The sequence below is a fragment of the Panthera tigris genome, chromosome C2 (genome assembly GCF_018350195.1).
Source record: "Panthera tigris isolate Pti1 chromosome C2, P.tigris_Pti1_mat1.1, whole genome shotgun sequence".
Classification (NCBI taxonomy): Eukaryota; Metazoa; Chordata; class Mammalia; order Carnivora; family Felidae; genus Panthera; species Panthera tigris.
In genome coordinates, this window is record NC_056668.1 from 7,225,043 (window position 1) to 7,368,874 (window position 143,832).

The following is a 143,832-nucleotide window of genomic DNA, read 5'->3' on the forward strand; positions in this document are numbered from 1 at the left end:
TCTAGTCACTCATCAGTCTGGGAGGACTTTTCCTGAATGAGTCTCTAATGATACGTGCCTATGATCCTGGGGCGGCCGTGTGTCAGTGCGTCGGATTTTTGATCTGCGATAACTGACACTAGAGTGATTACATGGCCTAAGGGATTAAAACCAAAGAAAGAACCAAAGCAAAAGTAACCTACCTGCCCTTTTCCATCAGAGGCTTTATATTCCAGCCCACAGTTCCTATTCTTTTGAAGATAATTCCCACAAAGCCGAATAATTACATAACGCATATCCTCGCGCAAGGCCAGGCTGTGGTAGGACCAATGCCCCTGGGACCTTGCTTCCGTTTGGCCCTTTGTCCTTCTCAAGGGTTTCCACGTGTGCTTGATTTCTCATATCAAGGCAGGCACAGCAGATATCAATTCCCTCTCGAGCCCGAGAGGACATACGGAGGTCGGTACCATGCTCAAGGCCACGGCACCAACTCCCGGCAGAACCAGGAGGAAAGCACGGGTCTCTCAACACGCAGAGCTTTTCGCTTTTCCGGTTTTTAGGGAGAAGGAGTCGGTCACAGGGAGAATCCCCTTTTGTGTGATGGTTTACTTTTTGTGAAAATATCCCCATTCCTTTTATTGGCCAGTTAGATTACTCAGGCTTTAAACTTGTGATCATTTGCTTTCTTTTGGAGTCAGAAGAGCCCAGGTTTGGGGGCGTCCGACTTTGGCTCAGGTCATGATCTCGTGGTTCGTGAGTTCGAGCCCCACGTTGGGCTGTCTGCGGTCAGCACAGAGCCTGCTTCAGATCCTGTCTCCCTCTCTCTCTCTCTGCTCCCCGCCCCCCTCAAAAATAAATAAACATTAAAAAAAAAGAGAGTCCAGTTTTTGTCACATTTGCTCCAGTGAGCCCCAAGGGAGCCAAAAGTGTAGACACCAGCAGATGTGAGCAAACAGCTCAGTGGATGTTTATTAATATATGAATATTATAATAGTCACGATAATTATAGTAATACTAGGAATCACGATATTTTATTTTATTTATTTATTTTTTTTGCCTCTCTGGAAAGTCAGTCTCCAGTCTCAGCAGAGTGCACTCCCAATCTGCAAAAGATGTCTTGAGACTGCTCTTTTTCACTCTCTCTGTTCTTTCCTGCCAGCGGGCTTCTAATCTCTCTTGGCATTAGGGCTCAGTTTCTTGCTGTGGGACCTGCACCAGTGGACACACTCAGCCAAAGTGACCCCGGGACAGACTCAGCATAAACACAGTCCCTTGTGAGTCGAGCTTCTGGGGTAAGTGAACAGGCGCTGGGCTAAACACCCGGAACTGGGCACCGTTTAAGGATTGTCACCTGCTCCTTGGCTCTCTTTGTCCCCCGGGGGTGGCTGGCTCGCGGAGTGCATGCCCGGCCCAGAACCACACAAAAGCCAACATTTTATCGACACTCGACAGCCAAGCAAACACTTGATTCACTTACTTTTTCCTGGCTTTGCTCTACTTGATAACAGAGGAAGTGTCTGGGGGAGAGAGAGTGATGGCAGATGTCAGCAGAAGAAACTGTTCTGGGCTCGCTGGGGCAGGCGCGGTGCTCACCAGAGCTTAAGCTGGCTGCGGGGCCGTTATTCGTGGGTGGGAAAGGGCAGTTCTCATCCAAGTCACCCGTGGCCTCTTTCGCTGGGTAAATGTGCTGCATTTGAATTCACCGAGGCCGTGGAAGGGACTGTTTGATTATTCAGAAGAGGGAAAGACTGAGCAGAAGGATTGTTTCACAGTCTAAGTGACCAAGACTGTCAGATTAAAGGGGCTGATTCTTTCCTCCTCATACAATCCCCATCGTTCTTGAAAGACCTTCTGGGCGCTAGTCCACTATCATGCTATGGGGACATTTATGAGGTCAGCAGCTGTCAAGGAAATGCAAGGCCAATACTCTGGGGTTATAAATGCGATTCTAAATATCTTGATGAGAATGTAATATCTCAGCAGGTGGCCTGGTGCTTCACAGAGACCCTTTTAAACCTAAAGTCTGTTTCTATTTTCTGGTCATCCGGGGGAAGGGACGGAGTTTGAGGCGGCAAAATGAAAAAGAGTTTGAGAAGGGGGTTGCGGAGGAACTGTTCCCTCCCTACCTGCTCAGGGACTCCCGGGCTGAACCTGTCCATCCATATACTCCTGATGGCATCTGGAGGTCAACTGGGGAAGTAAGGTAATGAAAGAGATCCAACCCGTGTCGTACAGGTGGGTAAGAAAGAGTGAGGTGGTCAGTGAGTAGCAGATTGGGAGACACAACCCTGGTAATAAGGAGCTGAAGGTTTCTGCCAGGGCAGTTGTGATCTAGGCATTGGGGATAAGATAACGAAGGAGAGGGACGTCCCTGCCCTCACCGAGCTAACGCATCGTTCCGCAGATAGCAGTTAATTGAGGACATGGACGCCACAAACGATGGGGAGCACTTTTCTGAACGCTACCAAGCTTTAAACCTTTTGGTGGAGAACATGGGAGATCCGAGCGTAAGACCTCTCTCGCTTAATACTTGTACAACATCAAGGGTCAAGATGCAAGGGTCAAGACTGAACACCAGATGTGGCCGTCTAAGCCTATTGACCTCTCCAAGGCTGGGACTCTTGACCTTGCCTTATCAAGGGAGTGGGGACTCTTGGCCACTCCATGGACACCTCAGGCTCTACCGTAGGGTGTGTTTGGAGCAGCAGTGACTGTTGATGACTTCATGTCTCGGTTCTCAGCTTGGGCTTGTTGCCCTTGGCCCTTGGTCCAGGCTCTGCCCTCATGCGTCCTCTGGCTGGGTTCTGACGATCACATGAGGGAGGCACTTTTCCTCAGAAGCAAAAACAGAGTTGTTGGTTAGTTAGCTGGGTGGGCCGGTGGCCCCCTGGCAAAGATGCTGGCTGCGACTTAAAGCACCGGCAGTGGGCAAGGGAAACCCTCCTTTCCAAAAACTGACGAGGGTCCTTGGGGAGAAAGAACAGAGGTTTGTGGTGGGGAATTTGAAACTCTGGGCAAAGATAGGCCTGGAAGCGAAACACAGGCATGACTTCCAGGAACCAGGTCTGCTGGGAACTGCTGGGGAAAGGCCAGCCAGGAACACCTGGCCAGGAAGCCAAGGACGCAACAGCCTCTGTGCTTCAAGGCTCTGTAGGCTGGAAAAGAAGGTGCGTGGCTACTATAAGGACTATGTGTTCCATACCCCTTTCCCAAAGAGGACAACTTATCTCACTGCACTACACGGGCTTCTAAGGACAATAGATCAAAAGAGTAGAATTTGGGATTACTCCGAAGATCTAGAATGTATGACTGTCATGTTGTGGGGGAGGTGATATTTCTTCCCCACCCCATGTGGAGGGATATCTATTATGTGGTTTAGCCTCCTTTCTTTTCTTTTCTTTTCTTTTCTTTTCTTTTCTTTTCTTTTCTTCTTTCTTCTTTCTTTCCTCTTTCTTTCTTTCTCCTTTCTTTCTTTCTTTCTTTCTTTCTTTCTTCTTTCTTTCTTTCCTCTTTCTTTCTTTCTTCTTTCTTTCTTTCTTTCTTTCTTTCCTCTTTCTTTCTTTCTTTCTTCTTTCTTTCCTTCTTTCTTCTTTCTTTCTTTCTTTCTTCTTTCTTTCTTTCTTTCTTTCTTTCTTTCTTTCCTCTTTCTTTCTTTCTTCTTTCTTTCTTTCTTTCTTCTTTCTTCTTTCTTTCTTTCTTTCTTTCTTCTTTCTTCCTTCCTTCCTTTCTTTCTTTCTTTCTTTCTTTCCTCTTTCTTTCTTTCTTTCTCTCTTTCTTTCTTCTTTCTTTCCTTCTTTCTTCTTTCTTTCTTTCTTTCTTTCTTCTTTCTTTCTTCTTTCTTTCTTCTTTCTTTCTTTCTTTCTTTCTTTCCTCTTTCTTTCTTTCTTTCTTTCTTTCTTCTTTCTTTCCTTCTTCTTTCTTTCTTCTTTCTTTCTTTCTTCTTTCTTTCTTTCTTTCTTTCTTTCTTTCTTTCTTTCTTTCTTCTTTACCAATCACTTGAAAACATGGCAGGTATGAATGGCATTATTTTTTCCTATTTGTAGCTACGCTTCACAATGTTCACATACACCTTAAAGGAAGGATGAAAAATCTGTCCACCCTGGTGTGTATTTGTAAGTTAGCACCTAAATGTTTTCATCACAAGTTTGAGCAAGCCTAGTTCTTGGCCATAGATAAGACAAATGCACAATATTCTATAAGGTGAAGTAAGATGATGATTGATTATGATTAGAATACATGTTATGTGGCTTAATAAGTTTTAACTATTTTATTAAAGAAAGCCCACCAACTGTAACAGGAATCTCATAAAAATTTTCTCTGCACATTTTATGTAATGTAGCTTGAAGAATTTGCTCGTTCCACAAAGTGTTCTGCTTACATCTAAGAACAAGTGACGATGACCTGAACTGCTTTGGCTGTTCTGTATTCAGAATATCACAATATAAGTCAGAATATGCCATTTCTAATATCACGCTTCACCATTAACAGAAATATCAGACAGGGAAAGACAGGAAGCCCTATGGCTCAATGGTGTTCGTTTAATCATTGAAATATTCCTTTTCTATGATGCCATAGCTGTATTTCAGCTGAGGGCAATGAGCCACAGTAATATTTGAAGTGGGTGAGGGACACTAATTTTTACAGGGGGAAAGACTCTTCAAATGAAGATTCGCTCTCAGATAAATCTTAGGAGAGCGTACCATGTTAGCATACGTACTTTGGAACCGCTCAGAGAGCTGGATGGGGAAGCTGACTGGAGAGTGTTCTGGAGGAAATCTACATCTAAGGAAGTGAGGAAGACACCAGTGAGCAGAGGGAGAGGCTGATACTCAATGGCTATCATTGAACTGACACGTGTTGTCCCCTTTATCCACTGCCCGGTCTAGATTCCCTCCTCCTCGGCTACAGCTCTGCTGGTGTAGACAGATGGCCTGATAGAATGACCCAGATTCTCATCTCTGATGAATCTGAGTCCCTGTGTACCATACCCATTTAGGTCATGGTTTCTGTTCTTTTATCATTGGAACTGAGAGGACGAGCACTGAGAGATGCCCTACTTTGTTACCCAAGTGCCAAGCCTTTTTTTTCTATGCCCGCTGTGTAGCAGCAGCCTATCATTTCTTAAAGATCAGGACTTACCCTTGGCAGTATGACACCCCCTTTCTTTGCCTGCTGGTCCCTCGGCATAAGGAGCCTGACGTTACTTGATGGCAGCCGTAGCTTAAGTTTCAGCGAGGTTCTTCATATCCCCTGTGAAGCATTTCCCAACTCTGGGAACTAGGACCTCTAGACCCAGAAATCTTCAAACCATACGGACTTCAAAGTGCAAATTCTTTAAATGGCTCATCGGCAGTGATGGTGGGAGCAGGGCCATTTGACTCCCAACCCCTGGTTCCCAGACTCAGATGTTGGACCTGTTTCAGACAGAGCACCATAGGACGGTCATTAGTTGGTATACCACATCCTGCATGATGGCACCCTATCCCTGCCACGTGTCATCTGTACGTCAGCGGCTCAACTTTAGGAGACCATTCCACTGTCTTCCAGGCCAGTAGCTTCTGGGTGGGCGCTGTGTAGGATAGATAGCATGGCTTTTGTTTGCGATTCCTGATTTGTGGATCAAACATTCTAGAAGTACCCAGATAGTGGGTTTGGCTGGGATCCTGTGGACAAGAAAGGTGAGCCCATACTTGCAACATATATGTATGTCTAAAAAATAAATGATTGCTCATGTGCAAATATCTCCTGGAAATTTTCCCCTCTGGTTGGTTTCACCATATGTGCATGTTGCTTAAGTTCAGGCCCCTGGCTGCCTGTGGTTTTCCCAAGAGTGAGCCAGAGAAGGTTCTGGAATAGTCAATGAGGTTAATGTCTTAGATTAGCCTGCTTTCAAATGGGAGCATTTTTACTCCCAGGGCACAGAGCCCTCAACTGAGGCAACGCGAAACCACAGGGCACATTTTTTTTGAAGTTCTGGGCAATCTCTAATTCTATATTTAATATGAAATAGACATCAGTATATTATGGAGTGGGACACAAAACTCCCATCAATTATTAAGATAAATACAAGACTTCAAAGACATTCCATGATCATTATGGGGCTACTCCAAGCTATCCCTCCAGTCCCGGGGTGTCCTTTATAGCTGGAGGTACTCAGTAGAAAATTCTGAGAAGTGCTGCCATGTATACACCAAGGGCGTTGCAAAACTTGACCTACTGCCTGTGGTCCCTGGCTTACCCAAGTCACAGGTAGCTGGACTTATGGTGAGGCAGACATTTGGGGCACCATGGAGAGTCAGTTCAAAGTGGGGTGCAGAGTCACAGATTCTAGAACTCCTGGAGCCACCTGGGGCCCCCCGGGGGGACTTGGTCTCCAGAACCATCTGTGTTATGTAGGAGACCACTCCAGGCAAACCCCTGGTATGGACTTGCCCCTGAGGCTGAGCTGGGTGGTGGACCTAACCTCCTGTCTGCCCGGCACCTGCCTGTGGCCCCCCACACAGTGTGAGCACATGACCTGGGACTTCACTTTTGGCACTCGTTACTCTAGCTGGGTCCTGAGCTCAAGCACATTCTATGCTACACACATCATCTGAATACAGTCGCAATTAGACACCTAAACCACAGCCTTAGGACAAGAGCCTGCATGAGATTTACATACGTAAAGATCTCCAAGTATGGGAAAGTGTTCCCTGACTGACTGAGTGTTCCCTGCCAGGGCTATTTGAAAGCCAGGGCTCATGGAAGGCTGACATTGACTCATGGATCCTGCAGTGCAAACCCAAAGTTTGGCAGAGAGAAGGGAGGAGGAGACTGAGCTCAGAGATTTCAGTCGTCCACTCTCTTTGAACAAGGAACCCCCACTTTCACACCAACCTGTCTGCCAGTGAAAACGAGAAGGCAGCAAAGAATCGGGATTGGGCTGGTATTTCCTTGAGCTCTCTTTCTGGACTTCTGGCGTCACTGCTTCCTGACTGTGTGATCTTGTGCAATCTTCCCATGTTCCCATCACCCACCCCGAGACTCCACTGCTACATTTGTGAAGCGGGGAACCATGAACACAAACAGCATACACCCTATATACAAGGTATATAAGAGCTGTCATCAGAATTCATAAAACGGGTGTATGTAAATCCTTATCAGGGAGTGCAACACCTTGGAAGTGATTAATAAATCTGAGATTTCACGTTTTACTTAGTCACATCACAGCTTCCGGCTGCTGGGATCAGAAGGTTGGCGAAAGCAAAGAAACGAGTGAGAACAAGTCCCCGACACAGGTGAGTGCCTGTGCCCACTAGCCTCTGGGGCTGCGTGGGTGCCTGGGGAGGCTGTTGGACGGGGTAGGGCCCCAAAGAAGCTTGGGTGGAAGAAAGATGAATGGTAGTTCCTGCCCTCAGGATCTCAGGTCGTGGGAGGAAAGAAGCACGTTTTAAACAAGGAGCGACCGTGGCTTTGGGCATAGTGTAAGCCAGAGGCCTGTGGAAGGCACTAAGAGAGGCTGGGAGAGGAATTCACCGCACAACCTAGGAGGCAGAAGATGACTTTGAGCGCCCGGTGAGCGAAAGCTCGGGACTGGAGAGCAGGAGGGAGGAGGGGCAGGGATGTGAGGAAAGGAAGAGAGTCACAAGAGGCCCTGAAGGGTGAGGCTGGTATGTGAAGGGGGGCGGAGCTCTCAGCGGGCAGCCAGCTCCTTCTTGGGAGGGAGGGGCGGGAAGGGGGTGGCTGGCACAGGCAGGTGACAGAGGTGCAGGCAGCCTGGTGAGCTGACTGCTTAGGCTTTGAGCACGTGGCAGGGTGAGGACACAGCTAGAACAAAGGGCCCGATTGATTCCAGGCCCAGGGACTCAATAACATAACATAGATTATCCTAGGACCAAGGTCCTGCTGGGAGGCCCCCAGTGGCTTCATGAACCCCTGTACCCTACTTTGAACTAATCTCCATAGACCCCACGTTGCCTCCATCCAAATACTCTGTCTCGTAAATCAAGCTCTCCGGGACTTGACTAAAGCATGAAAGCTTGAGGGTGACGTTGTGATTGATAATGGTAATCCCCGGACCCAGGGAAGCAGAGTGCAAGTCACGAGCTTGGTGTAGGAGTTGAGGTGTGACGGCGATCCTGCTTGAGATGTCAGGACAGTCCAACTCCAGGAATGACACCTCACGAGCATATTGAAGTCTGGGCATGAGGTTAGAGCAGATCCGCGAGCTGGAAGGCTGAACAAATAGGGCACCGACCAAGAGGACCTTACAGCCTCACTGCCCAAAGATAGCCTGTGCCCCAGCAGCACATCCGTGGCTGGGGACTTTCAGAAACGCAGAGCTTCGGGCCGGGTTGCTGTGTCGCAGCTCTGAGAGTCTCCTCATGGTTGAAAGACACTTCCTCTGGCTTCGAGCATCGTGTCCTCAAGGGCTCTTATAGGAGCCAGGGGGCAGGGGTTGGGGTATAGCATCCTGCGGCTGCCATGGCAAAGTTCTGCAGACTGGGGGACGGGGCGGGGGGCGCTTAAGCAACAGAAACTTACTGTCTCACAACTCAGGGGCTGGAGGTCTGAGATCAAGAGGTCAGCAGGCAGGTTGGTTTCTGCTGAGTCTTCTCTCCTTGGCTCATCATGTTCCCTTCTCTATGTCTCATATCATCTTCTCTTTGTGTGTGTCTGCGTCCTAATCTCCTCTTGGAAGGACAGCGGTCATATTAGCCTAGGGCCACCCCAATGTCCTCATTTTAACTCGATTACCACTTTAAAGACTATACCTCCAAATGCTGTCACCTTCCATGGTAGGAGGGGGGTGGGGTGGGTGGGTAGGACTACAGCATAAGAATTTGGGGGGTGGGCACAATTCAGCCCCAGACAGGTGAGCAGGGAAGGGAAAGAGTTCTCTTTGCTTCCCTCTTTTCTTCTATCAGGGAGGAAAAGTCTCTCCCGATTCCCTTGGCAGATTCCCTCGTGATACGTCTGCGTCGAATGGTCACCCTAACCGCAAGGGACTTCGAAAAAGAGCCCAACTGACTTCTTTGACCTCTATAGCGGGAGGGCTTACAGGAGGAGGGGGTCGGTAAAGGGTCTAAGAAAGGGATTCAAGCAGGTCCTGCCCTGACTCAGTTTGCGGCCTTGAGGATACCACTCAAGCTCTGTTTCTTTAACTGGGCAACGAAGGGGCCGGATTGGATGAGATTTAAGATCCCTTTCAATGCCGAGGAATTTATTCTAGAAATCCAAGCCCCGTTGGCATGCCCAACATGCATGTGCAGAAGGGTGACTAATTCGGGGCAATCTTTGGCTTGGGACTTTGCAACACCTGGGAGCTGGTTGATCTGCTTGGACGATTTCTCTTCCCCAGGGCAGTATAATCAGAAGTGCGTCCAGAGCAGTTGGGCTTGTAGGCATGCATTTCAGGGGCCAGTGATTAAAGTACCAGGTTGCACATCTGAAGCAGGGTCTGGCTGCTAACGGTCAGTGGGGCTGTATTATTAACCCAGCTGCCTTGGGGAAGGTTGTGTGGGACTGGAAAAGTCAAATCGTGGGTGAGCCGAGGAAGAGACTGTGTTTAAATGGAGCTTTATGGCTTTTGGGGGAGGGTAGCATGTGGTGTATTTGCTTATGTTCTTTCTTTCTCTTTCTTTCTTTCTTTCTTTCTTTCTTTCTTTCTTTCTTTCTTTCTTTCTTTCTTTCTTTCTTTCTTTCTTTCTTTCTTTCTCTTTCTTTCTCGTCCCCTCTCCCAGTCCATTCCTAAGGTGGACGATTACATCTGCCCTGGAAGCAATGGTTTATGGGGTCAAGCTCCGGGATTAACAAACAGATTTGAACGCCAGCTCAGCTGCTTACCAGCTGGCTAACACTGGACGCTTTGCTAAGTTTCGGATCCACCATCTATAAAATGGTGATATTTTGTAGGAGTGTTTTGATGATGAAGCTACTTGAAGTGTGTGTGGCATAAGGCCTAAAATTAAGGCTTAATGTCTTGTGCTGCCTTAAATCTGTTCAGGGGCGCCTGGGTGGCTCAATTGGTTAAAGTGTCCAACTTTGGCTCAGGTCGTGATCTCACGGCTTGTGGATTCAAGCCTCACATCAGGCTTGATCTCATGGCTCGTGGGTTCGAGCCCCGCGTCGGGCTCTGTGCTGACAGCTCGGAGCCTGGAGCCTGCTTCGGATTCTGTGTCTCCTTCTCTCTCTGCCCCTCCCCTGCTCACGGTCTGTCTCTGTCTTTCTCTCAAAAATAAAATAAACATTTAAAAAATCAGTTCACATCAGGAGAGCCCCAAATGCCCAATGCCTCATCATTCCCCCATTCTGTTCCTGCCGATAGGGTCCTCCTAAGTAGGTAATATTTCTTATCAAGTGGACCAGACGCAGTTCTTACTTATCCGCGAGTAGTAGGTTTCATTCAGTCGTCCGCCAGCCCACAGAATTATTCAAGGAAGCCAATCACATCCTGGAGCCTTATCCACTGATGAAGGTGGGGTATGCAAGTCCCCGCTATTGTCAATTTCTTCCTTTAGGTCTGTTAATAGTTGCTTCCACGTAAGCCTCATGGTAACCACAAAGCCAAAATCTATAGTAAATATACAGAATGTAGAGAGAAAGGAATATAAGAATCCCATTAAAGAAAGTCATCAAACCACAAAGGAAGAGAGCAAGAAAAAAAGGAACGGGGAGAAACTATTAAACACACACCAACACCCACCCACCCACCCCCACACACACACATATACACAAACACTCTTCTCTCTTGTCTTTTTAGTCTCTATTTCATTTTCTTCTGCTCTTATCGTCGTTATTTACTTCCTTCTACTAACTTTGGGCTTCATTTATTCTTCTTTTTCTAGTTCCTTGAGGTGTAAAATTAGGTTGCTTATTTGAGACTTTTCTTGTTTCTATGAGCTTCCCTCTCAGAACTGCATCTAACACATTCTAGTATGTTATGTTTCCATTTTCACTTGCGTCGAGGTATTTTTCGATTTCCTTTTTGAATTCTTCTTTGATCCTTTGTTGTTGGGTAGCATGGGGTTTCATCTCTACCTATTTGTGATTTTTCAAGTTTTCTTTGTGTAATTAATTTCTGGTTTCATATCGTTGTTGGCAGAAAAGATGTTTGATGTGATTTCAGTCCTCTTAAATTTATTAAGACTTATCTTGTGGCCCAACATCTGATCTATCCTGGAGTATGTCCTGTGTGCACTTGAGAAGGATATGTATTCTGTTGCTTTGGGGTGGAACGTTCTGTATATATCTGTTAAGTCCATCTGGTCTAGTGTGCATTTAAGGCCATGTTTCCTTGTTGCTTTTCTGTTTGGATGATGTCTACATTGATGTAAGTGGGGTATTAAAGTCCCCGATTATTATTGTATTGCTGTCAGTTTCCTTCTTTAGGTCTGTTATAATATTCGTTTTATATATTTAAGTGATCCTATGTTGAGTGCATAAATATTTATAAATGTTACACACCGGTGTTCGATTGACCCCTTTATCACTGTGTAACACCTAACCTTTGTCTCTTATTACAAGCTTTATTTTAAAATCTATGTAGTCTATTCAGCCTTCTTTTGGTTTCCATTTGCATGGAAAATCTTTTCCCATTCTTTCACTTTCAGACTGTGTGTCCTTTGGAGGAACATTAAGGACATTACATTAACTGAAATAAGTTAGAGAGGGAAACACAAATACTTTACGATATCTCTCAGATGTAGAACTTTTCAAAACAAACCAAATCAAAACAAAGAACAAACTCATAGATATAGAGAACAGACTGGTGGTTTCCAGAGGCAGAAACAGAGTATAGAGTGTGAGAAACAGGTGAAGAAATTCAAAAAGTATAAAACAAAACAAAACTCAGTTGATTGAAAACAGACATAGACATTTTAAATCATATTCAAAATACTGGCTTTACACACATACACATTTACATAAGGAAAAAAGGAAAAGAAATTATAAGTAAGCAAACAAACAAATAAAACAAAATCTTCCCTCAACAATCTGTCCAATTCTCACCTGTTCAGCTTTCTCTGGTCTTCTTTATAGCCTTAACTTCTTGAAAGTATCTACGCTCATTGGTTTCATTTCCTAATCTTAACTTTCTATTCAACCCACCCCACCCATTATTTACTTTATCAAAACCGTTCTCTGGGGATCGTCAGTGAGTTCCAAGAGAGTGAAGTCAATGGAAACTGTTTGACCCTCATTTTCTTGGCTTTTCAGTGGCATTTGAGATGGTTGACAGTGACCTTGGCTTCTGTGACATCACACTCTGTTTTTTTCTCCTCTTGATATTCAAACAAACAAACAAACAAACAAACAAACAGTGTCTTTTTCAAGCTAAAATAAAACTGTAACTCTAATTGGGATGTCTTACTTCATCAGTTTGGTGTCTCACACTCTAGCCACGAGGGCTACCTGTGCCCAGATGAGAGAGAAATTCATTTTTCCCTGGCTCTTTATCTGTCTGTTTCTAGAAGGAGGGCACCAAACTCCACTCTTGTCCCTTGAGGCTGAAGGACTTCACAACCTCACTAATGGCAGCTCAGAAGGAGTGCTGAAATGGTCCCAGAGCCTGACGTTAGTGCCTAATCTGGCGGGGGGCGGGGGGGATCTAAAGAGATAGCCCCTTCTTGTGGCTGCCAGTAGCTCCCAGGGCCTGGCAGACTAATGGAGCATAGCCAGCTTGACCACACTCACCAGCTGTCTCCAGTGGCTGCTTTCTATGGCTACCGAAGCAGAGTATGGTATCTGGCTGCTGAAATGCCATCAGCCTGAGAAGGTGTGGCTTGACTGTGCCTTCATCTCTGGCCTTTGCCCCAACTTTGGGTGCAGATCCCACAGTGGGCTCAGCCAAGGACGGGCCACAACAGAAGTGGATTAAATCCCAATGCGATCCCTATGTAGGCACTCACCACCCTTTCCCCAGCGTGCAAGCCTGCAACCAGTTTGCCCAGGATGATGAAGTGTCTGACACCAGCAACCTAACAGACGTAGAACATTCTCTTCCAGGATGAGTGCTGTGCCATTCAATGAACAAAAGAATATTCAACAAAGTGCTCATTACGTAAGGCATACTTCCATAGACCCTGTGGATATAGGAGGAAAGGTGGAAGACGGAGCTAGTATTTCCAGTGTTGGTGCTATTTCCTGCCATTTGGCTTAAGCCAAGGCCAGCTTCACCTGCCCGCCATGTTTTGTGCAGAAGGAAGCCTTTCCTCCTATTCTATCTATCCTATTCTCTTCCTCCCACGCGGACTCCCAGAGTTTGGACCAGCAAGCGGCAGGCTGTACCCCCACCAGGCAAACCGGGAAGGTTGGCGGAGGTAGTTATGTCAGAGGGATGCTGCCCCTCTACCTGCCTACACGGCCAGGGCCCCTGCTTCGTGAGAATCATGCCAAAGGCAGCTTGTAATTCACAGGAGCCAATGACCAGCAAGGCCTCTATGCTCACCTTGGCGTCTCAGTAGGCAGCTTCAAGTGAGGGCCCGGTCTACTTAGTTTGACTAGAATGGCTTCAGCTCCCCTGCTTTGCTCACGAGACCAGGAAATACAGCAAGGAAGAAGTCGTCACACCATTATGTGCCATGAGCCTGATCTGTGATGGCTCATTGAAGCCCTTCCCCTGCAACCTTATGTAAAACCCATGGCTCCATCCCCGTTGGCTTTGTTCGCAAGTGACGGGGTGTGTGTGGTCTAAAATACGTTCGCCAGTTCTTTGACATTCTCCTGAAAATGCCACGCTTATTCCCCTCCTCTTGAGTGTGGCCTGGACTTAGTGACTCACTGCTTGTGAGCAGGGAAACGAAGCACAAGTGACAGAGGGCCACATCAGAGGCAGAGCAAGTGAAGGCATCGTGGCTTCTTGCTTGCTTTCCCTCTTGGATCACTCTCCCTGGAAGACGCCGGCCTCCGCGCCATGCGGGTCACTCTGCAGAGGCCCGCGTGGTGAGCGAGTGAGAATTGCAGCCAATAACCGGTGAAAACTGGAGTGCTCCCATCAACGGCATCTTCTCCAGGCCCAAATGAGCCTTCGTGTGATTGCCGTTTCTGTCACTACCTTGGCCCCGACTGCATGAGACCCTTGGAGTCAGAACCATGGAACTAAGCCACTCCCGCATTCCTGACCGTCAAACACGTTGAGGTCATAAACTCTTGTTGCTATAAACCTCCCCCTCTCAAGGTGATTTGCTATGCGCCAAGAGATAACTAATAGAAGGCACCAGTGCATTTTCGAAAACTTCTGAGACTCTGGCGTGACATCACCAGTTTTATTAACATCAGGGCATCGTAATGACGCATCTTAAGTCAGAAACTCAAAAGTTACAGCTTGTGTCAGGGTAGTTATCACCAGCCACCATAACAAACAAGCTTCTCCCACCCACAAATCCCAGTGACTTCTCGGAATCAAGGCTTAGCCCTCCTTTGCAAGAAGTCCAGTGTGCCTAAGCCATCTGCGGTCCTAGATCCCTGAGCAAAGAGAAGGAAGGGACAGACGAATTAACGACCTTGGTCAGAAAAGGAGATACATCATTCATAATGGTACTCTGTTGGCCAGAACCAGTCACGTGTCCTCAACTCTGCTATAAAGGAGACTGAGAAATGTTGGGGAGTCCAAGGACGTTGACGACTGCTATTGTCACCGCCACGCGGCCCTGTTGGGGTCTTCTAATTTCAAAGCCGGAACAAATACAGTTTTAAAGAGGTATGTGATCTGTTTTTGGTCTTCAGACCGCAGCTTGGATATCGAAATGGGGACGTGGTAACCAGAAGAAACCTTATTCCCTGATTCTCTGGATTTTGTCAGTGACTTTTATTGTTTCCTGTATAAAGTCCCCACCACAAATTGGTATTCCCCCAGGCACCTGAGACAAACTTTATCAGGTACCCAAGGAATCTGCTATTTCCTTCCTTTCTTTTGCTGGGCCCCGTGCCACTATAAACAGAGGTGGGTCCATTAGGGTTTGGTGAGTACTGTGCTTCCAACAGAAGGCAGACAGACTGTTCCATAAGAAGGGAGACAATTGCCTCTCTCCCCTTTGTGTCTTACTCGGTCTCCTGGAACCTCAAGCTGAGCTCCGGGCGAAAAGAGCTCCCTAGGACTCGCCTGCGAGTCTTTGGTTGGTGCCACATCTCTGAAAAAAAGTTGGCGCTGCATTCCTCCTTCTCTACGCCTACCTCCTGAGACACATTTCTCTCACCATCTCTGGTCACCCATCCGCCCCAAAGCAGCCCATAAGCAGCCCCTTTATCCCATGTCATATAAAACTAAGAGCTTCCTGGAGAATGGTGGAGATCCATGCGGATGGGTGACGTTAGGATGCCATAGTTCTGCTCCGGTCTATTATGGCTGCGAGGGATATGCAGCCTGACAGCTGAAATCCAACACCACACTTTCCGGCCTCCCCAGAGCTTATCCTTATTGAACTTACCCACCTTCCCCTGCACTTTCCAAGGCAGTTTGGACACACCCCTTTAGCACGTTATGACCGTGTACCGAATAGGCGTGTGATTCTGGGTCCTAGAACGGCCCAAAAGTGTGAACTTCAACCCGAACCCACATTTCCTGGCATGGCGTTTTCCCTAACTTCTCCGCTGTTTCCTTTTCCTACAGAAGGTGTTTGAACATAAAAGCTACAACGTATTTCTCAGGCTTCCAAGAAATCTTATTGAACATCTTGATGAGTGCGGTGTGAAGACGTTGAAACATACAGATCAGATCCTCTTTAAAATACGAGAAGGCTCACTCAGATGAGGAGAAACAGGCTGTGCAGAACCACGGGTTTGGTTTTTCTGAACCCAAAGCACTTGAGCAAAATAGTTTGAGACATTCAGTAATTCCAAACTGTGGCTGGCTCACCCATCCCTAATTTCAAGGGAAATTAAATCCGTGTGTTTCTCATTCATTTACACTCAGCTCACCAAAATAACTCTTCTGCAAGAGCGACGAGACTACCAGGAAGCTGCCCAGGCTGTTTTTAAGCCGCGTCCTCAGCTGGGAGGTGGGCCTGGCCAACGTCCCCTTGGATCAGCTTCTCTGGCGGCTGATGTTCCGCTCTGTGGAACCCACAAAATCCTGACACACTCGAAACTCTCTGAGGCAGACTTCTAGATCCCTGAGGGCTTGGAGAGGTCAGTAGTCCGGGTCCCTTCCTCAGGGAAGATCTACAGTTTGGAGTAACTTGTTGATCCGTTCTTATCATCAACAGCCTCACCCTTCAGGAAACTCCTCCTTCCGGCTGCCCTGAAAGGCTCCCGCGCTGACCTAGACACGGTCAATGCATCACACAGATGTCCTTGGACACCGTGCTCAGCTCCCAACTTCCGCAAGCTTTGCTGCTAGATGAGCTGGAGGCTCACCCCGGAACCTGGAACCCTCTTACCCTCAGTCCAGGAGAGAAAACCACGTATTGTATGGAATAGTTAACGTTACTTAAGACAGGTTTCTTTGGCGATGGATCTGGGTGGACACAGAATAACACAACAGAGAGGCATATGAAAGTAAACGGGATTGATTATACTTGCAGGTCCTGGAGGAGGGAGGCCTGGCGTGGCTCAGCACGCAGCAGCCCCATGGGCGGAACACCCAGGGGGTGGGCTCCACCAGGCGGGCAGGGAGCCAAGAGGGGGTGACACCACAGGCAAGTGCCTTTAGTGAAGTCGGGCGGAGTAAACCAGCAAAAAGCATTTTACTGGTGCCTTTGAATGTCACTAGGTCATGGTCCAAGAGGGCAAGGAGGGGAACTTGTGGCAGGGGCCAGCCTTATCACCCCGCTGCACCTGGTTGTTGGAGTGGGGTGCTTGCAGCCTACTTGTGGGGATATTGAGACAACAGGAAAAGAGGAGGTTTTCAACATTTACAATCATGAGACTTCTCGGAGGATGGGTAATGAGCCCAGGGTGTCAGCTCCTGCCCTAGAAACTGACTGGATGTAACTGAGGGGTCACTAGGAAGAAATTCCAGAGGTTTCCCTGCCTTCTATCTCACTTAGGAGCTCCATTACAGCAGGGAGATCTGATCAACACTCCATTCCCTTGATAGCAGGGATCAAAAGGGTAGCCCAAGTCCCCAGAGGCTCATATCATGGCCCTCCCACAGGCTGGGCTCTGTTACGAGGAGACACTAGGGAAAAGGGTGGCACAAATTCTGCTCTGACACAACACCAAAACCAGGAGAACGGAAGGAGGGTAAGGAATGCGGTTGGCATCCTCAGCAAACTGCTCAACAAGCAGACTGCCAATGGATGCCATAACTCCCGGAGAATGTGGCAAGATTGCCGCCATCTTGTGGATAAAGCCTGACACACGGCAAGTGCTCAATAAATATTTGATGTTGAAACAATAACGCTCTCCGTAAAGAATGACAAAGTGGGAAGGTTCTTCACACAGGTCAGCAGCTCTGACTTTCTTTCAGGCCAGAACCTGTCACACTTGGGAGATGATCATTCTTCTGAGACGACGCAGAGCACAATGTCACGGGGGCAATGACTAGGGCTGGGTCTGCCTCTTCTGGGCATCAGCTAATGATCCCGGGCAAGTCCTTTAGACTCTCTGTGCTTTGGTTTTGACGTTTCCTGTTATAGGATAATAATAGTACCTGCCTTGGCATTGAGGATTAAACAGGTAAATTCCTGTACAGCTGTGAGAACAGTATCCAACACTTAGGATGTGCTTCGTAAATGCCAGATGGGATTGTTATTGCCATTAGAGTCACACAGGTTGATAAGACTGTATAGGAGAAGTTGTGGGACATACCACAGCTCTCTAAGAATGGGAGAGGTGATGTTAATCACACACGCCAGGAGACTATAAAATTCTCCTCTGCTACATCTTCTCTAGATTAAGTCCTGTGGTCCCAGGCTCCCTAAGTGTGGAACTTGGACTGGCAGCTTGGGCATCTGCCGGGAGCTTGTGACAAACGCAGAATCTTGGGACCCATCCCAAGCCTAGAGAACCAGAACTTTCATTTTAACTAGCTCCCTAGTGGTTAGCATAAACACCAATTCTTTAATCTGATTTATTGTGGTAAATTACAATACGGTAACTGCATTCATTTAAATTGTCCTGGGTGTGTGTGTGTGTGTGCGTGCACGCGCGCGTTTAGCTTGTTGAGGTATAAATGACGTACAAAAACAGAACCTATTACATGCATACATCTTTGTGAGTTTGGACATGTGCACATACCCATGATTCCATCACCACAACCAAAGTTCTAAACATATGCATTATTTCAAAAAGTTTCCCGATGTTCTATTTCATGGAGTTTTCTTTCTTTGTAAGATCACTTAACATGAGATCTAAACTCTTAACGTATTGTAGATGTTAAATGTTATGATGGTGTACTGTTAGTTACATATACTAGGTCATACGGCGGATCTCTAGGACTTAGTTTTGAGGTAGATAGACTATGCACCGTCACCAAAACAAAAATTCTGAACATGTCCATCACCCCCAAGAATTTCTTCATGCCCTTTCTGTTTCTCTATCCTTGACCAGGCTGGTTAGCATCGGATTAGTTTTCTGTTAATATAGATTATTTGGAATGTTTTAGAATTTGATAGGGAATAAATCAGTATGTATTCTCTTTATGTGGTTTCGTGTGCTCATTATAACATGACTTTGAGATCCAACGATATTGTCTTCATCAGTAGATCATTGATTTCTCTTGTATGCCATTATATAGGTAGATCACATTTTGTTACCCACTCACCCATTGATGAACATTTAGGCTGTTCATGGATTTTCTGGCTATTTCAAATAAAGCTGCTATTAGCAATGATGTGTGTGTCTTTGGATATACATTTTCATTTTATTTGGGTAATGACTAAAAATGCAATGACTGGGTCTCTGCTTGCTGGTACATTAGGCATTTCACATTATCCCACAGTTCCCTGGGCTATGTTAACTTTTTTCTCTCTGTTCTTTAGTTTAGATAATTCTACTGATTTATATTCAAGTTGACCCATCCTTTCCCTTTTCACTTCCATTCCGCTATTGAACCCATTAGCAAATTTGTTATTTCAGATATTTTATTTTTTCAGTTCCAAAATTTCAGATTGGCTTGTATACAATTATGTATTCTATATCACTAGTGAGATTTCTTTATTTTTTCATTCATCACCATTGTATTCTCTCTACCTCATCGAGCAGTTTTAACGACTGTCATCTCAGGGTCAGCCTCTGTTAATTGTCTTTTCTCTTGAGTCTAGGTCACGTTTTTCTGATTCTTCATATGTTGTTTAATTTTGGACTGTATCCTGAATATTGTCAAGGGCATATAGTAGAGACTCTGAATTCTATGTTCTTCTTATGAAGTGTGCTTATGTTTTTTCTTTTAACGGGCAATAACTTGGTTAGGGTTAAACTTCCAACTTGATCTCACCTGTGTGTATGCAGTGCCCGTAATTCTCAGTTTGGACTTTGCAGTCTGTCCTGTGTGTGAACGGTTCAGTGGTCACCCACAGATTTTTCTAGAGTTTATGCACAGAATTAGGGATTCCCACTCCATGTTCCCTCCTTTCTTAGATTTTTGCCACCCTCCAGTAACCCTGGTTGCCCCGGGCACCTTCCCTTTTCTCCAGAGCCAGAATAATGGTGACTTTTCATTGGAGTTTTAGTTGACTTATGACACCACGACTGCAATTGCCTTAGGGCAAAGCTACAGAGAAGGGAGCTTCCCCCATGCTTGCTGCTTCCTGTGAGTTTCAATGCTTCTTAAGAGCTTACTTGCTTCTTTTCACTCTGTAGAATCCTTGGGAAGTTGATTTTATGCATTTTTCGCAGAAGCTATATAGCTTCTATCTGTAGGAGCTTAAAATTGTTACCTCAAACAGAACTATTGTTTGTGTATTTTTTTATTTCATTGATTTCTATCTTGTTTTTGATATTTCCTTCCTTCCATTTATTCTTTGTCTCACTTCTTGAGGCTGGAGCTTAAATCACTGATTTTAGGCTTTTCTTCTCTAAAATAAAGACCTGAAGTTATAGATTTTCCTTTGAGCATTCTTATTGATCCTATATCTTTATTTAAATTTTTGATAGTTTGTCCATCATGGATTTCTTGCATTGATTTCAATTTTAAAAAACACTGCTTCAAAATATTTGTCTTGATTACTTGGCTTTTTAGCACTCCTTACATTTAGTACCCAAGGCAAATGCCTCACTATCTTACCTCACACCCCACCTAGTTTTATCAGAAGAACCAGTGTTGAGTCAGTTACAGAAGTGAACCAAGGATGGGAACTGCTCATTTACAAGGCCTGGCTCTGGAGATACAGCTGGGAAGGTGTGGACTGTTATCTAGAGGCGTTGTAAAGCTCAGTCATGCATCAGGGAAGCCTCTGAGAGGTGAGAACTATGCCTTATGGGAAGTCAATAGCGTGGTCAGGAGCCCTCATCTGAGATATCATAGATATTTTCAAGAAAGCCATTTGTACAAAGCTGTCAGCAGACCTAGCAGGACTTGGCCAGGGAAATCCCAGACAGAGGGGGAAGCATAACCCAAAGCCTAGAGGCTGGAGAAGCATTCAGGGGTTTGCAAATGTTTCAGGATGTTTGAAGATAGAACCCAAAGCACAGGGATGACGAGGGAGAAGGTTATCAGGAGCCAGATCTCAGAAAGCCATCAATGCCATGTTAGGACACTTGGCCTTTTTGAAGAGTCAGGTTTGGTGTGAGGGCATAATCCCACCAGATCTTAATGTCATCAGTTCTAGACAACCACTCTGGGCACACCATGAGGGGTGGATTGGAAGGGAAGAAGACTAGAGACAGTACAGTCAGTGTGAAACTTTTCAGAAAAACCAGATAAGGGACAATGGCGGCCCAAGTGAAGGGCAGAGCAACAGAATGGGAGCCCCGTCAGGGGTCCTGTGGGCAGGGACTGGCAATGGATTAGATGCTGGTGGAGGGAAGGTGGGAGAAGCAAGGTTGGGTCTCAGGTTTCCAGTGCTGGGGGAGAGACGACTTGGGGATGAAAACAATATACAAGAGCCTCATTCTCATAAACATGTGATGCCACCAGATTCAGCAAAATGATGCAAGTGTGGGAACCCAGCAGGCGTCCCTCAGCATCTAAAGGGCAGTCCTTGCAGAACCTCCTCCATGAAGCATGCCTTGATTAAAAGAAGAGTTTTTCCTAACCTTTGTAGTAGGAGACACAAAACGCCAAAAATGACAGACACAGAATTATGAAATGCACCTACATGTCAAGTACTTCCAAGTCTTGGGAAATCAGCAAGCTCTTTGTGATAGCAGTTGGGATGATGGGGAGCCCAGTATATGATTAACTTGTAGAGACTACAGCTAGCCTCTGACCATTTGAAAACCAGTGTCAAAAAAGCCTTCCTTTGTATGAAGCAATGGAGAGAATTCCCAGGAAGAAGACTCTTGGTTCTCTGCACTGAGAACCAGAAACCCTCTCAGAAGGAGCGTCTAAGAGTGTCCCCTGCCATAGATTCCCAAATCACAAGGGAACATCTGATAGAGGTCTGCTTTGTCTGTCCATTCTGCAGGACTGGGAAATTCAGGACAGTCACTATTACTGAGGGGAGCCTTTACCTCTTCCAAGAAGAAGGACAGGAGGAGGGTTGAGTGTGCACAAGCTGGCAATGAAGAAGGTAGGAAAGAATAGTTGTAGGGTGAATTGTCCTGTCAAAAAGCTACGTGGAGGTCCTAACTCTTGGAAGCTCAGAATGTGACCTTATTTGAAAATAAGGTCTTTACCAAAGTAATCAAATCAAGATGAGCTCATGAAGTGGTCCCTAATTCAACACGACGTGTGTGCTTAAAAGGGAAAGACACACACTAACGTGGCAATCACAGAACTCCAGAGGATGTGGCTTGGTAATCACGTGTTTATTAAAGTGTCTGGCTTGGCTGAGTAAATATTAAGCGAAGCGAGGAACCACGTTTTCTTTCAATAAACGACACACCATGTCTAGAAGGGTGTGCTTGCTTCCTGGCCTCCTAAGCTTTGCTTAGGGAGCCCTGAGGCAGGAGCTCTGATTTCCACCTCTGACTCCTACTCAGGGAAAGGAAAGAGGCAACGGGCCATTGGGTCCTCACCAAGTCCACCTCGACTTAGGTCCTGCTCACTGCGAACCCTTCTTCCCAGGGAGGAAGCCACGATATTTTGCCCGGTTCCATTCCTACCTTGGCCAGCCTCTTTGTGGTGGAGTTCCAACCTCAGGATGGGTTTTTTTTTTTTTCCTCCAGAAATAAGATTTGCCTTGCTTTTGTTCTTCACTGACTCCCTCCTAGGGACAGGGCTCTGCTTCTGATTTGGACTCCCTAGGACTGGAGGCCTACTCCCGAAACTTCACCTCTTTGATCTCATCCTCTCTTGTGGATTCATACTGCCCTTGCCTCCCATATGCCCATGAAATGGTGTCGGGACCCATCCATCAGAACCGCCTTCCACAGTCAGCTTCCAGAGATTCCCTTGTGACCTTTGTCCGTGTTTCTAGCTTTTCTTGGTGGCTGGGTCTTGATCACTTCCACTCCGTCCCTGGTCACTATCACAGCAGGGTGCAGGGGCCACTCGCTTGTCCTCAGTAGGCCCCATAAACTTAGTATCCGGTTCCAGAGAGTTCTGCTGATTCTGTGGTGTTTGCTTCTCTCTATAAAACTCTCTTTGCCTTTTGCATGACTGGCCAAGACCTTGAAGTGATCGCCTACCTGAGAGTTTCACTGAAGTTCCCAGTATCAATCCTTACGACTCATGTCTTCAGAGCCCAGACAATCAGTAGGAAATGTACCGCCCCATCCCCAGCGGGCAACACTCAGGCAAAATCCATATTTGTGCTGCTGTGGCTCAGCATTAATTTTGCACTCATGGGCCAGGTCTGTGGTGACACAGCAACTCAACCATGCTTGTGTTTTCACTTGGCAAAAACACTTGAGGGCCAAGCAAATGCAGCTTTGTTTGCTCCGAGAACATCAACCACTAAATCCCTTACGCTCCTTTGGACGCCCACCCGGGATGCAGGCTAGAGCCCGGGGAAGAAAACAGACTTTCACTTGGGTCCATCCTGGGTTTTACCCCTGGCTCTGTCACTTACTGGCTGTGTAACTTTGGACAAGTTCCTTAATTTCTCTGAGCCTCGGTTTTGTCTTCTGTAAAATGGGGAATCCTAACAATGTTTACCTGTGTTAAGGAAATACGATGCAGTCATAATGAATGTAAGGAACTTTGAACCAAACAAGGTAGATTTGCTGGGTCACCACGACCTTCCTCCAGGATTTCTTGATCCTGGCCGCCCCCCACATCTCTTCTTCGGTTGACTGCTGGTCCCTACTTAGATGAGCAACAGCGGTGTGGATTCTGCTTCCGTCTTGGTGAGTGGCATTTGTACCGCTCTGCTCTTTCCTTCCAGGATGATTGCTGAATGTCATTTCTGCCTTCTAGATCCTTATCCCGTGTGCTCAGCTCCTGAATCATAGGCCCCTTGCAACATGTTAGGGCCGTCATGGAATTCACCCAGACTCCCAGCCTCATGCTCGCCCTGGATGGTCCCATGTTGACCTAGGTCACATAGAAATCAGCTCCATAATGACATTCCATGCTGTAAATTTAGGAGCAAAAAGGAAAAGTGTAGGTTACTGTGCTGGCCTGAGAGGTCACACAGGGTGAGACACTGAACCTCAGTGAACCGTCGAGTCTTCTGGAAAGTACAAGTAACCAGACACGTGCTACCTCCTTCCCCAGGTCTGCAGCACGCTATTAAATGTTCAAAGTTGTTAAAGTATTCAGAGCCCTACAAGTGTAGGATGGTTTCTTCTCTGCAAATTCAAGGTGTGGCCAGAAGTCCTGAGGCATGTATATGTGTGGTTGTACGAGCAGAAGAAGCATGCGGGCAGCATAGTAGGTCAGCCATATTCATGGTGGGGGGGGGGTAAAGAAAAACATGCATTATTCTGTGTTGCTGTAAAACTGTGAGGCCGTAGTTGCAGCAGACATGTGGAAGATCCTTTTAAAAATTTTTTAATGTTTATTTATTTTTGAAGGAAAGAGAGACAGAGCATGAATGGGGGAGGGTCAGAGAGAGAGGGAGACAAAGAATCCGAAGCAGGCTCCAGGCTCTGAGCTGTCAGCACAGAGCCCGATGCGGGGCTCGAACTCGTGAACCGCGAGATCACCACCTGAGCTGAAGCTGGACGCTTAACAGAATGAGCCACCCAGGCGCCCCTGTGGTAGATCTTTAAATCACACATAAACAGAGTTTATAGGAAGGTGTACCTGCCAAGGGCAAGACTTTCTGACAGACTCAGTAGAGGCAAACCAAGAAATACAGACGGTGGCCCCTGAGACTGATGAAAAGACCTTGGGACACTCAAATATACTACGCGCTGAGTCCTGCGATGGATATGTTAAATCCAAGCAAAGATATAGAAAATTTGGGGAAAAAATTTCAAATGAATACAAATCTCCTGAGAAGAATGTGGACTTTTGCACGGAAAATTAAACCATTAAACTTGTTGGCCTGACAGTTTTGAAGGCAGGTTACCAAAAGCAAGGATTTTTGAGAAGAGAGATCACAGCTGCCAGGAGGCCTTGTTTTCAGCCCAGGAGCAAGGCTTCCCGTGCTGCTGTGACAAATGTCTATCTTCACTGCCCCAGGGACGTGGTGTGGTGAAGGCAAAACTATCTTATGGCTTGGACACGGATAGCTCAGTTCTTGGCCAAGGTGACCCCGCAAAGACAAGGAGATTCTTGAGACAAAGGGTTAGGGAAAAAAATACGTATCAGCGCAAATTAAAATTAATAAAATATTTCCTTCTCCTGAGCCTCATTACTGGGTTCCAAAATACTGTGTGCTTTCTGGAAAACATTTTGTTTTCTTTCCCAAACAGCCTTCTCAAAGTTGACTTCTTACTATATGCGCTAGTCTTTTTTTAATTTCTAAGTCACATTCTCACGCAACGAACAGTCTTGCCACCACCGAGAAGGTGGCAGTGAAGGAGCCAAAACTCCACAAGGGAAGGTTCCAAAAGAGACACCTGCGGCAGGCTTAGGACCGCACCTGTTCCTTCGTTGTACGTGTGCGTGGTTTCCCCAGCAAGGCGCTTCCAGGAAGATAGCTTCCGTGCACGTCTCTGCCGTGTGGACTTTAAATCGTTGTGCCTTTAAGGGTTATGTGACTACGTGCTTTCTTTCTTTTAATCCATCAAAGCAGAAGAGCAAAGAAACATAAGGGACTTTGGTAAGGGTTGAGGTGCAGAAAGGATGTTGTTAAATAGTTACTTGATCTTTAATCATTGATGAAAACGAAATGATCACTAGAGCATCAAGGCAAAAGAAAGAGATGAGACAGACACTTCATCTTCTTTTCTTCGAGTAAAAGGGAAGAAAAATACATTCTTTCAGGCCCTGGCAGATAACAACATCTTAACAAGGTCTTAGGACCCACTCACTCCCAAATTATTGTAGTTACTATCATCGGTAGCAGCCGCTGAGCTCTCCTAGGGAATACTAGGTCCCTCTCCATCAGAGCACCCCTGTAACGCTGTTTCCATTCCAACGAAATAAAAATAATTTTTTAAAAAGCTCAAGACTACAAAATTAGTCTTATTGGATTTGCTATTGTCTCACAGACGGGAGGGATTCCACACGTAAACAGGAAGAGGAGGAGATACTTACGAAAGCAAGAAATGGCTCGACACATAGGTATGTGGCTTTTTAGAACATAAAGGGACGTATGCCAAGAACAATTACTGATCGGTCAGAGGTTGATTGGGCTTGGTGGTCACATAGTATACCTATATTAACACCCACCAGTAGCAGCTCGATCTTGGGATCGATTGGGATCTTGGGAGTCACGATGCTGCTTAGGCAAATCCAAGCACAAGAGCGGCTCCAAAGTCACTGACAAGCAAGGACAGGCGTCCTGCGGCACGGTGCAGCAGTCAGACGTAACGCTGCATGTAGCAGGACACTGAGGCCTGATCGAAATTTTGCTTTGCACACACGGCCAGGGTTTATGAGTCGTGGGACTGTTTGCTTGTAAAATCCGCAGGTCATTGGGGATTTTTGCTCTCCATAACATTCTCGTGAATTTGATTAAGCGGTGTCTTGGAATGGGTCCTTTTGGAATGGAGCTGTCTGTTTACCAGAGTGAAACACACTTTTTGTAACTTATAATTCCATGACACCCTACCGAAATAACTCTTCCAAAATAGATCCAAGTTGGCTGTTATCCTGTCTTCCTGTCCCAACTGCTATTTAATACTCTGTGTCCGCACACAAACACAGCTTCCTCTTGCGATCTGGAAGTTTGTTTTTGTAAAAAGTCCCTGATACAGTCATACTTCCTGTAGTGATTTGATTTCATACAACATCCTTAATATTAAGATTTGATTAAAGATGAAAGAATAAAGTTAAATTACAGTGAATTTTTAAAAAATCCCTCCTTTGAACTTCCCTATCACCTTCTTGGAAGCCTTTTACTTTTTCCATTATATTAAGGTCGTTTGCAATATCACAATAATAGTACTTACAAGCTAAGGGGTCACATTTCTTAGTTCAGAGTCAACAACTTCTGATTTTTTTTAGGCGATAAGTACCCTTTAATCAATTGTGGTAGCTTCCTTCGAGTCTAATATTTTAAAAATTTTTTAACGTTTTATTTATTTTTGAAAGACATAGAGCGAATAGGGGAGCGGCAGAGAGAGAGGGATACACAGAGTCTGAAGCCGGCTCCAGGCTCCGAGCTGTCAGCACAGAGCCCGAGGCGGGGCTCGAGCTCATGAACCATGAGATCATGATTTGAGCCGAGGTCAGATGCTTAACCAACTGAGCCACCCAGGCGCCCCCTTTGAGTCTAACTCCGGGCGGGTTCTACCTTTACTTGAATATTTTTGAGGGATGAAATTGGGTGTCCTCAGGGTGTGGGTGTGCCTGGTGCTTGGCCTTGAATGAAGGGGAGACCATGGTGAGTGAAGACCATCATCAGGTGGGCCTGCTGAGAAAAAGCTTGGAGATGGCCTTTGATGCCGACTTCCATGTCTTTGGCTTTGCCTCCCCTCCTCTGTACCCTGCCCTCCCCCCAGTGCTTGTGGAGAATCCACCCTAACCATAGGCCTGATTCTCTGGCACGGGCTTGGGAACTAGGATTCCTGTCCACCATGTGGCAGAGGACTTTGAAGCCATCATCCTAGGCCCTTCCTTGATAGCCTCGAAGACCATGCTGTTCTGCGCCACACGGAATGTATTGCTGACCCTTTGTGTTTTGCTGAAATGTACTCTTACTAAGGGGGCAAGCCAGGAAAATATCCTTCTGGAACACTCCCTTTCTTTACCGCCCGCTGTATGAAAACCGTAGCTTCTAAGTGAAGGGCTCTTCTAGAGATGGGCATAGTTTGGGATTATGTGAATACTCTCTGCAGGACTGTCAAATTTAGCAAATAAATATGCAAGACATCCAGTTGAGTTTGAAATGTTTTTCTAATTGGTTGTGTGATTTTGTAAGTTTTTTGGAAAAAAGTGAATACAGGACTCTTAGAGCATCGTTTTTAAAAGTTATTATTTATTTATTTGTTTATTTTGAGAGAAAGAGAGAGAGAGCATGAGTGAGGGAGGGCAGACAGAGAGGGATGGAGAGAATCCCAAGCGGGCTCTGGGCTGTCAGCACAGAGCCGCATTTGGGGCTTGAACGCATGTACTTTGAGATCATGACCTGAATGGAAATCAAGAGTCAGATGCTTAAGTGACTGAGCTACCCAGGTGCCCCTGGACACTTCGAGCATCTTAATAAAGTCCATGCAGGATGTAGGACAAAAAGAAATCATTGAATACAAGACATGTTCTGTAGACACAGCATGCCTAGCATTCCTCACTCTGGTATGATTATTACTACTCAGAGTTCTATGGCATTTACCTATCCATACGATACCTTTGGCTTTTGTACTCCTATATCAATTATGTCCATTGACTTCCACAATCAATTATTGTAATTTAATTAGGAATTAACTATCAACTGCAATTATCAGCTATTCCTTGGTCTTCTATTTTTTTTTTTAAGTTTTATTTATGTATTTTGAGACAGAAAGAGACAGCATGAGTGGGGGAGGGGTAAAGGGCGAGGGAGAGAGAGAGTCCCAAGCAGTCTCCACACTGTCAGCACAGAGCGCGACGTGGGGCTTGAACTCATAAAACCGTGAGATCATGACCTAAGCTGAAACCGAGGGTCAGACGCTTAACTGAGTCCCCCGGGCATCCCAGTCTTCTACTTTTTATACACCAGCAAATGCCAACAGAAAAATAAAAATTCCCGTTCCCAAATTTTGGCCGTCGAAATGTTCACAAATTACTAATTTGAATCAATTATTAAAAAATAATTTTTTTTAATGTTTATTTTTGAGAGAGAGAAACAGAGACAGAGCGTGAGCAGGGGAGGGGGCAGAGAGAGAGGAGACAGAGAACCTGAAACAGGCTTCAGGCTTCAAGATGTCAGCACGGAGCCGTATGCAGGGTTTGAACTCACGAACTGTGAGATCATGACCTGAGCTGAAGTCAGATGCTCAACTGACTGAGCCACCCAGGTGCCTCCCGAATCAATTCTTTTTAACCCACAGAATAAGTGGACTTGATAGAGTAGATAGCAAAGATGAAAAACAGCCAGTGAAGCACAAATTAAGTGGAAAGCAAACTGAGCTCAGCAGAACTGACAGAGGAGGAAGATGAAGTCAAGTGGCTAACACCTCATTTCCGCCTTCCGTTTCTTCTTCAGTAAGTATTTAGTGGAAAGCTTCAGGAAAGAGTTGGACTTCATTCATCAGTGTCTCTTAAAGGCTAGGAAAATCACTGCCCGCAGGCCCAAGTTGGGGTGGGCAACGCATTCTGATTCAAGATAAACTGAAGTTCACAGAGGGTTAAATGCAAATAATCAAGGAGGAGTGTGAGATGTCAAACTTTAGTCTTTCAAGTGTGTCTTCCAGGAGGAAGAAAATGAAGTGCATCTTGACTGTATCCAGAGTCAAATGCTGCAATTCAAGTGCGCACCACAGAACGTGGAAATCAAGACTCGAAATGCTAACATTTCATTTTAAAAAACACCATCCCAGAAAACTTTGAGAAAATAACCTGCATCCAGAATACATGTTTCAAATATGTAACAGGCAAAGAAAAATTCTGACAAGAGTGAAAACCAAGACTGTCGACCACACGGTCAAATGTCAACACTTTGACCACAGTGACAAACCCAAGCCTGAGGATGATGACCTTTGACTGAGCTACCAAAGCAAAGACCTACGGTCTTCTATGTTTTTTGTCTCTCTTTCCTTCTTTCTCCAGATGACATAAGTTCAAAGGATCCAGGCAAGGACAAAAGAATAATACAGGAGTAGAAGTGTCACTTTTTTAATATTTCTTAATTTGCATTTAATGGCATCAAAATCGCCATCAATTGAAATTGAAAATTTAATTAATTAATTAATTTATTTATTTATTTTATTTTTGGGACAGAGAGAGACAGACAGAGCATGAACGGGGGAGGGGCAGAGAGAGGGAGACACAGAATCGGAAACAGGCTCCAGGCTCCGAGCCATCAGCCCAGAGCCTGACGCGGGGCTCGAACTCACGGACCGCGAGATCGTGACCTGGCTGAAGTCGGACGCTTAACTGCGCCACCCAGGCGCCCCGAAAATTTGATTTAAAGAAAAAGCAAATGAATCATCGTTTAATTTCATCTCAATACCTGATCCCCTTATTCATGGCATTTTTCACTTTTAGCCAGTTATTTTAGATTTCTGAAGTCTCATCTGGTGCTGTGATTTCCCCCTGAATGGGAAAGCAAACCAATGTGTGTCTCTACCCCGTCTCCAAAAGTGGCTTCGGAGGAGGGTCAGTGAGTGAATCTCGTCTCTGCTGTCTGGGACCATTGGCTACCAGGTACCAAGCAAGTACACTATATTTTCTTACTGAAATAAATCAGATTACACTGATTTGCCACTAATGACTTTGTGGTTTTTCAAAGGGAACGTGACAGTTTGGAATGGTCTCACTGAGAAGGCCTGATGCATTGGACATGTTCCAGAACGCAGAAGGCTTTTTGGGTCAAAAACGTTGCATTAGCTCGATTTCTTCTCAGTTGGGTGTTGAGCATGAATCTGTTTCAGTCAAAAGACCGTCCAGATATAATCAAATAAGTTTGCCACCTACATCTTTGGTTAGTTTGTTAACACCAGAGTGCTGTGCACCAAGTGATAATAAGTAAGTATGCTTGGGAAATGCTAAGTTTCAACCAGATATAAGTATAGAACTATTTACAAAATATCGTATGACTATATGATTTATCGACTTGAACAAGTATTGGCTTTTGGGATGCTGCTTCGGGTAGTGCAAAAGATCAGATGACCAAGTCTTCCAGATTTGGCTGAAATAGATAAGCTCAATGGACACACAAAAGATTTCTCCATCTCATGCTCCATCAATATACGAAATACTATGCAAGTATGCAGGATTCCTCATCTTAATCACATTTAAATTAGCACTGATGTAAATACCATGAAGAGAATTTAATAGTGCAGTAGAAAACCTGTAAACATGCCCGTGGCATTATTTTCCTGTCGATTACACCGCAATATACAATAAAAAAAACCCATAAAATAACTAAAAGGGCTCATGTCTGTATATGCAATTTCGTTAAGAGAATAAAGATCTAAAACAATCTGCCATTAAATTATCAACAGAAAGAGAAAAAACAATTCCTGAATAATAAAAGAAAAGCCTCTTGTACATTGAGATTGTTCTTTAAACCCCCTCTATCACTAACTTTACCCCCATTATTCTTACATATGCATTAAGTGTTCAGCCCCCAGTCAGATGTGTGAGCCACATCTTCTCTTACGTGGAAGGACATTTGAAAATGTGGTAGCCTGAAGATAGGGCCGGATTTGCTGTAATCCGTGTCGTCATTTCCCCGATAACCCGAATCCAGATTGCTTTCCCTTTTTCTTCTGAGCCCCAGTGTCCCCATCTTTATAGAATAAAACATCTATGAGCATATTTGTTGAGGACTGGCTCTCTTCATTGCAAACATCTTTCATTGATCGTTTCCACAATTATGCTTGAAAAGCCAGGATGTGCGTGCGTGCGTGCGTGTGTGTGTGCCCGTGTGTGTACATATATGTGGGCTCGTGTGTATGTCTACACAGTGCCTCCCCACTTACAGTCACATTCTTCTTGAGTGAATACACAAATTGACCCCAGTTTGAATGAAATGAGAATTCACCTGTGGCACATTTAGCTAGTCCCGGCCCCACGTATATTCTTTGCCCCAAAGAAATGTGGTTCCTGGCCCCTAGATTCTCCCAAGAGCAAAATGTTACCCCTGTAAGACTCAGTTGTATGAGATTTATTTAAATGCTGGGGGCATTCTTTACACGTTATAAGATTACCAAAGTTCATGCCCCAAGGAGTCATCTGTATACAAATTCATTATCCTCACCCCTTGTGTTCTTCATGGCCCCATCCAACCCCGTGGACTTCAACATCTGACCAAGTTTCCGATTGTAATGTGGCTTCATTTTCTTTTGTGCTAACTAGGGTCAACAAGCATGTGCTTTAGCATGACAGCCGTTCCTCTCAAGTAACTTTTTCAATCTTGGAATATCAGTGGCACTTCCTTTGCAGATGAGGAAGGAGATGGCTGACAAAAATATTGGCCCATGATAACAAGCTGAAGAAAGAAGGATGGGTCCGGGGGCCAAATGGGTTTGGGACCCATGGGGTCCTGTGGCTTCAGAAAGTTCCCTTGAAAACTTTCAGAGTGGACATTTTTCAGACTTTCATTTGTATACAAATCACTTGGAGGTCTTGTTAAGGGACAGCCTCTGATTCTCTAAGTCCGGATGGGGTCTGAGAGTCTATATTGCTAATAAGCTCCCAGATGGTGCTGATGCTGCTGGTGTTGAATAGAAAATAGCAGTACATTCCGACCAAAAAATTAATAGCATCAAGTCCATTTGTGTATGTTTTCTCAACTGTTTACCCCTGGTTTGATCAATTTCACTCCTACAATTCAATCCAACGAAGAAAGGCAAAAACGGAACTATGATTTTTGTGAGCACAGAGTCCCTTGCCCCTTTTTATGTATTACCAGTAGCTTCCATTGTATATATAGCATTTTCTCTCCTTGAAAAGAAGAGGGTGCTTTAAAGCAATGGTATAAAGGAATACCGAACCACATTTCAACTCTCGGCCATAACGTCTTTGATAATTGTTTTGAATAAATACCTTATATGATGGCTGATATCCTGTATAGAAATGCACTTCCTTTCAATACCAGCATTGCTAACTGTCTGTCCACCCGGCAGGACATTATTTCAATTGCCCTACATCAAGTTTGTGGAAATGTAGCCCCATTTTAGGAAATACGAATTTTGAGAGTTCGCGGCAGACAAAGCTTTGGAAAAGGAACTCCTCAAACGTGGCGATGCTTGCTTAGGCACTAGATCCAAGGGGCGGGGGGTGATTTTGTATGTGTGTGCAGCTTTTTAGGGTGAATCCACACCTTCACGTTTTCACGGTGACCTCTGCATTCTAAGGGAGCTCGGACGCGGAAAGGGCTCCCAGGGTTCAACCCGGGGCGTTCACTGACATCAGACGTTGCTCTGTTGTAACAAAAGAGTTCTCAGCTCCCTTTCCCTCTGCTCCTCCTGCCTGTACTTCTCCTCAAGTTTCTGCTTCTCAGAATCCGCACAGTAAAAGGTGCAGTCTGGGCTCTTTCGGATCTGTTCGAACTGACTGAAATCAGCCACGTACTTTCCGTTCTTGGAGAGAGAAACTACAGGCACAAATTCAAAGCCCCAGTAGATCTCCTCTGGGATATAAGACGTGCGGCTCTGGCAGACCGCGCTGGTGGATTCCACGGTGGCATTGAGGAGGACGACGAGCTCAAACTCCTTTTCCTTCAGGTTTTGGGGCGTGAGGTCTCTCAGGGGGCTCGTCTCATCCAGCACGTGGTAGAATGTCATGGGCAAAATGAGGAAGGGACTCTCCGAAGAGGAGTCCACGTGGAATTTGACGGTGGCTTGGTTGAGCAGGATCCGCTCCCCCTCCTTGGTGACGTGGGTCTGCAGGAGCTTGCCAGAGAGCTGGCATTGGATCAGGAGGCTCTTCCTCATGTTGGCCACCTGGATCACCAAACACAGCTTCCCGTTCTGCTTGGTGATGACCGCGCAGTGGCTGAACTTGATGGTCTCCGCCCGCTTTTTGGGTCTGGCAATCTTGGCCAGGAAGGTGCCTGTGATGAAGATCTCAATCAAGGTTGTGATGACCAGCTGAGCGACCAACAGGAAAATGGCATGAGGGCATTCCTCCGTGATGGAACGGACTCCGTAGCCAATGGTCGTCTGGGACTCCAGGGAAAAGAGAAACGCCCCAGTGAGAGAGTCCACCTTCATGATGCAGGGGGTGTGATTCGAAACGTCCTCGCTCGGCTCTAAGTCCCCATGAATGAACGCGATGGCGTAGTAGATCACTCCAAAAAGGAACCACGTCATCACGAACGTGGCGGCAAACAGGGTGAGCTTGTATCTCCACTTCATGTCGATGACGGTGGTCCACAAGTCTTGAAGGTAGAGTAAGTATATGCCATCCACTTTGTCAATTCGCACATTGCTGTGCCCGCTCTTGGACATGACTCGGGGCCTGTTGGTCTTGAGTCCAGCTCCTGAAGGTTGCCTCACGAGGGGAGCGCTGGACATGCTGAGGTGAACGGCGTCCATTGTCAGGCTCTTGGGACCACCTAAGGAGATGACGAAGAAAGATGTTCCATTACTGTCACGGATGGTAGGACACCCAGAAAACAGACACAGGATAATCAGGTGAAATATGTAGGAATATATACGGACGTATATAAGAAAGGAGAATTTGGAAGGCAAGACTCGTCTGCTAGTTCTGGAGGAAGGCAGTAGGGTGGAGTGAGGGGCATGGAATCTGGAGATAAGCAAACCTGGGCTGAATGCTGACTCTCCAATTTATTTGCTGTGTGACCTGGGACAAGCTATGCAGTCTCTCTGGATCTCAGCTCCCTAATCTGTAAGATGGGAATACAACCTACTCCTCAGAGTTTGTGTGATGGTTAAATGAGATAATGACCAGAAAGTTTGCCAAAACGAAGCCTCACCCTCAAAAACGACGCTGAGCTTCTCGTTGTGAAATGACACACACATGTGTCTACCCCACAGAGTATGACGAATGTTTGTGTATACTCAGCTACCACAGATTTCCGATTCTGAAAAATTTAAAAATAAGTTGACCGAGCATAGGGTCAGTACTGATATAACTAAAACATACCATCTATAAGATAGTGTTGATGCAGCAATAGAGAATATTACTCCATATTTTTAAAACTTGGGTAATATCAATAAACTTTTTAAAAACTTACCCTTTCGTGTGGCATTCTCTGCAACAGAAATTCACTCCCCCCCCCCCCAGTGAATAATCTATCATCTATCACCTCTCCTACTTCTTGATTACATGGGAAAGCATTAAATTATCAAACAACCAACACCAACCACATAGTGAATAATTACACTTTCTTAATAGCTCGGTTGATACGCTGGTTATTCTTGGGAAAATGCTGTAAAATCCCACGTTAGACATGACATTTAGGTATGGCCCCAAATTTCTGCATTACTCCTTTAGAACCAACTAGAACCATCACAGGAACCTCTTTTCAAAAATTAAACAACAAGTAAGCAAGGGCAGGCATCCGACGCCGTGGCAGAACAGTCCCACCTAGAAGACACGTCAGGCTCCCGCGCTAAGTCCCAGGGAACACTCCCCTCTGCATCAACAGACAGGAACAGACTGGGTGTGAGGCCAGTCTACCTGCCTCGTGACGGGAATAAATCACCCCTACCTTCCTTGAAAAAGATGTGAGGGAGTACGGGAGAACACCACCTGGTCGGCATGGGTTTTTCCCACCTCACTGGTATTTGGAGGATAAAGGAACCCTCCCCCTGTCTAAAAAGGAACTGAATACAGTGGTCTGTGATTCATGCAGGAATCTTTGCCGTTAGAGCAGCACTGTCTCCATAGAAGTTTTGGAAGCAATCTTCTGGGCAAACCCCTTCAAGGAAAGTGAAACCATCCATTAACAGCTAACACTTGTTGGGGATTCAGTAAGTGGTTGCACTTTTTAATTTTCCTGTTTCATGAAGAGCGTGTCATTTCCAGAGCTGCCCTCGAAATGCTTTTTTTCTCCCCCCTTGGGAAGGAAAGCTACCTTTTCATTTTCACTGCAGAGAAGGGCCCTACGCTATTCAGAATGTCTTGTTCTTGCTGCAGCCTCTTCCTCGTATTTGGAGGTCGATTTAGAAGGAAAACACAGGATGAGCTTCGGCTTTATCAGCCCCTCAGCGGCATTTCTCAGTCAACTAAGAGGAAAGTGACCCCAACGAAAGTTTGGAAACAAAACGCCATGCTGCCATGCCGGGAGGCATAGCCACGCTCAAAACATGAGCACCAGTAAGACAAATGCAGCTTATGTGGAAGTAGACACATGCACCCCATGCGAGAGAGAGAGAGAGAGAGAGAGAGAGAGAGAGAGAGAGACTGCCAGGGGAAAGTGCATGCCATTCCATCCACTGGAATAAAAACAGAGGCTTAAGTTTTCAAGAGTGAGTGACACCCGAGTGTCCTGCGGGCATGAGCGGCGCTCCAAGCTCAAGCTCAGCTGTCTGCCAGATTCTGGAGAAGTTGGCCCTGTGTACGTGAAGGCAGTGCCATGAAGCTTCTGTTTTAACCTCCCTTTAAAAGGGGCAACGGGCCAGGCTTGGGATGAGCTGGATCTTTTCCCTCTTTCTGCTGAGAGCTCTTTTCTGTTGCACTGCTGCCCATCTAGTGTTGGAGGTGACGACACCAAGAGCCATCGGAGATCGGTGGTCTTAAAAGGGAGAACGTGACCGACGGCCTCTGGGGGAGGGGTGGGGGTCTTGGGTTCAGCACCTCTCTGTGGGAAAGAGCCGCTGGGGGGGCCACACTCACGGGGTAAACGCGTTTTCCCTCCCTCTCAATCTGCTCTCAGACTGTTTACTACCTGGTCACTCCCTCAGCAGGTCAGAAGGCGTCTTCTTCGAGGCAGGTGGAACGTGCTCGCTCCCCTTCGCCCACCTGGCTACCAGGGGATGCTGGTTCTGCCTGAAAGAGAGAGGGACGCGTGGCGTTCACAGGTGTTTACAAAGAGACTGACCCGGTGAGACTGACCCTTAACCATCCCCCCCCCCCCGCCCCAGGGCTAGGGCCCTAGCGTTCACCTTCCAATCCCTGGTATTCTGGCAAGGTGCCCAGAGTAGACCAAAGGCTGAAGGAGTGGTTTAAGAATTAAACCGAAGGCCCAACCACAGCCCTTCCTACAGAATTCCCACCCTGTGGAGGGAGCTCAATAGTAAAACACCCTGGAAAGAGTGGGTTAACTCACCCCCATTGAGGCCCACTCTCAACTGACCAGCAAACAGGGAGGCAGGAAGGGGAAGTGCAGAGGAAGTAAACACCGAGCACTGGAAGGGAAGAGTCTAGAATATTTTTACCGCCTGTGGAAATGCATTATTACTGTTGAGTCACAGAACATCAGAGCTGAAAAGATTGTCAAACCCAAGGCGTCTGACACACATTTTTCAAACGAGGAGACCGACCCGGGAGGTCAGAGCGACCGGTCTTCATCACACAGCTGGCTCACGGCGGAGAAAGAACAAAGCCCAAAGCCTTTAAAAACTAGACCGGAGCCCTTGTCCATACACCACACGTGCCCCTTCGACCTCCAAAGTGTAACGTAATCTGTTCGCACTTCGAAAGGCTCTTTTGCATCCTTCTCTTCTGGATTGCTTCTTCCGAAGGTAGCTATCTGCAGACCTCCCCACCTTTCTGTCCGTCTTACACGCAGGGGCACCCGTATGCCTCCCACTTCCTCTCTGGGCCGCCGGGTACTGTGAACAGTTACCAGACGTACCCTGTCCTCACGTCAGTGGCCCCGGTTATCGACCCGTACGGCCCTTTGCACACTCGATTCTCGCTGTGTGTCCGCGGGGCTCGGCAAACGCTCTCTTCATCACTGCCCCTATTGTCACCCGTAACCATCATTTGTGAAGATCCTGCGTCTCCTCCTTTGCACCCACCCATCTGACCCGTATGCTTCACCATTCGCGTGTCGTCACGCGCGCCCAACTGACAGCATTGCATTCTGCAGCAGATGTCGTCCTCGAAACTGACTCCGGGGTCCATACACACACTCGTTCCACATAATTTTATGTCACGGACTTAGGTATTCTTCCCCTAGTGGTTCTGCAATCTACCCGGCTTCACTTCTGACGCGTTAAGAAACAACAGCGGTTTCCAAAAGCTAAGGATGGAAAGAGCGATACAAGATACGCTCCCCTAACGTCCCCTCTTCTCATCCCACAAACAGGCAATATTCCATACAAACCATTAGAGTCTTCTTTAGTCTCTGGAAATCGTATATATTTCTCCGGTTTTCATTATCTTGTTCCGACATGTGGGCTGGGAATGTAATCTTAGCAGGGTGATATCTTTATAAAGTGTAGTCCTTGAAACTACTGAACGGAGAGGTCAACCTCCCTCTCTACTTCAAGCCAATAACGCACACATGGAATGAAGTCATTTATTGCTTACGGTGTGTAGCGTTTGTTTTCTGGAGATAAAGGAAAGAAAAACATATTTTTGAGACAGAACTAGACAGCGGGCACATTGAAAAAGGTATGTAGTGATATGACGAACTACACTTCCAGTCTTGAGGACGAAACAGTGAGAATGGAAAAAACTGAAGGGAGTTCCCATCACCTCCTCAGAGAGGAGAAAGTGCCAGCAGAGAAAGAGGGTCTTATAAGAATGGGTGATCAGGGGCGCCTGGGTGGCTCGGTCGGTTAAGCGTCCGACTTCGGCTCAGGCCATGATCTCACGGTCTGTGGGTTCGAGCCCCGCGTCGGGCTCTGTGCTGACAGCTCAGAGCCTGGAGCCTGCTTCGGATTCTGTGTCTTCCTCTCTCTCTGACCCTCCCCTGTTCATGCTCTGTCTCTCTCTGTCTCAAAAATAAATAAACGTTAAAAAAAAATTAAAAAAAAAAAGAATGGGTGATCAAAGAAATCAACCACAGTGAGCTGGAACACTCTGTCCTATCAGAGAGAAGTCAGTCTATAAATGACCAGAAAGCCACCGACCAAGTAGAAGACATAGGTATGCATGTAATAAGCACGAAGAGAGTCCGAATAGAGTTAGAAGTGGTCCAACGTGGGAAAGATCCAGATGAATAATAACAAGGGCAATAATAAAACAAAGTTGCAGATAAATTATAGACATCGTCATCAACATAGATAACAGTACGGAGCCATGTGCCAGCCATCGTTCTCAGTGTTTTCCACGCGTGTACTCAACCGTCACACCAAGCCCACGAGGCAGGCACCGTCATTAGTCCCACGAGGAGGAAACGGAGGCACAAAGAGGTTGAGCGACTCGCCCAAGTTCCCAACAGCTGACATGAGGCAGTAGTGGCCCTGTGAAGCTCCCGTGCCTGCCCTCTCTGCCACCTTGACGAAAGTGCTCCAGCTTTAGCTGCATCAGAATCACCTGGAGGGGTCAGAGTTTCCGGTTTCAGTAGCTTTGGGATGGAGCCCGAGAATCTGCATCCAACAATCTCCCAGGTGACGCTGCTGTTCCAGGAGTGCACGGTTGAAAACGACCACACTGCGATAGGCGGGTGGAATGAAAGCGATGGCTTCTCCCTCTTGATGAAGACCCTTATCCCCTCACTCTCCCTGAACGTTCTGAAATAACACTTGCACACAGGCGCGGAGAACATCAGGTTGTTAGTTTCCAGAGATGTCCAGTCTCCACCGTGCTCGTAGATGAATGCCATCCACCTCGTGGGCCGGCGATAAGTACGGATTTTTTAAAGCATGAAAGAATGATTTTCCCCCTCCTACGTAGCACGCCACTGATTCCTTCTAAAAACTTAGCACTCCGTTGAGTCCAGCTTTGAGAGTTTTCAATTTGTCCGTCCTGATACTTCATTCTGTATTCCCTGGTGGGCAGAAAAAGAACTGATTTTCAGCCACAGAAAAGCAGCTGATAACAAAACAAGGAGGCAGCAGGGATCCCTCAACCAAAACTCAAGTGATGTCGCATACCTTCAAGGGGAATGGGCCCCAAATCAAACCATGACTTCGGATTTCCAGACGAAAACTGCAATTGGAGGGGATCTGACCTTAAGTTCTATCAAAACAGGTTCCTGTTTATAGGAAAAGTTGCTTTGAAAGCTTTCTTGGATATCAAATATTTCCAACAAAACATTTCTTGGACGATCTGTCTCCTCGCTATGAATCCAAAATACCTGGATTAAATTTCACTTTCAGGAACCACGGTTTTAACTAGTAACTAGAAAAAGACATGCTCGACAAGAATGTGCTTGGGGTTCACTGAACTCAAAAGGTTTAAAAATAATTGAAAATAAAATCAGTGAGGCTTGGCTATCCTCTCTTTGGATCCTGTGACTGTGGCCACTCACATTCATGTGCTGGGACCTTTGGCTTTGGCCTCATGCCATATTCTTCCCCGCTCTCCAAAGCAGCCTAGGACTCGCAATTCTCAACTCCATCCGTGTCAGCTGAGGACACACATGGCTTTTCCCAGGTGGTCTCAGCAATGGACATGTCTACCGAGAAAGAAGAAGGTGGACAAAGTTGACTCCCAGCAGATCCCAACGGGTGGCTCTTTGGTTCTTATCTGCCGGGGAAATGACTCTTCATTCTGAAAGCCCATTTTTCCCCTCAGGCCCTTGAGAACTGAGCTTGATTAGGAAGAATGATTGGTCTTTCTCCTCCATAAAAATCTGAAGGATCCGAAGGGCAGTGACGGTTGAGACTATGGGAAATTTTCACCGAGTTTCCTCTGTCTTGATCTATATTTTGAGCATAAGAACTTGGATCCTAATCGACAAAGCTGTGGTTGACTACTGGTTGTTGTAGCTGATTGTGGCTTCCAGTTATGTGCTGTCCCTTTTGGCTGGGTCCGTCGAGAACGAATCTTTCCCTGGGTCTGTCCCTGGGAGTAGGAAATGGAGACTCCGTTTCCATCCTTTTGTGTCAGATGCGGTCATGTGACTGCATCAGCCAATGGAGTGTGAGCCTCAGTGACTGCTGCCCGAACAGAGGCAGCCGGCGGACTCCTGGCAGGGTCTCGGGTGGGTCTCGGATGGGGCAGCTCCTTCTTCTGGAGAATGGGAGAAGGGAGACACCAGTGGCTCAGCTACAGCTACAGCTGAGCCGAGGCTAACTTGCAACAAGGGTGAGAAAAAAAAAAAACTCTTGTAGCCTAAGTCACTGGATTCTTGGAACTGATTGGTACTGAAGCAAAGTCTAGTGAAAGCCTGACCACAGGGACACAGCTAGTGTAAGTTTTTGTCTTAGTATGACAGGAGGAGACAGGATTCAGTAGGCCGAGAGGGAAAGACTAGGACCTGAGGTCCCCGGGTGGGCAAAAACACCTGTTTTGGAACCATGCTGGGAGTGTCTGATCACAGCAAGCCCCCTCAGGAGTAAGGTTCCTCTTAAGAATGGAACAGACCCCACCTACTCCCCCTCAGGTTTCCCTCAGGGATTTGACCAAAGACCTAAGTATGGCCATAGACCACCCCTCGTACAATGAGAGCCAATCAGGAACGGACACCCCAGCACCTAGAGCTATCAGGCCAATGAGGGAAGAATCTGAGAAGGAACCAGGGGGAAGAACGGGGGGAGGGCTGACCAGAACCTTACAAAACAAGGACCCTGGCCTCTAGTCCTCACACACTTTCGAATGTCGCCTCTCTGTAAAGACAGCTTTCCTACTATTCTTCTTTCTGATCTTACATTCTAATAAACTTTTGTCCGCTGCTCATTTTGTGGCCGCCTCTTTGTTCTTCAAAGCCTCATGAGGCTTTGAATAATCTGTGATGAGAGACACACGTTATCATTACAGACAGCTTTCATTTGGGAAAGGGACTACTTAAAAGGAACCAGGAACCTTCCAAAGTAATGACAGACAGTATTGTATGCAATCCTTCCCTTTCCCTCATGAAGAAAGTATTTTCTTGATTTTCTAAAGGAGGAAACGAAGCTTAGTTGAAGTAATTGACACGTGTTCACAGAGTTCATTCATGGCGGACCTTGTTGGCAAACTAGACCTGTCTCCAGAGCTAAGTTCCCACGTGGCCACTGTGGCCCTCGGTCATCAAATTCAACTCACAAAGAGCATCTCTACTCATGATGAACATTCATGGAGCATAATGGAAGTTCCTGCTCACTACATGTGAGCATCCATCACAGAATACGTAGCTATGGTTGATTTATTGCTGATACCCTGTCAGACCGTATAGAGGTGTCACATATTAATTTGAATTCTGTCATTGATTCTGAAAGAGGGACTGCTATTATTTGAGGGTGCCAGGTTAGGAGACTGGGATACGGCACGTGGTTTGCTTGAGCCTGTGCTCCAAGCCTCTTGTCTCTACGCCATGACGTCTCTAGCTCCCGTGGGCCTCAGATCACCCAGAGGTCTGGGAACATGGCTGCGTCCCACCCCAAACTCCTGATTCAGCGCATCTAGAGTGGAACCTGAGAATCTGCATTTCTAATAAGTTGCCAGGTGATGCTGGCCCCGCTCCTCTTGAGAATACGCTTTGAGAGCGTGACCTACACTGTGCACGACCTAATGAATTGCATAAAATACGTAGGAAATTCCCGAGCACATAAATTGGGTTGTCTCAAACGTTCGTCGCTTTCAAACAAAGGAATGGGCCCTTTGGTGTAAGAACGAAGAGAAAGTTAGTGGGGTTAAATATACAATTATGGTAGCTGCCCAGTAGAGTTTTCAGTCACCAGGAGAAGGGCCCCAGGGGATGGAAGTTCAGGTACATTGTCTTGGGGGAGGGGTGGGAATGAGAATCTGGGGGGAAAGGAAAGCAACTGATTGAAAGTTTCCCCGAAGTCTCCTCCCCGAATGGTGGGTGTCATTCTGTTCGTTGGCCAAGAATGTCGTGGGCCTAAGGAGGGAACCTAGACTCTATGGTCGAAAGAGTTGGAGCTGAAAGTTCTTAACAGTCTTTTGTTAAGCCTTCCCCCAAGCGTGTGGTGCAGGCGTGCCACAAATAAAGGGGTTTGTGCTCAGATAACGAGGGGGAAGTTTTGCCTACCAAGCAGCCAAACAGCTCACAATCTCTACCCACTGGAGACCGACCCCTCCTGTTTGTGTGTTACAGGGTCTGAGAAGTCCTGCTGAGCTATGCCCGGCATTTCTAGCACAGTCCGAGGAGTGCGGACTCAGTTTAAACTCTGCACTTTGTATCTGGGGGGAAACAGGATGGAAGCAAGCAAGGCTTTGTGCCTGTCCATCCATCTTACGGGCAGGCGTCTGTCTGTGTTGCCATGAGATCTCTTGCGATGCGCTGTTCACCTCAATGGACACTGAAGACCGGTACCGTAGAAGGGGGTGAATCCGCACCACCCCCCACAAAAGCTGCAGCATCAGTATCGCTTCGAAGTTCATTTGAAATATCAATTAAGCGACGAATGGATAAAGAAATTGTGGCTCATATACACAATGGAATACTACTTGGCAACGAGAAAGAATGAAATCCGGCCATTTGTAGCAACGCGGGATGGAACCGGAGGGTGTTATGCTAAGTGAAATCAGTCAGGCCGGGAAAAACAGATACCATATGTTTTCACTCTTATGTGGATCCTGAGAAACTTAACAGAGAACCATGGGGGAAGGGAAGAGGGGGGAAAAAGTTATAAACAGAGAGGGAGGGAAGCAAACCGTAAGAGACTTAAATACTGAGAACAAACTAAGGGTTGTTGGGGGTGGGGGAGAGGGGAAAGTGGGGGATGGGCATTGAGGAGGGCACCTCTTGGGATGAGCACTGGGTGTTGTATGGAAACCGATCTGACAATAAATTATATTTAATAAAAAAATAAAAAATAAATGAAATGTCAATTAAGTTTCACACTTCAGCTGCTGAATCACAATCTCTCAGGCGCTGCCCCCAAAACCTGGGTCTTAAGAAGAATCCAACTTCCCAAAGGATTATATGGCCAGAGCTTGTCAGCAATGGCTTGGTGGGTTGACGAGGTCTTTCTTGTGCCCTATTATCCATTGGAAAAGCAACAAGTACTCCTTCAAAGACAAATCCTGCGTTTTGCATTGCATGTGAGTGTCTAATGATCCAATTTGCCGCTGTGGTCAAATACTTAGACTTTTCCCTATGTTTCCATTCCATTATTATTGTTTCAAATTCCATAAGTACTAAAAAAAATCCTTTTCCATCCCTAAATGTGGTTTGCATAGTTATACACTTTACCCCTCAATGCAGATTCTTTTTTTAATTTTTTTCATTCCATAGAACATCAACCTTTCTCTGCTCGGCAAAAACAAGTTTAAACAGACACAGGGTTCAACAGGAGACTCATTTTCCATTTTCCATGGCAAAGAATCTGAGCACTGGAATAAGGCAGAGGTATCATTTGCAGAATATTTTTGCAAAGACAGTTTAATTTCCAGCCCTTTATTTGTGAAAGAGCTGGCTAACCTAAATAAAACATTATACATCTGTCTGTTGTTACAAGTGACCAACTTAGCTGAACGTTATTACTTAATAACAGCTAACTTTCCTATAGAGTAAGAGAGTGCAACAGCTAAAAAGCAAATGGAAATTTCCTTTGGTTTACCACCGTTCGTCTCTCCGTGCTCCGACATGTGAAGAACTTGGGTAATAGGCATACGCTCCCCTCTAATCACAGCATGGCTTGGATGTGCATTGTTGTGGAATGACTGGTAAAACAGGAAAATTTATGTCTGGGGGGAAAAAAAAAACAACCAACCAAGACGAATTGTATTGCGTTAGCCTCCCTAACGCACTGCCCCCGGTTTTCTCTTCGGGGAAGAGATTTCTTTAACTCGTGGATTCTCACTCTTCTTGTCTGGATGAGCTCAAATGTAACACAGAGAAGGCGGCTCAACAGGGTCCCATTCAGATTTTAGCCAAAGAGAATAGAATGCCGAGCGTTTGGGTTTGTCTGACCGTAACCTGGAACACATTAGAATGAACGCGTCTGCTTTTGCCGACAGTACTCGTAGAGAAACAAATCTTTTATTTGGTGTATTCTGTTTAATAAAACTCAAGCTGAGCATGGCTGGAGCATTAAAAGTGGAAGGAAAAAAAATGGGAAGCCAGCCAGGACGGTTCGTTTTCCGTAACCTTCATCTCAGCACTGTTCGCAGAGCACCTCGGTGTTGTTACAATGCATCATTACATAGTTGGCAAAATTTCACGTTGATTTGCCCCTTAATGAGTCTCTCACTCCCTCAGACTCTGAATTCACCACCTTTAACCCCTCCCATTTTCCTTGCCTCACACACATAATATTTTTACTATAATAAAGGCATAGAGATATAAAAAAGCGTATCACGTTATAAATCTACATACCGATTTCAGGCTGCCTTGTTTTTCTGGCTGCACGCGGACTACTTTTTCTTCTGTTTAGAATAAATTTGGAATTGTTGGTCTCTATCAATTGATGATTAATGGCCTCGGGGGTGATTCACCTGGACACAAGAGTGGAATTCTTCTCCTTGTTGTTTTCCACGCACACCATTATCATAATTGGAATCTCGTCCCAGACAAAGGAAATTAGGGCTTTTGCTTGATTTGGAACCTAGTTACTTAACAATGGGATCAGTGTCAAAAGATTTTGAAATTCAGTCTCACTGTCGGCTTAAACTTTGACCACGTTTCTCTGATAGAGAAACTGGATATCACAGGATCTCAGGGGAACACAGTTTATACCCAAATTCTTGGATTGTGGTCAAATGACTTGAAGGAATGGTCATATTTCTGAGCTGTCTGCCTGTTGCAAAGTTGAAAACATAGGAGCTTATGGTGACTGAGTGATCATAAGAAAATCTCAAACTTCAAAATCCCTTTCCATCCAAAGTCTGAGACCCTTGGCAGTTACTAATCTCCATCAGTAAACAGTATAAGAAGACACTTTCTAACCATCTATAGTTAATTAGCTGGAGGACTATCAGCCCAATTTTGGTGATTTTAGGGGTTGCCAGGTAGAATAGGAGATTCCCGGTCAGAAATGAATTTCAGGCAAACCACCAATGATTTTCTACTATAACCATGTCCCATGCAATATTTGATATATACTTACACTAAAATTATTTGTTGTGTATCTGAAATCCATAAATATGTACTATATAGATATAGTACAAAGGAGACCTATATTTTTTTTAAAAAAATTAATGTTTATTTTTGAGAGAGAGAGAGACAGAGCACGAGCCGGGGAGGGGCAGAGAGAGAAAGACACAGAATCGGAAGCAGGCTCCAGGCTCCGAGCTGCCAGCACAGAGCCTGACACGGTGCTCGAACTCACAGACCGTGAGATCATGATCAGAGCTGAAGTCAGATACTCAACCGACTGAGCCACCCAGGCGCCCCAAGAGACCTATATTTTTATTTTCTGAATCTGGCATCTCTAGGGAAGAACAAATGTATGCTCGTGGGTAGCTCAGAAGGTCAAAAAATGTAAAGACAAGTTTACTGCACAGACGACATTCTTAGAAGAGCAGCCGGTACTGGGAACCCTGCTGACTAATGTGACCATTGTAGGATGACAGAGAGTGGGGTCATTTCATGCCTGGTTCACCAGAAAGTATCAGAAAGTCTAGCTAGCCGGTCTCAGTTTTCATCTTTTAGCTCGGGGGTCCTTAACCACTTCTGCGTTAGGATCCTGGTGGTCAAACTGCCTTCCCAGAATGGGTTTACGCAGATGAAAATGATAGAAATATGATTACAGGGGCGCCTGGATGGCTCAGTCAGTTAAACGCCTGACTCTTGGTTTCGGCTCAGGTCATGATCTCACAGTTCATCAACTTGAGCCTCATGTCGGGCTTGACTCTGACAGCACAGAGCCTGCTTGGGATTTTCTCTCTCTCTCTCTCTCTCTCTCTGCCCCTCCCAAGCTTGTTCCCTCTCTCACTCTCAAAAAAGAAATAAACATTAAGAAAAAAAAGAAATATGATTACAAATGACACCGGTGACAGTAAAAGGCACTCATTAAAGCATTTACAAAAACAAAATTGGGCTTCTTTTTCAAGCATTATTTAATAAGCGCTAATGTTTTGAAAGTGCAGTGAGCAGAAATGGCGTTTCGAATCTTGGAAACAACTGTACATAAAGCGGAAATACTACGATTCCCCCTGTGAACGAATCCCAGTTGGGGGTAGAAGGGTTGCAAAAAAAGTATACATTTTGCTTACAGGTGATTGAGGGTGAACCGTCCAACCCCCGCCCCAGCCTAGGCCACGGACACTCTACCCCTAGCCTCCCCAGACTCCATGGACCTGGGTTTAAACCCTGCTGTGCATGAGGCCCCACGTGCTGGTCCTGTCGCAGAAATTAAGCCAATGTATTAAATCCTCCCCGACTGATTTCCCCAGGGACGCCCCTGACCCTTGTAACTGGATTTGCCTCTTCTAGAAGAGTAGCTGGGATACCGAACAACCAGAAGCACAGTCCATTCCTTATCCGGCGGGACATCACCGCACGGCCCGGGGTTGGCAGCGACCGGAACGATTCGTGTGACGGTCCCCGTGGGGAGACACCCCCTCACCCCTTACTAGGAAGCCACCCTACGGTATCTTCTGACGAGGAAACAAAGGGGGAAACGACAGCTCAGAAACACACAGGAGCTGCTGTCTTCAGAGCCTGACACATTGCATTTCCCAGAATTGTGAAGCTGGATTTTTACAGTAAATGTACTATTCGGGCACATGCAACTTTATGTTACCATGATTTCATCATAACTCTTGCCAGGAAGAAAGAAAGCTTACTCATGCACAGAGTAGCTGTTCTGACAACACTCCTCTTTATAAATCCTCCCTACGGCTGCCAGGATAAGCCTTGCTCACCTTTGCAAAGCTAAAGTCTCCAGCTCTGCTCCCGCTTTACCTTTCTTCCCTTCAGGATGTAGCCTGGGTGCATCGTGGCCTCTTCCCCCCGAGTTCAGTGCCCTCGGGGCTCCTGTCTCCCGCCTGCCACTCCTTCCTGAAGGTTCTCATTCTCCCCTTCTCGGGTTAATTTCCGCCTGTTCTTTAAAAGTCAGGTTGAACATTACCTCCTCTGGGCTTAAAAAAAAAAAAAAGCCTTTCTTCATAAACAGCATAAAGGTTAAGAGTACAGGGTCCTGCTTCTGTTAATAGTAGCTGTGTGACTTTCGACAGCTTACTTAACCCCTCTGGGCTCAGTTTCTCATGTGCGGAATAGTGACACTGAAAATTCTTACACATGATGGGGCCGTGTGAGGTTATAGTACATAAAGCACCATAGCGTGCTGCCTGCACACACTAATTAATTATATAAGAGCTATTATCATTAGGTGCTTACGATAAACAAAATGTACGGAATACGACGTACCAAAAGGAAATTCTGGTTCACACAGACGACAGCGGAGGGTTCTTACTTTGATTATAGCAAGTTCTTGTCAGCGAATAAAAAACCATTGCTCCCCCCCGCCCCAAACAGCAACCTTTATAGACATACACTTCAAAAACATTTAAAAGGTGGAAAGTCTGAAGGTATTTCATTACTCGTTCCTTCATCTGAACGCCAAGAGATCACTGAGCACCTGTTATGTGCTAGGCTCGGCACCGGGTGCCGGAGCTCCAGCAGGGAATCAGAGACCAGCGTGGTTCTTGCTTTCAGGCAGCTGATGATAGAGCAGGGAAGGGAGGGATTAGATAAACCAGGAGAGGAATGTTTAAAGGTATTTGTGGGAAGCCTTCGGGAGAAATTCAGGACCGGATGGGAGAATCGAACCCGGGCTGTGTCATACATCCTAGTCTGGGGTCCCGGGAAGGCTTCCCTGGCGTTAAGGGGGAGACGTAAAGACTGAGGAGCACTCGGCAGGTAGGTAAGCGGGCTTGGAGTGAGAGGAGCGTTCCGGCCAGAGGGACACACGGTGTCTGCAAAGGCCCCGGGTGGCTCGGAGCTTGCACCTTCCAGGGAGTAGGGGACCGGAGCAGAGTCAGGCAGGAGCTCGGGGCAGAGCCACGCCTCGCAGGACCTGGGGGCTCCTTGAGGACATCGCCTTCATCCTAGGGGAACGAGAAGCATCTCAGGGTTTCAGTCAAGGAAGAGAGGACCACCCTGGCTTTTAAAGTCACCGTGTTTGACACAACATGCAGAATCAGTTGGGAGAGGCTAGCATAGATGCTGGAAGGCTGGAGAGCTGGTGCTTTCGGTAATCCAAGCTATAAATACCGGTGCGTGGACAAGGACAGCGTCAGCTGACTGAGAGGAGCGGGGGGCTCTGAGTTACCTCTTCCAGACAGGGTCAATAGGCACTTGTAACAGGTGGGGGGCAGGGAGCAGGTGAGGTCTCCAAAATGACTCCTGACCTCCGGGCATGAAGATAAGGGGGATGGGATGTGGGGGGGAGGGGTGTTAAAATGAACATACTCATTCAGAGGAGACGGGATCTTCCACCAGAATTTAAAAATCATTCATAGATTCTCAGACACCCGTGCTGTTCAAACACTTGGATGGTATATGTGTGCGGAGCTCACCCCTGGTGACCCAGCCCCTGCAGGGGTGAGGTCTGGGGGAGCGCTCCGGGGTATGGGCAGGACAGACCTAAGCAGAGGTAAGACCTGGGGTCTGGGCTGATGTTCACAAGAGAGGGCTGGGCAGGAGGGATGCTTTTAATGTTTCATCCTGCAAATAGAATTTGAAACGTGTAAGTGGATGAGATTCTCCCGGACACGGAGTGTGGGAGAAGCAGTCCCCGTCTGAGCCTTGGGCAGCCCTGGGGACTGGCAGAGTTGGAGGCACTGGCAAATGAGACCTAGAAGCCACTGGTCCAAGAAAAGTCATCACAGATTTTTAGAGACATGTCAGCCCATCTTGTCGCCCATGCAGAGATGAACGGCTTCATAGACGACTTCAGACAGGTCACTCGCCGTGGCTTTTTCTGGTGGAAACTGACAAAGTTACACCCAAAGTTTAAAATCTTTACTTAGGGGCACCTGGGTGGCTCAGTCGGTTAAGCCTCCGACTTTGGCTCAGGTCATGATCTCACGGCTTGTGAGTTCGAGCCCCTCGTCGGGCTCTGGGCTGATGGCTCAGAGCCAGGAGCCCGCTTCGGATTCTGTGTCTCCCTCACTCTCTGCCCCTCCCCTGCTCGTGCTCTGTCTCTCACTCCTTCCAAAATAAATAAACATTAAATTTGTTTTTTAAACTCTTTATTTCTACCCTTTGACCCAGTGACTTTCTGTCTAAGAATTAATAAGAAGTGCGAATTGGGATTAGGTACAAGAATGTCTTCTGCATTAGTCACAATATTGAAACATTCAGATCGAGCCGCATCACCAAAAAGAAAGAAACGATTTTACATGTGTAAAATATGTATAAGCTAAAACAGTGTGCAGTCTTTAAAAACCATGGCAAAACACTAAACGTCTCCCGTTGAAAACAGGAAGCTGATAAAGCTGGACGGACAGTGTGTTTGCTCCGTGTCTCCCTCTCTAGGTAAGATTAAAATGGAAATGCAGCTAACGTGTTAATAGCAGTTATCTCTTCAAAGGAGAACAAAATTAGGAGGGTTTGTCAACCAGACTTTCCATTTTATGGAGTTAATCTGAAAATTCAATTTCCCTAGTACAGACCATTCCCAAACATTCCAGGTTTTACTGTAAATGAGAAGTACTCACTGTGCCCTACCGAGAAACTTTCCACATGCTGTGGTGGCCAAACCATACGAAATAATTTACTTTCAGAGACGTTTAGATTGTACCACCCCAAGGACCCAGTGTTCAGCAAGTGTCCAGGCTTATTATTCCACATCAGCTTCGGGCCTCATTTAATCGACTGGGTGGGAAGAGTTTGCATTCCACCCAACAGGTTTCCTGCCCCACGCCTTTGCCCCGAATTCCTTTCCTGTGCCCTATGTCTGGCAAACTCCTATTCATCCCTCAAAGCCCCGCTCAAACGCCACCTCCTTCAGCTTCCAGGGAGAGTTCCCCTTGTTCCTTTCTGCTGCCTTTTGTAAGTCATTCACACCTCACAGTAACACTTAAGTGTGGCTGTACAGTTGTGTTTGGGACCCCTCTTTCTCCTTAAACCAGGCTCGGCGAGGGGGTGTTGCATTTAACTTTTTTTTTAATTTGATGTTTATGTATATTTTGAGAGCGAGACAGAGAGACAGAGAGACAGAGCATGAGCGGGGAAGGGGCAGAGAGAGAGGGAGACACAGAATCAGAATCAGGCTCCGGGCTGTGAGCCATCAGCACAGAGCCCGATGCGGGGCTCGAACTCATGAACCGTGAGATCGTGATCTGAGCCGAGGTCGGACGCTCAACCGACTGAGCCACCTAGGCACCCCATGGGTATTTCATTTTACTTTTAACCCCAAGGCCAACACAAGGACTGCCACATGGCAGGGACGTAATGTTGGAGGAAGAGTGGGGTGGCCGAAGATATCATGCAAGTGAACTCCCGGCCGTCCAGACTTAGTATCTGCTGAAGCTCATTTAAAGATATGCTGTCTGATATTGTGGGTCAGAGGGGAGGCCAGTCCAAGGCCTGGCATGTCAGAGAGAAGAGGGTACAAATATGCCAGTGACCTTGAATCACTGAACTACCAGTGAAGATTTAGACTTGAGTCATAGCTCAAAGAATAGCCTACAAGATCGATCCTGCCTTAAAGAGAAAATGGGTCTTAGGTTTCTCACGCTGATAAAATTGACAAGCATGAGGGCATAAATATATTCAGTTGAGCCTAACCAATTATTTCCTGTTCTGCACACTGGCCATCAGAGGTTAAATGTTTAAGACACCTTTGAGCGCTAGCCCTCTGTTTGAGTTCTCAGAGCAGGAGTCTCTGACGTTTTGTGCCTCAGGGATCCAAGAGCAAGGACAGAATTGAAGTATTCAAACTGAGTTTGTACTTTATTGTTTTCAACGTTTGTTTATATGTTGTGCATTTTAAAAAATGTGCATAATATGTTAGTACCTACTTGTATATGTGTATTAGTACATATATGTACAAAAGTGTATGTGTTGTGCCTGTAAGTCCAAAGTGTTAGTGTGTGTGTGTGTGTGTGTGTGTGTGTGTATGTAGTGGGGGTGGGGGACTGTACATTTTTGAATCCAGTGCTTTATTATTATTTTTTCCTGTTTATTCTTGAGAGAGAGACACAGAGAGACAGAGAGAGAGGGAGACAGAAGACCCAAAGTGGGTTCTGTGCTGACAGCAAAGAGCCCGATGCAGGGCTTGAACTCAGAAAGCAGGAGATCATGAGCTAAACCGAAGTTGGACGCTCAGGACCTCAAGACTGAGCCCCTCAGGCACCCAGAATCCGATGCTGTGGACGAGTGCTTATTAAACCTTCATGTGCAGACAGATGTCCTGGGGATCCTGTTAAAATGCAGATTCTGATTCAGAAGCTGTGTGCTGAGGTCTGAGAACGTGCATTTCCGCCAGGCTCCCGGTGACGAGGCCGGCCACTAGCTTTGGTTTGCAATCAGCATTTTGCAACCCGAGTTCCTCATCGAAACTACACAACACAGAACACAGAGCAATCTGAAACGGTTTCAGTGACCCTTTTCTCTCCCATGGGTGGCCGTCACTAGCTGATTTCGCTCGCAGAACTCTATGGAGAAGGAAGCTTTACCTCTGGGAGAAAGTTCAAGGTCACTAGCCTTTTTTTTAAAACCCTGCTTATAAATCACTGCGCAGCATCACACGTCAGTCCCGTGTTTAATAATTTTTTTCCAATGTTGGTTCTCCTTTACGAGAAGCAGAGCTAGAAACCAACGTTTTGACCACTCCTGATCATCCAGGCTCCCGTGGTACTGGTGTTAAGCAGAAGAAAGCTCAGTGGGAAGTTTCTGACTAGGAAGGGCTACCTCCGTGCACCCTCACCCTGATGGGAGGCTGGTGTTGAAAGTCAGTGGGTTGCAAACGTTCTTTGTCCGAAGGAAGAGGAGAAAAAGAACCCACCCACATCTGTAGCGCTCAGTGAAGATTTGTGAGTGAAAACACACGTGCACAGATGCACACGATATTGACACAATGATTCTCTTAATTCACAGAGTCTACCCGGCCATTCACGTTCGCGTGAATTTTCAAATATCTGCGTCTTCTCGGCTGCGGGGCTGGTATCCGAGTATTTCCGTTCCCTGCGGAAAAGTGACGTGTGATTGAATTGGAACAGCGCTTCCTCCGAATCTAGGCCCACGTCCCACACAAACACAACGCAACCCACAGGATTCAGACTCAGTGCCTGAGAGCACGTGTTCAGGATTAGCGAGGACAGTGGAGTGGACGAAGGAGAAGTCCTAAAGGGCCATTCCGTTGGCCGTTTGACATGAGTTGGCCCCCAAATGACATCTGGTCGGCCAATTCTCAATGCTCTATCTTGGATCTGTCTTTAGCCCTGATTTCAGTCAAGAGATCCCGGTTTCAGAGGGTGGAATTGGGAGCCAGACCCTGGCTGCAAAAGTTGGACAATGCCCTTTTGACTTTCCTGCATGCCACCTCTTGTTCCTGTTTGGTCGTAGGTAAATAAACCTCATGGAACAAGAAAGGCCAAATGACTGTCTTCGGGTGGTAAGGACAAAAGGTTCAGCTGAGAAGAATGTCTTGCATCACACAGCCTCGAGGACCCCTGGTTTACGTCAATATCCCTTGAAGCTGCCCCTCCCCTTCTCAGCCCCACTGCCTTGGTTTAGAGGCACATACTCTCTTTCTTTGGTGACCCCAGGAGGCTCATAACCAGGTGCCTGTCCCCAGTGACCATCCGTGTGAGGCATTCCCCACGGTGCAGCCTTGCCGATCTCCCGAAATCTCTTCTCCACTGCCCAGCTCAGCGGCCCCAGTTATCTACAAACCAAGGCCTGATCCCTTGACCTTATGACCATGGCGTGTGAGTCCTTTAGGAGCCGCCCCTCCTACCCCTGCCTTGGTGCCAGCTTTTCCGCGGCCTGTGCGAGCCATGCCGAATGACTCACGGTTGCCCAAATGGGTTGGTCCTCTGTTGACTGATTCGATACCTTTAAACATGTCAGGCCATCTACTAGAAAGCTCTCTCCCTTTCTTCACTCGCTTCCTCCTGTCTACCTTTGAGACCTGGCTCATTCTGGGGATGTGCTTTCCTTGTTCTCACAGGTTAGGCGCTTTCCCTACCTGCCCCCCTGTCCCTGTGCTTCTGTCTCTCGGAATATTTATCTCAGTGTGATGGAACTGTTGGTGGACTTCTGAATATCTAATTGCAGTAACAATTATCAGATTAACAATAGCCATTAGCCGCGAGCATACACATGGCCAGAACTGTGTTGACAGCTCGTATTCCTGAACTCCAAACTTCAGAGCCACTCTGGCAAAACTCTGGTAAAAATAAGGGGCTCGGATGAGTCAGACAGTTCGCCTGAGGCCACACAACTGGCCAGTAGTGGTGACAATATTTAGATCCTGGACTGACTCAAATTCCAGCTCGTGCATCACCCTCCATTGCCTCCTGTTGGAACATAAGCTCTCATACCTTATGTTGCGTGTGCCAATGTCGAGGTTCCAACAGGCCCTTAATGTTTATGAATGAATGAATGAATGGGTTAATGAACGGAAGCAAAGGCATTTTGGAATCTTCCGGTGCTGAGAAAAGCAGCCAAGGGTCTCAAAATGAGTGCTCCCATATATTGGTGTATTGATGAGCGAAGCGGAGAAAGAGTACTTTGCCTCCCTTGGTCCGCTCACTGCTGAAAGATGCAGGGGGGACCATGCCTATGAAGCCAGCGTTCCCTGCAAGGTCACGGTGCTGCCCTGCACCTGCCTGAAGCTGCTGCTATGCCTCTCTTCTTTCTTTCTGTGAGTGACTCCGGCCACCCAACCTGATGCCCGTCCGCCTCTCTCTCCCCACTTCCTTTACAATTAAAACACATCGTCTTCGGTTCTGCCTGCAGCTAAGTCTTGTTTCCATCCCCTGCTTCTCTCCCCTTTCAAGGCTCCACTCTGCTCACTGTCCCTGACCTCCTTTCGGCCCCTCTTTACTCCGACTCCCCTTTAGAGCCACTCTCCCTTTCAAAAATGATGACGTGTCTATGTCCGTCCCCTGAGTCAGCCCTCAACCTGGTTTTCATGTCTTACGTGATATAAAGTCTAAACTTTTTACCCGATGTCTGAGTTTTCTAGGTGAGACCCCCTGGCTGCCATTCTGGGCACATCTCTGGACGTTCACTCTGTCATCCATGCTTCAGTGATGGCGAAATGCACTTCTCCGCACACTGCGTGCTGCCCCACATCTTTCTACCTGCCTTTGCTCCCAGTGTGTCCACTGCCTGAAAGGCCCATGTTTGCACAGATCCCCCAGCCGAAAGCCCGTGATTCCCTGATAACTCCTCCCACCGCAGGTTTATTTAAGACCTGCCTCTCCTTTACCGCTCTAAGGTATAGTTCACTCACTTCAGTATCATGACTTTCTCTGAATGTATCTGTCTCCCCTTCTGGAAGGTGAGTTCTCTGAGAGCAGAGATTGGGCCATGTTCATCTCTGCAGCCACAGAAACACCGTCCCTGGCATATAGTAGGTGCTCAAAAAAAAAAAAAACAACAAACTTTTGATGGCTCATACTCAGGACTCTATAAATGAGTCAATAAATAGATTAATAAGCAATCCATAAATTAAAAGATGAATGAAGGTCAAAGACATGGCCCAAAACATATGAATGGTTTCAACATACTTATCATTACATGTGAAGCTTTCTAAATTCTTCCTTTGAAGGGACTTACAGTCACATATTGTCCTATCTCTGCGTGAAGTGAGTTTCCACTGTGCTACAGTTCACCGGGTTAAGGAATGCTTCCTTTCGTCTGTCCTGACTCAGACGCTCCCGGAAGCTGGGAGCTTCCTCCGTTGATGACCCTTCCTTGGTGATTCACTGATGTCCTCAAAGAGTACATACACGGATGTTCAGATACGGCTCTTCTCCCCAAGGATGGCTTGCTTTTTTCGGGAATGATTAATCATACCTGTAGTTACTTGAAGCGTTGGAGCTTTCCACTAAAGAAGTCTAATTACGTTCGCATGTGCTTTGTTTCCTTCCTTGTTTACCCCGCTCCCCGTACACACACATACACAAAATCAGCCTGGAAACTGTGGCAGAATCCTATTCTGCCTTTATTCACTTGGTGGCCTTTTTCGCAGCTTTCTCGACAACATCTTTCAAAATCCCAAGGATTTCACTGGAAGATCATGGTTAAGGTCAGAAGGAAAGGAGGGAAGGCTCATGAATCTACACGGCGGGTAGGGGTTTCTTCCAATCTCTCCCCTCGCCCCCCAGTCCTTCCTTCCATCCATCAAACCATCGCATTTGATTCCCAGGATTTACTTACTAAATTCAAAGGGGCTAAGCCTTATTTTGAGCAGCCCATCACCGCCTTCTCAGTCGTGAGAAATGGGACCTAGTTTTTAATGCTATTTCTATTACCATTCTGTAAAATATGCAATGAATGATTGAGGAAAACTAAAACCACACATAGCCTAGGATTAAAAATGGTGCCATGGCCTTCAAACTCCAGTGGGACAACCCCTCGCTCTGGGTCATTATTTCCTAGAAGCTGTAAGTATTCCTCAGTGTCTCCTAATCACCAATATATCATTCATTCACTTACTCACTCACTCACTCACTCACTCATTCAGCAAGTATTTAACACTATTATAAGAAAAATACAGTCTTATGCCTGGTCCTGGTCCTCAAGTTTTACCATCTAATAGAGGAGATGACATATACATGAAATGTTATAACACCAGGCAGAGTAGGATCCTTTCCGGCTAACTCTTAGGGACATGTAAAAACTCCCATAATACAACTTATGATGTTTACTGGTTCCTGTGTTTCTCCCATCCCACAAGTCTGCAAGCTGCATAAATACAAGGACTGTGTCTTATTCTAAAGCTCTGTATTGTCCTGATCTAACAGTGTCTTCCCAGCTGACGTGAACGAATGTACTATATAGAAACATAGGGAAAACGCCCAAGAAAGGATCGATTCTTTCCAACTGGAAGAATCACAGAAGTCTTCGTGCATTTTCTGTAGGAAGAGGAAATAGGAGAAAGGGAATTGTCTGTGAGGGGAACTTCCCAGGCAAAAAAAAAAAGGATGATGTGGTGGCAAAATACTTTCTTGAGTAGGTTCATTTGATTGGACCATAGGTTATATCAATAATTCCAATTGTGGCTGCATATAAGAAACATCTGGAGAAGTTTTTAAATGTCTTAATCCCTTGGCTTCTCCACACATCAGCTGAATCAGAATCTCTCATCGGGGAGAGGAAAGGAGGGACATATTATCAGGAGCCTGAGTTTTGGTACTTTTTCAAAATTTGCCGTTTGCTTCTAGTGTGTCCTGATGGTTGAGAATCACTGTGGTGCCTTAAGAGATTAAATATGAGGACGGATTAAAAGCTCGCGTGGCAATAGATTTTAAAGAGCTTTAAAACAGAAGAGTTTGATCTGTCGACAGGTAAAAAGAAGCCAGGCTCATGTAGCAAGACAGATTGAGATGAAGAGAGTAGATATAGAGAGATGAGATAAGATGCCGTTAATGCAATAAAAATGAAGCAATACACGAACTCCAGGGCATCACCACCTTGGCTTACCAACAGGTAACACTCACACACCTGTTAGATGTGAGGTGATGACAGGGGAACAGGAGCTGCTTTGTCCCTGGATGAAGAAGAAGGCTTGAACGACAGAGTATTGAAGGCAACGCCATGAGATTGGCTCTCCTCAAGTTTGCTTTGAAGCGTTCTTCTCTAGGAAGTAAATTTGGGGCTGGTGATGAAGATTTGGGAATCGCCACCCGGGAGCAGACGTGAACCGCATGAGTCAATGAGATCTGTACCAAGGAAAAATACCAACGGCAGAAGGAAGCTGAGGGCTGAAGCTAGGAGACGGGCCACACTGGGGAGGACTGGAGGACTTTTCGGAAATGCGGCTGGGCAAGAGCAGCCAGACGGTTGGGCAACTGTGTAGCTCATCAGAGTGGACAACCAGGGAAATGAGATTTCAGGAAATAGGACATGATCTAGGAGTCGAAGATTTGAGGGTGGACAGGAGGCACTGCCGCTCCCAGGGGTGAGTCCTGGAAAGGAGGGGGGACCCCTGGTTCCCTAAGAAAGAAGGGAAAGAGGAAAGGTTACACCCACTGCTCGTGTACTTATTGAGCACCTACTATTTTCTGGACTCTTTCAAACACTGGGGACACCACGGTACAAGCAGATGCTTGTTCTCATGAAGGTTATGTTCCAGCTGAGGGGGAGGGGAAGGAAGGTAGGAAACGTTATGGGAAAATACTGAGCGGTAGAAGATGAACGCTGCTGAACTGTGCCCTTGGTCCAGGGAACGGACTAAGTATGGTCCTTTGGGGAAATGTGAGCAGGGCGGAAAGATGTGGAAGAAACTGGGGCTAGCTCTCGAGAAGCCAGGAGACGAGACGAGAGAGGAAGGAGTCTAAACAGCCGCAGGACCCAGTCTCTTGGCTACACCTGCTGTGACTTCGCAGATGTCGATGCTGAGTACCCGGGAGCCCCGGCCGAGTACGGAAGAGGAGAGGTGCCCGGAGCCGGGGACCGGCGAGGCCTCAGCGGTAAAAGGTGACCGGGACTTGGGATTACAATAAACATAGAAACATAAACATCGAAAACCCGCAGAATGTAAATTCTCAAGGTCACGGCGCGCTCATCGGCTCGTGGAATCCATACGGTAATTGAGCACATTAAGAAGCCTACTAACTCTGCTATTGAGTTTTAGAAGGGCTATAATTTAGTATCGCCAGCTATCAATTAGGCCTGTTTTCCTCATCTGTAAAATGAAAGGGTTGGGCGAAATGGCCTCCAAGCTCTCTCCGGTATGGGCAGCCAGTGAACATCAGAGAAAACGCGAAAATCTGAAACTCGGTTTACTTCTTTAACGTGTACATTGAATGTGTGACTCTCGTGTCAGCTGCACAGCTAACACGGCTCTGGGCTGACTAGGCCCTTGGTCTCCAGGACCATCGTGGTTTTAAAGATTAATTGCCCTGTGAACATACACAGCCTAAGTTCTGCTGGGAGAAGTCTCAGGTGTCACGGGTAATTGACAAGTTGTTGATAGGACATTGGAACAGACTGACAAGAAAATTCTTAGAGACCAAGGGGTTCTAGTTATTTGCAAGCTGGGGAAATTGATTTGTCAATATCGGGGGAAAGGGGGAGACACTGGTTAAAAGACGCCAAGGAAAGAAGGAAGGAAGGAAGGAAGAAAGGAAGGAAGGAAGGAAGGAAGGAAAGAAAAGGAAGGGATGGAAAGGAAGGGAAGGGAAGAAGCTTTGCAAATATTAGAATGAATAGCTAGGTATATGAAATAGAGTTATACACATATGAGTCATCTCTCAGAGCTAAGATGAATTTACAGCAGTCTATGTAGGATCTTTCTCACGCCCAAAAATTGTGAGTTAGAGTTAACCAGGCCTTAAGCAGATCCTAAAAGCCTAAGGTAGAATGCTGCCAATTGGACAGTCGGTAAGGAGAACTAGACTACTAGCTAGCTATCATCACTTAATATTTTAAATACCTTCCCCCTCTTCACAAGCCATGCGGTTTGTGGATAATACAATACACAACATTGGAAGAAGTAAGCCTCCGTATGTGCTTGTTCAAACAGCTGCATTTGTTAGACACCTTGTCGTTGAAATCGAGGTCTTTAAGGCTCAAACATCAGTGCTAATGCTGCAAGTTATTTATTTGTGAATTTAATCTGAATTAAGAGCTAATTGCTATTTTTAGAAGCATGCCTGTTCTTTACTAATAGTTGTATACCCAAAGCCTTCGTTCAGGAAAATAAACTGGGGCTTCAGTCTCTACAGCATAGGGTACAAGAATTCATCACTCTTTTCCCTCACGAGGTTAAATACTGTCTTTTATTTGCAGTCCCATAGCGTAGTGCCTACTCACATTTAAGCACTAGAAGTTTCAAACACGGGAGTTTTCTTCAAATCAGGAAGATACATATTAGTTGAAATGAAAAAGAGTGGAGAGTAGGGGAAAAAAAATCATGCCTGAGGTCACGATGAATCATTTTGGTTGGACCTTCCAGAAATTCCCTAGTCTTTTGAGGTTTGGATGTTTTATTTTTCCCTTCCCTCCGTGGCACCCTGGGTGGCCAGCGGGAAGCACTCTGGGGGCCTTACCTTGAGTCCAGGTGCTGGGACCCAGCTCAATCGAAGGTCCTGGAGATCTGGGGCAGTGACCAGGGGGCCCGGCTCTGCAGGAAGGACCTGGGACGGGGGGTGCAGTCCAACCTTGGGCCGCATGCTCACGGGATGGCCAAAGCTGGGTAATGGAGCCTTCCTCACCCACTGCCATGGTGGATGAACAGCAGAGCCTTGGCCCACAAGAAATTCCAGCCCGGGACTTTGGATTTTATGGGTGAACGACAGCCCCCTTGCAAAAAAAAGAAAAAAAGGTACTTGTATCTGACCTGGCTCCAGATTCTTTTATATGCTGTTTGAGGGGTGCCTGGGTGGCTCAGTCGGTTGAGCGGCCGACTTCGGCTCAGGTCATGATCTCACGGTCCGTGAGTTCGAGCCCCGCATCGGGCTCTGTGCTGACAGCTCAGAGCCTGGAGCCTGCTTCAGGTTCTGTGTCTCCCTCTCTCTGACCCTCCCCTGTTCATGCTCTGTCTCTCCCTGTCTCAAAAATAAATGTTAAAAAAAAAAAATTATATGCTGTTTGACAACAGAAACTGCCAAGCAGAACCACCGCCTGGAAGGAGGCACAGCATTTTCTCATGCTTCATGGGTCCTGGGGATGCTAGCAATTCTCCCTCTCGCCCGGATTCTCTCCCACGGGGCTCTGGAGCCTTTGGAGGTTATCTGATCAAGAATCACATTTCAATCACTCTCAAAGCTGTCGTGGGCCTCACACTCTCGGTCACGGGCCCGATCGCGGTGCTAGGTCACAGGTTGCGCGGTTGGTTTTCAAGACACCCAGCTACTGGGGCGCCTGGGGGGCTCAGTCAGTTAAGCGTCTGACTTCGGCTCAGGTCCTGATCTTGTGGTTTGTGGGTTTGAGCCCCGCCTTGGGCTCTGTGCTGACAGCTCAGAGCCTGGAGCCTGCTTCAGAGTCTGTGTCTCCCTCACTCCCTGCCCCTCCCCCAATCTCTCTCTCTCTCTCTCAAAAATAAACATTAAAACACCAAGCTACCAAGCAGCCCCTAGTGGTGGAGAATTATTGTAAACAGATGAGAACACACTAGAAATTTCCCGTGACTTTGGATGGCTCTCATGTGCCATCATTTTCGATGACCTCCATATGCATTTCTCCAGATGTTTCTTCTCTGCCAGTCTGTTCCCTGACCTCTGGACAGGATGTGGAGTACCTGCCCGGAATAATAACGACCAGGCCCGCAGCCAGGTTGTGGACAGTTGTATTGGGGAAGCATTCTAGTGCACAGGCTCACTACTTCCTGACTAGAAAATACTGACATGGTGTTCAGCTCAGTCCTCAGAACATTCTTTATAGGACCATCCCTGGGAATGACAGTGTTCAGGGAAGAACTATTAACAAATGTCAACATTTTAGGGACAGCAGGGATTGTTTTCCTGTGTTCAACCTGTCTTCTCTTTCTCTGTCTCTCTCTCTGTCTCCCCCTCCCCCGCCCCGCCCATACACACACCCTGGTCCAATTTACAGTTTTTGACAAAATCGGGTGAATTATCACATATTCAGTCAATATTATTCCATGCTTAGCTTTGTCTCGAGCATTTTGGTGATAGAGATGCAACATGAAATAGTGAAAAAATATGGGGTTGGAGCCAGACAGACTTGGGTTCAAATGTCAGGTCTTCTGATATGACAGTGTGGGGAGAGGGGAGGCCCTTAAAGTCTGGAAGCTTGTGCCAAGCTCAGGAGGGACTCATCCCGAGGACAAAGGGAGATGCCTTGTGGAAAGTACTTGGGAAAGTGACCTTGGACAAGTATTCAGTCTCCCTGATTGTCAGATTCCTCCTTTCAAAAAAGGGGCACCTGGGTGGCTCAGTCAGTCAGTAGAGTGTCAGACTCTTGATTTCGGCTCAGGTCACGGTCCCAGGGTCATGGGACCGAGCCCTGTATTTGACTCTGTGCTTAATGTAGAGCCGGCTGAAAAGTCTCTCTCTTTTCCTTTGCCCCTCTCCCCTGCTCACACTCTCTAAATAAATAAATAAATAAATAAATAAATAAATAAATAAATAAATAAACAAGGGAGATAATAAGGCTCACCTCGCATTAGGATCACAAACAGCCAGTTGAATGCACCCAACACGGTGCAAAGCAGGACCCTGAGAAGCATGGCTGGCTGTCACTCGGTCAAGGGCGAGAGGCCCCCAGCCATCAAGGGCTTGTCATCTGATTGGGGTGGGAGGCAGCACCTGTGGCCAACAAACACCCACTCGGGGACCCAACATATGAAAAGGGCTTCATTGCCCAGAGACATTCTGGGTTGGGTTCAGCCCAGAGAGAAGGAAATTCAGGGAGTCCAGAAGTGATGAGGCCCCTGTGGGAGGGACAACCGAGCCTCATGGGCCTTGAAGGGAGGGTGTTGAAGGCGGATAACAAGACCGGAAGCATAAGGAAAGAACGGCGGCCTTGGGGAAAGCGGCCACACCGGCAAAGCCAACAAGGTGAGGTTGAATGCAGAGCAACTGAACAGGGGGCCTGGGTGAGGAGGGGAGCTTGGGAAACGGAGGTCAAGTGACAGCGTTGGCGATAAGCAGGTCGGCTAACGGATGCCCTGGTCTGCGCTCGTGACCATCCGATTCCGGAAATCTGGGTAAGACGGCTGCCAACCGCACACGTCCCCAAGTCCTAGGGACACCTGGTGTTTCGGTGCCAACCTTCCTCTCTGTCTCCTTTCCCCTGATTTTAGAGAGCACTGTGGTTTCTTTCCCGACCAGCCTGTGCAGTATGTACTCAATTTATAGTTTACAGGGATTTCTCACACACCCATGTATGTTTTCCACTGAAGTCTGTACTTTTTCCTAGACCCGCCCGAATTCCAGAGCATGGCTCATTTGTACGCCAAGTTCATAGTATTTCTCTTTGTCACTCTCCTCTTCTTCTAAAACCTAGGAGAAAGTTACCTTTTTAATGTTCCTGCGTGTTTTTAACAGCAAAAAAAAAAAAAAAAAATGAAGGATGTCAAAAAAATAATTACAAGGGTAATTTCTGATTCAATCTGCCTTGAGAACAACCCCGTCAACGGGCTTCTGCCAAGTCTAAAATCTTGTTCATCAGAGTTTGAGTAGCTACAGGGGCATGATCCCGTTTATAAGTAAAAGAATAATAAAAAAAAAAAAATCTGGTTGAAGATTTTGTAAGAGTGATGACCTAGCCTCTGGAATTCTGGGCTCCTTTACAAAGTAAGGAAAACAGAACCATATAAAAAGGGAATTAGGTCCCCGGGGAGGAAAGTCAGCTCACGTGGGTCATTTTGAGAGTGGTTCTCTCTACTGATGTCTAGAAGACAGAAGAGCCTTCCCTGCCACGTTCGTCCAAAGCGTCTTCTCTGACTCCCTGGTGTCTCTATGGCAGGCATTCCTCCAAGTTCACGGATGAGAAACAGGGAAGTTGGGGACGAGGCAGAGGCTCACACAGCCCGGAGGTGGGGGCTCCAGCCCAGGATTTTCACCTCCTTTCACTACCCTTCTTCTTGCCAGCCATCCTAAGGAAGTGTGCTCACCTCGGGCTGGGCGGAAGGGGGTGCTGAAGAATCTGTTCGGGAAGTGGGGCCCTGGGGTGGAGACAGAAGGAACCAGTCTCTGTTGTTCGATGGCTTCCCGTGTGCCCCAAATATGCGAAGACACCGGGGCTCGTAACACCAGTGCACGTTACCCTGGGGCTCCGTGGCTGGGAGTTCACACACTTGGATTTCACATCCGGAATGTCTGCTTCCAGAATCCAAAGTCTCTCGTCGTGAGAGCATCCTGCCTCTTTCTTTTTGAAAAATTTGTTTTTAATGTGTATTTATTTTTGACAGAGAGACAGAGCGTGAGCGGGGGAGGGGCAGAGAGAGAGGGAGACGCAGAATCCGAAACAGGCTCCAGGCTCTGAGCTGTCAGCACAGAGCCCGATGCAGGGCTCGAACTCACAAACCTCGAGATCACGACCTGAGCCGAAGTCGGACGGTCAACCGACTGAGCCACCCAGGCGCCCCTTGCCTCTTTCTTAACAGAGTGAACTTCTTTTTGTCAAGCTTCCACCATTACCTGCCAGGGGCTTTTTCTCTCTCATCTTTTGTTTCTTTCAGGCTTCAAGAATTCTTATCACATATGTATATTCTCCTCTCCAGAAGTTTCTGAAATATTACTCATTTGACTTTTGCTGAGAAAAATTAAGGCCTCCCCTCTTTGAATCCACGTATCCATTTTTCAAAAGGGCTATAATACTGCACTTTGTGTTTTGCTGAAGTTTTGTTTAATCACAGCACGGCACCAAAAACCCAGAAGGTATTCCCCGCAAAATAAACTTCAAGCTGTAGGTTCAGTGCCAACAACAGCTAATTGTTCTGAGGGAACTGGCATTGCTTGCTCGTTCTCTCTCCCTCGTTATGACTGTCTTTGTCAGATCCTGCTTGTGTTCACGAGGTCGCTGATCTTAAGAAAGAATAAACTTGAAAAGTCTTGCTTTAATCATTGCAGTAATTAGCAAATTTGGACACTGCATTATCTTTCCCTTTTTACTGGAAACACATTCAAGCATGGGCTTGTCGCTTTTCCAGGGCGTCTCGGGAAGACTGAAGCTCATAACTTGCAAAAACCAGGTATCCGTCCAGGTACGAAGGAGCCTGAGCTGCTGGAAACTTCCTTCAGGAGCACATGTCAGTGCCCCTCCCCGCTAAACCTATACGTTTACAATCGTGATAGAGGTCGATTTATCGGATCACTTGGTTGACTTTCAGGAGGAGAAGGACCGGGCTCGCCACCCTTAGAACGCAGAATGGAAGAGAAGAGACTTTCGCCATCGACGGGCTCAGAAGGGGCCATCCTGCGCCCCTGAGGACTCCGATTTGCCAGCCGCAATAATCTCTCGGTCCTCTGAGCTTTTACCTGGAGTGTGAGTTGGGAAGAGTCTACCGAGCCCTCTCCACCCCCTTGTCTTGTTGGCATTGTCAGGCCACCTGCTGCTTCTTCCCCTCAACTTCCAGACCCGCTTCCTGCCCGCTCTGATAAATGAGTCAAGGCGGTATCGGTAAGAGCATCTCCAGAACGTTCCTACCGTCTTTTGCTACTTTGGTCTTCCGTCTGCTTCTCTGCTGAGTCCTTCTCTTTCATTCTCTTCCCGTGCAGTGGACTTTTCCTCTCGTCTGTGTCCGCCCCCGCCCCCCACTGGTCCCCAAGGTCCTACGCTCACCCTCCTGTACTGCTCTTTATAGCACGTCTCGTGTCCTCTACCTGACGCTCTTGACCACGCCTGGTCCCGTCACGTTAACTGTTGTTGACCGACAGCACCTCCTCTGAGAACAACTCTGTCTTTCCCTGGGACGCCCCTCCTAGGGAAGTGCCCAGAACTGACTTGTCCCAAACAGAAATCATATTATTTATCTTCCCCAAATGCAGTTACTCTTCCCGGTGTTTGGTTCCAACAACAGCGTCCTCGTTCTGCCACCTGTGAAATCCTTCCCTCCTGCCTAATGTAGTGCGAGCCCTTCTAATGGACCCTGCCAGTGCCTCCCTTTCCCCTTCTGTTACCGCGCCGGGCCCCAGGTCTTCAGGCTCTCTACTGGCCTCTCAACACCCCGTTCCGGCAAGTCACATGGCCTGCACGGCCGGCCTGATATCCCTAGAGTGCAGCTCAGAACCCCCAAAACCAAAGCGTTCGGTGACCCCTCACTGCTTACCAAACCGGACCCCAGACAGTCCTTGGCAACCCGCCTGCCCCTGAGTCTCATCTCCGGAGGCTCGGCCCTTAAGGCTCTGGCCACTAGAGGCCCATGACCTTGCATCAGAGTTGGCTTCACCCCTTCTGAAGCAAGCCACACACCCTCTGCACCCTGTTTTCCTCCTCTCGAAAACAAGGCTGATAGCAAAGCCCACCAGGTAGGAGAGACAGTTGTTGTGAAGATTCAGGAGGACCTAGAACCAAGTTGTCTTTAGTGAGCTCTCAGCATCGCCTTGACCGTTGCCATCACTCCCCACCCCCACCCCCCTCCTCCCTGGTGCACCTGCCATTCTGCTCGCTCTGATGGCTCCTCCCATCCTGACTTTCAAAGTCCTGTCCACTCGCCTACGCTCTCTCAGATTCCCCAAGGCCTTTTCCGACCGTCCCAAACAGATCTGGTCTTCTCTCTTGACTATCCCCGACCGCTAGCCTGGCTCCTTGTGCGATTCTGTTCTGCCTGATGCCACAGACATTCTGCTGCACGAGTGGTTTCTACTATTTCTTCTCTTCTGTTCCCACCCGCACGTCATCACAGAAGCCGACTGGGGGATCCCTGCGATCAAGGACCGCGTCTTCTCCCGCGACCACCTAGCCTCCTGCCCAGTTAGCCAGCAGCACACACACACTGGGCGAAGGGGCTTGGGGCCGGAGCCCAACTCTCCAAACTCCTAATAGGAGTTGATTAAAAACTCATTCAATATACATTCCCCCCAACTTTGGGCTAGTGCCTCATAGACCATTTCTTCAGCTATCGAAAATTAAACAAAGGGTGCTGCAAAAAAGCGAAGTTTAGAGAACATTCCCAGGAGGCTGGGCTAGACAGGCCAATATCCATCATTATAAAATTTATTTTTAAATTTTTTCATGTTTAGTTTTGAGAGACACACAGAGAGAGAGTGAGAGAGAGAGAGAGAGAGAGAGAGAGTCTGGGACGGAGGGAGAGGGGTAGAGAGAGAGGGAGACACAGAATCCAAAGCAGGCTCCAGGCTCCGAGCCGTCAGCACAGAGCCCGACGCGGGGCTCGAACTCACGGACCGCGAGATCATGACCTGAGCCGAAGCCAGATGCTTAGCCAACTGGAGCTACCCAGGTGCCCCTACAAAATTTAGTTTTTTCAATACACATACCCTCACACAGCCTCACACTCCAAAATGCCATGTACTGGCATAGGCTGCTTCCAGTCGGAGTGAGATGCATTTGATCACAATCACAGCAAAGAGGCTCTTCTAAGGTTTAGTCCCGTAATATTTCATCCTCAAAATGGAGAAATCTTAGAAAATTCTCTTCGACTTAAAATTTAAAACACACTGAGAGCCAAATACCCTGATTGCCACAGGTACACTAACACAGGCCTTAACTAAACATAGCACTTGACGGAGACTAGAAACGACGTGATGCCTGGGCCTTGCCCCCTGGATTGGCCGCACCCTGGGTCAAATCCAAACTCTGCCTCCCGGGATTGCAGCGACTTCCTCCTCCTGTTTCTTTCCCTTGTTTCCATCCCCAGGATCCAACTTTCAGTGCACGCTCCCATGCCAAAGCCATGGAGTTTTATTTCAGTGTCCTTCTTTCCAAAATACTCTGCGTGCTGCTCGCTTTCCCCGAAGGGGTTTATTCAGCTACTTTGTGGTAGGTGCGTGCTGCCCCATTTAACCACTTCTAGCAGCCGGCCTATCACGTCGAAACGTTCACCGAGGGAAAAAAATGCACCAGTTAGTAGTTTTCAGATACATGCTATTTCAAAACACTGGATAAAAAGTTCTCTGTTGGCGTAAATGCAGGCCACGGTTCGGGTGAGGATGTAATTATAGCAAAAATCCCACCTTCGTGTCAATGCCTGTTGACTCAATGAGGATCGCCCAAGGAATGATCCGGACCAAGCTCTGGGAGCGCCGAGAAAGCATCAGGTAAGTCTCCATTGTCCCAGAGCTTACAACTAGTCGGTAGGTGAGACAGACACATAGGTTGCCTTGTAACGTAGGGTTGAGTGGGGTGAGCCAGCTCGTCCGGGAGGGGGGAGGGACGTCTACAGAGGGTTCCTAGCCCAGGCGTGGCCGGTCATAGATGGCCTCCTGGCAATGGTGCCAGACCCGAGTCTAAACCGGTGGAGAACATTTATCACCTCACTTATGGACAAGCAAATTATACACATAGTGACAATTAAATTATAGACAGTGATTTTAAAAAGAAAGATCTGAAGAGCCAGAATAGACATTATCTTTCAAAAGAATCATAAAAAACGATGCCTGTAAAACTCAGCACTACAAGGGCCTGATTGATTCCCAGTTTCAAACACGAAGTGTATTTAAAACTCACATTGGGGGCGCCTGGGTGGCTCAGTCGGTTGAGCGTCCGACTTCAGCTCAGGTCATGATCTCACAGTCCGTGAGTTCAAGCCCCATGTCGGGCTCTGTGCTGCCAGCTCAGAGCCTGGAGCCTGCTTCTGATTCTGTGTCTCCCTCTCTCTCTGACCCTCCCCCACTCATGCTCTGTCTCTCTCTGCCTCAGAAATAAACATTAAAAAAAAATTAAAAAAAATAAATTAAATAAAACGCACATTTAATTCTGAGGCCCCAAACGAGATTCTGCCACTGTGGGCTTGCCTACGTTTAGTTTGCGGTTTTCAAAAAGCAGATAAAACTCGGGGCCAAATCAGGTCGATCAGGTGAGCATCTGACTCTTGGTTTCGGCTCCGGTCATGATCTCACGGTTTGTGAGTTTGGGATCCTCTGTCTTCCTCTCTCTCTGCCCGTCAAAACTCATATAAAGTGAGCAAGTGATTTACTCTAACTACCTGTTTGAGGCATACTCCTATTTTCCCTTCGCATCTACTTTTTATGTCATGTTACATTTTACGTGAGGGGCTGTGAAAGTCTTTGGAAACTCACTTAAATCCTTAGGGAATAAGATGGAGAGAGAGAGAGAGAGAGAGAGAGAGAGATAAAGAAACAAAGAGGCAAAAAGTAAACACATTCTTAGGAGCTGACTATCTGTAGCCAGTTCCCGGTCCCAAAGGCCGGCCAGTCACCTGTAGGGATAGCGCAGGTCCCGAAGGTATAACTCAGAGCCAGGAAGAACACGAACACTGTAACATGTTCTTGGAGCGAATGACACCTTGCCACCCCACGCCAACAGTAGTCTGCAGAGGTGGCCCCAGTGCGGCCAGATGACGTATTCATTGGAGGAGCGAACCATAGCTATAAGGAAGCGGGAGGTGGGAGGCAGTTCTGTCGCCCAACATGGTCGTACAACACGCGACTCCCAGTTAAAGCCTGGCTCTGCCGCAGGACTTCTCAGAGCTTTAGGATGCTGACGATGACTGTGGAGTTCCAAGAAGGGGCCTATAGACCGCGGTAGCTTCCTATCTAAGCGTAAACCTTCTTTTTGCAGGGCGAGAGTTATGTGGAACCCTCTTCAGGACTCTGCTTGCCACAGAACTTCCCAGGACGGACGATGCTTTACTGTCTAGCTTGACTGAGGTTCAGGATACGCCCTCCTGCCTTTGGGCTGGGAGAACCGCTCTTGCCCCAGAAGCCGGAGCCAGGAAGTGTAGGGCCAACGACTAGGTGGTCTCCCCCAGTTCCCAGGAGATCGAGTTATGGAGGCGCTGGAGTGGCACCCTCGCTGCCCCCCTCTTACCTCCTGCTGCAGCTCTGGCCTGCCTGGGAGAAGCCAGTTCTGCCCATAGGGGCCAGGTGGGTTGTGGTATCAGGAACTAGAACCCTGAGCATTTCTTGATCAGATCATCCCCGCATTCGTATTGATAAGAATCGAATCATGCGACCTAACACCCAACTCCTTTGTTAAAGACTGTTGTTAAGACCAACATCCCTATGATGGCACTTGTTTGGGGTTTTTTTTGACACTGTTTAGAGGGCAATTTGAGGGGATGTTTCATCTTTAATATGGACCTCGGGTGGAAATGATGGATCTGAAACTTATGAAACAAGACAAGATGTTGAAAATAAAGCCCCACTGTATGTTGTCAGCATTGGAATACTCTCTCTACACCTGCAGTTTCATTATTAATGTTTGGGCTACATACACACCCATGTGGCGTTTGTGACCTGCACTTATATGTCTGTGCATCATGTCGCTCACAGTTTGTTATATAAAGATCCCTTCCATGGACTTTTGAAGATACAAAGAAGACAGGGCAGATCCTCATTCTTTAGCATTTAAAGAATTCTAGACAAAGGAACCAGGCGCTCCAAGGCTTGTCCATTTCCTTCAGTTCCTGGCGGGTATGTGGGGAGGGCGTTTTTAGGAAGAGTACAGATGATGTCAAAGGTCGAGGTGCTTCAAAACAAAGGATAAAGTTTTCCAACGTGTTCTCCAAAGGGAGGAATAAAGGGCACCTCAGGAAGTGAGAAAGCCAGAACTGGGGAGCTGATCTTGTATTCTTTGGCACGGCGGAGTAGGATCGAGCAAGATACGGATGTGCCAACATTTGCAGGCACAAACATCGCTGAGTGGGAGCGTTATCTGCCTGGTAGGCATGGGTTTTGCAAGCATTCATACGGAGAAATGGCACTGTTCGCTTCTGGCAGAACCGGGAACAGCATTAACAGAAACCAAGGGAAGAGGCTTTCCCTTGCCGGACACGGGGACATTTCATGGCCATTTCGGGAGGGACACCCCCCAGCCTGTTTGAAGAGAAGCACCTTTTTTTTTTTTAATTTTAAGTTTATTTATTTATTTATTTATTTATTTATTTAGAGAGACAGAGAGAGAAAGGGAAAGCAAGAGCACGAATGGGGTTGCGGTAGAGAGAGAGAAGTAGAGAGAGAGCATCCCAAGCAGGCTCATGCTGTCAGGACAGAGCCCCCTGCGGGGCTTGAACTCACGAACTGTGTGATCGTGACCTGAGCCAAAATCAAGAGTCAGACGCTTAACCGACCGAGCCACCCAGGCGCCCCGACAGGCACACTCTTGATGCCTTTAACATCATGCTAGGTCCTAGGCTCACGACTAGCATGGTATTCTTTGAGTTTTGACGTGAGCCCAGCATGAATCTCAGCGCCCACACACTCTGCTGTAGGAAAAGCAGCATTTTGATAGCAGCTTGCCCTTGGGCCTAGTTATGGCCTAAAGGTTTGGCCACGGCACAAGGATCTACATTTCACGGCAACCCGCCAGTGACATGAGGAACATTCTACAGATCGCCCGGATCAATTTTCCATACATCACTGATCATTAGATATGCGTAAGCACGATGGTATTTTCGCTTATCTTTTTCCAGTTACTTAGAGGGCAGCCAGCAGTTAAAATTTCCATAAGCGAATGCAACCGATCCCTCAGAGATACTAAGTATCAGGCCTTTATTATGTATGACAGGGTGGATTTATCCTGAAGGTAATGACATTAGCTTCAAGATGCCTCACTTGTGCTGAACCTTTGTACCTAGTTTTCTAGTCACGTTTTTCCTTAAAGAGGGCCCCGACATTGAACATTCTTCAAGCTCCATATGACCTTGATGAGCCTCTCGTGCCGGTACTCGAGAAAACACACAAGAATTTCATAGTCATCAGCCCGACACTGGGAAGCAACTTCAGCTGAAAGACAATGTGGATTGAAACCCAAATCTGACTACCTGGGTCCTCCAAACAGCCTGAGAACTGGATCGCAACTCAGAAGCGTTCCCTGTGTCCCCCATCGGCCCCATGCTGATCTGTGATCTCGGGGGCATGGTCAGGTTGAGAACCCAGACCCTGGGGGTTGATGGGGGTTGGTCAGCGGCCAGGGCGGGCACACTGGCTCTTGGCCAGCGCCACAGCCCCCGCCCCCCAAGGAACTGCTTACTTCTCCTTTTACTGTGGATCAACACGTATCCAGATTGCTCTGAATTTGAGCCACCAGAGTGGTGGGAAAGAACGAAACGAAACTGTTGCTAAATCTTTGCAACATTTCCTCCTGGCCTCAGCCCCCAGGCAGCACAGACGTGCTTTTCCACTGTAATTGCCAATTGCTTCCTGCGGACATGTGTGTTTTTGTATCAAATATCAACACCTTGTCCTTCTCGTGTCCCGCCCGTCTGATGCTGTGAGCATGATCAGGCATCCCTGGTTCATGACCGTATCATGACTAAAACACCTGGCATTTTGCGCTCTAGAATTTTAGGTCTAGAACCACAGACTGTATTCTGGAATCAGGCTGTATGTGACCTTCTAGAGTCAAATTGGATGGTGCGGACTATGGGTTTATCGATCTTTCCAGCTGTTACGGCATCCTGCCCACTGAAGGGAACACAGGTACACAGACCCCTCACGAGCTCTGATGACCTTTCTTTAGGAGAAGCGTTTTGGGCTAAAATGCCCTGGGAATATGGTCAGCTTTTCCACGTGGACTCCAGCTGCACCCTGCTGAGTGGAGAAGCCCTCACCACTGTCTGCATTAAACCCACAGAACATTTTGTGACATTCGTCAGATTCCAGTTTCTTGCCTTGTTTTACGCAGGAATGTGGATTTTGCTCGTTTCCCCCCCTTTCATCTCAACAAAGTAACACTTACAAGATAAAACTTTTTTTTTCCCCCAGAACATATTTTTTAGATTATAAATTATTTCCTTCCTTCTCTGCCCTCAACCCTCCCTGTCAAGGTGGGGAAGCAGGATGTCCTCTTGTCCTTTAGTTGAGGGAAGGCTTGGCATTTCTAGAACTGCTCACTTCTGGCCACACGGTTCCCTTCACCTGCCTGTAAAAGGAGCGACGGGGGAAAGCTACCTGAACGGCAGCAGAGGGCCAGGCGTGCTGGGTCAGAGCTGTCTGCTTCCCGGGCACTGCATCCTTGAGGGGCACAGAGCAAGGCTATCCCACCACCCAGGGCTGCCGCACCCCACTCTCCAGCTGCCCCCACAGCCCCGCGGCCAAGGTGGATCCATGACACGGAGGCGAAGGGCAGAGGAAACCGAAGGATGGGTAATAACCTCAGTCTGATATGCCCCTCGCATCTGTCCATGAATACGCAACACCTTCTTCTTTGCAAGCATCCAAACTAACATTAACTCTCGCCATAGCTTCCTATTTTTGAAGTCGAGCTACTTTGACTTGAAGGGCGAATTCAAACACATTTGGAGATACCCGATTTTGTCCAGTGTGAGGTGCTTAATAAAATTTCCGCGGGCAGGGGGAGTGGGGAGGGGCGCGTGGGTGGCTCAGTCGGCTGAGCGTCCGACTTCGGCTCAGGTCATGATCTCACAGTCCGTGAGTTCGAGCCCCGCCTCGGGCTCTGTGCTGACAGCTCGGGGCCTGGAGCCTGCTTCAGAGTCTGTGTCTCCCTCTCTCTCTCTGCCCCTCTCCTGCTTGCACACTCTCTCTCTCTCTCTCTAAAGTAACATTAAAAAAATTTAAAAAAAAACTTGCGAAAAGACAGTAGCTGAATCACCTATAAAGACTGCAGGAAATGATTAGGGAGGTTTATATGCCTTGAACAGGGGATAGTCGTCTGTGCCCTCTCATGCTTACGGCTCTGTCTGTGGACTGCTTGTGTCGCTTCTAAGGTTCTGATGCGGCCAGCAGGCAAATACAGTCCACAAGCAGCTCAGGACTCTGACGTGAGGCATGCGAGAAAGTCAGCGGATGACTCCGTGCCTCTATCCGGGGAGGGGGTGCGGCAGGAAAGGCAATTTCAAGTGTCTGACGTTCACCGATTAGGTCTGAAAAGGTTTGCCTCTGTGCAGTCGCTGCCCCACATGGGTGGGTTTTCTTGTGCTGAGCGTGTTGCTGTCTTTCAGGTATATAATTACACACACATGCGCGCACACACGCACACACCGAAACAAGAAAGCGCAGCCCTTTGGAGATCTCCTGCACGCCAGGGCAGAGCCGGGGTGTGCTGAGCCCTGTGTGAAGAAACCCGCAGACCCGATTTTACTGGCTCTCACGGCCGCTGGCGTGGGAAGCCTGGGGTCTCGCTCTCCTTCCCTGCAAACACGGGCCGTCTGCACTGGCTTGAAGTGTGATGAGAGGAAATCGGGGAAACAGCACTTTCCGTAAAATGACCACAACTGCTGGTGGAGGAAGGAGTGGTAAGAGGGTGGGAGGGCTTTTTAAAAATGTGTTTTCCTTAAGCTTCCAGAATCACAACATTCAACCTAGTCTGTTCCTGCAAACCCCCAACGATTTATGCGTTTATTTAACTCGGTGAAGACCCGTCAGCTCTGTTATTGGATTGGCATTTCTGGGATACGGATGACCCCGGTCTGGTTAAAGTCTTCTAATTTGCAACCTTTAGGGGACACTTGCCATGTTACCTCTGGGTGGCTCCCCGCATGCTCATTGATTACATTTGCAGCTAGAAAAGAAGGAAAACTGCTCAAAACAAAAACAAAAACAAACCAAAAAACCCCCCAGGAAGGAAGAGCGGAGGAGGGAGCCCTGCATGAGGTAAGTGCTGACTTGCACGCCAGCGTCCTGATACTTTCCACCAGCGGCTGGTGTTTGAATTGAACACGAGTGGTGGCCGCATGTGACTCTCTCCTTTGGATCCTTAGGACAAGTTTAAATCGAGAGAATCCGTCACCTCAGGCTACGGCTGCTCGTTACACAGTTGTGTAAACATTTACAAAGACAGGACCCAATAGGGTAAGATCGGGGTTGGCAGTCGACTGTGCGTGAGTGTGAGCGGGGTTCTGAGGTTTCAAAGAAAGGACTTGACCAATCCTTTGTCAGTTTCTTTTTTTTCAAAACGCTTCCTTTAGGTAAACACACACACACACACACACACACACACACAAGAAACAAAACAAAGATTAAACTATTTTCCGCTCGGAAGAAGTAAACCCGCGCACGTGTGAACCGAGCGGGGCACACAGTTCGGGTCTTGAATTCTGTCCGGTTGAACATCGCGTTGTGGGGTCAGTTTCCCCACCCGCGACACAGAGAAGCTGGGAGGTCAAGAAACACCTCCTCGGACGGCAGGTTCTCATATCCTCCAGGCGACCCAACACGGAAGTGCAGGCAGGAGATACAACACCGGTTTCACGGGAGCCGGGTGGAAATTTCACGCCGAGTGACATTGCTCAGCTGAGAGCAGCGTGAACTCACAGGAAATCACACACGGGTTCTAAGGCAGACGCCTTCCCCCGCCGGGCTGTGAACAGGGTTCCTCATGTTTCCGAAGCCAGAATTGTTTACCTACCGTGGAAAACTTACGTAACTTTCTCCCTCTCTCTCCCTCTCTCTCTCTCTCTCTCGTGAGGATAGGTAACAGATTTTAAACCATTCCGGTGAGGTTTCGCCTTACGGCAGCCCACCCTGACTTCTCCCCGGACAAAGGAAGCTCACGGCCAGAGAGCCACCCTAGAACTATCTCATCCCCGCAAATCAGTACCAAACCCGCTCCGACAGACACCGTGAGAGAAAACACTAGCAAGGAGAAGCCGGAGTCATTCCGTCCCTCCACCTAGATCACTTACACCCACAGCAAACAAGACCACATCTGGATATGGTTTCCCAGGCAGGAATAAAGCGCTTTTTTTTTTTTTTCCTTTTTGCCCCATCATTAAGTAAAAACCCGCTTTCCACATGCAAACGGCACTTGTAAATCTCCCCCAGATAAGCTAGGAAGTTTTGAATGATTTAAGTGAGTTTTAAGAGACTCACCAACCCCCTTCATTGCCTTGGAGCAAAGTTTTCCAGAAAACCCTGCAGCCGGCTGAGGGCTCCGGCATTGACCGAGGCGCGTACCTCTTACCTGCGGGGATGCACCGGGCTCCTGGCTAGAAGGCAGGCGGTGACCTGGCAAAGAAATGGTCCTGGTGATACAGGTCGCCTTGGGAAAGATCGGTGTTTGGGTTGGTTCTCTCAGAGTGAAGAAAAGTCTCTCGCTGCTCGCTGTCAGTCAAAAACTAGTTGGTACAAGTTTCAGGAGGATTTACCTGAAGGAACTGAAGAGAGGAGGAAAGAGATTGGGAGAGATTGAACGGAGGGAGGAGGGACCTGGAGGGAGGAGGGCGGGGGGGGGGGGGTGGTGGGGGGGAGGGAGAGAGAGGGAGAGAGAGAGAGGGAGAGGGAGAGAGGGCTCCATGATGTCAGCAGTGTGCCTTAAGGAAACCTACAGACCAGCAAAACATTCTAGTGGACACCAGCCCTGAGGTCCCTGAACACCTGTAGGAGAGAAAGCTGATGTCCTTTTCAAGAAAAGGGCCATTTAGCCGTTGAGGACACTCGGGCCTCTCAAAGCCTGTTTTTAGGCCCTTTTGCCTGAATAAACCATAAATAAATAACTAGACGCTCTCTTCTAGCCAGCTCCCCTATACCTCCTGTCCCCTCCTCCTCACCCTGTCCCCACGGCAGCTGAATGTTAACAGAAACTCCTGCCTCTTGGGAAAAGCAGAGGGAACCTGTACTGATGACTCACATGGTGACTATATACATAAAAGCAAAATATCACCGAGAAAAACTGTGTGCTTTCCGCTCGATCCCCTTACAGCCATGTTGATTTTTCCTACAGCCCCTGTGTTCTCTGATCAGGAAGCATAAAGACGTTGGACGGATATGGGTAAAATCAGGTTCTTCTGGATCGCGGAAGCTGGGGTTGAGGTTCCCTGTTGGAATCTGGTTTCCAGCGTTTGTGTGCAGAGTCTGGTGCCTTTATGACTTCCGTCCTCGAAGCAGAAGGCTAAGGGGGAAGCCTCAGTCTCTGGAAATGGAGGCAGAGTTTGTTTCTGGGGCACAGTGGTAAGTCCTCCCTCTACCAAGCCATTTCTTGCGGCCATGGCCCATCCAAGGGAGGCCCGTCCAAGGCCTGTGCGGGTCTCCAGGCTCCCCGTGGCCAGAGTGCACAGGGGCCCCAGCAAACTCCGAGGCGATGACTTTCCCATAGGCGCCTGCCCCAGTGAGACCTCCTGCATGGGCCCAAAGACAAGGCCAAGGGAAGCGAAGGCCGTCTGTCACAAAGGTGACGACGGCACCCTCACACCCACCCTGTGCAGGCACCTCGGAGGGCTCAGGGCTCTGCGGCTGCTTTATGCTGAATGATTTGTTGGAAGCAAATGATACGTCCCCTCCCCTGATTTTTGGGGTCCGCGCTGCTGTGCATTATCCCCTCGGCTCCACGCTGGGCGCCGCTGTGGCTTTTCAGGCGGCCGGAACTCAATGGGGGCAGGAAGGGGTGAGGGGTTATTCTCCTTTTTAAGGGGGGATGTCTGAAAGTCCCTATTTTGTCCCACCCCCTCCCTTGACTCCAAGGACTGGCGTCAATCATTCCCTTTTTTCCGGTTCCCCAGGGGGAACAGTGCACCCTTCCCTTTTGCCCTTCTCTTTCCCGGGAAGCAAGGGCTTCCTCTTCTGCCCGCGAGAGTACGGTGGCCCCTCTGGGAAGATGCTGGGCTCCCCGGGGGGCTCAGGGCTTGAGAGGATGAAGACGACACGGAAGGTGCAGACACCTTCCAGCTGGTGATCTTACTCCAGATCGTAGAATCGGACGGACATCATAGGAGGCTCGTAAGGAAGCCCCATATAAAACAGGTAGGGGCACCTGGGTGGCTCAGTCAGTTGAACATCCGACTTCAGCTCGGGTCATGATCTCACGGTTCATGGGTTCGAGCCCCGCGTCGGGCTCTGGGCTGACAGCTCAGAGCCTGGAGCCTGCTTCCGATTCTGTGTCTCTCTCTCTCTCTGCCCCTCCCCGCTCATGCTCTCTCTCTCTCTCTCTCTCTCTCTCAAATAAACATTAAAAAATTAAAAAAGAAATAAAACAGGTAAACACAGAGGTGGAGAATAACAAGAAAGGGGAAACCCAACTTCAAGGTCTGTCTATATCCTACCTCAGGTGATTGGCACAGGCTGTCCTACCAGCCCGGAAGGTTCTCCATCAGATCTGCATTTACCCAATTGACCCCATTGAGGACTCAGCCCACTGGCACCTGCTCAGGGGGGCTGGGCCCCTCATCTCATGGGACCCCAACCCAACTGGCTTCCTAGTTCTCCCTTTTACTCTGCATGTCCCTGAGCACTGCCTGAATTGTGCTGGTTCTTTATCGTTTCTCGCTGGTTTCATTTAGACTCAACCGCACCAGCCTTGTTCGCTGGGTGCCCCTGGCACATCGGAGTCCCTAAAATAATCAATTGTCACGTAGATTTGTAAACGGACACTACAGTTTGTTACAATTGAAATTTAATTCTTATTTTCTTACTTTTGATGAATATTTCCAGTCTCCGCTTTAATTAATAAACTAACATTTGAATACTCATTCTCAACTCATTCTCAGGTTCTTTCAGGGATGTTATCAATTTGATACTCAGGCTAAAAGGGCACGATTAGCTACATTGAAGGGCGAGGGAGCCAGAGAGGTTAAGTGATTTGCTCAGAATCATAGAGCTGGAAGGGGGTCAGGGGTGAGGCTCAAAACAGTTCTCTCTCTCAGCCCATGCATTTTTCATTAGGCTACATTTTTCTCAAATTAGTCTATTGTGGGCATACATATGCATGTGTCGATTTCTTTGAATATACTACATGAATATGTAGTCATACACTACATGAATGATAATCACGGTCTAGTATTCTGGCTTTCGTTCTTGCAGGGCCATACAAAGTAGAGCCCATGTTCATTCATCACACACTCTTAAACGTGATGAAAGAAGAGAATGAGCTCAAAATAGTGTGAATACATGAAATACTTTAGAGGTTAAGACAATTAGGTGCTGAGGTTGTAGGTAAACAAAAGGTGGCGAGGCATTAAAAATGCAAGGCCAAGTGTGGAGAGGTGAGTAGGAAAGTTCTAGAAAAGTATCTATATGAGATTTCGGTCCCACGGGGACAGACTTTCCTTAGCATGTTTTAATAACCGAATGAGCTAATTATTTCGGATGCTAAGTGAGGAAACCAGGGTAAATTATTAATCTTGACTGAAAACATTTTGTGTCACCCAATCTCTCTCCTATCCAGTGAATGAAATCTGCTTTACAAGCCACTTCTAAAGAGGAGGATCTGGAATCTACGATCAGATTTCTTCAAAACACATAGCATATCATCTTGTAATTGAAGAGGGTTAATGTTATTAGTCTATTAGCTTAAATTAAAAAATAAACATGAATGAGTATTCAGTAAATCTTTCTTTCTCCCTTCTTTCCTTCCTTCCTTCCTTCCTTCCTTCCTTCCCTCCTTCCTTCCCTCCTTCCCTCCCTCCTTCCTTCCTTCCTTCCTTCCTTCCTTCCTTCCTGATTAATTGAAAGCAAGACTCTTACATGTGTCAAATTTGAATAGAGTACACATCTAAAGTCTGCATTTTTATGCAAAGTTCTAAAATGATGTCTTAAAACTGGACAGAAAAGATCACAAGACCTAGGTCTTTCAGGAGAGCCATTTCCCAAGAATAATTTCCAAAAAAAGAAAATGCTGTCATGCTTCCAATTCTCATCTTGGCTTGAATGGAGACATAAAAAAACCTTCATTCTCTCAAACACCTTAAGTGTTTTAAGAGGAAAAAAGTACATTTTTACCTTTGAGCAGATCTATTTAAGTTGCCTCAGATATGGGACTGTTGATGGAGTGTTATGTCAGTGTTATGTTAAAACTTCCTGGAAGCTGCCTATGACCCCACCGCTCCAAGTCCCTGCACAGGCTCAGCAGGTTGTGGCCGGGTGCCTCATTTGCTCCCACAGCTCCTGTCCCGGAGGCCTGTAGAACACTCCTCCTTCCCCCGAATGTAGGTGAGCCGTGGGGAATGAAGAATGTCCGTTTCAATCCTCACAAGACTCTGCAGACCAGAGCTGGGGCGCTGCTTGCCTTTGACCTGGTCAAAGCCTTCCTGAGGCTTGCCCCAGGAAGTCACAGAGCTGAACTCGTCTGGGAGTGGCTTTCTAGAAGCAGGTGTTGCGACAAGGATGCACTTGAGATTGATTCAAGTGCTCCTGGAATCGCTCTGACGGAGAGAAAGGGAGGCAGGCAGGGGAGGGATGAAGTTAAGGAAGGGACAATTTTAGGCTCAGGCCCGAATCTGGAGAGGGTTCTGGAGTGAAAGTAGCATCGTAGAGAAGGGATCTGGACTTTCCTGCTCTCGCCCCGGCCACTATTACTAAGAGAAGGGCTGATGGGACATCCAACCTCCCCGGTGCTCTGGCTTTCTGCCTCTGCCAGGAAGTGGCCAAGGGTGGCCTTAAGGAGGTGGTGGACGGGGAAGAAATATTCACACCGAGAAGCAGGGAAGGAGGTCCGAGGGGATCTGGGCAGGCCACCAGGGGCATGGGCTCATCCTGTGAATGCTGGAAGTGATCCCTTCCACTGGTACAGGCCCCCCCCTTACGGTGAACCCTCACCCCTTCAGCATCCGCCACCCCCCTCCTCTGCTACATCAATTTCCCAATCAAAATAAAATTGGGGATGTCAGCACTAAAATTTGGAACTTCCCTTCAGACGCACATGGTCAGTTCCTCAAAGTGCCAGGCAGAACCCAGCAGGGCATAGCACCAATGGAACACTTTGCTATTAAGGCCGTGTCAATTTAACTTGATTAATAACTGAACTGGGTGTCTTCTCTTTGCTGGGTGACAACGACCCCACGGTCCCAGGCCTGGAGGAAAGTGCAAGATCGGGAAATAGCTGAGTATAAACTGGGTGATAAATGCTACATGACCAAAATATTCTAGAAGCCCATAGGAAGGGCAATGGACTGTGCCCTGGGAGTTTGAAGGTAGGCTTCCAGAGGAGGGGACGATCGAGTTCAACTGGTAAGTTTTTCATAGGCAGGGATACTGAAGGGCTGTAAGCATTATAGAAAAAATAAATAGAACGAATGATGGTGAACATGGGAAGAGCCAAGCGATCTCACCTGTGGGACAACTCGCCAAGGTGGCTCTAACCTGAGCCTTACGGGATCTTGTTTCCATGGCAAGAATCACAACAACAAAAATGGATCCAGCTATAGAACCATTAAGGGTATTTCATTAAGTATGAAAGTATATAGGTCACACTGGCCTTAGCATGAACCTCAAGAGCCTGAAAGGTGCCCTTCTCTTAGTAACACCAGAAGAACATAGAGGCTGGGGCGCCTGGGTGGCTCCATTGGTTAAGCATCTGACTTCAGCTCAGGTCATGATCTCGCAATTCATGAGTTTGAGCCCCACATCGGGCTCTGTGCTGACCGCGCAGAGCCTGCTTGGGATTCTCTCCCTCTCTGTCCTTCCCCCACTTCCCCTCTCTCAAAATAAATAAACTTAAAAAAAAAAATAAAGACCACATTTTTATTTATTAATGTTTACACTTTATGAATATTAACTTTGTAACGAAGAGATCAAAGCTCATATTTGTTCTCTATCATTTCTGCCTTTCATTTAGACATTCCAGTCACCAAGCAGAAGTGAGCTTGCCCCAAACCCTCAAGAACGCCATTTTATCAGGGCATCTCGCCAGCTCTCCAAGCCATCCCGTTCATGTAAACACCTCATCTCCCACTTTTGCCATCCTGCCTCTCCCACCAGACACCTCTCCCTGGAGTGGCTCTGAGGGAGAGGGAATCACTTACTGATGGTTACGTCCCAGAAAGGAAGCAAGGAGAAGAATCAGCAAGGCTTAGTCATAGCTCGAGGGAGCCTACAGGTCATTCTGTCCAGTTTCTTGATATTTTGAGTTAGACTCCAAAGACCGGAGAGTTTCCTTCACAGCGTCCGCAGAGCTTGAAACCCAGGATCTACACCAGCATCCCATTGTAGCTTCTCATACCCTGAGCTGTACTATGTTAGTCCCTACTTTTACACGTTTGTACCCATATAATTTATTCGAATGGCAGAAACCCATGTCAAAGCTCGAATTGGTGTAAAAAGAGCTGTGGGTCTCAGTGTGAGGCTGTCAGGACACGAGGACACGCTATTGGACTCATTCTCTCCCCAGATTTGCCGGATGGGCTTGGAGCTTGAAGCTGATAAAGTGTTAATAGAACAATAAGACTAATTTCTCCAAAGGCTCAAGCCTTCGGAGGAGGCTCTCCCTCCTCCGATGGCCTCCTCCGATGGCGTCCCCAGGCATCGAACTCAATGTGGAAGCAGGCACCAGCCCACATCCCCAGAGCTCGCCCTTCGCTTTTGGAGTTTCAGTGACTGATCGTTGACAATAAGTTCAACATCTCTGTAGACCACAGGGGTCTCTCAGAACAGTATCGTGTTGCCTTTCAAGGATTGTGACCAGTTCTAGCGTTCTCTCTCTCTTTGCTCCTCCTTCCCATAACATGGCGTATGGTCCAAACAAGATCCCTGTTGCATTAACTTCTTGCCGCCAGCTTGCCTCAACCCAGAACTCACAAGCCACTCCATTTTTTTTTTTTCTTGATTGAGGTTGAGACCGATGGGGAAACAGATAAATACATGTTTGGGCCTCTTCTGTTGAAAACAATCATGACCCAACACGCCAAGTTTGAGGGCATCATTTAGGGTGAGGAGTGTGGCTGTTTTGTGTTCCATGAAGGACCTGAGAGAATTTTCGAAATTATCAACAGCAGCAAATTCTGAAAAGGAGCTAAACAAGCCAACTACTCAAGGCCTAGGGGCTACCAACTGAAAGAGTAGGTAAGGTGAAGTAACGGTATTTCTATAAACCTAATAGAAAAGCTGGCCTCGCAGGTAAGCTCGCCCAACTTTTGTCACAAGGCCAGTTACACCTGAACACTGTGAAGGATGATCTCTTGCACAGAACGGGTGAACGGCCCTCACTGAATTACTTACAAGGTCATCTGTTCTTGAACTTGATTTCATCTATTGGTTTTTAAACCATCCCGTAGGACACAGCCCCTGGACTAGTACTAAATTCTCAAAACTTAATTTGGAAATAAAAGTGTTAGCATAGGCAGGCTATCCTAATTTTTTAGCGCCAAACAGACCTTTGCTAGGGCATTTGTATGATACAATGTTGTCAAGTGGGAAAATGTAGGCTTAAAAAGTTAGACACAGGAAATGATCACCACTCTTCATGGGGGGTGGACACCTTCCTTTAAACCTCTGCTGGAGCTAGTTGTTGATTCCAGGTCCCCACCTGCAGCACGGCTCGGGTGTCGGTGACGTACGAAGCACCACTGACGTGAGCCCAATGGTGATCCAGTTTCCCCTTGCCTTTTTCAAGTCGGACTTCGTTGCTTTAGCTAGTGTTGGTGCCACCTTATATCTCATGTTAAATACGCACAATTTGTTTCCGGTTCACCTGACATCCACTCTTGCTAGGTGAATGGTGGCGAGTCCCATCAATGAAAGGTAGACGGTAGTGTCTGCTTTTCAGTGTTGACAGTGTGGGCTGGGAAGCAGGAAAGCAACATCCACAGGGTAGAGTTCCCATTTCCAGGTCATTGCAACCAGTGGGATGCCACCTTCCTTTCAGAGCCCGGCCATATTGCTGATCCGGCAACGTGTTACAGGCATCGACTCACATCTTCTGTTGCCATCTTACTGTTTAACCTTGAACCAACTGTATAGGTAATAGGCTGGGCCAGACAGTGAACTATCGGTGGCCACGGACCCTATCTCTACCAGATGGGCAAATGCAGTATTTTGCACCCAGTAGACTGAGTCTGTGTTGGAGAATCCAAGATTTACATTTAGAATATTTAAAATAGAGTCGTACAGAAAATGGTATTATCACCCTGAATAATTTCAATGATCACTTGGGGAAGACAAAAGCAGTGAATATTTTAGTGCTTGCTCCTTGGAGAGTGATAAAAAGTCACCAAGTCGGAGTGCCCGGGTGGTTCAGTCAGTGGAGCGTCCGACTCTTGATTTTGGCTCAGGTCATGATCCCAGGGTTGCGGGACTGAGTCCCACATTGGGCTCTATGCTGAGCGTTATGCCTGCTTGGGACTCTCTCTCCCTTTTTCTCCTTCCTTCTCTCTCTCTCTTCTCTCTCTCTCTCTGCCTCTGACTCTCTCCCCTCCTTGCATACTTATGCTCTACAATAAAATAAAATAAAATGAATCACCAAGTCAACGGGGCATCTTTCTTTTTAGGCTGGAAATATCAAAGGGCAAGCAAGGTGTGTGATCCCATCTGGTGACGTGGACACTATCCTTCATCAGCACATCGCATCAAACGGTCCCCTCCCTCCCTACAGGCCTCGCTTGTTCTGACACTTGTTGCCCTGAGGTTTTGGTTCCTGAACATACACAGAGCCTCTTGTCCACTTCTCCCAAGTTCAGCCCCTGGCCTCTGGCACAGCCCACTGGGTGCGCATTGCATGTTTTCCGGCTCTTTTTATTTTGATTTACCAGTTATTGAAATGATTAGGCTGTAACTCTTTCTTTTGTAGCATCCTGAATCACTTCCCTATGAGCCCATATAGCTCCTATCTCTGATAGCCACAAGGAAGAATGTCATAAAACATCCCGATTCTCCATCAGTACCCCTATTTCTACAGGACGTAAATGCACCTAGGACTCATTTCAGACATTTGCTATTAGCAAAATTGGGTAAACAACTGGGGTTTTTGCTTTCGGATCTTTCCCATTGCGGGATTGTGCCCGTGGCCAAATATTCTAGCTATGGTGGAAAAGCTGAGGGATGCAATTTGCCTTAAATTGTGCAAAGTGAAAGATCCCAGCCGAGTTGTCACAAACCCTAAAGGACTTCACACCGAAGACGGAGCAGGAGTGCCGAAAGAGGGTACCAGGCACTCTTAAAATACCAACCGTAAACCCCTTCTATTCCTTGTCAACCTAAGCAGAGGGTCCACACTGCTTAGGGAAACACTGCCTCACGCCGATCTACCCAAAGGTACACACACATGTGTTAAACGAAAAATGGGCTCAAGGGGAAGACTGTCCATGGTCACTCTTGTCCTCGCACGGCATTTCCCCTTATCAAGGGCACTTGTAGACGCTGCCGAGTCATCAGCAGGGCAAAGAGATGATAAAGAATGCCAGTAAAAGGACGCCTTTTTCTTTCTTTGTTCTCCTTGACAGTCCAGCCCGAATAAGAGGATCTGGAGAATTCCGAGGCAAGCTTGGGCTCCTGAAAGCCAGGCTGTGCCTCCTTCAACTCCCTCGGTGGCTGACAGCACGTATCCAGGCTGGAAACGGCATACTGGATTGGCTTTACTCCCCCACTAAGAAATATCCCTCGGGTTACTCCCCCTTTGTGCATTTATTTTTGGCCACGTGCTGGAGGACATTTTCTTTTTTTTTTCTTTTTTTTCTTCTTATTATTTTTAATTTCTTTCATATTTATTTTTTTTAGAGAGAGAGACAGACAGAGTGCAAGCAGGGGAGGGGCAGAGAGAGAGGGAGACACAGAATCCGAAGCAGGCTCCAGGTTCCGAGCTGTCAGCACAGAGCCTGACGCGGGGCTCGAACCCACGAGCTGTGAGATCGTGACCTGAGCCGAAGTTGGACGCTTAACCTACTGAGCCACCCAGGTGCCCCAACATTTTCTATCTCCATCATCTGTTGTGTCCCAACTGCTTTGGTTCACCACTGTGGGTCACCCCCGTCCGGAACGAGCGTTGACTGACTAACAACTTGTACGTTGTCACCCTACTCCCATTGTCGAATTTCTGCTAATCACTGAACACTTGCCTTCGCTCACTTCCCTTCTGAAATCTGTGTGTACTTACTAGGCGGCGGTGATTCCAAAGGCACGGCATTACGGTTTATCAGTCAATAAATAGCCCTTATCCCCCAGTGGAGCATGTGCACCAACAGGAACCCTCGGGTTATCGGCTTAGACTCGCAGCGATCTCTTGGGCAAACAGCGTCATGTTTTGCTTTTCAAATTGTTTAATGGTATATCTTATCTCACCCGTCAGCTCTCGCTCCGTAGTGTGGAGACCAACAGAGAAAAAAAAAAATGAACCCAAAATGTAATCCTTGCCTCGGAATGCTGAACTGTGATATGATTTCTTTCTGGCAAAACAGTATGCTGGAACGGGGGGGAACGTATAGGTTTAGTCTCAGATAGGCATGGAGTTGATTCTAGAATGTACTGACTACATGACCGGGGGGAAGTTCACTGAATCCCCTGAGCTGGTTTGTGCGCTAGTGAACTAAGGGAAGGAAATTTATCTCCCGGGTTCTCGCGCAGTTTAGACGAGGACGAGGGATGTGTCTGGTTCCATGAGCGCTGTGTCAGGGGACCCCGGCGAGCAGGGTTCTGTGGGGAAGGGGGCTGGTGCCAAGACACTCTTCCTGCCCATGGCGCTCGGCCACTGTGACGGGACACTCGCTTGTTTTGCCTGAACCCACAGCCCCCACTAATGGTCCCGTGCAAAGCCCACTAATGGTCCCGTGCAAAGCCCCGTTCTAATACCTAGATGCTCTTTTCTTCTGTGTTTGCAATGAATTGTGGGACAGCTCAATTGTGGGAGACTTGGATTCCTCCAAGATCTGCTGTTTTTACCGGTCCTCACACAGAGACCGTGAGCCGGCCTAAAATATCTCCAATGATTTCATTCCCCAGAAGTCCTGCTTCTTCTTCCAAGGACGGCAACATAGGTCTAAGGGCTTCCGAGGGTTTTCTGAGTATCGCTCTATTTTTTTCTTTATCGAAAACCACTTGGGTAGTCAGAGTTCAGATTACTTGAATAAATAGGACCTAATTAGCTCGTTCCTAGGAAACGAGTTTGATCGTGCCAGTTTTCCTGAAGTGCCTTGCATTGCAGTGATAAGCTAGAAGGTTTATACCACTGAGTTAAGCATTATTTCTTGACTTTTATGGGACATTAGCATTCCCAGAAATCAAGCTTGACAATCTATCTCCAATCTTGGTGATAGAACCTAAAACAATATTTGACGTTGCACAAACACCCCTCCGGTTTCTTGTTTGCTACTGACGTGTTGACTCTGCCTGATACTGAATCAAATACAGATACAACTAACTTGGTTATGTGTGCGAACAGAGATACGGGGTGGGAGTGCGCTGACGGTTCACGGTTCCTGGTGAGGCAACGCACTCCTACCACCGGTAGGTATACAGTGAAAACCTGAGGGTGTGGAAACCACTTGGGCAGGGTCAGCAGGGGCCAAATGTGGAAGCAGCGACGCTGGTCAGTTCACTGCATCCCAGAGATGGAATTTCAGTTAAGAGGGAAGCCTGCGTCAGCAAGGTCCCGTCTGGTTTTGTTAGGGGAGCGGCGAGGAGTGGAAAGCTTGTCTACAGTGGTACACGCAAAACTGTGTGTGTGTGTGTGTGTGTGTGTGTGTGTGTGTGTGTGTTCCTGGTGCACACGGGGAAGCCTGGGGGGAAACCGGCACGGGATGAAACACGCAGGGGAGACGCAGGGGCCGGCTTTGTTATGTGCAAACAGGGTCGTTGGACCTTGAGTTTTGAAAATTGTTTTCTGCTTTTTAGGTTTGTTTTCTGAGGACCTGTAATGAACAAATGTCAGGATGCCCAATGCCAGATAGTGATGTTATGTTTATTTTTTAAAAAGGGGCACCTCGGGGCACCTGGGTGGCTCAGTCGGTTAAGCGTCCGACTTCAGCTCAGGTCATCTCAAGGTATGTGGGTTCGAGCCCCGCGTCGGCCTCTGTGCTGACAGTTCAGAGCCTGAAGCCTGCTTCGGATTCTGTGTCTCTGCCCCTGCCTCTCTCTCTGCCCCGCCCCCACTCATGGTCTCTCTCTCTCTGTGTCTCAAAAATAAATAAAACATTTTTAAAAAGGGCAGGGGGGCACTTGGGTGGCTCAGTCGGTTGAGGGTCCGACTCTTGATTTCAGCTCAGGTCGTGATCTCACGGTCTTGGAATCAAACCCTGTGTCAGGCTCTGTACTGACAGCACAGAGCCTGCTTGGGTTTCCCTCTCTCACCCTCTCTCTCGCCCTGTCTCTCTCTGCCCCTCCCCCACTCTCTCCAAATAAATAAACATTAAAAAAACTCATTTATTAAAAAAAAAACTCTGTCACCAACCTGACAACAGTGATACCATCTTTCTGCCTGGAGGCTAAGTGTGGAGTGGCCTTGGGAGCTTTGGGGTACAGAATAACAGGCATTTCTTCTCATTCCAGGGCTTTATTAAATCTATCATCTGTCTATCTATCTACCCATCCATCCACCCACCTGTCCTTCATTTTCTGACTTTCTGGTGGAACTTTCTGTTTTTCTTTGAATTGAAGGTCAGGATAGCCTCCAATTTAAAATGTCTCCTGTCATGGGGCGCCTGGGTGGCTCAGTCGGTTGGGTGGCCGACTTCAGCTCAGGTCATGATCTCGCGGTCCGTGAGTTCGAGCCCCGCGTCGGGCTCTGTGCTGACAGCTCAGAGCCTGGAGCCTGTTTCAGATTCTGTGTCTCCCTCTCTCTGACCCTCCCCCGTTCATGCTCTGTCTCTCTCTGTCTCAAAAATAAATAAAACATTAAAAAAAATTAAAAAAAAATAAAATGTCTCCTGTCAGAAAGACGAGGTTCAAGTTTGGTTCTCAAACATGCATTTATACTATTGTGAAGAGCAAGTTCTAGAAATTTTGTGGAGTAGGACTGGTTCTACCAGTCTGATAGACAACTAGGTAAATACTTGGCCCTTACACACACACACACACACACACACACACACCATATTGGCCAGGTAGCCAATATTGTGGTCACAAGGTAGGGCGACATGAAACATAATTTACCTCCTAAAGATTATGTTGGAACTTTACTTGCTTTGTGGTATATTTCTACTTTTTTTTTTTTAACTGAAATCAAGCACTGGGGATGTTCATACTTCGCCTAAATGATTAACACTCATTTCAACCATGATTATAGAAACACTCCCTTCAGGTTACTATACGTCATCTCTTAACCTCCAGCAGATAGTAGGGAATATGGAAATATCCTCATCCCTCACATGAGTTTCTGTGCATTCAAAGAAAATCAAAGGCAGCCCTGGAATTTTTATTTTTGGCCTGTATTCTGCAGAAAGTTTCCTCCAAAAGTTTGTCCTCATTGTATGCCGACAGTAACCAATACCCTTGGATCTGATTGTACTTGGCAACATAAGAAAACTTTAGTGAGCTCACTGCTCAAGAAAAATCAAGAGTTTCTTCATGGGCTTGAGTCTTATTCTTGAACCATTATCCCTTGAGAGAAGAAATTGAGACTCTGGCCCAGACACACCATTCATTTTGGTTTTAATGATAAAAACCATCATTGGTTGAAGTCTTACCATGGAGCAGGAATTTGACTTAGGTGTATTATATCCACTGCCTTGTTTAATTATTATTACCTATCAAGTTATTTATTCTAATAGTGCACTTACTATCATATTAACAAATCAGGGGTGCCTGGGTGGCTCAGTCGGTTAAGCATCTGTCTCTTGGTTTTGGCTCAGGTCATGACCTCACAGTTTGTGAGTTCAAGCTCTGTGTCAGGTTCCGTGCTGATGGTGCAGAGCCTGCTTAGGATTCTCTCTCTCCCTCTCTCTCTGCCTCTCCCCTCTGCAAACAAATCTTTGAGATAAGGATTATTCTTTCCACTTTATAGATGAGAAAACTAGGCTTTAGGTTAAGTCATGTGCCCAAGACCAAAGAGCTAGTAATTTGAGGCACAGAGATTCAAACCCAGGTCTCACTTCAAAGCTCACACTCTGAATCACTGTATTTTACAGCCACCCATGTGGGTCACCTCAGGGTTAACTGAGCTGCAGTAACAGGTCACGCCATGAGGGAGAGAAATGGCCAAAACTGAACACGTGACATCAGACTGGAGTCCCGTTTGATTTCTAGTTGTAGACATCCTTCATCTTTTAAGTTTTATTTTATTTATTTTTTATGGTTTATTTTTGAGACAGAAACAGACAGCCAGACAGACAGAGCACCAGTGGGGACGGGGTAGAGAGAGAGGGAGATGCAGAATCCGAAGCAGGCTCCAGGCTCCGAGCCATCAGCACAGAGCCCGACGCGGGGCTCAAACCCACCGACCCCGAGATCATGACCTCAGCTGAAGTCAGATGCTTAACCTACTGAGCCACCCAGGTGCCCCTATTTACTTATTTTTTAAGTTTATTTATTTACTTTGTGAGAGAGAGAGGGAGGGAGAGAGAGAGAGAGAGAGAGAGAGAGAGAGAGAGAATCCCAAACAGGCTTTACGCTATCAGTGCCGAAACCAACGTGGGGTTCAAACTCACGAACGGTGAGATCATGACCTGAGCTGAAATCAAGAGTCAGGCTCTTAACCAACTTGAGCTACCCAGATGCCCCCTCCTTCATCTTTGGAGAAGAATATATAAGTGGAATCATTTACAAGGTGACCTCACAGCCTAGTTTCAGATGAGGAGGATCTCAAGGGAGGGACCGGTGGGGCGACTGGTAACGTTTAGTAACTTCCTTCCGATAGTGTTTTCAGCACTGTGACAGTAATGAAGTGGAATGGAGTTCCCCAACCCCAACTACACATTAGAATCACCCAGAGAAACTTTGTAAACAGCCAAGGGATTGTGATTTAGTTGGTCTGGGGTGAGGCCTGGACGTCAATATTGTGTTTCCCATCCTGAGATGATGGGTTTGAAACCAAGGCTGAGAACCCCTTCCGTGGCCACAGAGAGGGCTGGCTGTACCTTTCCCCATCCTGAAAAGAGCATCTTGGACCCACCGTGTCCATGCGGTCATCTGCCTTTGGTTGTGTCCACGGCCCCTGGTTGGCCCTTTGCTCTGTTCCCAGTCCAGCCCTCTAGTGACTTCGACGACCTCTTCTTAAGAAGAAAAGAGGCTGTTCTCAGTCTGGAGCACCTACTGGTTCCCATTAGTTCTGCAGACTAAATACTTTAAAGTTTACAAGACAAATCCCCACTGTCTCATTAGCCACCAGTGCCATTGTCCCTAGGGCCTGGGATAAGACACAACTTTTCCAGGAGTCAAAAGAAAAAGTTCACTCTCTCCCACTTCCCTAGGTCATTTTGAACTCTGGGTTGTGTGAGAATGAGGTGGAACCAGAGATAAAGATTTTTTTTTGGCTGGGCTTAGATATCTTTAGAGGGGGCACTTGGAGACCCGGGGGCCCGGGAAGTCAAAAGTTCTACAGACAATCTCCAATCTGTTCCAGATCAGACAGAGGCAAAGTGGAAGGCACAGCTATGCAGAGGGGGTTTTGGTAACCACCAGATGAAGAAAGGCAGTGGTCCACGGTCAGTTCCTAGGGCTCGGTTCCGTTTGGGTTTCTGTACCAAGCCTGGAATGTCAACACATCTCTGCTTTCCTGGCATTTTTAGGGTCGCAACTAAGGGACCAAAGCCCATCCCTTTGTCCTCCCTTGTGGAGGACATATACAATTTGTATATGGGAATTAGCTCTTGTTAGACCCAGGGAGAATGAAGGAGGTACAGTCTGGTGTATATTACATATTGATCCCTCCTCAAAACACATCTAATCTGGTACAGTCCTCTCTTTCTCTCTCCCGGAGTCTGGTGGGTGAGAAACCAGTTTGACCACAAAGAGCTTAGTGAGCCAGCGCTAGGAGCTTTGTCTCAGGTTCAGTTTGTGTCAACAGGATAGTCACAAAAATGAGGTATTATTTAAAAGAAAAAGGAAGAAAAAAAAAGAAGGCAGTGCCTCGGTACTTTTCTTAAGTGGGTCAAGTTTCATACCTTCTGAAAAGGGAATAAAGAAGGACTCAAGCTTGGGAGTCACTGAGCAAGTCTTTATTCAAGTAACAAATGAATAACACTAGAAATGCAAATGAAAATGATCTCACATAGTTTACGTCCAATTCAACACGAGAGAACCAAACAGTTCACTTTAGGAATGGTTATTTTATGGTAAGAATAGTCTAGCACAGGAGAAAGCAAACTATAGCCCAAAGGTCAAATGCGGCCCACAACCTGTTTTTATAAATAAAGATTTATTGCAACGCAGCCATGCCCATTTGTGTACGAGATTGTTTATGGCTACTTTCATGCTAAAACGGTGGTGTGACAGAATTGTGACAAGGAAGTATGGCTCGCAAAATGCGTAATGTTTACTGTCTGGTCTTTTTGAGAAAAAAAGAAATTGCCGATCCTCAATTCGACAGATCAAACAGTATGAAGTGTATCGTTCGAAACAGACTTCCTAGTCACAAGACGTACAGGAAGTCTCCAGAAATAAAGGGGTTCTTTCCAATAAGGAATTACCGAGCTCCAAGCGCAAGGTTTGTCCTGGGAATATAAGAGAATGAAAAGATGTTCACTTTATAACCCTGCCCTTCAGAAGATTACAGCCCAGTAGAAAAAGTCAGGAAGAAGATAAATACTCCCCAAACGTTGTAGCCTGAAAACCCATTCAAAATCTTAACTTCCGAAAAATCTAGCCCAAGTCTCACTGATGGCGCAGACAAGGGCGAGAGGCGTTCAGTGCTTTGGAATTAGACGTAAGCTATGTCCCATCTTTTAGCCACATTTCCATTGTTGGCCATTTGTTACTTAAATAAAGACTTGCTCGGTGACTCTCAGGCTTGGGTCCTTCTCTCTTTCTAGACCGTGCTGAGGTCACAGCGCCGGGTGGAGAGGCAGGGAGTCGAACCTCCACCATTTGTTTCCTCCTTGTACACCGCACCATTTGGCTTGACAACTTTGTTTATTTGACGTTCACCAAGTTGAACCAAGTGCGATGGGTCAGGTGCCTTCCTACCAGCTAGGAAGACAGCGGTAAACAGAGCAGACCCTCCACGCAGTCCCACTTTCTTTCCTCTTCACCATCAGCTTCTAAGTAAACATACAAAAGCCTCATTCGTCGGGAGGTGAAGAAGACAAGGAGGGCAGTCATGGGGGTCATGGGAGTCATGGGAGTCATGACGGGGGTCATGGGGGTCATGGGGGTCAGTGAGGTGGCCGGAAGGCCGGGCATGTGCCGTTGAAGAGGCTCGTCTGGCGCTGAGATGGGGGGAATCGGCCGAGCAGGTCGAGTCCTAGAGGGGAGGCCGGAGAAGGGAGGGTTTGGGGGTGTGCGGGGGAACAAGGGTGCCAGTGCGGTAGGCGAGGCGTGGGGCGGGCTGGGGAGGAAACCTTGCAGAGCTTGCGGGCATGGTAAGAATTTGAAACAAAGCTCCTTGGGCATCGATAACAAATATTGCACGGGCCTCCATCTTTAAACTCCTTGCCCTGGGTGTTTGTTCGGTTTGGCTCAAAGGGCGCATGTTCGTGTGTGTATGTGTGCGTGCGTGTGTTTGCAGGGCAGGGATCTTTTCTGCGTGGAGACCCGCATGAAACCCTGGTGCTCGGGCATCCCCAGAGCGCTGTCGGTGGGGCAGAAATAAGCAGCAGAGAAGCAGCAGAGGGAACGGCATGTATCTAGAAGCAACTTTGGGTCGATCCGGGAAGCTCATAACCACAGTAGGCCCGGCTCCCTGACTATGTTTTCTGTTTGGGTAAAGAACCAAGAAAGAGCATGAAAAATGCACCATTTGGGTCTTGCCTGAACAAAACAAGGTGACCTGGGAGCACAGCGTCGGGTAGAGATGCCCAGAGCCCAGGGAGGGAGGCAGCCACGACGGCTGGTACTTTTGCATCTGTTGAGGATAATCCCTCCCTGGACAGAAGAAAGCGGTTTTGGGGTGCCTGGGGGGCTCAGTTAAGTGTCCGACTTCGGCTCAGGTCATGATCTCACGGTCCGTGAGCTCGAGCCCCGCGTCGGGCTCTGCGCTGACAGCTCGGAGCCTGGAGTCTGCTTGGGATTCTGGGTCTCCCTCTCTCTCTGCCCCTCCCCCACTTGTTCTCTCTCTCTCTCTCTCTCTCTCTCTCTCTCTCTCATAAAGAAATAAAATTTTTTGGGGCGCCTGGGTGGCTCAGTTGGTTAGGCGTCCGACTTCGACTCAGGTCACAATCTCGCGGTCCCTGAGTTCAAGCCCCGCATCGGGCTCTGGGCTTATGGCTCGGAGCCTGGAGCCTGGAGCCTGCTTCCGATTCTGTGTCTCCCTCTCTCTCTGCCCCTCCCCCGTTCATGTTCTTTCTCTCTCTGTCTCAAAAATAAATAAACGTTAAAATTAAAAAAAAAAAAGAAATAAAATTTTTTTAATTAAAAAAGAAAGAAAGAAAAGAGCAAGTCATTCTTGAAAAGTTTAGGCTAAAAAAACCCTAGGATAATCCACGGAGGGTGAAAATCTCATATCGCTTTGCCCAGATTGACTTCGGTAGTTGCCTCAACTGCACACATTGTCATGAATTTGCTGTTTGTAGCACAGAGTCTGGATCTGGAGAGCGAGTGCCTTTGTACACGTTGGAAATGCCGGTGGGTCACCCCCATCCTTGCCGCTTGCCAGGGACAGGGAGGTGACCGGCCGGCCTCACCACAGAGGCTGTAGGTTCCTGGGGTCCACCGGTGATCTGAGCTCCCGTACCCCAGCCTTCGATGAGACACCCGGCACGAAGGCAGCGCCCCAGCGCACAGGAAGGTGACCTAGCTGCCTTGCACTTAGGGAAGCTGCAGACCTGAAAATTCTCAGCAAGAAAAACATGTCTCACCAAAACGCAAACCAGTCACTTGGCATCCAGTCTCTGACGCAGGGCTCCCCGACCGGCAGGAAAACCACAGTAAAGAACTGATTAGGCTGCTAGAACACATTCCACGGGCTGTCCAAGGCTATTTTTATTTTACAATAAGGTACAATATGTTCCATGATGCTGTCTCTCCTGGCTTTTTTTTTTTATTATTATTATATTTGCATACTCATCGAATCCAGTAAATCACAGAGAATCTTTCAATAATTTGAACAAATTAGCAATTTGGGGGTGTGTTTATTCGATTCAACAGCAATAATAATGCCCACGTGCCACTTTTATTGTGAGTAATACACTGATGGCTGGTACCACCTGTTGACCACAGAAGCCTTTCATGGGAGGTGGGCCTTTCTAGAAACTAAGCCCCAGGAGGGGCGCCTGGGTGGCTCAGTCAGTTGGGCGTCTGACTTCGGCTCAGGTCATGATCTCACGGTTTGTGAGTTCGAGCCCTGAGTCGGGCTCTGGGCTGACAGCTTGGAGCCTAAAGACTGCTTTGGATTCTATGTCTCTCTCTCTCTCTCTCTCTCTCTCTCTCTCCTCTCTTTCTCTAAAAATAAATAAACATTTAAAAAAATTAATAAACAAATATAAATGAAATAAAATAAAATAAAATAAAATAAAATAAAATAAAATAACGAAACTGAGCCCCAGGAAAACTCTGGAGTTTCACAGACAACGCTTGCATTGTTAAATCCTTTTGGGGGGTGGGGGGGCACTCCTGGGTGGCTCAGTCGGTTAAGCATCCGACTTCAGCTCAGGTCATGATCTCACGGTTCGTGGGTTCGAGCCCCGTGTCGGGCTCTGTGCTGACAGCTCAGGGCCTGGAGCCTGTTTTGGATTCTGTGTCTCCCTCTCTCTCTGCCCCTCCCCTGCTCACGCTCTGTCTCTCTCTGTCTCAAAAATAAATAAAAACATTTAAAAAAATAAATCTTTTTTTTTCTTTTAAGAGAAGTCAATTGTGAAAGCAATGTCTGGTTAAGTGTTATTTGGTCAAGAAATGTACTCACTCCTTGTCATATTCCAAGAACTTTACCCCTAAGAAAGCAAATGTTCCTGTTTTCACTTAGACTCCATAAAAATTAGCATTGTTTTGGAAGAAGGAATAGGCCCCTGTAACATAATGGATATTCAACAACCCAGATGCATTGGGGGAACGACTTCCCACCCGCCTCTGAAAGGAAAACAGACAACCGGTGTAAGATTACTGGCAAAGCCCAGACCACGCATCAAGACTCACACTCAAGAAAAACTTCCTTGCTAATGCTTAACTTGTTATCGTAACCGCGGTTGATTTTTCAGAACTTCCTAGCGACTTTTTAACCGTTTTCAATCGGGAAACTGGACAGAGTGCCTCCGATCCAGCCATCGGGCTCTCTGAAGACGGTCTCGTCTCAATGACCTTTGAGAACTCCCCATTGTTTTAACTTGTTGCCGACTTTGGAAAGTCTAGAGGCCGCAAGAGGTTGACATCCGCAGTGCCATGGTGGGAGTCTACATTTCTTGATGGTCGTCAAAAAAGAGGGTGGGAAACAGCCATCACTGCGATGAAGTGTATTTTACTACAGTGGTCCCTGGCGCTACAAGGGTGAGGGGAGATAGAAATGACTAGTAAACCCGAGGGCTGTATCTAGTTTTTCATAACGAGCGGAAAGACTAGGGAAGGGACCCCAGAACTCGAAGCCCCGCAAGGGGGTGGCAGTTAAATCGGTGCCTGTGTGTGCAAATTTGCACCTCATAGGAAAGCGTACGTAAACCAAGACTCTTGTTCTAACGCTTCAGTGTCAATTTTGCTGACAAGATCAGGAGACGGGAGCCAAACTCCTGCACGAAATGATACAGTCGTGGCAAAAATGTCCTTTTTCTGCTGTCGGGCCGTCACAGCAAAGCAGATGCGCAGGATGTTTGCTGTTCCCGTTTCAAGGTGAGGTGAGAAGCCGGGGATGCTCCTGTGCCCTGGGCGGAGGTGCTGGTCTTTCCTCCGTGACTCTAATTTGTATTTTGAGATAAGGTTGGAGGAGCTGATGGTTTTTTTTTTCCCCCTATCTTTGGTTTGCTCATGAGCCTGCCAAGATCTTGCACATCTATGCAGTACCTCGTCCATTGTTGAACTGTTATTTTTTATTTAGCTTTTATAGGGTACCAAAAATGTGGCTGGAGTTAAGTACCTTTTCTACTTTTCCAGCTACAGTGGAAATTATTTTTGTTTGAAGCTCTTCAAAAGAAGAAAGGCGGGGCCGGTCGGGGGGTGGGGGGTGGGGCACATGAAAATGAATCAGGACCCAGAAGAGGTTTTTCAGAACTCCTGTGTTCAGATTCCCTGCCAAGGGAGTCCTGTGAGTTGCCCATGGGTTCTCTGGGGAAGCAGGATAAGTGCCCTAGGTGGCTATTAAATTTGGTGTATTTTCTGGCTTGGCTCTGTGACCTTGGGCCGTTCAGATAGCAATCTCGTGGGAACTGAGGATTGGTTACAAATATCAAAGTTGTAATGTAAATGTGACATCAAAGAGATTTCTGGTTGAATTCTTAGCGGCAAGTGTGAACATGCCTCCAGGAACATCTGGCTCCTTGAAGTATCGAAAATGTGCAAAACAAAAAAAGGAAATAAAAACGAGTTCTGAATCCTTCTCCATCCATCTATGCCATGTGGATAGACCTTCTTCTCTTCCTCCTGTATCAGCAAGCCGGGCACCATAGCTTCTATGGTTCAGTGGGAAATGGCTTATTTCTTCAAGTTCACCTCCATCCAGAAACACCCTAGATGTCCATTGTCACGGCTGCCAACCTACTGGTAGGATTTGAACTTACAGACCTTCCCAAGGGACCTGCCTTCCAATTGCAGGGCTGTCTTTAACCAGGGAGTGAGCTCTGGGTCCAAAAATGCTTTGTAAGGGAAGGACAGGTAAAGGGATTTAGAGAGCCCAAGGGAGAAACGTTCTTCTCCTACACTCTTGTTTTTCCATGCCAAACCCTGGACAATGTAGTATTGGAAAATACTTTTATCTAATTATTCTATTTTTGTCCTCTTGTCCTTCCACTGGGAAAAATTTCTTCCTTTTATGAATAATCTTTCAGAGGACTTCTCTCCCAGGTTTAAAGCATTACAGCCTTCGACCTGGAATCAGAATTAGGCTGGTTTTTAAATAATGTGCGTTCGTTTTGTCTTTGCAATTAACAAGAGGTGTCGCGGTGATCGAGCCTTAAGACGCCTGCATTCGCGTGCTTGTGTTTATATCGAGCACACACTGTGGGTCCTGCTCTGGCCCAAAGGGTGGTGCTAGCCCCTTCTCGGAGTTGCCTTGTTGATCCTCTGAGCCCTGGGAAAGCTCACATTGCTACAGTTCGCTGGACCCCGTCACCTGCCCAAAACGAACAGAGCGCCTGAACGCCACTGATCTTGGACAGCCAAGATCACTTTTCACGTCCAAATGAGGAACACCAGGAGGGACTATTGCAATAGTTGCTGAGTGAGGACAGTACGAAGGAAGAGGCTGGGACTTGCCTAACTCACCAGCACGAACTCTTTCTGCGCGAACAGTCAGGCCTCCTCCGTGGCAGTTAAACCCTACACTTCTCAGCCGCTTACGAGAGATAAGCAGGAGACTACAAGACGGTGTGATAGAGTCTGACTCCATTTCTGATCTCTGACTGCTTGTAAGCCCCACCTCCCTCCCTCTTTTGCCCCACATCTAGGAAGCTGAGAACCAAGCCTGGGTGCTCCTTCCTTTGCCAGTGGTGGAAAGTTTCGACCCCACAAGCTCCGACCCACATGTAGCAACTCTCCCCCTGGCCTCCTCTCCTACTCTCAGTAAAGTACAAGCAGGCTCCTTTCTCTGCTGTCTTAAGATATTTGGGGATCATCTTGGGATGATCTGCCCTGCTCACCCCATAAAGCCTCACTATATCGGTAGCAAACCTTTCCATGCCCTCTGGGTGAATGCAAGTACGGTATCAGCATCAACACCCGAACTCAATTTTGGGCAAGGGGTCCCCCGCCTCTGGAAGACATCTTCACGGGAGTTGACTTAACTGGCCGTGTCAATGTCACCCTTCACCTTTTCCCTATTCCTGCTGGTGGCATAACAACCGCCCCCCTTGCGGTGTGGAGACTCAAACCTGTACTGAGTAGAAAGAAAGAGGGAACCTGCGTCCCTGTGACGTTGTGAGTTGCCCCCGCCCCCAATCCCTACACCACCTGCTTCTGGGTCTCTCGAGGCTTGAAAAACAAGCCGAATTTATTCCGCTGCTTCTGGCTCAAGACAGCTCCAAGTATAGAACTGTGACTGAGTTGTGTCTTGACCTCATAAGTAGAATTTAGTGCCGGGATGTGAACAGGTGAACATCAAAATACTGGAGACACGCCTAGGACTAAGTCATGAAGTCCCTGGATATTTTCTGGGCCAGACTCCTTTGGGGAGAAGCGAGCCGACATAAGTTCCCAGACAGAGCCTGCTTTCACAGCTGGAAAATGGTCCGGAGATTGGTCTCCAGTAGAATTTGGAGAGAGGTTCAGAACCAAGCGTTTTGGGTGGGGAGCCACGCATATATCTAAGTCATACTGCGAAGGTGCCTGAGAGAAACGACGTGTCAGGAAGAAGGGGGACTGTTAACTGAGCACGATTCTTCCATTGGTAACGTGCTAGATGTGCAGAGAGAAGAGAATATAGGCTTCCTTCCCTTAACACCTGGTGGAGGAGTGAGCGCAAGGATGCTAAGAAGTCATGAAGGGAGTGACAACGGGCTTCTTCAAATATAATTAGAGTTTTATTTGCATAAATTGACACTAGAAGCCAGTGCAAGCCATGATGAAGGAAATCGTGTTAGCCAGGTACAGGCAACTGACCAAAGCTAAAACCCCCATCACTGCCCTCAGTAAGCTGAACAGGAGGTCCCATCCTGACCTGGAAGATAATGCAGAAAGTGGGGAGAGCTGGAAGCAGGCCCCCTGATGGTGTGGCCTTTCCATACAAGCACTTGGATGAAACGACATGGTATTTGCTTTATTTTTTATTTAAAAATTTTTTTAGTGTTTATTTTTGAGAAAGAGAGAGAGAGAGACAGAGCATGAGCAGGGGAGAGGCAGAGAGAGAGGGAGACCCAGAATCCAAAACAGGCTCCAGGCCCTGAGCTGTCAGCACAGAGCCCGACACGGGGCTCAAACCCACGAACCGTGAGATCATGACCTGAGCGACGAAGGATGCTTAAACGACTGAGCCGCCCAGGTGCCCCCACAGTTATTTATTTTTTGAAGAAATGAATGAGTACAAAGGAAAGCAAAAGGAAGTAACAACACAATTGCAGAATAGAAATGTTAGCATAGTCTAAATGGCCTATGTTTAGAAAAACTACATACTTATTCTAGAGAAATCATCTCTGACTGGAGCTCATCAGAGATCCAAGTATTTTACCTCCACATTTCTCTTTGTTGTTGGTAGAAGTTAACAGACAACTTCCAGAGGCCTTCACAGACCAACAGACGCTGACTTGAAGTGGTTTTTTAGAGTAGTTGTAAGTACTCAGTATCTTAGTATTTTTAATAGTCCATACGTCAAAGACAAAATGCTAAACATTCATGCTGTTGAGTGAGCACACAGTCAGAGAGAAGACGGAGGACAAATCCCCCTCACGGGGCTCCCATCACAGCCCTGCGTGGGGTCATAGTGGGAGCGTCTACACCTTCTTTTCGAGGAGTAACAAATATGCTCAAATTCCAGCTCAACTCTTTGGGCAAAAGAAGAGAGAGTTTAGTCAAAACCGGAAGCAGTTTGGTGACAGATTTTCTAACAAACAAAGGCAAAAGGAAAAGGGAAGAAACTTCTTAAACTACTTCAAGAAGAGCTCCAGGGGCACGTGGGTGGCTCAGTTGGTTAAGCGTCCAGCTTCAGCTCAGGTCATGATCTCACGGCTCATGAGTTTGAGCCCCGTGTCAGGCTCTGTGCTGACAACTCAGAATCCGGAGTCTGCTTCAGATTCTGTGTCTCCCTCTCTCTCTCTGCCCTTCCCCTGCTCACACACACACTCTCTCTCCTTCAAAAATAAATAAACATTGAAAGAAAGAAAGAAAGAAAGAAAGAAAGAAAGAAAGAAAGAAAGACAAGACCCAAACCAGAGTCTCCGTGTCCAAAAACCTGTTAAATCTACTGAAACCGTTCACTGACCATATTGATTTTTTGGGAAAGCGAAGTTCTCAGCTGAACTCCCAGCATTTCTTGATTTTAGAGGGAACTACTTTATGTGGGTGTCTGGACATCACCCTCCGCTGAAGCATGGAGAAAGTGATCTAGTAACACACCCAACCTGCCCGACAGGTATTGCCTCTACCTGGATGGCTAATTCATGAGTCAGAAAACACCTCTGTTGCCAGCCTGGCCTTTCATTTCATTCTTGAACTTGTCAGACTTGGGATGCTGAACAAATTTTAAAATTCAGAAATATGGAACATCGCAAAAACAAGTCCCTCACTACTCAGCTTTCCAAAAGAGCAGATGTCTTTGTGCATAAACTCATATGTATTGAAATGTTTATATAGGCAAGAAGGAACTCTATAATAATATGACACCACTCAAGCTGGGTCTGTATAACCACAGGAAAATCAGACACTGAAGCAGCTGTGAGGGTTTCAGAGCATCATTGGCCAGTTCAAAACAAGTTCCCAGTTGTGAAGTACTCTTTCATGAATTAGAGATCGTTAGACCCAGCCTTAGTCAGTCTGTCAAAGAGATCACAAAGTCAGGATGTCCCTTAAGCTTGCCATTGTTATATCTTGCTGAAAATAAGTCGTTTCATTTGCGTATTTCTCTTTGGTCTACATGAAACCCAGGACTACAATAACTAATCACTTCACACCATATTGTGTAGAACTTTTAGTCAAAATATGGTTCAGGGCTTATAACGTATGTGAATGTAATATATATGACCATGATAGCATAAAGGAGGTGGAAAGGAACGAAGCTATGGTTACCCAGATGGTAACTGGAATCTACAGGAACAAATGTAGCAAACAAGAAATGAAACATTAAAAAAAAATCGATGACAACAAAGCCTTGAAATATACAGTCTCTGTCCTTTCTGATCTTAGCTTCCTTAAAACAGATGAAATTATATAAAGTCAAAATTACAGCAGTTTACTGTTGGGCTTACAGAAAATAATATGTATAACAATAATATTACAAAACAAGGGAAGAGGTTGGAGCTTTGTAAGAGAAAAGTTACTATATCTCACTGTTATTAAGTTAGCATGTCTAAAGTCGATTTCAGTAAGTTAAGGCATGTACCATAAACTCTAGACAATAACTTACTCTAAGCCTAAGAAAATTACTCAAAAACAAAGGAAAAAAGTCACTGGAGAAATTAAAGTCTTACACTAAAAATATGCATTTAATGCAAAGGAAAGTAGTGAAGAGAAACAGAGGAACGAAATGTGACACGAGATATGTAGAAAGCAAAAAGTCCAATGGAAGCTACACATCCAACCATACCAATAACAATATTAAATGTGAAAGGATTAAACAGTCTAATCAAAAGGCAGAAATGGTTAGATCAGAGAAGAAAACATGATTCAGCTCTACACTGTCCACAGGATGCAAACTTGAGATCCAATAATACAAATAGGTTGATGGGGCGCCTGGGTGGTTCAGTCAGTTAAGCGTCCGACTCTTGATTTTGGCTCAGGTCATGTTCTTACGGTTGTGAGATCAAGCCCCCTGTCAGGCACTGGGTGTGGAGCCTGCTTAAGATTCTCCCTCTCCCTCTGCTCCTCCCCAGCTCACGCACGTGCATGCATGCATGCTTTCTCTCCCTCTCTCTCTTTCTCTAAAAACAAAACAAAACAAGGCAAAACAAATAGGTTGAAAATCAGAAGGCTGGAAAAAGATATGCCATCCTAACAGCAACCAGAAAAGAAACTACCAATATCAGGCAAGGTAGATTTTAAGAACCCCCCCCCAAAAAAAATGTTACTAGAGATAAACAGGATATTTTATAATGATGAAAAGCATCAACTGATCAGAAAAATATAGTTGAAAACATATAGGCAACTAAAAACAGTGGCCCAAAACAGATAAAGCAAAAAACTGACAGAATCGAAGAAGAAATAGGCAATTCAACAATAACAGCTGAAGACTTCCATATCCCACTTTCCATAATGTATAGAACAATTAGGAAGTAGGTTAAAAGGATATAAGACTTGAAAAACACTACAAACAAACAAGAACAAACAAACATTTATAAACCACTCTACTCAACAATAAAACAGATATTTTTCTCAAGTGTACATGGAACGTTTCTCCAGATAGACCATATGCTAGGCTTAATAAACTTCAAAGGTTTGAAATCATGTAAAGTATATTCTCTGAACCACAATGGAGTGAGATTAGACATCTGTAATAAAAAGTAGTTTGGGAAATTAGCAAATATGTGGAAATACACAGTACATTCTTAAATAACCAATCAAAGAATACATCACAAAGGAAATTAGGCAATACTCTGAGATGAATAACAACTAAACACAACATATCAAAACATATAGGATATGAGTAAAGCAATGGTTCTAAGGAAATGCACATCCATAAACACCGACATTAAAAAGGAAAAATGATCTCAAATCAATAACCCAAACTTCCACCTTAAGACACTGGAAAAGTAAGAGAAAACTAAAGCTAAAGTAATCGTAGGGAGTAAATATTAAAAACTTCAGCAGAAATTAATGAAACAGAGATCAGAAAGACCATGTAAGAAATTAATTAAATCAAAAGTTTATCCCTTGAAAAGATCAACGAAATTGACAAGCTTTGGCTAGACCAAGAAAAAAAATAGAAAACTCAAGTTATTAAAATCAATAATAAAAGAGCAGAGCAGTCATCACTGCTAATCTTATAGAAATAAAAAAAGAATAATAAGGGAATAGTATGAACAGCCTTGTGCCATGGACACACATTACATGGACAAGTTCTTAGAAAGATGCAAACTATCGCGAGGGTGCCTCGGTGGCTCAGTCAGTTGAGCATCCGACTTGATTTCAGCTCAGGTCATGATCCCAAGTAAAAAGATTAAATTACTAACTTAAAAACTTCTTGTAAAGAAAAACCCAGGCCCAGATGACTCAATGATTACATTTGACCAAACATTTAAACATAAATTAATAGCAACTATTCACAAAGCATTTGAATAGAAAAGGAAGGAACAATTCTCAGCTCATTCTATGAGGCCAACATCACACAGACACAAAAAGCAAACAAATACATCGTAAGAAAACTCTCCAAACTACAGACCAATATCTTTTCTGAATATAGACCCAAAAATCCCTCAGCTAAATACTAGCAAACTGAATCCAGCAATATATAAAAAGGATTATCCACTATGACCAAGTTGAATATATCCCCAAAATGTAAGGCTGGTTTAACATCCAACAATCAATTAATGTAATACACCATATCAATAGAATAAGGGCAAAACCACACATCATTTTAAAAGAACAGAAAAGGCATTTGAGAAAATCTAACACCCATTCATGATAAAAAATATATTCAACAAACTAGGAAGAAAATAAACTCTCTTCAACCTGGTAAAGGACATCTACAAAAATATCCAGACAACATTATACTTAACGACGAAAGAGTGAATGCTTCTTCCCTAAGATGGGGAACAATACAAACATGTCCACTCTTTTTTAAAAATGTTTTTAGGGGCGCCTGGGTGGCTCAGCCGGTTAAGCGTCCGACTTCGCCTCAGGTCACGATCTCGCGGTCGTGAGTTCGAGCCCCGCGTCAGGCTCTGGGCTGATGGCTCAGAGCCTGGAGCCTGTTTCCGATTCTGTGTCTCCCTCTCTCTCTGCCCCTCCCCCGTTCATGCTCTGTCTCTCTCTGTCTCAAAAATAAATAAATGTTAAAAAAATAAATAAATAAATAATAAAAAAAAATAAAAATGTTTTTAAATGTTTATTTATTTTTGAGAGAGAGAGAGAATCAGAGCATGAGTGGGGGATGGACAGAGAGAGAGGGAGACGCGGAATCCGAGGCAGGCTCTGGGCTCTGAGCTGTCAGCACAGAGCCCAAGGCGGGGCTTGAACTCACAGACAGTGAGATCATGACCTGAGTTGAAATCCGATGCTTAACCGACTGAGCCACCCGGGCCCCCCAAACATGTCCATTCTTTTTTTTTTTTTAATTTTTTTTTTCAACGTTTTTTTTTATTTATTTTTGGGACAGAGAGAGACAGAGCATGAATGGGGGAGGGGCAGAGAGAGAGGGAGACACAGAATCGGAAACAGGCTCCAGGCTCCGAGCCATCAGCCCAGAGCCTGACGCGGGGCTCGAACTCACGGACGGCGAGATCGTGACCTGGCTGAAGTCGGACGCTTAACCGACTGCGCCACCCAGGCGCCCCCGTCCATTCTTGATACATGTATTTAACACTATGTTGGAAGGTCTAGCCTGGGAAATTAGGGAAATAAAAGGAAGAAAATCCAGCTAGATTATAAAGGAAGAAGGAAAATTATCTCTATTTGCGTATGGCATTGTCTTATTTATAGGAAACCCTAACGAATCCACTAAAAAATTACAAGTTCAGCAAGATTGCAGGATATGAGACCAATTTACAAAAATCAATTATATTGCTATATGTTAGCAATGAACAATCTGAAAATGACATTAAGAAAACAATTCCATTTATAACGAGATCCCAAAAATGTTTGGGAGTAAACTTGACAAAAGTAATGTAAGACCTGTACACTGAAAACTGCAAAAAGTTGTTGAAAGGAATGAAAGGAAAGCAAAATAAACGAGAAAGCATTTCATGTTTGTGGACTGAAAGACTTAATATTGTTAAAATGGCAATATTCTTCAAACTGATCTACAGATTCAATGCAATGTCTATTAAAATCTCAGTTGGAGGGGGTCCCTGGGGGGCCCAGTCAGTTAAGTGTCCGACTTGGGCTCAGGTCATGATCTCGCGGTCCGTGGGTTCGAGCCCCGCATCCGGGTCTGTGCTGACAGCTCAGAGCCTGGAGCCTGCTTCCGATTCTGTGTCTCCCTCTCTCTCTGCCCCTCCCCTGCTCATGTGCTCTCTCTCTCTCTCTCTCTCTCTCTCTCAAAATTAACATGAAAAAGAAAAGCTCAGCTAGCTGTTTTTCAGAAATTGTCAGTTTCTATGAAAGTCCAAAGGATCCAAATAGCTGAAACAAGATTGAAAAAGAATAAAGCTGAGCAGCTCAGGCTTCCTGATTTCAAAACTTATTACAAAACTACAATAAACAAGAACATGTAGAACTGGCATAAGGACAGACAGATCAATAAAATAGAATTGAGGCCCCAAATAAACTTTCACATTTGTGATCAATTAATTTCAACAAGGGTGCCAAGACAATTCAATGGGGACAGAAAAGTCTTCTCAATAAGTGAGGCCGGCACAACTGGATGCCCGCTTGCGGAAGAACGAAGTTGGATGCCTTCGTTACATTATACAAAAAAATTAACTCACAATAGACTATAGAGCTAAATGTAGGAGCTAAAATTATACAGCTCCTGAGAGGAAACATGAAAGCAATCCTTTGCGACCTAGGGTTAGGCAAAGCCACGAATATGACTTTAAAAACACAAGTAATAAAAGGACAAAAAATAGATACATTGGAGCCTAATCAAAATTGAAAACTTTTAAGTTGTAAACCACACTGCCAACAGAGTGAACAGCCAACCCACAAAATGGGAGAAAACATTTGCAAATCATATACCTGCTAAGGGACTTGCGTCTATATAAAGTCTTTTTAACAACTTAATAATAAAAATTTTTTTTTTTAAATTCCAGATTGATCTGAATGGACATTTCTTCAAAGGTAAGCAGCTGGTCAACCAGCACATTGAAAAGATGCTCGCTGTCATTAGTCATTAGAGAAATGCAAATCAAAACCACAATAAGATGCTACCTGCCACCCACGAGGATAATTATAATGAAAAAGACACGGAAGGGAGAAATTGGAACCTCATACATTACTAGGAGTGATGCAAAGTGGTTGCACTAGTTCGGAAAACAGTTTGGCTGTTCCCCGAAACGGGAAACATGGAGGTAGATGATCGAGTAATTCTACTCCTGGGTCTGTGCCCAAGAGAACAAAAACATACATTCCCACAAAAACTTGTACGTGAATGTTCAAGCAACACTATTCAAAATAGCTGAATGCCATCTACTGATGAATGCATAAGGAGATATAGTTTATTTACACACCACACCATTCGTCAATAAAAAGGGATGAGGTCTTGATACGTGCTACAACATGTATGAACCTTGGTAACATGATGCTGAAAGAAACCAGGCACAAAAGGTGGCCTCTCGTATAATCGCGTGGATATGAAAGCCACACAGTAAGGACAATTCTATACAGATAGCAGGCATATCTGTGGCTGTCGAGGGCTTGGGGGGCAGAGACGGTGGGGGCAAAATGACTAAAGTGGATTAAAATGTGACATTTGGAGGGTGAGAAAAGTGTAAACTTGATTGTGGTGATTGCACAAGCTCGAACACACTAGAAGTCATTTCATTACACTCTCCAAAGAGATGCATTTTTTTTGGTATGTGAATTACACCTCAATAAAGGGGCTAAAAAGTCGAATCCATGTAAATCAGTCGTGTAGTATGAGTTTTGGTTTCCTTGGAGGAATCATTCATTATGGTAGCGTTTTTCAGTGTTTCCACTTGTGATATTTTGAGCTAAATCATTATTTGTTGTTGGGGAGTGTCCCTTTGTCCTGTGCATCCCGGGATGTTTAGCAGTATCTTTTGCCTCTACGCACTAGAAGACAGCAGCGTCCCTTCCCCCCAGTTACGACAACCGAAACGATCTCCAGACATTGACCAATGTCCCTTGGGGGTGCAAAACAGCTCCTGGTTGAACCACTGTATACAGTGCTTAGTAGCAGTAATTGTACAAAATCAACACTTCAGCTTTTATTAATCCGTTAGGCTGATAGAAGCTTACATACTTGCCCCTTGTTTCTTACAATAAAACTAAGGAATAGAATGTTTTTGCTACTTTCAACTTTTGTCCTGGAGCTCCAGGGGCATCCAGTTAGGAAAACGGTCTAGGTGCAAAATTATAACTTGCCACAGAGGAGTGCCCGCACCGTGCCTCTATTTAACTACCATACTCGGTATTGTAATTTAGCAGGGTCTAATGAAGTGTTGAATTTGCTTGCCACCCATTTAATAGACAGTCTTCTTAAAGAAGAAAGGATCTGGAGAAGTGAAATGCCTTTGTTTTTATGCTATTACTGGTAATAGAATAAATATCATTGCTATCTATGCAGAGTAAGAAAAAAACCAAGCAGGACTCCGTGGAGATTTTACTTAAAATGTTTCACTTGAATTTACTTGTTTTTGGTAACTTAGCCAAGGGAACCTCTCAATCGGTATTCAAGGAGTTCCACCAAAAGCCCAGTGATCGGAAAACACGAAAGTTGATTTCCAAGGGACGCCACAAGGCATGTGATCGATTCTACGGCTGCTTCACACAAAGCTAAAAAGGAACGGATGAGATGGGGCACCTGAGTGGCTCAGTCGGTTAAGCAGCCAACTTCGGCTCAGGTCATGATCTCGCCGTCCGTGAGTTCGAGCCCCGCGTCGGGCTCTGTGCCGACAGCTGAGAGCCTGTAGCCTGTTTCAGATTCTGTAGCTCCCTCTCTCTGACCCTCCCCCGTTCATGCTTTGTCTCTGTCTCAAAAATAAATAAACGTTAAAAAAAAATTAAAAAAAAAAAAAAGGAACAGATGAGAAAAATAACTATCTTGAAACCCCAGGAGAGGCCAGAAGCAGAACTGTGAGTCCTGGAGAAAAAAAAAAAAAATGAGAAAAGTGTGATGAATGTGACAAGAGGGTGTTGAATCAGTCACCAAGAAAAGGGAACGTGTCACTTTCTCACAGAGTTGCAGCAATAGAAGCAAACAAGGAAAGCCGTGAGCCCATGAGATGGGGAAACGTCCCGGGTTTTATGCTCACATCCTCATAAACACATTATTCGCCACTGAGGAGCACTGCCATTGTCATGTACTCACTTTATGCTATGAAAATCGGAGGTCTCACATTGGCTGACTTTCCCTCCACAGCAAAATCATGTAGTCTTTCCATAACTGAGCCCTATGCTAATGAAAGACCTCCCCCCGCCCCGCCCCCACCACCGAGTCCTCTGGAACATCTACAAAGGACGTTAAGATGGGGGGGGTTGGTGGGAGGTGGTCTGAGAATTGCGTTCCGCCTTTCCACGTTGCCCCAGATCAGCCGGGAGCACAGCCAGGATTTTCCAGCTCATTTGTTTCATAGGGATTTCTCTCTTATCCTGTGCTTACTTCTTTCAGTCTAACCAATTCAAAGAAATGGACAGCACCAAAGTCACGCTCCTGTCCTTCCCTCGACACTCACAGTCTGATCTGAATATTTGGCAACACTTTTAACCTCTCTTGTGACTAAATCCTACCCTGGGCTTTTCACCTTCAAGTTCTGCCCGGTGTCTCCTGCCGTGAGCCTCCAGTTCCAAAACTCCAGACGATCTTGGCCACGTGTTAGGAGAACAGGAGGCATCCAGCCACCAAGCTACCTGTTGCGAAAAGCCATTCTGCACCCTTTTCTGCTTGGACACTTACCACTCCCACTGGTCCTGTTCTGTTCCTCTGGGAAGTCCCGGACTCCGGTGCTGAGGGAAGGACAGGATGAGGAAGGCTTCCACGAAGAGTGTGTGTGCACGCTGGATGTGTGTGCACTTCACCTGGCCGTGTGGCTCTCTGTCACTACGTGTGGAGTGTGACGTAGAATGAGAACTTAGATTCGTCTAAGTGAAGGCACCAGGGTCCTGGGTTTTAAACATCTCCGCAGACTCGCTCGTCTCACACGAAATTTCTTCCACATCCTTGGAGTTGACAGGAATTGGACAAGCCTTGGTCTTACCACAACCCAGCGCATTGGGCAATCCAAGGGCGGGACTCTCTCTCCCTCAACATGGGGTTGCCAGTTCAGTAGGGCCTGAAGTTCCTTTTCTGAAAAGGAAAGTCCATGCTGTGGCAAAAGCCAGTGAACATGGTTTTTCGTTTCTTATGTTTTGTATTTGGGGGGGGGGGGGAAGAGGGAGGGTCACTTTTAATCAACCCAAGTGAGCAAAGAAAAAAAAATAGGGTTTTACCATCAAAGAAAGAACCACCTGGTGAAAAGGTCCCATAAAACGTAGGCTTTGCCCCACTTTGGATATCTCCCTGTCTTTGTCCTCTTTTCTTTTGTTCGGACAATCACTTTTCCTTTTTCTTTTCTCTTTTTTCTTGTTTTGCTTTTGAGAAAGTTGAACAAAATTTAAATAGAGTCGTGTTGGCAGACATTTTCCGATGTCGTTTGGGAGAGATTAAGGTATCAGCTTCCCTGACCGTCTCAAACTTGAGACAGCCCCACCTCTCCGTCAAAACTCTCCTTTTAATGAGAAATGGTTCTTCTCTTCCTTCTGATTCTGTGCCACACTCAGGCCATTCCCTGGAACCTGGTTGTATTTACGCCATCTACTGGGTGTTGGTGGAACTGCATTTGCTGGACACAGTATCCTGGTTCTGTACCCACAGCTTCCAAGAAAATAAAGGTCTCGGCCATGACGAACGCTTTAGGAGACACAAATACGTAATTCATCATTTAAAACATCAAGAGGGACACCTGAGATGTTCATTGTTTTAAGTTTATTTATTTTGAGAGAAACAGAGACAGTGTGAGTGGGGGAGGGGCAGAGAGCAAAGGAGCCTGAGAGAATCCGAAGCAGGTTCCATGCTGTCAGCACAGAGCCTGGTGTGGGGCTGGGGCTCATGAAACTGTGAGATCATGACCTGAGCCGAAACCAAGAGTCCGACGCTTAACCGGCTGAACCACCTGGGCGCCCCGAGATGTTAATTTGATTTTTAGCAGTATTTTTTCAGAAGAGGATGTGTTCCGTATTTTAACACGTTAGTTCTTCTTAGTGTCCAATCAAAGGAAACATCCCTGAGATCAGCGTGGATAATAACGTAGGTCAGCTTTTAAATGTGGGTCTTAAAATATCAGGGTGTGTGGCCAGCACAGTGACAGTCTGGATAACCGGAAAAGCCTTGGGCTACAAATATTTAAAAACACTGCATAGCGTTAAAACGAAAGAAGAAGACGCGAGTAGAGGTACGAGAAGCATGTGACCTGATGCTAAAGCAGTTGGGCGTAGAATGGATTTTAGTTTTGGAAATGTAGGAGGCTAAGGTTTCAATACCCAGACAGGGACAGACGTTGAGGTCCTGGAGCCAGACAAAGCAAGAGTGGGAACTGAGACTACCCCCCATTTGGGCCGGATCCTGAAAGCTGACCAGAAAATCACCTACCCATTAGTACAGGGTTACAACAAGGGTTACAACTATCTCCTTCCACCCGGATTTGGGTGTAAAGGTAGAAATACCCTTAAGAATCCAGTAGCATAGCCCTTTCCTATCACAAAGTTAGGGTTCCAATTTGCATCCCCCCACTTTGTCCAGGAATTCCCTGGCAAGAAATAAGCATAAAATGTGTTCCAAACCAGTGTGCCCCTCTGGAATCTTAGGAGATAAACAAAGATCAAAACCTCTTTTGAGAAACACTCTGACAACCCAGACCACATAGAAAGAAAGGAAATTCCAGGGACACCTGGATGGCTGAGTTGGTTGAGTATCCAACTTTGGCTCAGGTCATGATCTCACAGTTCATGGATTCAAGCCCCATGTCAGGCTCTGTGCTGACAGCTCAGAGTCTGGAGCCTGCTCTGGATTCTGTATCTCCCTCTCTCTCTGCCCCTCCCCTGATCCTGCTCTGTCTCTCTCTCAAAAATAAATAAACATTAAAAATTTTTTTTAAAAAAGAAAAAAGAAAGCAAACTCCAATGAAGATTAATTCCTATTAAAAAAATTAAAATATACAAAGACATCATACACTCCACAAGAGGGCCAGAAGGCACATAGTAAATAGGAAATTAGAATTCCATTACCTGGGATATAAGAAAACAATTGAAAGAGAATATAAAATGAATGTGTTTAAAGTGATGAAAGATACAGGTTTAAAAATGCTAGTAAAAAGGAATAAAAAGATTTAATGTTTATTTATTTTTGAGAGGAAGGGAGGGAGGGAGACAGAGAGAGAGAGAGAGAGAGAGGAGAGAGAGAGAGACAGCATGAGTACCAGTGAGCAAAAATGCAGGAGGGTCAGAGAGAGAGGGAGACAGAGGATCTGAAGTAGGCTCCACGCTGTCCGCACAAAGTCCCACATGGGGCTTGAATCCATGAGCCATGAGATCATGACCTGAGCCAAAGTCGGACACTTAACCGACTGAGCCCCCCAGACACCCCAGAAAAAGACCATTTAAAAAACAAGTTATATCTTTGAGAAATAAAATATAATTCCTGAATTTAAAATCTTAATTGGCAAGCAGCACAACAGAAGAGATATGGCTGAAGAAAATATTCGTGAACTGGAAGACAGATAGGAGAAAATTACGAACAATGCAGCAGAGACATAAAGAAATGGAAAATGTGAGAAGATAAACAACTGTAACATATGTTCTACAGGTGTTCCAGAAAGAAAATAGAAAAAATAGGGAAGATGCAAAATTCGAGGAAATAACTACCGAGAATTTTCTAAAGCAGAAGAGAAAGACAAATACCATCAGGTTTCACTTATTGTGGAATCCAACCAAACAACCACACAAACACAAACAGAATCAAACACAAAGAACAAACTGGTGGATGCCAGTTCAGAAAAGCCCCAAAGTGGAAACAACCCAAATGTCCAACCAACCCGGATGTATTGATGAATGGATCAATAAAATGTGGCCTACTCATGCAACGGAATCTTATTTAGTCTTAAAAACGGACGCAGTACCACTACATGACGTGACGTGGATGAACTTGGAGAACATTACACTAAGTGGAAGAAGCCAGTCACAAAAAGCTACACGACGTACGGTTCCATTTGTATGAAATGTCCAGAATAGGCAAATCCAGAGGAACAGAAAGCAGATTCGTGTTGTTCTAGGGGGGGAGGGGAGGGGAAAATGGGGAGTGACTGCTAACGGCGTCAGAGTTTTGGGGAGAGAGATGAAAATGTCCTAAAATTAAATAGTGCAACAGATGGCTGTACAACTCTGTGAATGTAATAGAAACCACAAAAGCATATGCTTTAAAAGGGTGAATTTTATGGTATGTGAATAAAGTTCAATAAAGCTGTCATTTTGGGTTTTTTTATTTTTTATTTTTTTAATTTTTTGAAATTTTATTTATTTTTGAGAGACAGAGAGAGTGCAAGCAGGGGAGGGGCAGAGAGAGAGGGAGACACAGAATCCGAAGCTGGTTCCAGGCTCCGAGCTGTCAGCACAGAGCCCGGCACGGGGCTCGAACCCACGAACCGTGAGATCATGACCTGAGCCGAAATCAGACTCTCAACCGACTGAGCCACCCAGACACCCCAAAGCCGTCATTTTAAACAATCTGGAAAGGTAGACAAACTTTCCCTACATTTTCAGGTTTCCAAGTTGCTCATCTGGGATTCACCTGTAACTTTCTGACATTTCTCCTCCTCTAGTTGATTTGAGGTTGTTTACTTACCACCTGGTGGAGCGAATATTAACACCCCTCCCTCTTCTGGCCTCTGCTCTTTTGCTCTCCTCCTTCCTCTATAAAACGGTCTTGATAATTCCTGATCTCGCCCAAAGGAACATAGAGACCAGCTTGCCATTTTCCACAAAAAAAAAATAAAATAAATAAAAATAAGCCCTGGTTGGATTTTGTCTGAAATTAGATTAAATTCATAGATCAACACGAGAATGCTCACCTTTGAGAAATGAAGTCTTGCCATTTGTGAACATGACATGTGTCCCCACCCAGAACTCCTGTGTACAGCGTCGGTAGTTTCTTGTTTGTTTTTTACTTTTTCCACAAGGACCTGCATGCTTCGATGTCTTTTATCGCATACATATATTCTATCTATACGTATACATATATTATACATACTGTGTTTGTATGTATAGGTATATGTAGGCACATGTATATGCATATATACAGAATTGATCCTCATTATTCACAGATGCCATATTTGTAAAATTTCCTACTTTCTAAAATGTATTTGTCACCCCAAATCTAGACTGGTGATGCTTTGTCTGTCATTTGCAGACGCGCACGCACAAATTGGTGAAAATTTTGGGACGTCCGGTTTCGATCTTCTCAGGGGAGGTTAAGGGGGGTAACACCCTGCCTTTTTGCCTCAGCTTTTGCACTATAAACAAGTGTCCCTCTTTCAGTCTATTTAGTGTGACATTTCCCACACTCTCGTACTTTTCGTGGGCGATGTCACTGTTTAAAACACCTCCCACCCCCAGCATGGTGCCGAAGTGCCCGCGGTGTTCCTACGCCCAAGAAGGCCATAACGTGCCTTACAGGGAGAGTATGTGAGTTAGATAAACTTGGTTCAGATAAGAGTTACGGCGCTGTTGGCCATGAGTCAATGTTTAATGAAATGATATATGCTAAACAAATATGAAATCGTGTATCTTTAAACAGAAACGCACATGAAACAAGTTTATGCATTCACCTACTGATGACATCATTGTGACCACAGGCTTGTGGGACTCACCTCGTATTTCTCTAGAAGCGATGGCTCAGGATGCGCTAATTTAGTTCATGGTGATTTCGCAGGACATGAGTACTGTGAACAACTAGAATCAAGTGTGTGGGAGTATACTTAAATACGTACATATGTATAATTTGAAATATATATAATAAAAAACAGGGGAATCTTACCGTTTTGTAAAAGGAATATTTTGATTCATTGAAATGAAATCTTTTAGGGGCACCTGGGTGGCTCAGTGGGTTAAGCGTCCAACTTCAGCTCAGGTCATGATCTCATGGTTCGTGGGTTCGAACCCAGCATCAGGCTCTGTGTTGACAGCTCAGAGCCTGGAGCCTGCTTCCGATTCTGTGTCTCCCTGTCTCTCTATTCCTCCCCCACTCACACTCAGTTTCTCTCTCAAAAATACGGAAACATTAAAAAAATAATAAATGAAATCTTTTAATTATTTCTTGTAATTCTTGTTTTCTCTGTAAAGGGATGTAATTTACTTTTTTGTAGGAGTCTTCTCCCCGGCAAGATTGCTGAGATACATTTTCTCTAAAATCTTCCATGGAATAATTGAACAGAAGAGTCAGAACCCTTCCTGGTTTTATAGGAAATGCCTACGAAATTTCACTACGAAGTATCATATTTGCTTATGATCAGTATCAGATATCTGTTAGATACATCCTATCACTTCAACTTCATTAGTAGATTTTCTTATGAAGGAGCACTAGATTTTTTGTTGAATTAATTTTCTACATCTATTAAATGATCATGTTTTTCTTCCTAAATCTGATAATGTGGTGAAAAGATAATAGATTTTCTTTTTTTTTTAATTTTTTAATGTTTATTTATATTTGAGAGAGAGAGAGAGGCAGTGCAGTGTCGGGGGGGGGGGGCGGGTTGTGGAGGGGCAGAGAGAGAGGGAGACACAGAATCCGAAGCAGGCTCCAGGCTCCGAGCTGTCAGCACAGAGCCCTAAGCAGGGCTCGAACCCATGAACCGTGAGATCATGACCTGAGCCAAAGTGGAACGCTTAACCCACTGAGCCACCCAGGCACCCAGAGATAATAGAGTTTCTAAAGCTAAACCGCTGATACAGTCCTGTGATAAATCCTACTTCACTATGATATATTTATATATAAGTTCTATTTGGTTTGCTAACTTTATTTGGATTTTCATATGTAATATCGCTTGTTTCTGTTAGTTATCCGAGCCTTCTCGTTTCCTTCCATGTACTTCTCTGGCTTTGTTATCCAGGTGTTTTTTTGTTTCTGTTTTTGTTCTTGCCTCATAGAGTAAGTGGTCAGACTTACCCTATCCGTTACTCTTCTGGAAAAGTGGTATGGAAGATGAGTATCCCTTTCTAAACCATGTGATGATGTGCCTTTCTCACATAGAGACAATCAGTTGCATTTCTTTCATTGTTCTGGGTCTATCTGCATTTTCTCTTCAGTCAATTTTGGTAACTTATTTACAAAAATACTACACTGTGACCTCCTTACGGTGAGTCGTGAAAGACACCTCTGTGGCTTTCTTCTTACTTACTCTCGGGTCCCTCGCTCTGGGCGAAGTCACCTGTCGGATCATGAGGACACTCAAGCAAACGGATGTATGAAGAGGCCCACACGGTAGCGAACTGAGGCCTCCTGCCAACAGCTGAGTGAGTGAAGCATGTGGGAACAGACCGCCCAGCCCCCCTCGCACCTTCAGCCGCCTCGCACCTTGACCGCAGCTCCACTGAGATCCGAACTAGAACCGAACAGCCGAGCTTCTCCGGAATTTGTTTTGGTTTTAATGTTTATTTATGTATGTTTGAGAGACAGAGAGACAGAGAGAGACAGAGAAGCCCAAGCAGGCTGTCCGCACTGTCAGCACAGAGCCTGATGCGGGGGCTCGATCTCACGAACCGTGAGATCATGACCTGAGCCAAAATCAAGAGTTGGACGCTCAACCGGCTGAGCCGCCCAGGTGCCCCTGGAATTTCTGGCGCGCAGAACTTGTGAAATAATAAATGTTTGTTGATTTGTGTCCCTATTTGGGGGGGGGGGGTAATTTGTTATGAAGCAATAGATAACTAATAGAATCATATCATTGTGAAATGAACCCAAGAAAGCATTTATACCAAAATACACATATGCTCAGCATTCCGAAAAACTCAAAGAAGTGTAAGTAAGAAAAGCTACGTTACAATTTTTACCCACCAAATTAGCAAAGATTTAAACAACCTATTTCATGTTAAGGAAAAAGGTGGTAAAACTTGAACTCTCCCTCGGTGATCACAGGGCCACAAATCAGCACAATATTTCTAAAAAGAAAGTGAGCAGGTACCCCAAAAACTTAAAACCGATCTTGAAACTGATCTCTTCAGGAAGTTCCCCTTAGGAAATTGTGAAATCACTCAATCGATTCATTTATTTATCAATAATTTAAAAATTAAAGATAACGCTGAGAGGAAATACATCTCAACACAAACGGTGATTTTTACAAGGTGGTTCAGGGGCTGTGTCTTTAGAAATTTCTGCCTTTTCCCAGTTCTGCTATAATGTTATTTCATGAACAGAAAAAGAAGCAAGTATTCATTTTCAGTGAAAACAGAAAATGGTCTGTATACAAGCATGAAATGTGAAATTGTCAGGCTGTTATGAAGTCAAGAAACATTCAAGTCAGGCACAAATGCACAGGGCCCCCACCCCCTTCCTGGCTTTTTAAAGGTACACCCTTCTAGTCATCTCAAGGCTCAACAAATAAAAGCTCAACTCAAGGGAAAATGAATTATGTGCTTCATCTGTGCAAGGAACTTGGACAGGAGGGAGCCACTCCCCTCCCGTGGGGGAGATTTTATTTTCCCGGGTTTCAGATTAGGAAAAGGGAACTCGGCAAAGGCCTGTAGTTATCTCAAGATTAGGTAGAACTGGGAGTGACCTTGGAAACTCTAAAGACGGGGGTGGAGCCCTTTCCAAGACCCACAGACCCGCCCGGGGCCCTAAATCCTGCAGGAACGCCTCCTTTCCTAACTGCTGGTGGCCGAGGGCTGCCTCAGGACAAGGGGAAACTTGAACCAAGTGGGCCTGAGGCCCCTTCCTGGCAACTTGCAGGTGTCCGTCACCCTACCATCACTCGACTTTATGCTCCAACATCATGGGCTTCTAATGCTGCTTCGTGCAGATTCCCATTCCTGACCCCCAACTTGCGCCTGGATTTATAGGACGTATTTTGCCTTCCTGCTTTGACTCTGAGCATGCCATTAGGCACAGGCAGCACACACAGTGACTCTTCACTCCCTGGTCCCTTCGGGCTGCCTGCCCAGCTCGGGTCCCTCTCTCCAAGCTTCCCCCAAGCCCGCCAAGGGGGCTTGTTTCTAAGATTTAGAGAGTCTGAAGGAACAATAAGTGAACATTGTTTGCAGGCACATTTAGGTGGTGCCCAGGGCTGTCCCCTTCCATCAGTGTACATGCACCTGCATGCACACAGGTGCACGTGCACACACACACACACACACACACACACACAGGGAGTCCGGACAAGAAGCCCTGTGTTACTCCGCAGGCAGAATAAATGGGCATGACTTCTTGGGAATGAGTCTTTCCAGTAAACCTCCGTGTTTCAAGCGAAGAGAGCGCACCCAGAGTGGAGAGGATCACATTGAAATGTGTGCCCTTGAGAAAATCTCTAACGCCCCTGATTTGGGGCAGGGTTTCCTAGTATTTGGGTAACAGTAACCACGTAGTCACATGTTAGAATCCCAAGCCTAATATCTGTTGCTTTAATGGCTTGCTACCAAATCTGTTCCAGCAATGCCCTGGAGCAGTGAGAACACCCCACCCTTCCTCAGGCTACCGGGAGTTGAGCTGTGGTTTTGCAGGACCAGGCGAGGTCCATCATGGTGCCAGTACTGACCTGAGGCCGAAGGAGCCAATGGCTTCATCAACTGGTCACACTGGGAAAAACTTTGAATGAAGGGTGCTCAGTATCTCTGGACGTGAAGAGGGACAGTCACAGGAAATAGATCAGGTACCTTACGATAGGTGGGAAATTTCACCTCCTAGTGAGGGCTAAGAATGATATTTCTTTTGGTTTCCTCTGAGGTGACAAGGAGATTTCTTTTTTGGGGGGTGGGTATCGGCAAATTTTTGAAAAATTAAATCATGGCCTCTTAAGGATGATTGCTGTTGTCACTGGTATCATATTCTTAGGTTAAGATGGTTCAATGGGGAAAGTGAACTCTTTGATCATTTGGTAATTGAATTTTAACCTTTTATCGGACAAGACCCAGAGGCAAGATCTAAATATCCCTCCAGAGATAGGGGTATAATTTGTTTCCAAGCTCAGACACAAGAATAATATAATTATTTTTTTTTCAATTTTATTTATTTTTGAGAGAGAGAGACAGAGCATGCGTGGGGGAGGGGCAGAGAGAGAGGGAGACACAGAATCCGAAGCAGGCTCCAGGCTCCGAGCTGTCAGCACAGAGCCCGACGAGGGGCTTGAACTGACAGACCGAGAGATCATGACCTGAGCCAAAGTCGGACGCTCAACCGACTGAGCCACCCAGGCGCCCCAAGAATAATATAATTATTATTAAGTAATGATTTAATAAGAGTCACACTAAGGAGAAAGCTGGTGAAATCAGACTCTGAAAGACCATCTGGGGCTCGCCTGTCGATTTCTTAGTTTGTTGCAAACATCCGGGTTGAGCTTCAGTTTCTTTGTGACCCTGTTGGGATAAGCTGCCTTTACTGGAACCCCATAAGTCGCTAAGGAGTTGTGGGGATCCTTCACGGGGCTGTGGGGACACTGATGAGAGCTGCTTGTTCAGCCACTCAAGACAAAGAGGAGACACAGGTACAGGACCAGGTGCCATCCCCAGCCACCAAAGGCACAGGGAGGCACGGCTGAGACAGACCCAGGGAGAAAGACAGAGGCGTTATGGGCTGAATTGTGTCCCCAAAAGATGTTGAGGTCCTCAGTACCCATGAATGTGAACTTACTTGGGCACCAAGTCATTTGGGTGCACAAGATGAAGTTAAGATGAGGCCATTATGGTGTCCGTAATCCAATATGACTGATGTCCTCATAAAAAGGGGACATTTGGGCACAGAGACCAGGACACAAGGAGGGAAGACAGCGTAAGACAATGTGAAGATGCAAGGACAAGATGGACAAGGACAAGGAATGCCTGAGGCCATCAGAAGCCAGGGAAGAGGCCTGGAGCAGATCTTCGAGGCCCTCAGAAGGAACCCCTCTGATACGCTTCATCTCTAACTTCCGGAACTGTCAGATGGTAAACTTACTGTTCAAGTGACCCAGTTTGTGGGCACTTTGTTACGGAGGCCAGTAGCTCCCCCGCCAGAGGCCTCTGGCCGGGTAGATGAGGTCCGCTGATGCGCCCTGGGAGTCCGCTTACAAACAGCTGGTGTCCCGGCCACTGTGCTGGGGCTCATGCCTGAACGAAGGACGGAACCTCGGGAGGAGTGGGGGTGCTTTATTTGTGTCACGTAAGCTCCTTCCTAGATGAACAGAGCGGGGCACAAAGGCACACGTATTTGTTTTTGTCATTTTATCGTGTATTTATCCAAGGTACACCATTATTGTACCCTGTCTGAGAAAGCACTTAATAGATGACCTTCCAGGAAAAATCGGGCTCGTTCAGTGCCCTGTGCAGGCATCCCCTTAGTGATGGTCACTGAATCACCCCCAGAGATCATTAAGTATCTTCTCTGCTCTCAAGAAAGGATTCATAATGTATTCATTTCAGGATATAAAGAGCTCCAGAATCACATCTCTGGGGGTGAGCCTAGAAATCTCTAACCTCTAACCATGCTCCCTTCTCTCCCCCCCTTCGCCTAGGTTACTGTTATAGACAATTCGATCCCTCCTCCTGGAGAAACACTGTTGCAAATGACTGCTGAAAGTGTATGGCTTTACCTCCGTGACATCAGCACTTTTGTAAGCCATGCAACCTCAATAGGCTAAAGCCAATGATATGAATGTCTAACTGTGGAACGCTGGGCTTTGGTGAGTTGGATGATGGGGACATCTCAAATAGTTCCTCTGCTGGGCTGGGCTCATTTGTCAGTTGCTGGGTAGGAGTTGTTTTTGCATCTTTCAGTCTGTGTGTTCTTCTGATGCCCAGATATACCAGGTGGTCCCCACAATGGTGACTGTCCGTCCAGATCAGGGGGCACGGTGGGGAGAGACGACACTCTGTGCAATGAGTCATGAAATACTGACATATTTAATTCCATGTAGCAAAGCCACGCCTGTGTCTGAGGAGAATGTAACCTTATCATGTGCAATATAATGTAACAATCTGGGGGATATTGAAGAAAGCAAACAGCCCTGCTAAGCATGAGTGACGCCTTCGTGGCTGATCTTTTGCCACATGGTGACTCATTTCTTCACAGGCAAGTAGTGAAAGCCCAAACCGCAATGACATTCAGCGGAGAAAAATGTTAATTAAAATGTTGCGACCCATTGATTTCTCTTTTCTGTAAATCGATCAGTCTATGTGGAGCGAAGGGGCACCTCAGACCAACTCTAGAATTGGGTTGGAGATTCATTTTTCTTGAGGAAATCCCCTTCCTCCAAGCCTTGAAATTATGGCCAAGGAGTCCATCAATGAATATTCGTTTTTTCCACGTGTGTGTGTGCGTGTGTGTGTGTGTGTGTGTGTGTGTGTGTTGTGGGGTGGGTGGTGTTATGCACAAAAATTACCAGTGAGTTTTTTCCAGTAACCTAGAATATTTTAAAGATGCTACCCAGGGTGCCTGGGCGGCTTAGTCAGCCAAGCATCTAACTTTGGCTGAAGTTATGATCTCGTGAGTTCGAGCCTCACATCGGGCTCTGTGCTGACAGCTCAGAGCCTGCTTGGGATTCTCTTTCTCCCTCTGTCTCTGCCCCTCCCCCACTTGCACTGTCTCTCTCAAAATAAATAATTAAACTTAAAAAAGAATTTTAAAGATGCTACCTAAAATCGAGCAAAAAAAATTTCTTGGAGGTGCGGGCCATAGCAGTGTTTAAATGACATAAACTAAAATGTCAAAGAGTGTGAAGGAACAGCACTTCCACTTATGTAGAGCGAAGCATATTTCATTTTTATATCTTTTACATATTATATGTTTTATAATTTTATGTTTTACCAAACATATTGCATTTTATATTTTATTATATTTACCTATAATAAAGCTTACATTTTATATTTGTGTCCTGCATATTTTATATGAAAACAAATATAAGTATGTTTCAGAGCAGGCCGCAAAGTTCATATAAATATTTTAGAAAAAAACTCTAAGTTTCAAAGAAGTATGTTTGCGATGGGTGTCCTAGGCATTCAGCCCCTCGGATAGTACAACATAAGAATACAATCGAATTAAGTGGAAAAGCATAAGACAAATACATAGAGAGCAAAACACAATTTTGTAGAAAAAGAAAAAAATATATATATATATAGATATATAGATAGATAGATAGATAGATAGATAGATAGATAGATACAGATATAGATAGATATATAGATATCAGAAAATGGTTATTTTTCATGGAGAATTGAGTCCTTTGGGTGATTTTATTTTCTTCTATATGCCATGTTTTCATTTCTTCTCTTTTCCACTAAGAACATGTATATTACTTACATAATCAGAAAAACAAATAATTCCCTGACAAATTTTCCATGCAGTTTCCTATTTAACTGCTTCTGTAAATCTGTTTTCTACATGATGTTATGAGCTCCTGGTAAAACCAGGAGCAGAGGTTTTCAGGATGCAGCAACACGGATTGCCAGCGACCATCATTTCCCGCCTCCAGAGCTGCTGTCCTGCTCCCCCTGACGATCTGGCTCCCCAGCTCTGTTTGCATTATTCCCAGCAAACACTCCTCTAGCTAGCAGAACATTCGCGTACGCATGGCTTTTCTCGTCATAGAGTGAGCCATGTTAATTCCATGGGACTTGATGAGACCGTCTTGGAAATACTTGCTCTGGTGTTTCAAAATAACAGTGTTTGATCTCTTTTAAGGTTTCCCACCAGACGACGGGACTGCAGAGTTCAGGGCACGTCTCCCTTTGGCAAGGTGTAAAATGTGAGCTTGCCTGGTGAGTTAGTGGGAACCCTCCGGATTCTGGTGCCTGTTAGTCATGCCAGGTGCCACATCCTGACTCTCTGCACCCAGGGAACTTGCTAGAAGAAGCGGCAGTGGTCCTCTTTGACTGAGGCGTTTGTTATAAGGAAGGTACACCAGGGACAGCCTCCTACTTTAGAAAAGACGGTTAAAATCGGTTGGAAAAACAACTTCTTTTCTTGCCTCCTCTTGAGATTTCCATGAAGAGTGTTTATTCTTGGAGGATGGGGATGAAGGGAAAAGATGTTTCAGATGTTGGTGTGGGGCTGGATGCTGAGATTGCTGGTGTTCAGCTTGCGATGAAATTGTACAAGGCACACTTTTGGAAGAGCTGTTTAATCCCTCCTAGGTAGGGATCTTGGTACCAAAAACAGGCTTCCTCATTGGTATTTGTGACTAATGCTTTGGTAGTCACCACTTAACTTTTTTCGTCTCCAAACTTTTTTAGAATGACTGTTTCCAACGATTCTTTAGAGCGGGACACTGACAGAGATGATTCCCTTCCATTTGGAGGGGATGAGCCCAAGCACAAAAAAGAAGGGGAGTTTCTGGGCGGACTTGACCGCTTAGATCACAGCCCACCCCTTCTCTTCCCAGGTGATTCATAGGGTTGCGCCCCCACCTCCCCCCAGGATGGCTGAGCACAGCGCCTACGCACTGGCCTGAAGTTCGCAGCGACGTCGGCCCTGGCATTGCAGCCTGGGGCCAACCCTGTTTCAAGAGCAGAGTCTCCCAAGAGTAGAGAGGAAGCCTGCCACCTCCAGGTACATCTTTCTCCACGAGAGGCTGCAAGCCTGCTGCACGATGCACATTATTTCTTCGGTCTTCTCAACCTGACTTTGAAGTTGACATTACAGGTGAGTAAACTGAGGCTCGAGAGACTAAAGGAAGAACCTGAAGTCACGTTTGTAGGTGACAGAGGGGATTCAACCTAGGGCTGTTCTGGAGCCTGGCTATTCTCCACATATCCTGCTACCTTGTTGTTGTTGTTGTTGTTAATTTGCTTTATAAATAGAAATAAAAGGAAACAGTCAAGGACCAAGGCAAGAGAAGAGCTAACTGGGCAAGAGAGTTGGTTTTCTTTTACGTAAAGATTAAATTCTGAAGATTCTTCTTTGTCCTTTGAAAGTTAAGAGCTTTCTTTCTTTTTTTTTAACTTTTCAATGTTTTTATTTATTTTTGAAAGAGAGAGCATGAGCAGGGGAGGGGCAGAGAGAGAGGGAGACACAGAATCAAAGCAGGCTCCAGGCTCTGAGCTGTCAGCACAGGGCCCGATGTGGGGCTCGAACCTGCGAACTCTGAGATCATGACCTGAGCTGAAGCCTGAGCCACCCAGGCGACCCTGGCAGTTAAGAGCTTTAAACATAGGTATGAACAAATTATTCGTACCTGTGCCCCAACCAAGTGCATACAGGACCAGAGCAAGAAGAAAAACAACGGGGTGTTTCCTCACCTGTACGGGAAGCTGCCCATCCATGTCTCGCAGAGCAAAGCTCTCCCAAGACCAAGCCTGGAAGAGATTCGCTGCTTACCAAGCACCCGAGTTACTATTTTCATCGCTGCTGTTTTCACAAACTCTGGCCCTTGCATAGGTGCAGCGAGAAAGGCAGCCAGAATTTCTTCTACGTGACTTGAAAGTGAAAACCGTTCACTTGGTTCCTCTGGGCAAGTTGTCCTAATGGATCAAGACTGAAAATATACAGTCTGGAGGTTTTGTTTTTTTCAGTTGATCAAATACGCAAGTAATTAACTTTTCCTTATCTTAGAGCCAAAATAACTAGAATGAGGTTGAACAGAAAAATTCAGTGATTCCGAACAACTCGGCAAGCGACAGTCCTCCGTGAGCAACAGGGAACCTGGGAGCCGGCTGCCCAATGTACCCAGCATGGCCATCCTGTAGCCCCCACGAACAGGGCAGCGCAAACCTTTCTTTTTTCAGGATCCTGCGTAGAAGCTGTACATACGACGGGCGCTATGTTCGGTACACTAAGGCCATGGGAGCCAGGGGCGGGACGGGCGTATCTGTGGAATAGAGAACAAAGAAGCCAAAACAGCAATGCAGGGGTGGGGTCTCCCTGGGTGGAGGCAGCCTCTGAGAGGTAGGTGGGGAGAAAGAGCCCTATGTGAAGGTAAAATCTAGAATCAAGAAGAGACAAGACTAACTCTTTCTTTTGACAAAGTTGAAGCCACGTAACCCCTGTTCCCCGAGGCCTCCTAGTACACCCCCACGATGGTGCGATGACCGATACTGGCATCTAACGTTGGACACAGTGCTTGTCTAATCCACTGTTCGCATTCACATTGTCTTCGTCTTCTCAAATGCTATTGCCTCTAACTGTTTCTTTCCTGTGGCCCAGGATCGAATCCAGGACCATGTTCTGCACTGAGTGGTCCTGTCCGGTGAGTTTTCCTGGACTATGACACAATTTCTCAGGCTTTCTTGGTTTTAACGACCTTTAGAGGTTTGAAGCATACGGGCCAGTTCCTTCCGTCGAATGACCCCATCTCAGGTCTGTCTGGAATTTCTTCGTAATCCGATTCCAGTTACGCACTTCCGGCCGGGGAACCACAGGGGAAATGCTGTGTTCTCTTCGGTGCATCACATCAGGAGGCTAGGGACGTTGGCCTGTGCCGATATTATTTCTATTAACTTGTATCATTTGATTAGGAAGGTGTGGACTGGTACCTTCTAAGTTATTATGTTTCTGTCTGCTTAGAGATCAAGAAGAAACCTCCCAGTGTGTGCAGAAATACCAGCTCCATACGTGAGATGTGCAACCTGTACGAGAAGATGGCCCAGGACGTGGGCCCAGAGCTGGAGAGAAACTCCCGCTACTGTCACCAGGAGGTCCTCGCCCACTGGGACAGAGCCCAGAAGAGCTGGGCGGCAGCTGTGTCTACCGAGAGGAAGCTCGAGGCGCTAAGGGCAGAAAACGACCACATCAGGCAGCTGCTGGCCCGCCGGGAGTCCAGCTGCCAGCCTTTCCCGAGGGGCCCTTTCGCTCCCGCTGCTCCCCCCGCAGTCCAGAGAGGCCGGGAAGGGTCGGGGGGTCCCCTGGGTCACCAGGGTCCCCACTGTGAGGGCTCAGGGATCCGGGGTCGCCTGTGGGATTGACTCAGCTCAGGGCAGCGGGGCCCTGAACACCCACACCCCCACGCACACCTGCACGCATTTCTGCGACAAATTTCTGATTGTCCTCGCTTTCCTTATGCTGCTGTCACTACGCTCACGCTATACTTGTCTTCCTAGGGGAGCAGCATAGCTTTACCGTGGCATCATATTAATAGAGCTGCATGAATGTTCTCACGAATACATGATTTCCCCCTCAGACGCTTTAGAAACATGGAAGTATTGCGTTTTGATTTAAATTGACATCACTCGTCCTTCAAACATTCCCTAAGGTTGACATAGAATAAGGTCGGACATAAAAATGTCCAAAACAAGACCACTTCTGCGCCCTAGGACTAGGGTCACAAATCTGCAGAAGTCACCTAATATTTACATGAATAGCATTCGGTTGGTTTTAAAAACAATGAGAAAAAAAATGTAAACCACATCCCACTCAAACTTGCACAAAATTGTTATTAGCGTAGTCCCACGTTTATATTTTAGCCCTACATTTATATTTTCGTCCTAAATTCATAGGATTAGTTTAGTCCTAAATTTATAGATGGGAAAACTTAAGAATTTGCAACCGTTTCTTTCTTGTTCTGTCATTTTTTTTCTTAATCTTTGTGGGTTTAAGATGCTGTTGTTGAACATTTATAAATTTTATGCAGTCAAAAACGTTTTCTCTCGATGGCAAACACACACTCACATGCACCCGTGCACGCACACACGCACGCACACACACACACACACACACACACATGCACACAGGCACACACACGTGCACATGTGTAGAATCTAGGCTCTTTTAGTTCTTTCTTGAGTACCTTTCTTGAGTACCTTTCTCTTTAGTTCCATGATGCACAATCTAGGCTTTTAGTCCTTTCTTGAGTACCTGAAAATGTAAAAATAGAATTGAAAATTTTAAAAATTGTTTTTAGATAAATAAATAACTGAAAAGCAAAAACGTGTGTGTGCGATGTATAAACAGAGGAAAGACCCCTTGATCTCATCCCCAGAAAGCAGGTGCCCTGTGTATCAGCCAGGGTCCCAGCCAGGAGCACTTCTCCCCCAGGGTGCAGAGGAGGACGAGGCGAGGAGATAGTCCCCAGCTCCAGCACGGATGAGGGCAGGACCTAGGAGGCGGGCTCCCAGGCACCAGCACCAGGGGAACCTGGTCCCACCTCGGTCCGGAGGGAGGAGAGGGATGTGGCCTCAGCTGAGCCCAGTGGGGGCTGTCGAGGGAACAGGGAAATGCCCCCTCTGTCCTCCGGTCCCCCTTGGACTGCTGGAGAGGGACGGCCCCCCGGGGGGCTGGGAATGCAGGCAGAGGGGTCAGCCTCGGGCACAGAGCAGGCAGACAGGGTCCAGACGCAATTCGGAGAAGGACCAGCACCCTTGACTCTATTTGATGCAAAGTGTGTGTGTGTGTTACTTCCTTCATTCTGTTTATTTAGTAAATGTGCAGCTTCTATGATGTGTGTTCCAGTGCATGGGAGGCAGTGATGGAAAGGACACCCCAGTGAGCCCGTGGACCCCGGAGCTTAGGTTGTAGGAGGGGCAAGGCCAGGTGATAAAGACCAAAGGGACAAAGGATGGTAATCTCTGCTCTGTAGACGGTTCCAATAGGGTGATGGCTAACCAGGGTCAGAGATCACACCCGGAGGTGACATTCAGGCTGAGAGTAAAGCTAACAGGAGGTAGCCTGGGAGGGGAGGGGGCAGAACGTTCCAGGCAGAGAGAACAAAAGTATAAAGGCCTGAGGGCTGTGCTTCTGGGGCAGGGGAACTGGGGCAAAGGTGACAGGGAAGGGGATGGGGGGGGCAGGGCAATTGCACAGACGTCTCTGTGGTGCAGGGGGGGATGCCAGGGGCAGGGGTAGGCCTGGAGGGAGAGGGTGGCCGCTGGGGACGTGTGTGATGTGTGTCCTGCGCAGATCTCCGAGGCTGTGAGGACAGGGGACGTGGTGTGGGGGAGGGGGCTCACGGGGTCGCATGGAGCACTGGGTGCTCATCATGGTGATGGGGGAGGACAGACTGGGGCTGTGTCTGGGCAGCTGGGGGTGCTCAGAGGAGAGCCAGGAAGAAGGCCTCGCATCTTTCCTGAGAACCCCGAGGGCTGTCCGCACGTCCCCGGGGAGCCCTTAGAAGAATCTCTACGGGGAGCCCTGAACACTCCGGAGGGCGCGGACCGTTCCCGCAGGAAGCCAGCTTTCCGAGGAGGGGAGTCCGCAGCAGGCACGTCGGTCTGGGCTCCCACCACGCTCCCACGTCCTCGGGGACGCGAAGTGCTGGCGAAGGTGGCCTGTGCGCCCGTTGCCGGGCCACCCCGGCTCTCCAACTGCCCCCGCTGCAGGCTGGGGGCGGGGAGCAGGCCGGGAGGGCTCTCTGGAGGAGGTGGCCTCTGAGCTGAACACTGACGATCAGGAGTCACTGATGGTGCTTCCGCGCTTCAAGGGGCGTCTGAATCACTTGAAGACCTTGTCACAGAAGGTTCTGACTCATCAGGTGGTGGGGGGAGCTGAGACCCTGCGCTCCCCCCACGTGCTCTCGATGCCGGGACCGGACATGGAGGGCCAAGGACCTTTAGGTGACTGTGGGGTAGGAGTGGGAAGAAGTGAAGGGGGAGGGGCGTTTCCGGCAGAAGACAGGGCACAGGCGAAAACACAGGGCACCAAACAGCCTCGACTGGGTGAGCCAGGCAAGTCGTGTAGTTAGCTTTCCGGACCCTGGAAGCTCAAAGCTGGGAGGGGAGGAGGAGGAGGCAGAACGGATGCATACTCTGCACACACACACTGTTCCCCTTACCTTGTCCGGGGCTCTTACCCTACAACGGCCATCTTGTCCCCCTAGGGGACTCCTTTCCTGAAATCACAAGCACCTCGAATCCTGTAATCCAGGGGTGTCAATGGCCATCATGTCCCTTTTGGAGATCCTCTGTTTGAGAACCAAACTATCACAGAGAAAGTGGTAAAGCCAAAAGACAGAGAGAGCCAGAGTCCTGACACCTGGACCCTTGATCCAGCTGTTCCTGAAGCCTCCGTCTTAGTCTCATAAAGGACCTAAGCTGAGTCCCCTCTGAGGCTTAAGCAGTTTGAGATGAGTTTCTGCCACTTGCACGTGAAAGAATCCTATTGTTTGTAATAATTCTGATGGCAAACGCTGTCTTAAGTAGAAGTGCTCTGTCCAGAGTCAGAGTCCAGCAGAACAGACAAGATGAGGCGGCTCGCAGTTCAGGTGGCCACACCCGGGCTCACACCTGACAAGTTCGAGGACGGTCACAAGCTTCCCCGTTGCTGAGACTGCAGGACGTCTTCCCTCTGGGCCCCCCACTGTCCATTACAGTTGCCCCCTCCCTGGGGGTCCTGGGGGGCGTTGTTTTCCTCTGCGTCCGAACATCTTCAGGGGCCACGGCAGGGACGGCAAGTTGAGGGCTCGGCCTTGGCCGCTGACCCATCCCGCCCACAGCGGGCTCCTCCTGGGAGCAGCGCCTGGGCCTGGGGGCTCCCAGCTCCTGTGTGTGCCGGGGGGCACCCCCCCTCCCGGGTCAGCCTCTGGGGAAGGGGGAGGCCTCAGGGGCAGGACCCGGGCCACTCTGTCCCCAGCAATGCCTCTCCCCGCCTTTCGGACGGACGGCTCCTCCCGGGCCTCCGAAACCCGGACCCGAGGCCACGCCCGCCCTGAGCGACCGAAGGGGCGGATATGACGCGCATGCCCAGTAGTCCTCCGCTGAGGCTGGAGGGAAAAGGGAAGGAGGTCCGGATTGGCGCCCGGGTCCTCAGACCCCCGGAAATGCTACCCAGGCCGGAAGGAGAGGAGCCGAATACGGGGGATCCGTGGAGCCGTGGCGCCCGTGTGGGTCCGAAAGGGTGAGACGGGAAGGCCGCTCGTCTCCCGTCTGTTAAGATTTATAAAGACGAGGCCGGAGACAGATCCCCCCTGCAGAGCGGATGCCGGGCTCTATCGGCTGACTTTCCGAGGGAGACAGAGCTCACGGGGGCGAGTATTTGTGCATCTGAGACGGGCAAGAGGGTCCCGGCTCCCAGACGCGGCCCAGACTGCTCCCGCCTCACCCCTGCCGGGGACGCCCAGGGGATCCCCGGGTGTGGTTCTCAAAGCCAAAGCCCACGGAACCCTCCTGACGTGATGGGGGGGGGGCGTTACTGACCCCCGAAGGCTCTGCCGCCGGCTGACATAAACCCCCCAGAACTCTTGCCTTTGCACCGAAGGCCAACCCCCGGGCAGCTGTGTGAATCACTGCCCTGGGTTAGGCTTTGGAGGGTCCTCCGTCCGTTGCTGGGGTGACAAGTCCTGGGCTGCCTCGCCCGGGACTCACGGGCAGCACACCCCCCAGAAGGACAGGCCGCTCCTACCTCCTCCCAGAGCCATGAGGCCGCTCCGAGGCTCCGTCATGGACCCCAGACTCGCGGGTGAGGAGGAAAGGCCGCCGGCCACCCACAGGCCCCGTGTGGAGGGTGCACCGACAGACCCAGGGGGGTAGGACAGGACCCGGCGGGAGCTAGGGGGCCGTGATGGACCCCAGACACAATCACCGTGGCAACCTGCTCTCCAGCCTTGGCCTCCCCACCTTCCAGACGTGTGTCCTGTTCTCCAGCATGTGGTCACGGGCGGGTCTTGCTGCCACATGCAGAGCGAGGTGACAGACATACCCTGTTGCTGCTTGGTGCCCGTGCTGGCTTGATTAGTGTCCCCCCAAATTCGTGTCCACCTGGAACCTCGGAACGTGAGCTTATTTGGAAATAGGGTCTTTGCAGATGTAGTTAGTTGAGATGAGGTCACAGGGGCCAGAGCAGACCCCCGATCCGACGTGACCGGTGTCCTTGCAGGCACAGGAAGGAGACCCAGACCCGCAGCGGGGAAGGCAGGCGAGCCCCCGGCAGGGACTGCAGGAACACCCAGCTTAGCAGCAGCCCAGAAGCGGGACAGAGGCACCAAATGGATCTCCCTTGGGGCCTCCAGAAGGGACCAGCCCGGGTGGACCGGCCTGGAGAACAGGGAGAGGATCCAGTCCTGCAGTTCGAAGCCCCTTGGTCTGCTGTGTTCTGTTACCGCAGCCACATTCCACATTCCCCTTTGAGTGAAGAAGAAGGCTCCTGATTGTTACTGGCCCATGGGGCAAGCATCTGCCCGGGCCCCTGGTGCCCTCAGAAGGTGCCTTAAAACATGTCCCCATCAGAGATCAGGCTGAAGGGTCAGGTGACACCCCCCCCCCCCGTTAGTCCTCTCAACTTTGGAGAAAGGGGACAGGGAGGGAATGGGGAGGGGAGGGTATGGAGAGGGTATGGGGAGGGTATGGGGAGGGAAGAGAACGGGTTACTATGGAGGACTTTAGCACCGATGCACAGCTACATTCTGAAATTTTACTTTTTCTGATGGCAAAACCTAAAAGGTATGATAGTTTGAATTCTAGTTAAAACTTAACTCTGCAAAAGATAAATTAAGAAAGAGTCCCATTTACAGTTGCACCAAAAAAGAATGAAATACCTCAGAATACACTCAACCAAGGAGGTGAAAGACCTGTACTCTGAAAACAATAAAATATTGCAGAAAGAAATTGAAGATGATACCAGCAAATGGAAAGATACTCCACGCTCATGGATTGGGAGAACAAATATTAAAACGTCCATATTACCCAAAGCAATCTACAGATTTAGGGCAATCCCTATCAAAATACCAACAGCATTTTCACAGAACTAGAAGAAGGAATCCTAAAAATGTGTATGGAACCACCAAAAAAAAAAAAAAATCGGACTAGCCAAAGCGATCCTGAAGAAGAAAAACAAAACTGGGGGTATCACAATCCCAGATTTCAAGATAAACTAGAAAGTGTAGTAATCAAAATAACATGGTACTGGTACAAAAACAGACACAAAGATCGATGGAACAGAACAGGGAGCCCAGAAAGAAACACACATTTATACGGCCGATTAATTTGCAGCAAAGCAGGAAAGAATATCCAATGGGGAAAAGACGGTATCTTCAACACATAGTATTGAAAAAAACTGGACAGCAATATGCAAAAGAATGAAACTGGACCACTTTCTTACAGCATACACAAACTAAACTCATGTTTCCACCATGAGGCCCCTAAGGGATGAAATGATGGTTGTTGCAGGGAGCCTCCCTGTCGACACAGGTACCCAGGAGACCTGTCCGCTGCCGTATCACCCGAGTGCCACACAGTGTCCCACACAAACCCAGAGCCCTGTGTCCCTCTGTGCCTCTTGCGGTGACTCGTCATGCCAGGACAGGCTGCCTTAAAAACGGCCCTGACTTGTTAAAATGCACACATCTCCCAAAAGGAACAGTAACCTTGTGTGGATAATGAATGTACATGCCACCGGGACTTTTCTCCATTTGGAGGAAAGTTTCCAGTCCTTCAGACCGAAGATGGTCAGAGTGGGGAAGCTGGGAGGCCCCCTTTCCATCGTTAACCAAACGCGTTACAGGCTGGGCATCCGCTGACAGAGGGATAGAGGGGAAAATGGCCCTCATTCAAAGATGGGGCTGGAAGGGCTGCTCCTGGAAATCTGGACGAGACCTTGAGGTCCGGGGGTGGTCAGGGGACTCCTCACTCAGGCCCCAACCAGCCAGCTGCAAAGCTGGCATGAGAGCCCAGATTTTCCAAAGTCTTCCTTACATCTTCTCTTTATTTAAATAACTTTGACTTTACCATATGCACCATAATGTGAGCTGCATAAAAGCTGCAGTGTATTTTGTCTTTCTCTCCACTGCACCTGCAGCAGTGAGAGCATAGAACCACTGAGGTGCCCCATTTGTTGAACAAACAGGTCATCATAGCTGGATTCATCCTGCAGAGATATTTTGGGTCTCATCCCACCCATTGCTCCCTCTCAAGCGTCCCCTCAAGACGAAGAGGGTGGCTGGATGTGCAGCGGCAGGCAGGACCTGAGGCCAAGAGGAGACTCGTGGTATCAGGCCTCGTCTTGTAGGTTCCTAACGTTGGGAACTCACCACAGTCTGGGTCCTTCACGGATGCTCTCCTCACAAAGAGATATTCCAAAATATGGGAACTTCTGGTCTCATCCAACCTGGACTTAGATGGCCAACTACTCTTACTTTCAATTTTACCCGATTCCAAACAGACAGCCCCTTAGGAACATAAGAAAGCTGTTCCCAGCCCCTGAACGTGGGGTTTATCAACCGAGTATTGTTTCTTCTTGCGCAAGGAGCGACATCATTTCTGGAAAAGGACTTTCAGGACTGGATAGATCTGTGCCATTTTCCTAGCACTGATTCTGCTTCTTCAGGCAGGCCCTCCTTTCAACGACCAAACTTGGGTTATGGGCAGTTTGGGTAAACAAAGCTCTTATGAGTAATTAGTATCCAATTAGGCCAAGGTTTCATGTCTGTGGGAGTCAAAGCCTCTTTTTCTGACTTCTGGGAAGAATTAAGCAGGTCAGACCTTTGTTTACAGAGCAAGGCCCATGCTGACTGCCCGGCCATTTACAGGTTGTTGTTAGTGGCTACACATCTACAGAAAGCTACTCACTATTTTTGTTGGCCCTCGCTACCGATGGAAGGGCAAGCCTGGCCTCCAGTGACCTAGGTCCTTCCTGTCTATGTCCATCTTGTAGGAGGCTCCAGCACCACGGAGAAGCCTCATCCTGACTCAGAGGGAGGGTTGTGACACTGCTCTCTGGGTGAAAGGTCATGACACGCTCCTTCCTGTCATCAGCCTGTCTCAAATGACGAACCTGGAGTGAGAGTCTCTCCACTGACAAGATTTTGTGCCTTGTTTCTGTTTCCCAACTTCGTATTATGAAAATGTTCAAATATACAGAAAAAAGTAAAGGAAGAACACAATGAATATTTATATTCCCTGCCCTTGGATTCACCAATTGCCCAAATTTGGCTGAGCCATTTGAAAATGAGTCGCACCTTAAATATTTCTGCATGTATCTCCTAAGAACAAGTACATTTTGCATGTTTTCTGCCCATTTTTTAACTGGGTTATTTGTTTTCTGGGTGTTGTTGTTTACAAATATCTTTTCCCATTCCTAGGCTGCCTTTTAGTTTTGCTGATTGTCTCCTTTACGGTGCAGAAGCTTTTTATCTTGATGAGGTCCCAACAGTTCATTTTTGCTTTTGTTTCTCTTGCCTCTGGAGACATGTCTAATAAGAAGTTGCTACAGCCTAGGTTCAAAGAGGTTGCTCCCTGTGCTGTCCTCTAGGATTTTGATGGTTTTCTGTCTCACATTTTGGGGTCTCATCCATTTTGAATTTATTTTTGTGTATGCTGTAAATAAGTGGTCCAGTTTCATTCTTCTGCACATTGCCATCTAGTGTTCCCAGCGCCATTTGTTGAAGAGACTGTCTTTTTTCCATTGGCTATTCTTTCCTGCTTTGTCAAAGATTGGTTGACCACATTGTTGTGGGTCCATTTCTGGGTTTCCTATTCTGTTCCATTGATCTATGTGTCTATCTTTGTGCTAGTACCATATTGTCTCGATGACTACAGCTTTGTAATTAATATAGCTTGAAATCCAGAAACATGGTGCCTCCAGTATGTTTTTAATTTTCAGGATTGCTTCGGCTATTCAGGGTCTTTGGTAGTGCCGTACAAATTTTAGGATTGTTTGTTCTAGTTCTGCGAAAATTGCTTGTCGTATTTTGATAGGGATTGCTTTAAATGTGTAGACTGCTTTGGGCAGTATAGACATTTCAACAATGTTTGTGCTTCCTATCCATGAGCATGGAATGCTTTCTCATTTCTTTGTGTCTTCTCCAATTTCTTTCATAAATATTCTATAGTTTCCAGAGTAGAGATCTTTCACTTCTTTAGTTAGTTTTATTCCTAGGTATCGTATTGTTTTGTGTGCAGTTGTAAATGGGATATATTCCTTGATTTCTTTTTCTGCTCCTTTGTTATTGGTGTATAGAAATGCAACAGATTTCTGCACATTGATTTTATATCCTGTGACTTTGCTGAATTTGTGTATGAGTTCTAGCAATTTTTTGGTGGAGTCTTTCAGGTTTTCTACATCGAGTATCGTGTCATCTGCAAATAGTGAAAGTTTGACTTCTTCCTTCCTTGCTCATTTGGATGCCTTTTATTTCTTTTTGTTGTCTGATTGCTGAGGCTGACTTCCAGTGCTATGTTAAATAGTAATGGTAACAGTGGACATCTTTGTCTTGTTACTGATCATAGGGGGAAAGCTCTCAGTTTTTCCTCATTGAGGATAATATTACCTATGAGTCTTTCCTATATGGACTTTATGATGTTGAGGTATGTCCCACATACCCCTACTTTGTTGAGGGTTTCTGTCAAGAATGATGCTGTATTTTTGTAAACACTTTTCCAAAGAAGACATCCAGAAGGCTAATAAATACATGAAAAGATGCTCGACACCACTTATCATCAGGGAAATACAAATGAAAACCATCAGGAGATACCACCTCACACCTGTCAGAATGGCTACAATTAACAACACAAGAAAAAACAGGTGTCAGCGAGGATGTGGAGAAAGGGGATCTCTTTTGCACTGTTGGTGGGAATGTAAACTGGTGCAACCACTCTGGAGAACAGTATGGAAGTTCCTAAAAAAAACTAAAAATAGAACTACCTTATGATCCAGCAACTGCACTATTAGGTATTTACCCCAAAGATACAAAAATACAGATTGGAAGAGGTACATGCACCCCAATGTTTGCAGCAACAACAACATTATCAACAGTACCTATGGAGAGAGCCCAAATGTCCATAAACTAGTGAATGGATAAAGAAGATGTAATATGTATATACAATGGAATACTACTCAGCCATCAAAAAAAATGAATGAAATCTTGCCATTTTCAATGACTTGGATGGAGCTAGAATGTATTATCCTAAATGAAATAAGTCAATCAGAGAAAGACAAATACTATATGATTTCACTCATATGTGGGATTTAAGAAACAAAGCAAATGAATATATGAGAAGGTGGGGGAAGAGAAGAGAGGGAAACAAACCACAAGAGACTCTTAATGATAGCAAACAAACTATGGGCTGATGGAGGGAGGTGGTGGGGGGGATAGAGATGATCTAGATGAGTGATGGGTATTAAGGAGGACACTTGTTTTGATGAGCACTGGGTGTTGTGTGTAAGTGATATATCAGTCACTTCTACTCTTGAAATCAATATAACACTGCATGTTGGGTAACTAAAATTAAAAAAAAACAATAAATACATTCTTTAATACAACCAAAGTGACATTATGTCAAATAATTTACTTTATTTAAGTTATTGAAGCAACTGGAGTAAAATTGCTCATAATGTTTCCTTCTTATCCTTTTTTTTTTACTACTTATTCGTTTTTGAGAGATGGAGAGAGACATGAATCAGGGAGGGGCAGAGAGAGAGAGGGAGACACAGAATCTAAAGCAGGCTGTCAGCACAGAGCCTTATGTGGGGCTAGAACTCACAAGCCATGAGATCATGACCTGAACTGAAGTTGACACTTAACCGACTGAGGCCCCCAGGCCCCCCTGTTTCTTATCCTTTTAATGGCTGTGGGATCTGTAGTGATGCTTCTATTTCATTATTGGTGTGGTATATGTTTTCTCTTTTTTCTGGATGGGTTTAATTAGAGGTTTATCAATTTCATGGATTTTTTTTTCTCTGAAACAACCAGGTGTGGGATTCTTTTTCTTTTTTCCAAGTTTTGTATTTCATCGATTGATTCTTTTATGTTTACTATTCCATTCGGGGGGGGGGGGGGAGGGTAGTTTCTTTTTTTTTTTTTTTTTTCATTTCTAACATCTTAAGGTAGTAGTTCAGATTTTTTAAAACTGTATCCTGAAATTTTTAATACGTGTGTTTTATTTTTTTCCTTAGTTCTAAATATTCTTAGTTCCCTTGTCATTTCTTCTCTGACCCATGGTTCTCTAGAAGTATGTTGTTTAACTTTAAAATATTTGTTTTTTTTTTTTTTAACTATTTCACCATATCCTTGTCAACACTTGTCATTGTCTTCTATTTCATGTGAAGTACTACTTTATGGTGGGTTTGATTTGCATCTCCTGAAAGACTAATGAGGCTTAGTGTGTTTTCAGGTGTTTATTCCAATTCGTGTATTTTTTTTATTTTGCAGAAATGCCTATTCAAATCTTTTGTCCACTTTTAATTGAATTATGTGTTGCTCTGCTGTTGACTTGGACGTGTTCTTTGTATATTCTGGATGCAAGTCTCTTATCAGATATATGATTTGCAAGTATTTCCTTCCATTCTGTGGGTTATCTGTCACTTTCTTGCTTTTGCCCCTTGAAGCACAAAAATTTTTAATTTTGATGAAGTCCAATTTATCTGTTTTGTTCTTTTTTTCTCTTGTGTCTGTGTGTGTGTGTGTGTGTGTGTGTGTGTGTGTGTTTTCATATTGTATCTCAAAAACTATTACCTGACTCAAAGTTACAAAACTGGCTTATTTCTTTCTAAGAGTTTTACAATTTTAACTTACATTTAGGTCTTGAATACATTTTGAGTCCATTTTGGTGTTTAGTACCAGGAAAAGTTCCACCTTTACTCTCTTGCATGTAGACATCCCGCTGCTCCATTGATCATGCATCATTATGCAAGAAAAAAATTTCTCCTAATATGTAAATGAAAAGCTGTCTAATTTTGTGAAGTCATAAGACATTATCTACAGAATTCTGCTTACAGGTACTGAGTCAAAATGCCCTCAAACAGGTCAACTGATTTATCCAAGACCATCCATGCACTATATCTGGTCTCAGCTTATGCACCCGGGATCTGCACCAACCCTGATCCTCAACGTGGTGCCATTTGGAGATGGGACCTTTGGGAGACAATTAGGTCAGGAGAGTGGAGCCCTTGTGAATGGAATTAGTGTTCTTATAAAAAGACACAGCACAGATCTCGCTTCTTCTCTCTCTCTACCACGTGACGGCATAGCAAGGAGGCCCCACGTATAAATCAGGAAGAGAGTTCTCCCCCCGAATCCGACTATGTTAGCATCCTAGTCTCAGACTTTCAGCCTCCAGAATGATGACAAATAAATACTTGTTGTTTACACCACTCACTCTATGGTCATTTGTTATAGCAGCCTAAACTAAGAGCTGGCTACGTAAAATGGCTTTGCTTCTCCTGTAGACTTTATCCTTATCGGTAAAATGGGGTAGCCACATTTTCCCAGAGTTTGGAGAGGATTAAATGAGATGAAACAATCAAGCCCTGAGTACCCTGATGTGGTTGGTCAGTGGAGCATAACCCTGGCATGACCCACGGGTGGGGACCTTGCTCATGAGCCGGATGACAGACCTTCACTGAGTACTTAGCTTGGGGGTGGGGTGGGGAGGGGGCTCCTCCTTGAAGCATTCCCAGCCCCCCAGGGGCTCTGTAAAATCGGCAGGATCCCAGTCTTGGATGATAAAGCTTCAACCTTCCTAAGTCACACTCCCTGCCTCCTGAGGACATAGGCAAATAACCCTGACACGTGTCGTTTTAACCCTTCTTCTGCTCTTCCTGCCAGAGGGGCAGCCTGGTCAGTCTCACCAGGGGCCATCATCCATTCTGTAAGCTTTCTTTTGCTCCTCCATTCGGGCCTCCATCCAGCTCTGCCACGTGCAGACACAGCCCTCCGATCTGTCCCGACTCCCTTACTCCTGTGGCTGAGACCAGGCCTAAATCATTAGCCACGTAATCTACTGCAGTCGCCTCCTGGCTGGTGGCCTCGCTCCCAGGTCCTCCCCAGTTTCTAACCCCTTGTGATGCTTCCACTTGAGCAACCTTCCAAAAGTTTGTGTGAAGCGTGATCCCAGTGGCTTCTGCTCTCAGCAGTTTCTGCTCTCCGTTTCTACCACCGGAGATCATTATGAAGCCATCATTCTGAGAGACAGAAATGTGACAAGTCTGCCAGGAGCTCCCTTTTCCTTCCCGTCCAAACTCCGAGCTCCATGGTAGGTCCTCCAGGCCACTGGTGACCACCCCTGCTGATGCTGCAGCTCAACGCCTGTCACACCTCATGGAATTTCAGGCTTTCCCCCATACGTTTCCTGTTTTTGGAAAGACCTTCTCGGGACCCTAGAAGACTCCAATGCCCCCCTCATGTCCCTATGGCACATGAAGGACAAGAGAGCCCTCAATAGGTCCTCTAGCCCTCAACAGGTCCTTTCTAGCCGGTCAACTTCCTTATCAGACAGCAAACTTCTTGTGCATTACTGCTCACTGCAGCCTTAAACTTAGCACCCCTCTGTCAGTTAAGCGCCAACTCTTCTTAAATGTTTGTCAGTCGACAGGGGAACCTCAGTTTGGGAGCTGGCTGGGTAGTGGGCAGGTGTGCCCGCCGTGTCCAAAGAACCGGTGAGGGGGAAGGAAGGCGGCCAGCGGGACAGATCAAAGGGTCACCCGGGAGAAAGCTCCAACTGTGGGAGAGTCTCCAGCTGCAAGTTGTTTTACGCTATTGTTTGTTGAATTGGTCACCTTCTACTTTCCAGAAATCTCAGATAAGAGGCTGGAGGTTGGGTGGGGGACAGCACTGGGAGGAAAGCCGGGGGGATGGAAAAGCACGGCGTAGCTCCCAAGGTCTCTGAGGATAAAGGCTTTCCTGCTGGGTCACGTGGCCCACACCACACAAACCACACTTCCCCCCTGCCCCCCCCACACACACGCAGGCAGGCACCCTCGATTCCAGCATGCTCCTAGCCAGGTTACCCAACTTCTCCAAGCCTCATTTTCTTGACGAAAGTGGAGTGACCAGCAGAGAGCACAGCAAGCCCTCATCGAACAGCATTGTTGTTCTCTTTATTACATCACCTTCCTTCGAGGAGTCAAAGGCACCGATGCTCACGTGATGAGGCTGATTGTTTATTATGCGACAGTGGAAGCAGGTGGTTAATGTACGTGCACAGATATGCCCAGCTACTTGGTGTAACTGTGGAGAAAGGAACACCGAGACCACACCGAGGAAAGATCATTTGCGGGCACCTGCAGCAGTAAAAGCAGCGTCTCCTCCCTCTCCAGGGGGCTGCTGTTGTGATACGGTGTCCTTTTATCCGGGTCAGTGCAAAATCCAATGCCCATCGATCTCTTCATGACAGCCCTCGGGGGAAGGCAGGGGTCACTGCTACCCCACTGTCAAAGGCCGCAACTCTCCGTCTCCACCATTAGGGATTATACTTGGAGCTGTCAGTCGGAGAGTGAACACTTAAGAGGCTCTAAGAATAAGAAACAGTGCCATCGCAATGCCAAAAATGGTGTTCTATTTCCTCGTCAACATTCCCGTCATTGGATTAGCCAATTCAAAGGCAATTCCTGGCTGAAAGAGTGATTCTTGTCCTCACTTTGCAAATTGTAATCTATTTCACAGAAAAGCCTCCTTAAGGTAACTTGAGGAATTTCATCAAAAGAATTTTTTTAATTAAGTTATGCTGCAGAGGGAGAAAGAACACTCTACCCCCTCGAGACAATGGAAATAAAATTATTGCCCACATTTTCATTTTCCGATGGCACTTTGCTCTGTTATTTCATAGTTGTTTGAGATCAGAAAAATCGCCCTTACTTAAAATTTCAGGCAACTTCTTTGCCTCTACAAAAATCCAGGGATGGATTCAAAACAACTTAAAGATAGTTTTCTAATGGTTTGTTTGATTCAGCCGTCTATCAAAGAGATTATAATTTTTAATTAAGGGGCCACACGGTCTTTGCGTTAAAGTTTAAGGCTGGTCATTTTATTGCATCATATTACCTTAATAAATATAAGTATTGATTTATATTTCCTGGTTTATTGATTAATGAAATCACAAATGGTTACTTTCTAAAACACGAGACATAACATTATTTGAATGAATTCCTGCCAATAATCTACAAACTCTAATTGAATGACAACACAGAAGTCCTTGCCAGATTATGTCACGAGAAGGGAATAAAAGTATTAGTAGTTACTATTTGAAATCAAAAAATTTAACATTCTTGGCTATTATATGCTAATTAGGGAAGGCCAGGCTTTATAAAACAGTGACATTTGAAAGACAGGAAGGAACCTTGCAGGATGAGCAGGAGGGAAAAAGAATTTCAGACAAGGAAAGCCACGTGTAATCCCTTTAGAAACCTTATGAGATACAAATTATTATTCCCTCTGCAAAGAAAAATGGGTGCTCAGATATATTAAAATCTCCAAAGTTAAAATTTGAAACCATTATCCTGGAGCGTTGACATCCATCATGGGCATGTGTAATTCTAAAGTGTTGTTTTGCCATAATACAAAACTACTGCCCATTTCATTGATTTGAGGATATCACACTCATACACACACACACACACACACACACACACACATGCTTCACAAATGAAGTGTACCCAGAAAGGGGTTAGCCACCCGGATATAGTTGTGTCTGCATGGGTACATGTGTTTACTTGTATCTGTAGAAGCTAACAGATGCTTGGTTCTGTGATACGAATATTTGTGAAACTTTTAACCACTCTTTACCTTACATGTATTCAAGTGCTTAACTGCCTCTTGGAGAAAATATCATGCGTAGATAGAGCAGAAGATGCCGACACGGCTGGAGCTATTAATAAAAGGAATTTGTAAAGGAACAGCAAGTTAGCGATAAAAGAATTTACCTACAAATACCGACCTTCACCTTCTTGGTAAGTCTTTTATTTTGCAAACAAAAAAATAGTGTAGCGCTCAGTCACTTGCTTAAATATTTGTTTCTTGAGAGGAAATGCCTAAATCATTAGCTAGAGGAGGAATAGTTCGCTTCTCTTTGAGAAAAACAAAGCAACAGACCGTTGGTATGCTCCTGGAGTGAGGACTTGAGGAAGGCTGGTCTGAAAGCATAAGGTATGAAACTAGGCATGGCCATTCGGGGACACAGTCATCACAAAGGCTTTGACAAACACTGTATGAAGCATCACTTATTTTTGTTAGGTCTGTGGATTTTTTTCACAAGCGGATTTTGGCTGCCTGCAACAACCAGGCATTTTACATGGAATTCTGCCTGTTGTTCTGTTTTGTCTGGAAAAATCTTTCCTGTCCTTCTATTTTCCTTTCGGCTTATACCGAACATCTGTAGGAAGGGAAAAAAGCCAAGGTGTGCTGGTTCTCCTCTGTGAAGGATGTTTTAATTCCCTAAATTTTTTTTTTTTTTCAAAATCCAATCTGGGTCAAGATTTATCATCTGCATTTAGCATTTATACTTCTAAAGTCTGGGGGGTTCAGAGCAATGCATATATAAAAGAAAATACAACCGAAAATGACCTCACCGGTTTATTGTTGTTGTTAATATTTTTACAGTAATTTAAGGTGCCTGGATAGATTGACAGGAAGGTGCCGAGACTTCCCATGGACCCCCTGGCACCACACGTGCATAATCTTTCCCGTGATCAACCTCCCCCACCAGAATGATATTACGGTTGATGAATCTACAAGATGTCATTATCACCCAAAGTCCACAGCTTGTATTAGAATACACTCTCAGTGTTGTCCTGAGAGTTGTACCCATTACATGGGTTTTGGAAAAATGTATGATGCCACGTATCCATCATTATAGTATCGTGCACAAGAGTTTCGCTGCCTTAAAAATCCTCTGCTTGCCTCCTATGTATCCTCAACCTCCAGCAACCACCAATCTTTCCCTGGTTTCCATAATTGTGTCTTTTCCATAATGTCATATAGTTGGAATCATACGTTATGTAGCCGTTCTAGATTGGTTTTCTTCACTCAGCGATGTGCGTGCAAGGTTCCTCCATGGCTTGTCTCATTTATTTAAGTGTTGAGCAATATCCCATTCGTCTACTCACCTACGGAAGGACTTCTCGGTTGCTTCCGAGTTGGGGCAATTAGGAATAAGACTGCTACAAACATTTCTGTGCAGGTTTTTGTGTAGACATGAAATTTTCACCAGTTTGTTTTCAAAGGCGGGTTGTATCGTTATTCTGGGGCCAATCACATCAGGAGGGGACTTTTGCAAAGATAGGTGTTATTTTCAGTCCCTAAGAAGTGAGGGCATGCCGTGCCGTGTGGGGCCACGTGAGGAAGCATCAGAATCTGTCAGGAGGCAGAGAGAATGAGGGGAAAACATGGACAGAAGACTTTATTGTGGCTTTTATGGGGAAAAAAATAAGTGAGGCAAGGTAGGCTGGTTTGGATAACTTCACTGGGCTCTGGGGTAGAGGGACTATCTCTAGTTGTCTGGTATCTGGCCCTGGGATGATTAAGGAAGAATATTGCCTCCTCAAATGTAGGAGACAGACCGAGCAGGTGTTTGGAGCATGGGCTGTGCTCTGAATTGGTTAGTTTGCATATGAAAGGCACACTCCCAGGCAAATGTTTTGTTATCTGTAAGAATTACCTAGCCCTGGGAGGGGCAGTCTCTTCCCAATCAACAAGGTCCCATATGCCAGAACACAAGAATACAGAAAATAAGGACCTATGACACATAAATTAGCAGCAAATTAAATGAAAGGGTATTTGCTTTCTATTGCTCTAGCACAAATTACCATAGACTCAGGGACTTACAAGAGTCATCATTCCACATGGTCATGGTTAGGTGCTCAGGTGCAGAGCAGGTGGGTCCTCCGTTCAGAGTCTCAAGTGCTGTGTTCTCATATGAGGCTTGGGGTCCTCTTCCAAATCCACTGGTTGTTCACAGAACTTAGTTCTGTGGGGACTGAGGTCCCCATCTTCTTGCTGGTTGTTGGTGTAGGGTTGTTCTCAGCCCCCACAGGCCACCCTCGGGTGCTAGCTACATGGACCCCCCTCAACAGGACAGACAACTCAAACATGCATGATTGCTTTTTGCAGGCCAGCAAGAGCATGTCTTTCTTTGACTTCTGTCTCAGACCTTATAACACTAAGAACTCACCTGTGTAGACAAAGCCCACCCAAATGTATAGCCTTTTCATTAACTCAGCTGTTTAGGGACCATCATTACATCCGCAAAGATCCTTTTGGCCATGTATTGTCACACAATCACCGATTTGATATCCCCTCCTATCCACAGGTTTTACCCACACTCAGATTCAATGATGTGGGTCATTGTGGGCCATCTTAGAATTCTGCCTGCTACCTAAGAAAATTACTCCTTTGGAGGCAGAACTAAAAATGAGCCGTCAGAGATGTCCTCTTTTCCATTTGGGATCTATTCTGTATTTGAAATGGATTTGTCTACTGAAAATGAGGACCAAGTAATATATAGTCTCCCAGTAGAGAAATTGGACATTCCCTTTGAAGGGCCACCCAATTCCCATGATTCATCTTTGGGTCTAGCCTTAAGACCACCAAAGATCCAAACACCCCAGCGGGTTGGTGATGGCCCTCTAGAAAGTTTACCAATGGCTTTGGTACATCTGTATCTAAACAGCAGATTAAATGTTCTCCCTTAAGAGCGTTGGGTGCTGCTATGAGCTGAATGTTTGTGTCCCCCTCAAATTCATATGTTGAAACCTAGGACTCCAGTGTGATAGCATTGGGAGGTGGGAACTTTTGGGCAGTGATTAGGTCATGAGGTCCTTCTCTGCCATTTGAGACTTATAGACCAGGAAGCAGGCCCTCACCAGACACTGGATCTGCTGATGCCTTCCTCTTGGACTTCTAGCCTCCAGAACAGTAAGAAATAATATTTGCTGTTTAAGCCACACAGGCTACGGTATTCTGCTACAGTAGCCTGAGCTGACTAAGATAGGTGTGAAGGGTGGACTTAAAGGGACAGACATTGGATGGTGCGTGGAAGATGTGATCTGAGCAAGGTGGTTGTTTTCCCTCTCTGGGGTTCCCAAACATGCATTCTCAAAATCCCTAAATTATCCAAGCTCTGGGATAATTTGATGGTCAATCACCAGGGTGACTGCTGTTAAGAATACCTTGGAGGTGGTAAAAAAGGAAATAAGGAAGGAATTGGCGGGGGCTGGGGGGTGCAGTCTTTGTGTGTCCACATTTGTTGTATAGGAGATTTAGAATTTTACTCTTTCTCAGCTTTGCTTCCAGCCTTGCTGTGACTGTTGTATTCAAAACATGGCACGCTATTGTCGACCATTTCTGAAACCTATGAAGAACACTGGATGAGCTAGAGAAAAGCTGTGTTTACTTCCTAGGCATGTCTGAAAGGCATTGTTCCCCTCCCCCCATCCTTGAGCCAATATGAGAGGCCAGTTCATGACAAATCTTAGATAACTAGGGAATTAGGTCAATGCTGGGTCCAATCCAGAGGGCTAGGAGGCTTGAATTCGATTTCAAAAGTTTTTAGTGGTTCTGGAGTTATCAGACTAAACCAGTGGTTCTCAATAAGGGATAATTTTGCCCCCAAGGGGACATTTGGCATTGTCTGGAGAGGGGTGCCACAACTAAGGAGGCACTCCTGGCATTCGGGGCAAAAGTCAGAGTGCTTCTAACATCGTACAGTGCATGGGATGGCCCTAGAGAGCAAGAATTATCTAGTCCAAAATGTCAATAGTGCCAAGTTTGGGAAGCCTGGGGGTAAACCAAACCACTGGGCCTTCCCAACACTGTGTTACTCTCACTAAGGCAAAGCATGTCCCATGATACAAGAACATGGGGAGGCTGAGTTTCCAGAGTCGTGGACATTGCTGTCCTTCCTCACACCCTTTCCCCAAGGAGGAAAAAATGTTCCGTGCTCCCCAGTGTTGGCTGCCTAGAGGTCTGCCTGGTAGGAAGCTCAAGACCCTCTACCTAGAACCCAGGCTGCCATAGGAGCTC

At 46.5% G+C, this 143,832-nt stretch overlaps 1 protein-coding gene and 2 long non-coding RNA genes across 15 annotated transcripts in view; 2 read left to right on the top strand and 1 right to left on the bottom strand.

The window, feature by feature from the left end:
- The first annotated feature begins 1,919 nt into the window (after window positions 1-1,919).
- LOC122230603 lies at window positions 1,920-17,783 on the top strand. 3 transcript variants are annotated; one of them, XR_006207608.1, is made up of 5 exons: window positions 1,920-2,214; window positions 7,178-7,256; window positions 12,964-14,656; window positions 15,566-16,083; window positions 16,161-17,783. It is a non-coding gene; the product is annotated as an uncharacterized LOC122230603 (long non-coding RNA). The 3 variants fall into 3 exon arrangements; XR_006207610.1 differs by having other exon boundaries at window positions 1,920-2,182; XR_006207609.1 differs by lacking the exon at window positions 1,920-2,214 and adding an exon at window positions 3,948-4,081.
- A 13,507-nt stretch (window positions 17,784-31,290) lies between these two features.
- On the bottom strand, window positions 31,291-108,268 carry KCNJ15 (potassium inwardly rectifying channel subfamily J member 15). Of its 10 annotated transcripts, XM_042956875.1 has the most exons (6): window positions 107,928-108,258; window positions 74,652-74,844; window positions 37,380-37,604; window positions 35,997-36,097; window positions 34,080-34,187; window positions 31,291-33,698 (listed from the first exon to the last, which is right to left on the bottom strand). In XM_042956875.1, the coding sequence occupies exons 5-6, from the start codon at window positions 34,123-34,125 to the stop codon at window positions 32,551-32,553; spliced, it is 1,194 nt and encodes a 397-aa protein (XP_042812809.1). In that variant the 5' UTR covers window positions 34,126-34,187; window positions 35,997-36,097; window positions 37,380-37,604; window positions 74,652-74,844; window positions 107,928-108,258; the 3' UTR covers window positions 31,291-32,550. The 10 variants fall into 10 exon arrangements, 7 of the variants coding, with proteins under 7 accessions (XP_042812809.1, XP_042812813.1, XP_042812808.1 ...); XM_042956879.1 differs by lacking the exon at window positions 74,652-74,844; XM_042956874.1 differs by lacking the exon at window positions 37,380-37,604.
- A 31,354-nt stretch (window positions 108,269-139,622) lies between these two features.
- Window positions 139,623-143,832, top strand: part of LOC122230688 — a 20,330-nt gene continuing 16,120 nt past the window's right edge. For both annotated transcript variants that reach the window (XR_006207732.1, XR_006207733.1), the window contains exon 1: window positions 139,623-139,763. This is a non-coding gene — a long non-coding RNA (uncharacterized LOC122230688). The remainder of the gene's footprint in view (window positions 139,764-143,832) is intronic.

What these genes read in the sequence shown, in the direction of transcription:
- KCNJ15 (XM_042956878.1), bottom strand. Translation starts at nt 34,125, where the DNA reads ATGTGTGTGTCATTTCACAACGAGAAGCTCAGCGTCGTTTTTGAGG. An exon ending in GCTCAGCGTCGTTTTTGAGG is followed by an intron (nt 33,699 to 34,079) that starts GTGAGGCTTCGT and finishes TCATCTCCTTAG; the next exon opens with GTGGTCCCAAGAGCCTGACA.